Source organism: Eublepharis macularius, chromosome 4 (genome assembly GCF_028583425.1).
Source record: "Eublepharis macularius isolate TG4126 chromosome 4, MPM_Emac_v1.0, whole genome shotgun sequence".
Lineage (NCBI taxonomy): Eukaryota > Metazoa > Chordata > Lepidosauria > Squamata > Eublepharidae > Eublepharis > Eublepharis macularius.
This window is the reverse complement of record NC_072793.1, coordinates 85,955,032-86,085,581: the sequence shown is the minus strand read 5'-3', so window position 1 is coordinate 86,085,581 and position 130,550 is coordinate 85,955,032. Positions and strand designations below refer to the sequence as shown.

Sequence of the window (130,550 nt, the reverse complement as noted above, 5' to 3'; positions counted from 1 at the left end):
AATCGTGTTGGAACGGCCCCTAGGGGACATTTCAGATGCGGAGATTGTAGTGTCTGCTCGTATATGGCTAAATTCGAGGAAATAATCACGGATAGACGGGAGTATTCCCGAGGCTTCACCACATGCAAGTCTCCATATGTGGTTTATGTCATTCAATGTGTCAGGCCCAGTGTATATCTAAACTGTGCTGACTCCATTTTCTAATGCTTCTAGTGTTTAAGTGCTTTCTTCCCAGGTGCACCAGTTCCCAAGCAGCATTCCCACCGGAGGCGACTGTTTTGTCTAACACCGTTCCACCACGCATTGGCCTTGACGGAGAGCAGCTTCCCAGGACTGAGAGATGTTGTTTTGAGAACTGTGGGGGGAGGCAAATCCAGATGGGTATTGTTACTCTGTACCTCATGCTTTGCCCTTCATTGGTAACAATGATCATGTACCATCCTGAGTCTCCTATTCAGGACAGTGGACTATAATGGACCTTTTCTGCAGTAAAGTTTCCTTATTCAAACAATGGACTTGTGTTTGCTTCTAAAGGGAACCCTGTAGTGAGAGCCTTATTTAGCCACAGTCTGACATTTTGTTACCAATCATGCCTGAGTCGGGCCCAGCGGAATCCAAGGTTGTCCCAGACAGGGATCCTTTGTTTGATCCGTATGCGTCTCCCGACAGTCAACCAGTGCAAGCCCAAGACTCCCAGGAGCCGAGACCAGCCGGGACCGGGACCGGAGCCTCCACTCCTACCCCGCCTCTCATCGACCTCGGTGCTGAAGGGACAAGGCCGACGGCGGCCGCTCTCCCCTTGATCTCGTTACCCACCCCGTCGGAGTGGGGAGCCAGACCCCGAGAAACGAGAGAGCGCCGGGCCGGTGGACTACATCCACGACTTTCGATGGACGGGCGCCGAAGCCTAGAAACTGTCCCTGAGCTAGATAGCAGCCAACCATGGCGATATTGGAACAGGACGACCGAACAAACGGAGGGGGACACATCCCACCGCGGCGCCCTGAGTTGGGATTATTCAGAACTTGTTCCGTGGAAAGCGTCAATGGAAGTTCCTGAACAAAGTTGGGTGCAAATGCAAAGTCGCACCCATGCTGTAGATTCCGGCATCTCGGCAGTCACGGGCCTAGCCAAAGGAATTCTAGCAGCGAGATCGCGAGTCGATCAAGGAGATCCTCCGCCTTGGGGGCCGTTTTCCCCGGTGAGTACAACCGAGGGAGGATCCGTGATGGGGCAACCGGGTCCTAGCCGAATGCAACAGTTGGAAGCTAGACTGATTGATATGGAGGAAAGTTTGGCTCATGCCATTCACCTAATCTCAGCGATGGGGGCAGGGGAGAGAATCTCACCTGAAGAAATGGCGGTACAAATCGCCACCCTCCAAAGTGTCATGTCCTATCCAGTGGAGGACGCCCCGCAGCAGCCGCTGCCTTCGGGAGAGGAGGAATATTATCCTGGAGAACCGGGCGAGTCGCCCGCGGAACTCCCTAAAAGAGACGAAACCCCGCCGCACGGGGATACCCCAGCTGAGGTACCTGGAGAGACTCCGACGGAACCCCCTAAATCGGACGGGGATCCATCTCCCGAGGAGACGCCAGCGGAGGAGCCCAGAGAGGGGGAAGAAGAGCCAACCCGTCCAACCGAAACGACGGTGATACCCCCTCCCGCTTCTCCAACGACAGTTCGGCCGGATCAGACGGAAGAGCCGCCGGCCCCTTCTGAGGAGGAATTACCGCAACGACCGCTAGAAGTGGTTCACATTCAACAAACCCCGAGCGCCCCGACGCCACAAGATCAGCCTGTGCGTCCCAGAGACACGACACCGAGAGGGGCAAGCCCGCGCGGCCCACCACCCATCAGGCCCTCGCCGCTGCGACCCCTTCCGCTTCGACCGCAACTAACTCCTTTGCAGCAACCGATACGTTTGCCACTTGAGCAGCCCGTAATACCACCTCCGAACCAACCGGTGGGGCCTACACCACTACGACCCCACCAACCCGCCCCTCATCGGACGGCCATTACTCAGCCGCACCGGCCACTTCCACCTCAACCGCCACTGCCAGCACCTCCTGTATTGCCACCACCAGCCCGACCGAGATTGCAGCCGCCTGCCCGACCACGACTGCAGCCACCGGCCCAGCCGAGAGCACCACCGCCAGCCCAGCAGAGAGCACCCCCGCCAGCCCAGCCGAGGCCGCCACCCCCGGCTCAACCGGTGATGCCGCCGCCAGCGCACCCAGCACCGCTACCACAACAGGTTCCCCCCGTACCACATATGCCATTGATGCTTCCGACGGACTTCTACCCAGCACCGGCTCCGAGGCAAGACCTCCCGATGGGTTGGGTGAAACTGGAAGCTACTTTTGATGGGGATCCCTCCAAACTGGGATTTTTCCTAGTGCAAGTCGTGCAATTCTTCAACCGGTGGGGACACCTTTTCGGCAGCGAGGCCAGTCAAATTGAACATCTCGGTTCCCGCTTACAAGGCAAAGCAGCGGACTGGTATGTAGGACTATACAATATCGGGGCCCCGGAACTTAATACTCTCCAGGGGTTGGTGGATGCTATCCGAGCGCAATATGAAGACCCCTTAGAGGAAACCAGGGCCCGAACAGAATTGCAAGCCATTAAACAGGGCAGCATGTCGGCGAGAGACTATATCACGAAATTCCGACAATTAGCCGCCAAATGCCCTAGGTGTGAGGAGTCCACCAAAATCATTCTGTTCAAGCAAGGACTAAACCCAAGACTTCTGGACAGAGCTCTCAGGCAGGACAATCCCCCTACGTTGTTAGGTTGGATCCAACTTGCATGCGAAGTTGAGAATCGCATTTTGGAAGTCCGTTTGGTTGAACAACAACAACAAACGGGACAAAGAAGACCCTTGACTTTACAGAAGGGAGGACGGGGAATTGGGTACGCCACCCGAGGAGCGAGAGATGCTAGATGGCAACAAGGGCTGTGTTTGCAATGCGGACAAGCCGGTCACTTTGCAGCACAATGCCCCTACCGGCCTGTGCAAAGACCTCCGCTTCAACTACGGCGTCCAACCCTTGCTCCATTTCCTACTCTCCAACGCCCGATTCCCGCGCCACGCGCGAACAGAGGCCGCGGTGCTTCCCAAAGGCCCGCCTCAGAGAGAGGACTGGAAGCGGAAGACGTTATGGAATATGACCCCGCTTCCCCAAACGCAGAAGTCAATCCAGAAAGCCCCCAGTCGGGAAACGAGATGGATCTGTCGTAAAAGGGCCCAAACGACAGACCCGCCCCAAGCCCGTCCCTGCACGGAACCGGCCACCTGGGTCCATCTTATTCATACCAGTGACTCTAATCAACCCAGAGAGAAAAATGCACATCCGAGTGCAAGCCCTTATCGACTCGGGCTGTTCGAGAGACATCATCGCCCCAGCCCTAGTCAATGGACTAGTCTTACCAACTCGGGAATTACAAAATCCAGTAATCTTTGAACAAATGGATGGCACCAATATGAACCCTGTTACCACTGAGACCATCCCAGTGATCACAGGCATGGGACAACACTGGGAAAAGAGGTCTTTTGTCATCAGCTCCACTGCCAAATACCCGTTAATCCTAGGCAGCAAGTGGCTATGTGATCACAATCCCTACATAGACTGGGCCCAAGGGTGCGTCACTTTCAGTCATGCCAACTGCAAAAATCATCGCTGGAATCAAAACTGGGGCAAAGACCCAACTCACACTGAAAAGGCCCTTCTTACTCAAGAAGAAATCAACCAAATACCCGAACCGTATTGGCCTTTTCTAAACGCTTTCTCCGAGGAGGAAGCTGATACTCTACCCCCGCACCGACGGACGGACTGTGCGGTGGAAATTTTACCCGGAGCCTCACTGCCCAAAGGACGACTCTATCCCATGAGTCTCCATGAACGAGAAGAGCTCCGGAAATTCATCGACACCAACCTCCAACGAGGGTTCATCCGCCCAGCCAACAGCCCCCACGCCGCTCCGGTTCTCTTCGTGAAAAAGAAGGATGGGGGACTACGACTGTGCACGGACTTTCGAGGACTTAATGCAGTGTCCACCAACAACGCCTATCCTATACCACTCATCCGAGACCTTCTCAACGTCGTGGCCCAAGGTAAGATCTTTACAAAATTAGACTTAAAAGATGCTTACTTCCACGTCCGTATCAAGGCAGGGGATGAGTGGAAAACCGCGTTTAATACGCCCCTCGGACAATATGAATACCTAGTTATGCCTTTTGGACTGACGGGAGCCCCGTCTGTATTTATGTCCATGATAAACGAAGTTCTACACGAATTTCTGTACAAAGGGGTGGTGGTGTACCTTGATGATGTCTTAATTTATTCGGACACAGAGGAAGACCATATTCAAATGGTACAAAAGGTCCTAGCCACCCTGATGAAAAATAAACTGCCCATCAAGTTGTCCAAATGTGAATTCCATAAAACAGAACTCACTTACCTTGGGTATTGCATCTCCCAAGAGGGCTTAAAAATGGATCCATCCAAAATACAAGCGATCCAAGAATGGCAAACACCCACCACCCGTAAAGAACTGCAATCCTTCCTGGGTTTTGCCAACTTCTATAGAGACTTTATAGCAAATTTCGCCCAAATCACGCTCCCCTTAACAGAATTGTTGAAAACAAAAGATAAAGGGGACCAAGCTAAAAAACCCTCCTCCAAACTACACTGGACCTCCGATTGCCAAACGGCTTTCGAATGCCTAAAAATGCAATTTGTAACGGAACCCATCCTTTCCCACCCTAACGACCAGTCCCCTTTCATAGTGCAAGTCGACGCCAGCGATACGGCAATAGGGGGAGTTTTGCTGCAGAAGGGGGAGGATGGAAAATTGCGGCCTTGTGCGTACTTGTCTAGAAAATTTTCGGAGGCGGAAAGGAATTGGAATGTGTGGGAGAAGGAGGCTTTTGCAGTAAAAGCAGCCCTTACTAATTGGAGACATTGGCTGGAGGGGGCGCGATACCCCTTCGAGGTCTGGACGGATCATAAAAATCTGGAGGCCCTCCGAAGCCCACGCAGACTGAATGCCAAGCAATTGCGATGGGCGGAATTCTTTTCCAAATTCAACTTCACTCTAAATTATCTCCCGGGCAAAACCAACTTTTTGGCGGACGCCCTATCGCGCATGCCCCAACACAAAAGCAAATGGGAGGAGACTATCGACACGGTCTTCTCGCCTACGCAACTTGGGGGCGTGGTGACTACTCGCAGTCGAGCCAAGCAACCCCTCCCGGCCAATCAAGAGTGGAAATCGAAACTTAAAACTGAAGTGGAAAAGGAGGGGGATAAAGCTCCGCGAAACAAACTGGTCCAATCCCCACAGGGGGATTGGCTAGCTGGGAGCAAGTTTTATGTCCCAGACAGCCTCAGGCTGGAGATCTTGCAGCGCTGTCATGATGCTCCCACTGCTGGTCATTATGGGTATCTGAAAACATTGCATCTAATCCAAAGGCAGTTCTGGTGGCCGGGCATGCGCAAAGACATTTCCCAATATGTTAGTTCCTGCCCCGTTTGCCTCAGCGCCAAAACCAGAAAAGGAAAACCTCCGGGTCTCCTGCAACCATTGGAAACACCCAACAGACCTTGGGAAATAATATCTATGGACTTTATTACTGATCTACCTATTTCAAAAGGACATAATTGCATTTTAGTCGTGGTAGATCTGTTCTCCAAACAAGCTCATTTTATTCCCTGTACCACTATGCCCACCGCTCGGAAACTGGCAGATTTATTTTTAAAACACATCGTAAAATTACATTCTTTTCCGTCCAAGGTGATTTCGGATCGCGGCGGACAGTTCGTTGCCAACTTCTGGCGGGAGCTTTTGAGAATGTTGAATATTGAACAAGGCATCAGCTCAAGCCACCACCCACAAACCGACGGACAATCCGAAAAAACAAACCAGATACTAGAACAGTTTCTTCGTTGCTACATTAATTTCCAACAAGATAATTGGGTGGACCTTCTCTCTTTAGCCGAATTCTCATATAACAACAGTGTACACGCCTCAACGGGAGAGGCCCCTTTCAAAATTGTCTATGGAGCCCACTTCAATCCCTTCCCGTTGGACGCTCCCCCTCTCCATTCCTCTAGTTTGCCAGATGTATCTTCGTGGTGGGGGGAGGCGGCGCAACAGTGGACTCTTATTAAGAAACATCTTGAAAAAGCCAAACTGGATTACAAAAAATACGCAGATCGCCACCGTGTGGCCGAATGGGATTTACAACCTGGAGATCATGTGTATATTTCCACAAAGAACCTGAAACTAGCTCAAACAAGCCGCAAACTCGCTCTGAAATTTCTGGGACCTTTTCCTGTGCGCAGAATAATAAATAAAGTGACTGTTGCTGTGACTTTGCCCAAGAACTTACGCCATGTTCATGATACATTCCACGTCAGTCTTTTAAAAAGAGCTCCTGCCGATGACAAATGGCACATCAAAGCTCCACCCATTCCAACTTTAATTGACGACCAAATACACTATGAGGTACAACAAATTTTGGACTCTAAACTCAAACGGAACCAGCTTTTTTACCTCATTAGATGGAAGGACTTTGATTCTGGGTACGATGAGTGGGTGAATTCTGTACATGTTCATGCTCCTAGATTAACCAAAGCTTTTCATACTCGCTACCCATATAAACCAGGGGGGGATCTGTTTTAAGGGGGACAGAATGTCAGGCCCAGTGTATATCTAAACTGTGCTGACTCCATTTTCTAATGCTTCTAGTGTTTAAGTGCTTTCTTCCCAGGTGCACCAGTTCCCAAGCAGCATTCCCACCGGAGGCGACTGTTTTGTCTAACACCGTTCCACCACGCATTGGCCTTGACGGAGAGCAGCTTCCCAGGACTGAGAGATGTTGTTTTGAGAACTGTGGGGGGAGGCAAATCCAGATGGGTATTGTTACTCTGTACCTCATGCTTTGCCCTTCATTGGTAACAATGATCATGTACCATCCTGAGTCTCCTATTCAGGACAGTGGACTATAATGGACCTTTTCTGCAGTAAAGTTTCCTTATTCAAACAATGGACTTGTGTTTGCTTCTAAAGGGAACCCTGTAGTGAGAGCCTTATTTAGCCACAGTCTGACACAATGTAGCTGCCCAATGAACTATGTGGGCAGCACCACGCGCCCTCTCAAAATCAGAGTTCAGGAACATGTGTCCAGAATAAGGAACCAAGTTAGGGAGGCACCTCTGGTCTTGCATTATCTGAATTGCCATCATAACCTGGGGGACCTTAGGATAACAGTGGTCGATATGATCAAGGAACCCTTTACCGAGGATAGTCCCAGGAGACTACTGCAACTGGAAACTAGGTGGATTTTTAAATTGCGGAGCCTTGCCCCGGGCGGGCTCAATAATGAAATTGACTATTCCTGCTTTCTGGGGTAACATTTGGAATTTGATGGTATTCCTTCCACCTTCCTTAACATTCCTTCCATTTCTCCTTGCAGAGCAGTATAAGCCCAATTGTGTGGTATGTATGGCTAGTTCAGATGGATAGATTGGTATGGTGTGTCCATCTGCTAGCGGGGATTGGAGGATGTATGTAAGTTTTACTATCTGATGGATATATGATTGGTGTAAGTTTTGCTGTCCTTGAGGACGGGAATTGTTGGATGCAATTATGCTAATGTACATACTTCCAATTAATCAATTTGTAATTATGTATTTAGAGATCCCCTTTTCATGTATGTTTCATGTCCACGTCATTTCTTATTTTCTTGATGTACTGAAGTATTGAAGTTGGGAAGAATATTATGTGTAGTCACATTGATGTATCTATTTATATGGTGACCAGTAAGTATGTATTGCGGAAAATTGTTGTTGAATATTTTAAAAAACTCATAATTTTAAAAATAGATTATATTTTTGTTACAGTCCAGAATTAACTGTGCCCAGGAAGAAGTATGATTTATACGAAACGGGAATTGTATAAGATGCTCGCATAATCCCGTCGGCACATTTGGATTTCATTTCAATTTGGACTGGGGTCATCGTCCATCCAGTATTGTGACTCTGTGTTTAGTCCCCATTGTGGGTTTCCATGTTATCCCCTTCTGGACATCGTTATTTTATGACTAATTGGACACAAGAAACAAAAGATCTCATTGTATTCATTTTATTTATTGTTCTGTATCTTTGCACTTTGCACATTGGCACTTTTGCACTATAAAAAGAAAATGAATTCTTATTAATTGTTATTAATTATGGATTCCCGGAATTGTTGTTTGTTTGCAGTCCTTACTATCCGGGCGTTTCCCTTGTTTTGCACTTTACTTGCTTCTCTAGCAGCAATGCTAGGTTCAGTATAACCCCTAGGCTTTTTACTGGATCATGCCAACAGGCTGGTGACTCTCCCTGCCTTTCTTCCCCTGCTCCCCCACTTGCTAGGGAGGACTTGGCAATTGTGCAGTAAGGTGTGGAGACCCAGTTCTAAATTTCAGGACCATCTTGCAAAGTAACTGCACATTACTTTCCCACTCCCTAGGATAAAACACAGGAATCTCACTTCAGTTAACATTGAATTAATTTGTATGTTTCATGTTTAGTATTTATAAATATAGAACAAGCAACAAGCTATTTTACACACTATGCAGGGGAAGGCTTGACAAATCCCTGTTGCCAGGTTGCCTAGTACTTTCAGAAATTATTATAAGGTTATTATTATGAAAACAGCCAGTGTTACCTCCACATTTATTTTTATACTACACGTTTGTCATTTATAGCCTGAATAAAATTGTGAGAAACTATGAAGTGCTTAGTGGTAGGTTTCGTGTTAGCAATATTGAGAAAATATTGTCACTAAGATACAAAACCCTGAAGGCTGAAAATAAGTCTGACCCCTACATTTTTGGACAGGTTCCTGGACTCAAAGAAAATTTGTCAAGACCTGATGCAGGGGCAAGCCTGTATTTCCCATTAAGCTTCCTAGAGCCTCCTCTCCTACCTTTTCCTGTTCCTTTTTCTTCCTGAAGGCCTGACAACCTACCTGTGAGAGAGTTGCAGTTCATTTTTAACACAACCAAGCCTTTTGGACAGCTTTTTAGCACCTTTGAACTTTTGAGCTGCTCCTGGTTGTGTATATTTTATCATGTGCCAGGGTAGCACTTTGGAAGGAGAGTTGAGAGGTGTCACTGATGAGGTACTGGGGAGGAGAGGGAGGGATGGTGGTAGGAGGAGGAGAGGTCAGGTAAGGGGAAGAAGGGATTGGCAGGTTGTACCATCCATTCTTCTAGTCACTCTCTTAACCAAAATAACACTGGCAATCTTGCTGATCACTCATCAAGTCTAACAGTGCTGCTGCTGAATATCAGATTGGTACAAAACAAAGCGTCCCTCATCCAGAACTTAACTGGGGGAGGAAGGAGGCTGGCCCAATATATATCACAAAGACCTGTATGGGTGAAGAGGGAGGGTGCCCCCCAGGCTTCCTTGTGCAACATCAGCCTTGGTTTGGTGGGGGTGAGTATGCTGTATTGGGGCTCTGTTGCACTCATCAGATGTGTCGTTAGCCCGACCCTCAATTTTGAATGTATGTACATGATTCTGGGGACTGGAGACAGAATAGGGCTCAGAATAGGGATTCATTTGGTGTACATTGTCAGGTCCATAATGCTTTCTTGTATGCCTTTGCTTAACCGACTCCATTTTAATCCTTTCAGTGTTTAAGTGCTCTCTTCACAGGTGCCAAGGTTTCCAGGCAGCTATCTCACAGAAAAGGATTGTTTTGGCTACCGATGTGCCACCAAGAACCGGCCTTGGGAAACTTTCGCTCTCCTGACTTCAAAGGGGCTGCTTTGAGAACTGTGGGGGCGGGTTGGGCCTACTGTGATCTGTTACTTTGTACCTCATGCTTTGCCTGTCATTGGTAACAATGCATATGTACCATCCTGAATATTGCATTCAGGCTAGTGGACTATAATGAACTATTTCTTCAGTAAAAGCCTTTTGGAAACAATGGACTCTTGTCTGATTGCAGGAGGTAGACTGGAGTAAGGACATTATCTAGCCACAGTTCTGACATTTTGTTACCAATCACCTTTTCCAATGCCTAAGCCGGATCAGATGGACTCCAAAGCTGTCCCAGTCAGGGATCCTTTGTTTGACCCGTATGCCTCTCCCGGCTCTCAAGGATTGGAATCCCAAGAATCTGTACCGCGAGGAGACAGCTCCTCGGTTACAACAATTTATACCCTCGCTCCCAGCAATCCTGATACTCGGCCTAGAGCCACAGCCGCACCGCTCTTCTCCTTGCCCACCCCGACGCAGTGGGGCGCGAGACCAAGAGAGACGAGGGACCGGAGGGCCAGCGCGATTTTCACGCAATTGCAGCTGGATAGTCGGCTCAGTTTGGAATCCATACCCGAGCAAACCAGTGGCCGACCGTGGCTGTTCTGGAACAGGACGACCGAGCAAACGGAATGGGAAACGTCCCGCCGTGGCGCCCTGAGTTGGGATTATGCGGAAGTCACCCCGTGGTCGGGGCAGCAAGATGTAAGTGAGCACCAATGGGTGCAGCTCCAGAGCCGAACGATTGCCATTGACTCAGGAATATCAGCAATCACTGGTCTGACAAAAAGAGTTTTAGCTGCGAGATCTCAAGAGGAACAAGGAGTAGAAGCACCCTTGCCGTGGCGACAGACGCAAACCACGGGACCGCAGACCGAAACTATGCAGACCTCACAGACTGCCGGAGCTATGGGGTACACGGAACAGGAGGAGGAAACCACGGATAGAGTGCAACTGTTGGAGAACAGACTCGTAAACATGGAAGAAAGTTTGGCAAACGCCGTCCACCTGCTTTCAGTGCTAGTGGCGAGGGACGGAGGTCGTGATCCGCCAGCTGGTCTACCAGACATCAGCCAAAGTTTGTCTAACCTGCAAAATCTTCTGCCCCGTCCGGGGGGTCCTATCCAACCGTGGCCGCAACAGCCACCAGAAACGGGAGACGAGGATTCTGTCACCGGGGAAGGACCCTGCCCGGAAGACCCATGTCCAGATGAACCCCGTCCCGAACAACCGATTACACCAGGTGACGACGGCGCCGACGGGGGAGGTGGAGAACCGTGTCCGGAGGACCCTCGTCCCGATCGCCCAATCACTCCTGCTGGTAATGGGACAGGAGGAGGAGGAGAACCAGGACAACCGCTGGAGCCGGCTTCCCCTATAGTCCCTCCACCCACGACACAAGCGAACCAGCCCCCAAGCCTACCGGGAGGAACTACACCACGAGTCGTCCCAGGAGCGGGCAGGCCTCCGCAAACGCCGGGGCCGCGAGGGGATACGGTTCCTCTCCAACCCATCTCTCCTCACCCATCTCCGTTGCGGCCGGCTCCCACTCCCCTTCAACCAGTGCCTAGAGGCCTACCGCGGGGGCGGCCGACACCTTTACGGCCAGCGCCGGTGCAACCGGCACCGAGAGGACCTCCCCAGCCGATTCCGGGGGCGCCCCCACCGCACCAACCTCATCCCTACCCTAAGCAACCTCCGCCACCGTTACCGCCAACTCCGCGACAGCCTCCTTTACAACTCGCCCCACTCGATGTCTACCCAATGCCAGCACCAGCTCCCAGGCAAGATCTTCCCATGGGGTGGGTCAAGCTGGACGCTACGTTCGATGGAGACCCTTCCAAATTGGGATTCTTCCTGGTGCAAGTAGTACAATTTTTCAATCGATGGGTGCATCTTTTCGGGAGTGAAGCCAATCAAATCGAGCATCTGGGATCACGTCTCCAAGGTAAAGCAGCTGACTGGTATGTAGGACTCTATAACGTGGGGGCCCCTGAGTTAGATACACTCCAAGGGCTAGTGGATGCAATTCGAGCCCAATATGAAGACCCCCTAGAAGAAACTAGAGCCCGAACTGAATTGCAGGCTATTAGGCAAGGGAGCATGTCGGCTAGAGACTATGCCACAAAATTCCGACAACTCGCTGCCAAATGCCCAAGGTGCGAAGAATCCACCAAAATTATTTTATTCAAACAGGGCTTATACCCTAAATTGTTGGACAGAGCTCTCATGCAGGATAACCCTCCTACGCTGTTAGGGTGGATACAATTAACCTGCGAAGTAGAAAACCGCCTGCTAGAAGTTCGTTTAGTGGAACAACACCAACAACCTCCGGGCCAAAGACGCCCCTCCACTCCTGTCCGAGGGAGCCGGGGGGCTGGATATGCTACTCGTGGAGCAAGAGATGCTAGATGGCAACAAGGGCTGTGTTTGCAGTGTGGCCAAGGTGGTCATTATGCGGCACAATGCCCATATCGGCCTGTGCAAAGACCTCTGCTCCAACTAAGACGCCCAGCCCCCGCAGCCTACCCGGCACCACCGCGCCCTACTCCAGCTCCGAGAACCGCCAGAGGTAGGGGAGCGTCGAGGAGAAACCCCCCGAAAGAGGACTAGAATTGGAAGAAGTTATGGAATACGATCCAACAGCCCTAACGGGGGGGGGGGAGAATCCAGAGAGCCCCTCCTCGGGAAATGAAATGGATCTGTCGTGAAAGGACCCAAACGGCAGATCAAACCTCAGTCAGTTCCGGTTCCGAACCGACCCCATGGGTCCATACTCTTCATACCAGTAACTTTGGTGAATCCTGACAAGAAAATGCACATCTGCATACAAGCCCTAATTGACTCGGGCTGCTCCAGAGACATTATCGCACCAGCTCTAGTAAACGGGCTAGTACTTCCTGTGAAAGATTTGGAAATACCTGTCATCTTCGAGCAAATGGATGGCACTAACATGAATCCAGTTACTACCGAAACCACTCCGGTCATAACCGGCATGGGACAACATTGGGAAGTAAGATCATTCGTCATTAGTGCCACGGCGAAATACCCCTTGATCCTGGGAAGCCGGTGGTTATGCGATCATAACCCCTATATCAACTGGGCAGAGGGAAGCATCACGTTTACCCATGAATTGTGCAGAAATCATCGTTGGAATCAAAACTGGGGTAATAACCCTACTATAACTGAGCCTGCTCTCCTCACCCAGGAAGAAATCAACCAAATACCCAAGCAATACAGAGCGTACACCCAAGCCTTCACAGAGGAAGAAGCTAATACTTTACCTCCTCACAGGAGGACGGACTGTGCCGTGGAAATTTTACCGGGCGCCTCGCTGCCCAAGGGCCGTCTATATCCCATGAGTCCTAACGAAAGAGAAGAGCTCCGCAAGTTCATAGACCTCAATCTTCAAAGAGGATTCATTCGCCCGGCTAACAGCCCCCATGCCGCGCCAGTGTTTTTCGTCAAAAAGAAGGACGGGGGCCTAAGACTGTGCACGGACTTTCGGGGACTTAATGCGGTCTCCTCCAGCAACGCCTACCCCATCCCGCTCATCAGAGATCTACTCAACGTCGTGGCTCAAGGTAAGGTCTTTACGAAATTAGACTTAAAAGACGCTTACTTCCATGTCCGTATCCGAGAGGGGGATGAATGGAAAACCGCTTTTAACACACCCCTCGGCCAATATGAATATTTGGTTATGCCATTTGGCCTGGCCGGGGCCCCCTCGGTTTTCATGTCCATGATCAATGAAGTACTGCATGAATTCCTATACAAAGGCGTTGTGGTGTACCTAGATGATGTGTTAATCTATTCGGAGACGGAAGAGGAACACGTAGACCATGTAAAAAGAGTCTTAACCACTCTCATGAAGAACAAACTGCCCATTAAGCTCTCTAAATGTGAGTTCCACAAAACAGAACTCACTTACTTAGGCTACTGCATTTCCCAAGAGGGCTTGAAAATGGATCCAGGCAAAATACAAGCCGTATTAAAGTGGCAAACCCCCGCGATCCGCAAAGAATTACACTCCTTCTTGGGCTTTGCCAACTTCTATAGAGAGTTCATTGCGAATTTTGCTCAAATCACACTCCCCCTAACCGAACTGTTAAAAACCAAAGACAAGGGGGACCAAGCCAAAAAACCAAGGGCAAAATTGTCTTGGACACCAGAATGCCAAACAGCGTTCAATCACCTTAAAACGCAGTTTGTCTCAGAGCCCATTCTACAACACCCCGATGAAAACCGCCCCTTCATAGTGCAGGTCGATGCCAGCGACACTGCAATTGGGGGCGTGCTGCTCCAGCAGGGGGCGGATGGGAAAATCAAACCCTGCGCCTTCCTTTCCAGAAAGTTTTCAGAGGCGGAAAGGAATTGGAATGTTTGGGAAAAGGAGGCCTTCGCTGTAAAAGCGGCTCTCACTACCTGGTTAGAAGGAGCCCGTCATCCGTTCGAGGTCTGGACGGACCATAAAAATTTAGAGGCCCTACGCAGCCCTCGCAGGCTAAACGCCAAGCAACTGAGATGGGCGGAATACTTCTCCAAGTTTGATTTCACCTTAAACTTTCTCCCGGGCAAAACCAACTTTTTGGCCGACGCTCTATCACGCATGCCCCAGCACAAAAGCAAGAGGGAGGAGACAATTGACACAGTCTTTTCGCCTACGCAATTAGGGGGCATAGTGACCACACGCAGCCGCACAACCTTATCCCCTCAACCCGATCAGGGGTGGAGACAAAAGCTGAAAGCTGAAGTGGAAAAGGAGGGGGGGGACGTGCCCAAAGACAAACTGCAACAATCCGATCAAGGGGAATGGCTTTGGGGAGATCGCTTCTATGTACCCAAAAGTTTAAGAAAAGAAGTTTTACAACGCTGTCACGATGCTCCCACGGCGGGGCATTATGGGTACTTAAAAACGCTTCACTTAGTGCAATGCCAATTTTGGTGGCCGGGCATGCGCAAGGACATCTCCCAATATGTAGCGTCTTGCCCCATTTGTCTCAGCGCCAAATCCCGAAAGGGCAAACCTCCAGGTCTATTACAGCCTTTAGAAACGCCAAATCGACCGTGGGAAATAATCTCCATGGACTTTATCACTGACTTACCCCCCTCAAAGGGGCACAACTGTATTTTAGTCATGGTGGATTTGTTCTCCAAGCAAGCTCATTTTATACCTTGCACCACAATTCCTTCTGCTAGAAAACTAGCTGACATCTTTATAAAAAACATTGTAAAAATACATTCTTTTCCATCAAAGGTGATCTCGGATCGCGGCGGACAATTCGTTGCCAACTTCTGGCGGGAGCTTTTACAACTGCTGGGCATTGAACAAGGTTTAAGTTCAAGCCATCACCCGGAAACAGACGGACAGTCGGAAAAAACTAATCAGATATTAGAACAATTTCTGCGCTGTTACATTAATTTCCAACAGGATAATTGGTTTGACTTGCTCCCCTTGGCAGAGTTCTCGTATAATAACAGCGTACATGCTTCCACGGGGGAAACTCCCTTCAAAGTTGTCTATGGCTTCCACTTCAAACCATTCCCGTTTGAAGCGCTTCCCCCTTCTACTACAGTTTCCAAAGATGTCACCGAATGGTGGGGGGAAGCAGCTCACCAATGGACTCAAATTAGAAAACACCTCATCAAAGCCAAACAGGATTACAAAAAGTACGCCGACCGCCACCGTGCGGCGGAATGGGAATTACAACCTAGTGATCTTGTTTACCTTTCTACAAAGAATCTGAAAGTAACCCAAACCAGCCGCAAGCTAGCGTTATAGTTCCTAGGACCTTTTCCTGTTCGCAAAGTAATCAACAAAGTGACTGTTGCCTTGGATTTACCAAAGAATTTACGCCACGTGCATGATACCTTCCATGTTAGTTTATTGAAAAAAGCCCCCTCTCCCGACCAGTGGCACTCCCGTGCCCCTCCAATCCCTACTTTGATTGATGATCAAACCCACTACGAAGTTCAACAAATATTGGACTCTAAAATAAAACGAAATCAGTTATTTTACCTCATCAGATGGAAGGACTTTGACTCTGGGTTTGATGAGTGGGTGAATTCTGTACATGTTCATGCTCCTAGATTAGTTAAAGCGTTCCACTCTCGTTACCCACATAAACCTGGAGGGGGAGCATCTTAGAGGGGGCAGAATGTCAGGTCCATAATGCTTTCTTGTATGCCTTTGCTTAACCAACTCCATTTTAATCCTTTCAGTGTTTAAGTGCTCTCTTCACAGGTGCCAAGGTTCCCAGGCAGCTATCTCACAGAAAAGGATTGTTTTGGCTACCGATGTGCCACCAGGAACCGGCCTTGGGAAACTTTCGCTCTCCTGACTTCAAAGGGGCTGTTTTGAGAACTGTGGGGGCGGGTTGGGCCTACTGTGATCTGTTACTTTGTACCTCATGCTTTGCCTGTCATTGGTAACAATGCATATGTACCATCCTGAATATTGCATTCAGGCTAGTGGACTATAATGAACTGTTTCTTCAGTAAAAGCCTTTTGGAAACAATGGACTCTTGTCTGATTGCAGGAGGTAGACTGGAGTAAGGACATTATCTAGCCACAGTTCTGACATACATTTCATCCTGGAGTCTAACAGTCTCCCTGCCTGTGCTGACAGTGGCATTCTCAGACTTGGTATTGAGGACTCTGAGGTGTGTTGTTCTTGGGGACTTCAATGTTCATGCTAAGGCTGCCCTAACAAGAGCAGTTTGGGACTTCATGGCCACCAAGACAATCACGGTACTGTCCCAGAGCATTCTGGTACCTCCTCATACAGTGAGTCATACACATGTTTTGGTTTTCTCTGGGGAAAAGGTGAGTGGTTTGGTTATGGGGGAATTTTCCACTCTTGTCATGGCCCTATCATTATCTGGTGAGGTTTAGACTCACAGAACCTCCTTAAAAGTGGGAGAAAATTAGGATGGTCCACCCCAGGAGGCTGGTGGATCTAGAAGGGTTCCTGATGTCTCTTGGGGGTTTTCTGGTCAGCAAGGTAGGTGCTCCTGTTGCAGCCCTGGTTGACCTATAGAATATGGCTTTTCAGGCTTATATGAAGGAACTTTTATCTCAAATCCTAGAGGATGTTGACCTGAAAAACATTGAGGAAGAGATTCATTTTAAGACCTATATATTTTGTTATAATATCATCAAAACTAAAATAGACTAACAGTTTATTTTATTCAGTAGTCTAACAGTTAAATAAAATAGTTAAATTAATAAGATATTAAACTTTATTTAGAAGCATTATAGGGGTGATGGAGGGAAAACATTACTTTGAAGTTTATACATTCTGGTATTTTTAACCATTGTGATTTATTTAATTAAGTGAATTGGGTATGTTCAAGTGTACAGTTCATATTTTGTTGGTGTTTGTATGGCTTATGGCTTCGGCCGGAAAAGCAATAAACATATTATTATTATTATTTAATTAAGTATCAATTGGTTCTCTCAGCCTTATTCCTTTTATTATTGCTCTTCTGGATGTCCTTTCCTTTTGTATGTTTGAATGAATTTTTTTCATATATATAATAGTTATATAGATTAATAGTTAAAATTAAAATAGTTAAACTAACAAACTAAAACTAATAAATTAACACACCAAATACTTTCCTTTTTTATAGGTTGAATATAAACAGTTTTATTATATAAAAATGTTTTATTATATAAAAGTAGAGGTGTAAAAGTATGATATTCAGTTTTATTATATACTGTTTATCTCTTATACAATTCACTTCTATTTTATATATTTTTCTATTATAGCTGAACGTATTCTGTATAAGGTTCTATGCACTTTCTATTGCTATTGCTTTTTTTTAACTTCTATTTCTAAATATTTTTTTTTAAAAAAAAGAATCTTAATCCTTAGTCTAAATGCATCTAGCCAAGCAGCTGATTCTAATGAAGGAATTGCAAATTTTTGCTGGATAGCTGTACCTGATACACAGGTTTTTTCCACATGTACACTTACACAGGATTTTCTGGATATTCAGTCTACGAGAATTGGATCTGCTGTGGGCCTCTGTAATTCTGCACTTGAGGATCAAACCAAAGTCATGTCTGTTTATTTTTTCTGCACTAGAAAAATGCCTCTTTTCTGCTGTGTGCTTTCTGGCAAATGCATCAGTTTCAGCAGTTGATGGGGTGAGGAAACTTAAAAGCGTTTTTTAAAGAGTTAACAATGTTGCAATGTTGCTGTTTAAATTTAAAAAATGCCAAAAAATATGGATTAAATAGAACAGGAAGCACAGAGGGAAACTTTATAATATTAAGTGGGTTTTAGAGCTCTCTGCAGAGTTTTTGTATTAATAGCTATATTGCAGCCTTTCCCCACCATCAGTTACAAGGGTTTTTTTTAAAAACCAGTGTTGCAATGTTTTTAAAAAATTAAAAATTCAGGAAAAATACTGGATTGGTTGCTGTTCAACCAATCAAGGTGCAGAAGGATAAAAGGGATGGCGAAAGGCAGGGGCAGACCTTACACAGAAGAAAAAATTCTGCACTTCAAAAAAGCTGTGGTTTGACTTTGCTATGATCTGATTTATGATCTCATAGCAGGTAAGAACATCATGTGCTGTATCACATTCTTGTAAAGAATGGTACTTCTGGAAATAAATTATAGATCTAATTTCTTTAGTTAGACATAATGTCCATTTCTTTATTCTTGTTCCCTGGTTAATCTGTTCAATATAAGACACTGGCAATGGAGACTTAAATTCTTGTTTATCCACCATCTAGGTTATAGTAAGAGGAAGATGGTCTCCCTCTAAAAAATCTCTTATTTTAAACTCCTATGTTAACACCTCTGTTAGGGACAGACAATAAACGACCATACTGGCACCTATATGAGTAAATCAAGTAAATGCTCCTTCTGGGTCTATCGTAGTTTGATCCTATTCACTATTACCAGATTATGGGATAGGACTAAATTTATTAATTGCTTGCCAGCTAAATTTACCTCCTGATCTTTACCTGACCTATTGAAAAGAAAATCATTATATGGAGAAATAGCCACATCCAAATCAAACATCTCTGAAATTATATTAGATTCATCTGCACTGATATGGGCATTTAAGTCCTCTGTTATTATTAGATAGTGATTCAGTAACCTCTCCCTTGCTTCTTAGATGAATTAATTTACTTTATCCCAATTTCTTAACCGTTCTTCTTTCCTTGGAACTGAGGGTAATTAAGCAGTTATCAGTAAAAAAGAGCCTTTAGGTAAAGATAAAGCAATCGCTAGAGTCAAAGAGGGAAAACCACTAATTTCACCTTCTTTGTGTTCTAGGAATTTGCCACTAGGCAAGTTAGTTCTCTGCAAAAGTGCCCCTTCTTACTCTGTCTCTTGACACTCACTGAAAAGATAAAGTATCTTTCTAAAAAGATCTCATCTAATACCCATGTTTCCTGGATTAACAGGATGATAACCTGTAATCTGACTAAATTTCTTCAATCTGTATTTTTAAGGCCCAATCCGAAGCATTCCATGAAAAGATTTTTACAGAAGAATTCTCTAGTCAATTGATGTTTTTAATATTCTAGCCATTGGTAGAATTAGGATTTATGATTATTTCTGGCCAAAGATGTTTACAACTTAAATGTGCTTTATCTTTTTCTATGATGGAATAACGAGGGCTGTGTCTTTCAGAACTTTCAGTTCTAATTCAGTAGATTTATTATATGAAGCTATTATTCCATTGGTCTCTTAACTGCAGTTACTCGGTATAGAGGGAGGCACATGCACGCACGCACACATTCTCTCTCTCTTAAAATTTGTTATAAGATTCAATTATTTGAAATCTTATTTTACCATACCTCTTTCCTGGATTGTCTTAAAAATCTTAAAATCCCATTAAAACACATTCAGACCTAAACAGGAAAAGCTTCCCTAAATAAGTTATTTTAATGGCCTGCCAAGGGCAACTCCCCTGCGGACTGATAATCAGTTCAAAAGTTTAAAGAATAAAGGAATTAAAGAATAAAGGGAACTGCAGAAAAAGATAAGAATTTACAACCAGAAAGTTAAAAATTAGAGTTTAAAAAAGAGAAACGTTTTCTTCAGGAATAGAGAAGCTTATTCTTAAACCAAAAACAATCTGTTCCAGCCACAGCCAAGGGAGTATTCTAGATAGGCAAATGGTCAAAACATCAGACTTCCTTGGCTTTTTACCAGTTCTCTTCACTATATAAAGTTCTACCAACAAAATGCTGATTGTAAGACAGCACCAACAAATTTATAAAACAAGATTAAAAAAATAAACTCTTAATGAAGGGGAGCACAGCCAGAGCCAGGGATCTCAGGTCCTCTGATGGGGCAGGAGTTCCCCTGCTCCCACCCTTTCCCTTTGCCACCACTCACCTAGCTGGTGATGGGGAAAGGCATGAGAACAAGCTTCCCAGGCACACTCAGCACTCCTGCAGTTTGCAGTGGGCTAATTTGGGCACCAAATGGGCCAAATTGGGCCCGTTTGGGGCCCAAATCCGCCCACTGTGAAGCACATGCTCCTGCCACTTTGTGATGTCATTTCGCAAGCATGGGAGTGCATGCACGAGGAGTAAAGACAAGGTGAGTGCTGGGCCCCCCTCCTGCCAGGATGGTAAGGGGACCTGGCAACCCTAGCCACACCACCACTCCCAGCTGGAACCAGAACTTCTCAAACCAAATGTTAGACTTTAACACTTCCTGGAACACCTCCCCTTATATTGTGTAATTACACTTAATATGTTCAGAATTAATTTGAGATGCCGATTTTATGATGACAAGTTTTATATAAATGGGGCACCTGCAAGGACTTACAGGGATATTTCATTTTCCTCTCCCCCACTATTTCCTGCTGCCCTTGCCCTTTCCCTGCTTTCTTCTCATCTTCCCACCCACCAGCCAACCAACCTTTATCTGCCCCTGCTTTCAACTTTTCCTCCTTCCTTCCTGGCAGCCTATCCCTGGGAAACCTGTGTTTCTGGCCACCAGGATGGGCCATGCCAGTTGCATGGTGCCAGCTGCCTGGCCAGGGCCAGTTGCAAACCTGCAAGGACTTACAGGGGGCACCTCACTTTCCCCTGAATCCCCCCTCCCACACTATTTAAATCTTTCCTTTGTCTTTGCAATCATCACTTTCCCTGCCTCTTTCTCTTCTTCCCATCCACCAATCTATCTTTTTATATTCAGCAATATTTACTTCACCTTCTCTGAAATGGGGACTTGCATCTTCTGTCCTCCATTTTATTCTCACAACAACCCTGTGAAGTAAATTAGGCTGTGTAACTGGCTCAAGATTATCCAATAAGCAGCATGGCAACGTGGAGATTTGATCCTGGGTCTCCAAAATCTTAATCTGAAACTCTAACCCCTACACCAAACTGGCTTTTGTGGTGCGGCTGCTGTTGACTGGCAGCAAACAGCCAGGACTGGATGAGTCATGCAAGTCTTCTGGAATCTAGTTTTTCAGTGATTGCTGTGAGGCCTGGCCTTAATGAATCCTCCCTCAAAGACCAAAACAACCCTAGAAAGGGCCCTGTCCTCTCACCATTTACTGACAGAAAGCAAGGCTTAAAGGCTCGCAATATTTTATACTTTGTGGTTGCCTAGCAATATACTTTGCTGGTTTTTGTTTCTTAAATTGCAGGCACTGCTTCTATTGTTTTGAGGGGTTTTAACTCCCCAATGTGTATTTTTAAGATTTCAGAAATGTTTACAAACTTGAGGCTTTTTCAGACTTGGCTATGTTGAGAATTAGATACATAGATGTTCCAGGCTTCCAAGTATATCTTTTATTTCTACGTAAATATTGAATAGTTGAACTTTAACTGTTTTTCTATGAAGCACAAATGAGATCACACATCTGCTCCCAAGTCAGGATATTTGATTTGTTCATTTTTCAAAGAAATCAATCCCTTTTCACACACAAAAAACTTTGTAATTCAAGACAGGACACTTCTACATGTCATCAGAAAAGACACGATAAAAATTTATTTTAAATATATTATAAAAGAAAGTCCATTCATTTCTTAGAAACACTACACTTTACATCCAAATTATTTCCAGGTTTATCAAAGCTACTACATTAAAGTGCTAGACATCCTTAACCTCCCCCACGCACTAGGCCTTTGTCCAAGACAAAATAAATACACTGGTTTATGCAGCACATCCGATTTCAAAGAAATTGTTAAGCATACTGTACAAGGTGTGAAGCAACTGGTAGAGTCCCTGAAGACTGATCTTTTCCTTCCTCAAAACATATTAGGCCACTGCACACTATTTTGATAAGCGTTTTAGCCTGTTAAATACATCATAATGTCATGAACTTAACTGATGTAATTTTGTGACAAAAAAACTTGTTTATTAGAAACAGTGTAATGAACCCAATTGGAGTTAGACTAAGCAAATTAAAACCATTTAGTCTGTTAATTTCTGGAACCTTTCAGTAATTACTGAAGCGTAATAACCCATTATCAATGGGTCCCCAAAAAGATAAAATTTGATCTAAATGGTTATTTTGTTCTGTTCATGATCTCTAATCTGATATGCAACAAAATGGTTAACAATTCCTAGAATTTCTAAAACGAGGCCACACTGTAACCGTGGCAGATGGCTTTCTTTAAATGTGGGTTTGCCTCAATCATGGATAAAGTCAACTGTGTTCAATTTTAAGGGCAAAAGTATTTAAAAAAATTATTGGTCTAAGGTGCTTACCTCTGCGCCCCCCCCCCCAAATCTTGGTGTTAATTTTCCATCAAGAGGCTGTGACACGAGGACCATAAGGAGATTAAGCTGAGAACGAAATGGCCCTGGGGAGCTGCCATTTGCTCCTTTGGGGGAAACTGATATGTACTGATGGGCTATTTGCAAGTTCCCTCAAAAGGGCAGTGACTTCCTAGGGTCATTTCAGGTCAGGAAAAGAGCATGTGAGGAAAGGCGTAAGTCCCTTCTCCCTGGGTCCTGGATCCAAATTGGGCCTCAATACAACTGATAATTAGGTTCTGAGCACGGAACTCCCATAGCATGTCTGTTGACAGGACATGGGACAGACACATGCAGGACATGAGGACTTTGTAATGTATGAATCAGCCCTCACTGAATAAGACATAAAACAATTTAGTATAAACAGTTTGCTCTTTTCATCTTTAAGTACTCTTCTATCACAATTTGGTAGCAAAGCTGGAAGTCAAAATAAAAGGCTTAATTTGAATAATTAATTAATTGCATTCATGGTGTAAAGATATGTATGTGGTCTGTAGATGTGTTATATTAATGCCCATCTGCCATTGCACCTCTGTGGCCTGCAATAGTATTCCATTGTGCTTAAACTACCAAACACTACTTGATGTATGCTTCACACCTATTGGTGCCAGAGGGTTTCAGATTCTGAAGCTGCCTTAACATCATTTAAATAAAGTAACACCACTGCAAAAGGTATTTGGAGCTATGAGGATGGGAAAAACTTTCTCATTGCTTCTGTGAAGCACATGGCTAGGCACTGGATAACGTGCCCCATGTCTCAAATTTCTTGGAAGCCATTTTGTTAACTGTTTATCAGTTTAAACTTGGAGACATACTACTGCAGAGCGCCAATCATGATGCCTATAATATGCTTTTGTTCCATCATCTTGGATCAGCAATCACTCAGGAAGAAAGACCTCTGTCAGGATTGTTTTTGTTTGTAGGGGTTTCTTGCTTGTTACTTCCTTTCTCCAGATTTTAGGAGCGATAAAGTGAAATACAAAAATTCTGAAATATTCTGATCTTCTAACTTGGGTATACAGCACCTTCTTATTTGTGAACTTGAAATTTGACAGTTAAACAGAAACATTTCATCCAACACAACCCGACCCCACAATAACTTCACTCTTTACCATACTCTCCCATTCCATTCTTATCTAGCAAGGCACAAGGAAATTGTTCAAGTTTAGGCATTTGCTGTACATTTGCATTTTTAAAAGCACATCTTTATTTTAATGATGCTGTTTAATTTGATTTTAATGACACTGATTATCCTTCATTATCCTCCAGGGAGGTGTGTTGCATGCATGCATTTCTAAACTAGACAGGAAAATTCTCTAAAATATTGAGCTTGTTTCTAAGGATTTATTACTGAAACCAACACATTTCACACACTTCAACCACACTCTTGGATACTTGTGAAAAGAAGTTAAACCGGCATAACCAAATCACTTCATCCATTTGGGGAGCCACTTCATACAAACTGGTTGCCCAATGGAAATAGTTGGCTGCATTTCATGCAGCAACTAACCATGCCAAAGACCAAATTGATCCTGACATCTGGAAATTCTAAAAAACAGCTGTGCAAATCAACATCTGTATGTTTCTTTTGGCACAGGGTAACAAGAAAGCTGATCCTAAAATATAGGAGATAAGAGATTTATTTCTAATTCACTCACTTTCTGGCATTTATCCACATGACTTGTTTATGAACTGAAGTTTTACATATTATGCTCATTGATAAAACTGGAGTGATTACACACATTTAAATGCAGATTCATTTCTCAACCAGCAAGTGGCCTCCTCGCAACTCTTTCTACTAATCAGTCCGACTCTCAGAGCATTGCATGTATTATAAAACAAAGAGATAAAGGAATACTATTCAGCCAAATAAGTGAGACATGTTTTTAAAGGCTTTGTAAAAAATATTTAAACTGCTGCAAAGAAGCCTTTAAGACCAATATTTCATTGTTCTTTTCAGTTTTGGCACATATTTAGTTCCAGTAGATTGCTAATAATATTGTAATATAATGGGAGCTTATGTAATGTAATGTAATGTAATGTAATGTAATGTAATGTAATGTAATGTAATGTCTAAGAGTCCCGAGTTAAAATTTGATCAGAATTTCCTTTGTAAGATCAGTAGCCAGTTCTTGCTTGTCTTAATGAGTCTGTGATCAGTTTGAGAGCTCTTCTTTTGATCAGTAGATACGGCTATAGGTGTTCCATTGAAGGAGAGATTGTTTTGTTTTCTTGCTATTTCCAAAATTGTCTACAGATGGGTAAATCTCAAGTGAGATACAAGGGGAAAACATACTGCACTGTGGACCACAAATCAGGGATAAGCCTACTGCAAAATATTAATGCAATCATCCCTATGGAATGTGAGAGCACATCATACAAAAGGAAACTCTCTCAACCACTAACTCCCCAAAAGGGAAGTAAGATTCTGGTCAGACATAATCAGTTATTTCTTTTCTTTTCGCCCATATGTGGCAGGACAATGATGGGGCTTTGTAAAGGGGTAACAAATAATATAGTGTATCTATCGAGATTGAAAGGTTCCAGGGAGGGATAAGTAATACACTGAACTAGCCTCTAAATAAATATAGCCTGCTTTGGAATATTTTCAAATAACCCAAGAGAGGAGTAATCTCTTGGGTTATAGAGGGATATATAAAACAGTAGTTTAGTTTTCTCTTGTAGTTTAGTTTTACCCATCTTATTCAAGTCTTATTACTAGAGTGAAGTCAATATTATTAGATAAGTAACAACAAAGTTAATAGGTTTTTCAAGTTACTTGTTAGTTAGGATTAGGTATTGTTACTATTAAGATTTAATAGCGTTTCTATTAGGATTTTAAAGTTACCTGTTAGGTAGAATTGGATAGGTATTGTTTTAGTGCTGCAGTTCATAAATAGTATTTATCACATTAGAGCTTTAAATCATTGAACAAGCGTAATTTAATTTGGTATGCTTCAGAAGGGGAGGATTTAAAGTTATATAAAATTAACGTATATAAATTTTAAAAGAAAGGAGGAAGAGTTATTATTAGGAAGGTTTAGTGGGAAAACTGGGCAATTTAAAAAACTATCCTAAGCTGGTCTACTCAGAATTCTACCCAGGACTATTAACTGGGGCCTACTCTCTGGAAAATGTTCTCAAGATTGCACTGTTAATCTTGCAAGTGGCTTGAGTGAATCTCTTGAATAAGTTAGACGGAAATGTGCAGAAGTTCTTGAAATTCTAAACCACACAACAACTGTAGATATTTCTGTGCTACCCAGAAACCCAAGCAGAAAGAAGAATCTCCTCTCAACAAAACCTGTCCTTCACATAAATGAGTCTGCTTCTGCTGGAGAATTACATGGAAATCTCAAGTTGAAAAATGGCTAGGTTTGTGACTTCATCTCAGAAGAAAAGATGCACACGTTAAAAGACGTGTTATATTTTGAAAGGAGACAGGGAGGGCAGAAGCCTTTTAAATAAAAACAGAAAAGTAAAGTAGCGGTATGGTAGTCTATCCCCGATTGCCAGAAAATAGGTCTGTAATGACAAAGGTATGAGAAGGTACAGTGCACTTTCCCCCAATTCTACATCCTTAACCCACATACTTTAGAATAAAGTCATAATGTAAACAGAGGATCAGGCTACAGAGATAAAACTGTGAGGGCAAAAACAGGCTACTTAAAACAAATCTCCCCACATTACATTCCAGTCTTTTGCAGGAGTCATATGTGAAGAATACTGGATTCCTGCTCATGGATCATTCTTGCAAAACAGCCAGAGATTTCACATGACTTTTTTTCATGACTAACCCTGCACACATTTTATTTATTTATTTATTAACATGTTTATATGCCACCTTTCTGTGTGGTTCAAGGCAGCTTCCAATAATGATTAAAAACATTTCCAAATTAAAGCCAAGATAAAATAACAGACTCTGTCTCTCTTGCTCCTTTCTCCCTTAAGAGATTACTGCCATTCACACCCCCTCAAAAGTCCTCACAAGCAAGCAAGCCTTGCAGTGTCTCCTGAAGATTTCCAAGATGGGGACTCCCTCACTCTCTCAGGGAGCCCAATGGAAAAGGCCTGAGCTCTGGTCCATGCCTGATGAGTCACCCTAAATGGTGGGACAGCCAACAAATGGCTGCCCAAGGACTGTAGTGTATGCATCAGGACACATGGAAGGAGACATTCATTCAAATATGCGCATCCCAAGTCATGAAAGGCTTTAAAAAACTCATAACCAGCACTTTGCATTGAACTCAGAAATAAACTGGCTGCCAATGCAACTGATTCAAAATGGCTAGCCCCTGACAATAGTTGGGCTGCTGCATTTTGGACAGTTGTACTGGTTGTCTTCAGGGGCAGCCCCATGTAGCATGTGTTGCAGTAATTCAACCATCAGGTTATAGAAGATACGTGTGGCCAGATCAGGAGAGTCTAGAGAGAAAGCTAGCACACCAGATGCAGCTGATATAAAAGGCACTCCAGACAACCATGCCACACTGCTTTTTAAAGAGCAAGGCAGGATCCATGAGTACCAACAAGCTCTTAACCTGGTCTGAGAAAGCCAACTTTACTCCAACTAGCACAAGTGGATCCAGTCCTAGAATATCTACCTTCCCAACCAGCATTACTTCTGCCTAGTCTGGATTCAGCATCAACTTGTTCTGCCTTAGCCACCCAACCACAACCCCAAAGCACTAGTTCAGGACCAAGACAGACATATCTTGAGGATTGAATTATTAAATACAGAGCTTCATATTGATGAAACCGAAGCTCCAGATGATCTCACTGAGCAGTCTCATATACAAAAGAGTACGGATGAGAAAACTTTAAGTGAAGATAATCCATCAGTATATCTAAAGATATTTTTCTATGAATGAAAAAAATTGGAACCAGCTCTTGAAAACAATAGGTTCTGGTAACTAACCAGAAGGATATGTGATTCTATTCCTAAATAGGGAATATAAAATATGAGCGAACTGCCCTTTTGACGCTTACAAATTCCTGTAAGTTGGCCATCTGGTTAACTGTCCTTTGCAAACAGCACCAGATACTAGATACATTATTAAGTGAAGACAGACACACTGCTAAACTTTCGAGTGCTTATTCACCCTTTTAAAAAGTTAAAAGTTAGCTAATGTATAAAACAAGGAAGTAAAAAAATATTGTCAGGATAGGAATGCAATTGACAAAAAATAGTCAAGAGTACTAGAACCATTAGTATCTTTCTAATTTTCTTCCTATGCCAGGAGAACACACTATGGCAGGACAACAAAACAGAACAAAAATCTGTGTTTTTGAGTGTACCGTGACAATTATATAATCCATGAAAGAGCAATAAGGTCATAAAACTGGAAAGTGCAAAACAGAACCTGTTAAGAGGAGAAAAGCACTTCTCAATTCCCTTAGGGCTTGGAAAATTATTAAAATAATCCCCCAGGAAAAAATCAGGAAATGTTTCATTGCTACCTAGTTTTAAAACAAACAAACTTTGCCCTAATGGAATTTTTGATTAAAAACACAGGTTTTGTATATATAATGTAATGGGCAGTTTTACAGAACTTAAGAGATCAACAAGGATTATGATAGTTTATCCTTAAAATATGTTGACAGAGGGAATGACCATCAGGAGAGAGAAAAATGATTCAAATAAGCCAAATCCACAGCAAGGAATTCCTGTGAAACTGGTATAAGGTGTCAAATTGGTTTCTGCTTATTTATCTAGCTCACTAAAAGCACAGCACAAAACTGCAGGTAGCACATAACTGAAGAGGTTGTACATTGGAATGCTAACATGGAGAAATACAGAAAAAAATCAATGGTTTAGAAGATTGTATAAAGTTATATGAAGTGGATTAGATACAAAAGGCTTCGTATCTGAAAGAAAATTTACTACTTATGTTGTCAAGTTGCTTCTGATTTATGACCTTATGAATTAATGATCTCCAAAATGTCCTACCATTGACAGCCTTGCTTGGGTCTTACAAACTGAAGGTTCTGGCTTCCTTTCCTGAGTCAAGCCATCTCATTTTGGGTCTTCCTCTTTTCCTACTGCCTTCTACTTTTTCTAGCATTATTGTTTTTTCCAGTGAGTCTTGTCTTCTCATGATGTGATCAAAGTACAATAACCTCAGTTTAGTCATTTTAGCCTTTAGGAAGAATTTAGACTTGATTCAATCTAGAACTCACTTATTTGTCCTTTGGCAGCCCACAGTATCTGTGAAACTCTCCTCCAACACCACATTTTAAATTAATCAATTTTTTTCCTATCAGCTTTCTTCACTGTCCAACTTTCACATCCATATATAGTAATGGGGAATACCATAGTATGGGTTATTTTGATCCCCAGTGACATTTCCTTATCCGTAAAGATCTTTTCTAGTTCCTTCATGGCTGCTCTTCCAAGTCTCAGTCTCCTTCTGGTTTCTTGGCTGCAGTTTCCCTTTTGGTTGATAATGGAGCCAAGGAATAGAAAATCTTTACCAATTTAAATTTCTTCATTACCAACCTTAAAATTATGTAATTCCTCAATAATCAACCCAAAGTTTTATTACAAGGTAATCTTTAAAATCCTAGAATGCGACACATACAGCTTTAGATGTAGCAGGGTATCATTTCTAGAGAGAAAGGAATTGCATTGATGGGAACAACACATACGTAACTAAAAGAGAATTACACTGCAACATTAAATATGCTTATCTGAATGCAAGTCATAATGTCACTAGGAATTGTTTCACTGAGTGATCTTAGGATTTTAGCCTTAGTTCTGTTTGTGTGAAGGGCTGATGAACTAAATTAGTAATTACTCTTGACATGGCTGATTTGTCTAACTAGTATAAAATCACAGCAAACAAAGCATATTGTATGCTACTACTGAGTGTAACAGGTCAGATTCAAGCAAGCATTTGCAATCACCAATTACGGTGAATTCGCATCTATTTGCATCAGATGGTTTTCAGGTACTGATCTCTTCTTCCTCCAATGATAACTTTCATGATGTGTCTTGGAAAGTGTCATTAAAAATGGCCACTATTCTGATATTGCAGACCTACCAAAAGCTGCATGATTATTCTAGCAGCAGGTTGCCCAAAGTGTATACAACACATGCTGTAGTTCGTAACAGGCAAACTGCAGAGAATTTGAAGCTGAAGTTGCAGTTTCCCTTAATTGAAAAGAGAGCATGGAGGTGAAAAACCGTAAGGAAATCTGTGCGGTTCCTCCTCCACTGCCATTAAATGCCAGATTTGTCTGTATGAGGCCTTAACTGCTGTTATTTGCTTACAGGAGTCACATTTTCCCACATCCTCTTTTATATTTTTGCTTGACCAGAACTCATATTATTTGTTAAGTATTCAATTGCATTTAACTAAAATTCTCTTTGATGGATATGGAGGTGGTACCAAGAAAAAATGAAATTATACAGAAATAAGAAACACTAGTCCCTGAAAAGGCTTTTGTATCAAGTTGCTGAACAAATTCCAGTGATTTTTTTTCAAGGTGACAGGTATTGCTTTAAACTAGCAAAGATTAATAGAACATTAAGTTCTGTATTCTGAACTCAGAACACACGTTAAAATTAGATGTCCACATAAATATTAAATTTTATCTACTTTATTTGCATTGCAAATGTAGAAGTTAAAGCCAATTCAAGTTATTCAGGGCTGGTGGGAGAGAAGGATAAAAAATTAGGAGGCATGTGCAAAACAAAAAGACAAGGAACTCTATGGAGAGATTACCTGTGTCTTGATCATTAGCAGTCAAGACAGAAAAAATCTAAGATTTTACCTACACACCTTCCACTGCAGCTGTCAGCCACACAACAAAGGCACCAGGAATAACTTTATACCATTTAAATAAGGGACAGTGTACTGGGATGTCAGCACTGGCTTCATAAGCATTTGGGCGGGAGATACACAATTGCCATAACACTCACCTTTGGTTGTGGTCTGGATCCTTGAGCTTGGCTTTTGAGACAGTGTAGTGTGGAAGACATATGATAACTCTAAATCACCCAATGGAAAAATGCTACCTTGAAGCAGAGAGTCAAGACTGTTGGGGGCGGCGGGGGGCGGAATCTATTGTCTCCTACAGAATCTGAATTCGAGACTCCAGGTATAATCATGGCACCTTAGATTCCAAGATTTCTTAAGGGATTCGATTACCCAAAAAATAAAGATGCAGCATCATTAAAGTAAAGACTGGCCCAATAGTCACATCCTCTCCTGAGATTCTCCCTTTTACCTTAATTTTTTTTAATTATTTTTTTTAAAAAATTGTCATCTCCCCTGTAAAAACTATAGCTGCAATATATACACATATACTCCATTTTTAAAGATCAAGGTTTTTGTTAAAGTTTTCCAAGACTGTTGAGTTTGTGTGCTCAAATACCCACAGCTGTGTTAGAGATGATGGATTGCATGTGCTCATAAAGATTTTTCGGTCACTTTCACTACAGTCCATGCAGCTACCACTTACTGGGTGGTAAAGAGTCTTGTCCTGAGGAAAACAATTAAGAAATAAATTTGCTAGACTGATTGATCTCCTAGATATACAGAAAATAGCTTTAATAGGAAAAGGTCTTTGTTATTTCACTACTTGTCACTTAGCCCCAATTATTATTTAATACATACTTCTCACATGCAGAGTGTTCTATAATTCTGACTATTCTAATTGCTTTGCTTTTGTAAGCTGCCTGACATTATTTTAAACAAACTTATACAGCGGAAATATAAATACATACTGATGAAATCCAACTGGAATTACTAGAATCCAACTAGGAATCACCTTTTATGAAATAAATGAATAAACTTCTTGTTTCTGCCTTACGTATCCACTTTGAATCTTTCCAAACCAGTATGAAAATTATTGTGCTACACCCACTCAACTTTGATGTATCCTTTTTTGTATTAAGAATTCCAAAGTTTCTCATAGCATACTTAAGACAAATAAATTACTTTTGCTGTCACTGCTAGAAACGTTTCTCTTCTGTTGTGGCTATTGCATCAAAATATTATAATATGAACCATATTATTCAGAGTTCACAGGTGATCATGATGGTTTGATACATTCTAACTAATGAGTGCAAATACTCACTTTTCTGTATTTCCAGAGTTGATTCCCTTTCATTCCATGACAGTCATAGAGAGTCACTGGGCTATTGTGGGAAACAGCATCAAAACAGAATTTCTTTGTGTGCTGGGGATCTCCTGGACGGATGTCCTCTCGCCAGCTGAATGTGAAAACCTGGTTGGATAGACAAACTCTCAGGAAAAATGTTGGAAGACAAAAACAAAGTTCTTTATATCTACCCCTCTTTTCCAGGCTCAATGTGGAGAATAACTACTCTCCTCAGCCTGAGAGAGGGAATTAAGAATATATCTAGCACAAAATGTTTCTGCCTCACATTCATATACACAGATAATAGGAGCAGGCATATCTATATTTTTGAGCAATGAAATCAAGATTGTGCTTTATATGTGAGTATCACAGAAAAATACATTAATCCAATGTCCAGGAAAAGCATAGTGGACAGAACAACACCACATCAGGAACTACTTGATCTAGATATGATATTAAGCTAAAAAAGAGATTGTTGCTTAAAATATATATTTATGCCCATAATTATTAATATGTGTTCATGAGACAGTTTCCAGCAACCATAAAATACAGAACAGAATTTGGTCATAAAAATCTTAATAAAACTAGTCATCATAAAATCTAGTAAAGACAACCAGCCAGTTCTAAAAAAAAAAGAATCCACAGCTCACTAACTTAAAAAGGAAGGATGGGAGAAAAAACAAACTAAAACAGTCAACCAAGAGTCTAGGCAAAAGAAAAGTGGTTTCACTTAGTATCTAAAACTAGCCAGATAGATATAAATTTCCACAAGAGGGGCATTGTATAAATGGGTGCCACTACGGAATAGACCAAACCCTTGCAGCCACCTGTGTAGCTTTACAAGGTGATGCTACATGGCAAAGGGCCTGAAAGAAGGTGATTCTTTAAGTATCCTAGTTCCAGATAGGAACCAAACTCTTTTCAAGGGCATACATAATCCATTGCAATAATGCAGTCAGGTTACTGTCTTAGCATGGATAACTGTGGCCAAACCATGCCATCTGAGGAAAGGCTACATTTGGTTTATCTGCATAAGGTGTGTGAATGTCTAATCAAATAAAAGATCTGGATCTCCATATGTATGCAAACTGTAAACCTGCTCCTTTAGAGTGAGTGCAACTAGAACCAGAAAAAACTATCTTTATAATCCCCCACTGCCTATCATCAACCAACAGTTCCTCATTTTTCTATGGAATGAGTTGCAGTTTATTAGGCATCAACAAGTCCATTGTTACTACTAGCATCAGTTCAGAACATCTTTTGCCTCACATGCCCAAAAGCAGAAATAGAGTTAGGTGTCATTTGCCTTAGTTCTCTAGATGCCTTCTCTCAAAGACTCCATACAGATGCTGAACAGCTTATATGAATGCCATAGTACTGAATGATTGTCTTTTCAGAAGTACCACTTTCTAGTAACTGTATGAAAGAAAGAGAGCACTAGAACAGGAGTCCTCAATGTGGTGCCCATGAGTGTCATGACATCCATTGATGCCTTTCCTGGTACCTGCCAAGGGTTTTCAGAAAGTGGGCAGGTCCAGACGGTACTTCTGCACAGGAGGGCTTCTGACTGGCGAAGCAGATTTTTAAAAATATTGATTTGGGAGCAGCTGACACCACAGCATTACCATCTTCACTGAATGACTGAAGGTAAGCTGTGGGTATATGCCAGAAAATATTTTAAAACAGTATGCTCATTTTAAAAGGCATCCAGATAAACAGAGCTTTTTCCTGATCTGTTAAAGAGTTACCATTAGAGTTATGCATAACTTCATTCCCTGACATTTTCAGTTGGTTCTGCCACCTGCGACAGCAATTTTGTGATTGCGCTCACCACCCTGTGTCAGAACTCCAAAGGTACCCGCAGACTCAAAAAGGTTGGGGACTCCTGGACTACCACTGTTGGAGTACAGTGCCCCCAATCCCCTCTTCATCTAGTCAAAAGGATTCCTTTTGGTTGGTGGTATTGAAGGCCACCAAGAGATCCAAGAGACTGAAAAGGGTTGCGCTCCCCGATTTTCTTCCCAGTGAAAGATCATCAGCGAGGGTGACAAAGACAGTTTGTATATCAAAACCAACCCTGGAGACAGACTGAAATATGTCCAGAAAATTCTGCTCTTTAATTTGGGGTGGAAGAAACAGAAGATTACACAGATGGGGAGGGAAGAAGATGAATAGTTAGCCAGAGATCAAAAGAGCAGTAATACATCTACTGGGGCATAAATCATGTGCAAGGTAATCAAAAAGGTTACGGAATGTCGCTACATATCCATTAATATAATTTCCTATCACTAGTTTTAGCAGATGCTTTGAAAAAGAATGGTGGTACTCTGTCAACATTAATTCTTCTCAGTGGATGGAGAACATCCCAGGCTGGGCACTTCTGCCCATGCGCTTCCGGAAGCAGGACCAATAATATCCCTCACTTTTAGGAGCTGCAGCTGTAAATATAAAAACTTTTTTTAAAAAACTAAGGAGAAAAAACAGGCAGGACAGCACAGAAAAAGGAAAGTGGATCTGAAAGAGACCTCTCATTACAGAGTTTAACTGTCTCCCATAAGCTATATGCATTTAAATTACGCCAAATTTAGGAGCCAAGCTAATTATTTTCTAATTATGGCTCCACACAAGCTAAACTCTTTAAACAATTAAATTAATTAAAAATGGTTTTCAGTAAGAATAAATACAGAAGTAACCCTGGTTTTATATATTTATTTACAAGGCTTTTTTTCTGAGAAAGAGGTGTTGGAATTCATTGGGTACCTTGCGTACGCACACGCTTCCACGCTTTTGGGAAGTGACATCATCACGCAGGCCATGGCCGCCCTGGGAGTGCTCCTGCTCCATAGGGGGCCTGATTTGGGCCCAAATCAGCCTGGAATGCACAGCTGCTGCATGGGAGAGCACTCCCCTGTCAGGCAGTGGCCTGATCTTGGGTGTTTTGGGCCCAAACTGGGCCGAATCAGGCTCCAAACAGCCCAGATCTGGCCTGAATTGGCCTGGAATGAGCATTTGTCATGCAAGGGAAAACTCCCCGCATGACAGCGGTCCGATCCTGGCCATTTTGGGCCCAAGTTAGGTCGAAATGGGCCCAAAATGGCCTGGATCAGGCCTGAATTGGCATGGATTGGGCTGCTGCCATGCGGCGGTACCCTCCCCTGCCCGGCAGCAGCCCTATCCTGGCCGTTTCAGGCCTGAATTGGGCCCAAACATCCCAAAATGGCCAAAACAAGCCTGAAAAAGCCCAGATCGGGCCCAATTCAGCCTAGATCAGGCCACTGCCGTGCAAGTGTGTGCTCCCAGCACTGTTCCCCCACCCTCCCAATGCATGTGCTTCCCCCCAAGGAGCAGGCTTACCTTAACGGCCATTTGCTCCAAGGGAACTGATCTCCATCTGGAGATCAAGGGGTGGGGTCACCACATACAGAGAGGTGCCGGAATGCCGTTCTGGAGCATTCTGGCAGAAAAAAAGCCCTATTTATAGTCTGCCTTTCTCATTGTGATTCAAGGTGGATTACACAGTGTAAGTCAATATGATCAACAGCTGGGACATTCAATAAACGATGTAATAGGGTATGCAAATGCAAATTTGTAGAATTTGGAAACAAGCCAAAAATCCAATGCAAAGCTGAAAAATGCATGGTGGTCATCACAACAAATACTAACATGCAACCCTAACCTAACTTCTCAATTTCTCATAATTCCATTATTGCTTTAAAAACCTCCAGAACCAGCATAGAAAGCTACTGCTTAAGAAATGAATTCATCTGCCACTACAGAATGGTGTAAAGTTAAATTAAACAAGCAATAAACTAGCATTGACAAGAACATCATGCTCATTTATTAAGTCTGATGTGAAGTGATAAATAAACTTTGGGTTGGACCCAGCCAGCTATTTCACTCAATCTTTACCTGTTTCTCTTCCTACTACAGCCCCTACTGCACATGGTTTATGTTCATGCAGATGGCATAATACAAAAAAGGTTTTTTAGAGGCTAAAGGGGACCCCCTCCTCTCCTTTTCACCAGTATAAAAATGCTGAGAGATGCTTCAGTAAAATCATTACAGAAAATACTTAGATAGCACAGTGAACTTTCTAGGCTTGATGGTGAACTGGCATCTGGGATCACTCTCTCTCTCACACACAGACACACACAGAGACACACACCCTCCCTCTCTCCCCTCTCAGTGTAAGGAGAACACATTTGGATCAGGATATTCCGAACTGTGCCCCAAATCCCTGAAGGGATTTTGCTGGATGAACTGATCTGGTAAAAAAAAGTTATTTAGGAGACCCACTGGTGGAAGTATTCCTGACTGATGTAGATAACCTTCCTACCCCTGAAGAATTGCCTGTGGAAAACAAGGAACCCATTTTCTTAATTTTCTGGTTGGTCAATGTAGATTCAAAGTCTTCCTGAGGTTATACCACTTCTCCTTGGGGTGTTTAGGATTAGGACAGGATTATGTCCTAGCTACGATGGAAAGAAGAGTTAATAGTCACCTAAAGACTATGTCTATCCTCCGAATCACCTTGCCGGAGGAAAAATCGCATCTCTAACCCTCAAGTGACAGGGCTCCTAACTCAGATACCCTCTTAGCAGAGAAAATCACTACTAGACAAGAGTTATGTATTAAAAGCTTCAAAGAGAACTCTTATGGATTCAAAGGACAGCTTGGTGAGTGCCTTAAGTAGTAGCTGGAGGTGTCAGAATGCAAAGCCATAGACTGCAGAGAGCTGTAGAAGAGAAGCTCGTCTCAGGAATCCTCTGATCTGTTTGTGTTTGGACAAAAGAACAACATTTTGGAGTTTCAGGACTGAGGCTTTGGCTGTGGCATACCATTGCAGAGTGTTCAGCCTAAGCCCCAAGTATGTCTTGTAAGAAGCACAGGAATCTAGTGATCCCTGTGCTGATGGTTCTGTAACAATTACATCTGCACCATCTGCAAAAGGCCCTCAAGAGATTTGTAGATGTGATCTGTAGATGCTCTCAGGATGAAAATGATTTTATAGAATGATAGCCTAGTTTCTGGGATAGTGAGTCCTAGGTAGTGAGTTGGAACTAGTCTGGAATGGAGATTCAGGGCCCTTTTGAAGATCTGCGATCTCTGAGAAGAACTGTGAGGCATTAAGTACTCTATGAAGTTTCAAAACTTCACTAGTTCAGTAAAGGGTTGTGTTACTTCTGTTCTGTCTGCTCATCTTTTTCATTATTCTGGGGATCTTGAAGATCAGCATTAATAGTCAACAACAACAACAACATTCAATTTATATACCACCCCTCGGGCCAACATTGTTGATTGGGGGCATATATGACACCCCCTGTATTGCTCTAGGAAAGATGTGTGCATGTGCTTGCATAGGAGAGAATCCCACACTTTCACTTCCCTTTGCTCTATAAAGTCTCTGGACCTGCCACCATCAAACTGATTTTTCAGGCTTCTCTTTCACCAGCAGTTTGGTACTGGTGAGCCGCTGAACACATGCAGATAGTGAAGCATGAATGAACAGCTAGGCATGAGGGGAAGAAACTTAACACTTTTACTGTACTAGACTAAATATGCTGCAGGGCACAAAAATGCTAGGAAGAGGATAATATGCCATAAAGGCTGAACAGAACCGAAGAAAGAAAAATAAAACATCCTTATTAGTCAGACTTAAAGTTTACTTTGATATTACCTTGGCATCCCAAATTCAAACCAATAGGATGGATGTCCTGTTCCCCAAAGCAAAGGTAATAGAGGCAAACATGCCCCCCTTCACCTCCTGATCCAGAATGAACACACCAAGGACCAACAGATCTTTTTAAACTCCTTCTCCTGAAGTGTTCCCCCTCCCCACATCAGTCCTGGGTTTGGAAGCATGCCTTGTGCATCCTCTAGGCCAGCCTGTTTGTCACCCATGCATATTCTGCATGTAGGCTCTGGCTTTACTGACAATCATAGCTCACACAACATTCTTTCTAGCCCAGTTTGATAGTGGAACAAATGGTTCAAACTGTATCTCCCCTCTGGCAATGTGAAAACTTTTTTGCCCTCTCTTCCTAAGAAAAAAAAGTCTTCCCAGGGTCTGATTTCCTGGGGCTTTAATTAAAAGACATCTTTATTTCTCTTTTACACAATACCCCTTAGAGAGCAGCTAACAGGATATCATGTCACCTGCTTTTTGACACTCAGATCTGTGGATGGACTTTTGCATTGCTTGGGTAAGACAAACAGGTCTATGACAGAAGTCCCTAGTTTGTTCATGACCAAGATGAAGATTCTGTTGTTCAGATTCCATTCTCCCTTGCCCAGACTATCTTGATATTTAGTTGACCCAGTATGTGTTTTTCATATAGATAAGCTAGGTGAGACTAAGCAGGGAAGATTCTTTGAATAGTTGTGAAGATTGTAAACATGAGCCTTCTCCTACTCCCCACTTCATCTGGTCAAATGGGCTTTCATGATCTCAATGCCTGTCCTGAGTAGGTCAGCATGATGCCCTCAAAGCCTTGGAAGAAAGTCCATTAGTGCCAAAATAATCACTTGAGTACTGTACACTGTCAGTGTCTCCTCCTTGGGGGAGGAGGGTCTTGGCATGAAGTGAGACTCACCCCTCCTTGCAGAGGTTCACTAGAGGCACTAAGAAGAGGATTAGACACTCTCTTCAACCTGAATCCTCCCCGGTGTGGGACCTGTAGGTCTATAACCATACTGTATTTTCCTACTAAGAATTTCGATTTGTTTTATGACTAGCATGTTTACTTGGAATTTACGCTATGAACTATGCTACGTTTCACCCCCTAAACAAAAATTTCACTGCTATTACAGCATACCTAAATCTATTAGAATACTTTAATAGCTTCTACTTAGAAGTTTGTTTATACATTCCTCTATCAAGGCAATCTGAGAATGAGCTAGTTTAAAAAAAATAAAAACACATACCTGTACATTGTTCCAGGCTGCTTCTCCTCTGCCTTTCACACAGGTTTCAATCCTTAATGGTGAACCCAGGGCTCCATGTTTGGTATCTGCACACAGACCAGTCCCTACATTACGGATCTGCAGGAGTAAATCAATGGTTAGTTCTGCAAGTATCTTTTGCACATACTGGTAGCCATGAAATAAATATGCTTAAGAAGTTCTTTTAGAAGAAACTTTTATTCATACAAAGACTTTACTTGATGTAAGAATGACAACTTTTTTTTAAGGTACAAGCAGAAAAAAGGCTCAGGAACCGAGAAGTCAAAAAAGGAATCCAGAGCAATGAAAAAAGAATTCAATCAGCACATTCAGTACAAATTAAGTCTGACCTGATAATTATTCAATAAGCAGTTAAGTATGAAGCTGATGTCCCTGGTTGGTTTCAAAATATTTTTTAAAACATTAGTAAAAGATTTGGATTTATTATCTTCTAAGCCCACTGCTATGTTTCCCCTATCAAAGTCTCAAGTTGTATGCATCAGAAGTATAGTACACATGGATTTCTACAGTTTAATAGAACTTAACATTAGGGGGTTCTGAAACAAAGTCAAAATCACTTTTCAACAAGATATATAAATAAAGCCTAAATAAATGAGCCAAAGTATTGTAAAAAGGATTTTCTATCATTGCAAGGGGCTTGTCCTGTGCTTTTAAGTTCCACACTCTGGCTGGTCAGAGTTTTACATTTAAGTGCTTTATATACAAAAATCTTCACTTTACTAAATACAATGTCAGCTATGAAACCTTTGCAAATTATATCTGATTTCCCCTCTCCCCACTAAACTAGAAGTTCACTGTTGGATTGGAAAGGAGGAATAAAAAGACTGTTTTTCTTTAATATGGTAACTTATTCTTCTTCCTTTTTTAAGCTGAAAAAGGCTAAAATGTTACAAACTGGTATTTCTAGCTCTATCTGAAATAAAATTATAGACACTCACTTGCTCAATTCTAGCAAGCAGTCTTATACAAACAAGTGTAAATGAAGCTACATGCATAACAATGTGCTGCCTACACTCAGGGATGGAATCAGCAGGTACTGGAAATCCTGTGGTTAGATCTGCAACCACACTCCAAGGCATGGCTGGGTGGGGCTTCTTGCTTTCATCTGATATTGCTGAGTTCCTGAATGAACCAACCTCTCCCCAGGCAGCTGCTGGAGGCTCCACTGGTGGGTAGAACTTTGGCAAATCCCAAGCAACTTCAGTCATGAACCATTTGAAACTTTTGCAGTTGAGATTATTACGAAGTTCTTTCTGAGCAGTCACGTCTCCTGCTGAGAGATGCCGATATTCAGGTCTTCTGTGGTAAATATATTCTGCATATTCATCCATCCACACCTCAGCGACACGCTTCAGGTTCTGCATAGGTGTCAATATTTTTTAAAGGTGTAAGTGAAAGAAAGCATATCCATGAGTTTAATTTAAACTAGACATGTATGACATTCTCAAAGATTCTCACACAATTACTGCAAGTGACACTGCTCTGTTAGTGGTATATATGAATGTTAAGAAAAGTAATTTATGGGTTTAAAAATCAAAATTCTACAGCCATAGTCATAGAGTCAATTCGTTGTGGTTGACAAGGTAGCCAGTAGATTTATACTTCAGTATAGTACAATGTATCCATGACACTTGAACAGCCACATTCCAGAAGGGAGACAGAGGGCTGTTCTGCTCAGCTCCCTCTTAACAGTTCAGGATCCTAGAAGAGAATTGAGAATCTAGCTTACCTATGATGGGGAAAGCTGTCATGATGTATGCCTAATGCAGATACTTTGCAAACAACAATAAGCAGTTTTTGCTCCTTCATGTCTCTGTGATGCTTATATTTGGATGGCTGACTAGTGGTCCTAGGTCAAAGGGGGTCTGGAGAAACATTTGTCAAACGGTAGCATCTGACTGGGCCTCAGAATGTTCCCAAGTCCAAAACTCCACAGGTTCTACAAAGGCTGAATTAAGTCAGGCTATAAGCAACAGAATTTACAAATAAGGAATATCATTGTGAAACTGGACACACAATTTAGTCAATCAGCTGCAGCAGAACAAGAACAGGCATACAAATTTTATGTTGTTTCTTCCTTTTTCCGCCAGAGGGAGCCCCTTCCCATTTTAACATTTTTATTTGGCATCTTTGAAAGCCAAATAAAAAAACTTATATTTTATTTATTTATTTATTTAAAACATTCCCATGGTTCCTTTCCATGCTAACAGAGTTCCTGATGGCAGTGAACATCAAGGCATCAAAACATTTTAAATATTAAAACAACATTTAAGATGTGTATGTAAAATGTTTTTCAAAGCAATAAGCAACACAACCAGGGAGGAGGGCCAATAAGAGTTTACTGAGGGTATGCCGGACAAAAAAGAAAAATCTCCAGTTGCTGGCAGATGACAATAACAGAAGAAGATGAGTAAATCTGTCCAAAATGTTGGTGTCACAACCAAGAAGGACCTCTCTCAGGTTGCCACCCATCTAGTCTCAGACAGTGGGGGCATCCAAAAATGATCAGTAAGGTCATATAGGAGAAGAAGATCCTTAAAGTATGTTGGCCCAAAGCCATAAAGGGCTTTAAAAATCAATACCAGCAGAAGCAAATTGGGAGCCAGTATAGATGGAAGAAGACTGGAATAATATGGGCCTTGTGACCCACTCTGATCAACATTCTAGCTTCAGCATTCTGTACTAATTGTAGCTTCTGGACAGTTTTCAAAGGAAGCCCCATGTAGAGTGCATTGCAGTAATCTCATCAGGGTATGCTCCACAGTGGCAAAATCTTTCCCACTCAGGAAGGGTTGTAGCTGGCTCACTAGCCGAAGCTGGTGAAAGGTAACCTGGCCACTGCTGCCATGCGTTTAACCAATAGAAGTCTTGGGTCCAGTAGCATCCCCAAGCTACAAGCCTACTCTTTTAAGAGAAATGCAATCCCATCAAGAACAGGAGATATTCCATATCCTGGGTCAGACCTTCCCCCACCAGTAACATCTCAATTTTGTCAGTATTAAGTTTCAGTTTGTTAGCCCTCATCCAATCCAGAACTTCCTTCAGGCACCTGTTCAGTTCCCACATCCTCCCTGGGATCTGTTGGAAGCATGAGGTAGAACTAAGTGTCATCTGCATATTGGTGGCAAATCAGGCCAAATCTCTGGATGACCTCCCCCAGTGTATTTATGTTGATGATGAAAAGCAAAGGAGACAAAATGCAATATTTCAGGCCCCTGAAGGCCAGAGGCCAAGGGGAGGAGCAGCAGTCACCCAGTACCATACTCTGAATTTGTCCAAAACCACCACAGATCAGGGCCTCCCAGTCCCAACCCTGAAAGGTGGTTGAGGACATCAAAGGCTGCTGAGAGGGCCCACAGAATTCAGAGTCGCACTTTCTATCCATCTCCCAGCACAGGTCATCCACCAGCGTGACCAAGGCCATTTCAGTCACATAACCAGGCTTGAAAACAGATTGGAATGTATCCAAACAATCCACTTCTTTCAGGAATCCAGGAAGTTCCCCAACTACCACTGGTTCAATCACCTTGCTCAAGAACAGTACATTTGAGATCCACTCAGTACACCTGGGGGATGCCTTGGCTCTTAGATCAGAGAGATGGTGCCTAGGAGAAAATGTGTCAATTGTCTGAGTCATTTCCATAAATGCATTAAACTTTCATTATATGAAGTGTAATTTAATTGCCTTATTGTCCCTTTATTGATGAGTGAATTTTGCAGAAAGTAATACAGAAGGTAAAGGTAGTACCCTGTGCAAGTACCAAGTCATTACTGACCCATGGGGGGACATCGCATCATGACATTTTCTTGGCAGACTTTTTATTACGGGGTGATTTGCCATTGCCTTCCCCAGTCATCTACACTTTACCCCCAGGAAACTGGGTACTCATTTTACTGACCTTGGAAGGATGGAAGGCTGAGTCAACCTTGAGTTGGTTACCTGAACCTGGCTTCTGCCAGGATCGAACTCAGGTCGTGAGCAGAGCTTGGGATGCAGTACTGCAGATTACCACTCTGCACCACGGGGCTCTTTACGTAATACAGAAGCAGCCATATATTAACAGGTAACTTCTCTTAGAACAATGCAAACTAAAAAAAAGATGAAATCTCTTCTAGAAAACTTTGAAGAAGCAAAGGAAACATAATGTGAAATTTCTTACCCTTGCCAGACTGACTCCTGTTGGCACCTTATAAGGGACATATTTTCTGTAGATATGGCCTACTCGGGAGCAAGGAATATCTTCCATGCGACCCCCACACATCCAAACCTGTGAAGCAATAGAAAAAATAAGTAGAAATAAGTTTTCTTTAAAAAATGAAGGAAATCAATGCCTTTCAAGCCAGAAATAATAAGTCATTGAGGAACAAAGTTTTATGTTTACCATAAATACATTTAAATCTCATCTGTAGATCTGGCTGTTGGCTTTCCTAGCTATACGTATCTGATATTGTCTAAGAGTATAGTCATAAAAGCAATGTCAAACTGTACAGCAACAAGAAGAAATAATCTAGCAAGTCATTTGGAACATGAAGAACCAAAACGGGGTACAACTGTGTCTTAGGTGATTTTTATAGAGCAATACTGAGCGGCTGTAGCACAGTGGTTAAGTGGTTCAGCTGCGAATCAGCACTCTACTGGTTCAAATCCCACTACTGCTGTGAGCTGAGTAGGGGGCCTACTCCTCTCAGCACCAGCTCCCCAGCTGTATTGTGGGGACAATAACAATACTAACTTATTCACCATTCTGGGTGGGGCACTAATCTGTCTAGAAGAGTGGTATATAAGTGCTATCATCACCATCAATAATAATAACACTACCACCAACAACAATAATGCCCATTTTAACTTGACTTGCATGGATATGACTACTTCCCATGTAGTTAGGATGAAATAACTCCAAAGGGCAAATCATAGAAATTTGAAATCACATATTAACACCTGATTGAAAATTGTGCAAACCTGGTACAAATAATTATTGCCAGCTTCAGTGAGTGAAGCAGAGCTACTGTTGAATGCATGCATTCCACTAGGCTTAAAAAAGAATTTACGTTCTTTAACCAATAATAATGTACTTAATCTGTTTTAAAGTACCGTGGGCATTTATAAACAGACTGGTTCCTGAATGACTTAAAGATTATCTGGCCATGTTTGCTAAGATAAAACATTTTAATGTTCCAACAAAGGTTTCATTGAGGCTGTTGTTGGTTGGCTGCCACTACAACCCAACAGCTTCAGACTTCCTGCTTTTATTCTGCACAAGAATCTCAATACTGCTGCCTTTCCAATATGAATTTAACTATTACAGTGAGCGGTGCTGAATCATTTGCTGCTGACCAGTGATGTTGACAGGGGATGGGTTTATCAGTTCCTGAATGTGAAGAGAGCAGCTTCAGGAAAAGATGGCTTTTTATTAATAGACACAATACTATGAAAATATTGTGAGACCATTTTTTTCAATGCAACATCACCACTGCTGTGTCTGGGCAGATTCCAGAGAAAATGTGTCTATTTATATTAATCGATACATAGCATTGTATTGTTGAAGGCTTTCACGGCCGGAGAATGATGGTTGTTGTGGGTTTTCCGGGCTGTATTGCCCACGGCAATACAGCCCGGAAAACCCACAACAACCATCGATACATAGCATTGTTTTTGAAATTCTGTTCTCTCTCTGTGTTATGTGTAATCAAGCTGCTTCCCAGTTATGGTCACTCTACGAATTAACAAGCTCCAAAATGTCCTATCATGAACAGCCTTGCCGTTCTTCTAGCCCAAAACTATTTTACACCTTTTTTGATCCAAATCCAAATCCAATGGGAATTGATTATTTTTATTACACTTTTCCTCCAAAGAGCTTGGTGCATTGCATGTAATTTCCCTCTGCCCATTTCATGTTCACAGCACTGCAAGTAAAGTTAAGCTGAGAGAGTAACTGGTCCAAAGTCAACAGCTTTTGAAACAGTGTGAACTGAACCCAATCTAACCACTATACCACACTGGCTCAGAATAAATCAGGCAAAGTGAGAAAGGACTGAAAGTTTTGTTAAAGCCAGGGTTGAACCATGGATCAAGGATTTTCTGCTTCCTGAGCTACTCTGGCTAATATTTATCCAATACTAACCCCATAAACTTGATCTTTTACTCCAGTTTTAATAACTAGTCCAGAGAATTTGGTAAATTGTTTACAGTAGCTCATTCAACTGTATCTGAATGCGGGTGGCATTGCTCATTCTATTACTCTTAATTTGTAAAAAAGTAACTACTTTATCTGCTGATTTAAAAGTCCAAAGCAGCCTATAAGAAGTATATGTAAGGATGTAAAAGTGTACACAAGTTACTTCTCCTTGGACAGAGCTTGTTGAAATACCAGTGAGCAGAAATAGTCATTTATCTTCTAAATCAATAGTTTGCTTCTTCAGAATTCAATTTATGTTTAGACAGCTTATCAAAATCCACAAGAGCCCCATGATCCCAGTAACAGTATGTCCACTACAAGAATTCATTCAGATGCTAGTAACAGTGATTAGTGCAGAAAGGTAAAGATGTCTGAAAACAGGGAAACCATCAGGAGCAGTAGTAAAAACGTATCATATCATGTAACTGTAAGCTTTGAAGAACAAAGGAAAGGAGCTCATGAAGAGCAATAAAGTATATAATATAATTTTTCTGACATACCAACATAGCCTCAGGATTGTGAGAAAAACACCACACCACACACTCAATAAAGTAGAAGATAAAAACAAATTACAAGTGTATAATTTTCTACTCAACACCTTGTTCATTATTATACCCACTTTTCTTCCATCTTCTCATCTGGAATTAATGTCTACTACATAGTGTTAGACAAACGTATTCGAGGATGACCAAGTAGCTGCTTTGCAGAAGTTCTGTAGAGACACACCCTGGAGTATGGTAGATGATGATGCCTGAAACCTTGTTGCATGTGCTCGCAGTTGAAATGAACAATTGAGGGCAGCTTGCTTGTATGGTGACAGGATTGTAGAGACAATCCCCCTGGACATAGTTCTGGCAGAAGCCCTACTGTCCCTATTGGTACCACCAAAACATACGAAAAGATGAGGATCTGTACAAAACAAGCTCCTTCTATGTAATTAAAAGGATAATACCCTTTTGACATCAAGCATGTATAATGCTCTCTCCCAGTTTGATTGTGGGTTAGGAAAAAACACAGCCAATATTATGTTCTTTGTTAAGTGGAATTGTGCCACCATAGGCAAGAACTATCAGCTGGGTCTGAGTACCACCTTCTCCTCATGAAACTTGATATAGGGAGGGTTGTCTCTAAGAACTGATAACTCACCAGCCCTTCTGGCTGATGTGACAGGCCAGCTACAAAAAAGCTAGTTTTAAGTGACAACATTTCCAAAGTACATGTGGCTAGAGGTTCAAAAGGTGCTAGCATAAGGTGGGACAGCACCAAGGATAATGACCACTGTGGGGTAATTCTAGTAATTGAGGGATAAAAGTTAGCCATTTCCTTCAAGAACTGATGTGAGGTATGGTTCAAAAAAATGATTTCCCCTAAACCAAGTCATGTAAGGCAGAGATTGCTGCCAAATGCACCTTGAGAAATGATGTGGATAAACCACCAGATAGAAGTGCACAGAAATAACCTAGGATTATTTGGAAATTACTCAATTTTAGGTGGCAGTGGCCTCTGTACAAAGGATCACAGATGCAGTATCCCCTTATTTGTTGAGGTAGAACATCGCTGTGGTGTTGTCTGTTTGAACCTGCACATCTCTGCCATGTAGTATTGCTGAAAAGGAGACAAGAGCGTCACATATGGCTCTTAGTTCTTAGTTCTAGGACACTGATATGTGATTACCAAAATGGGGAGTGTGACCACAGGTGGTGTGTTATTGTATAGTCAGGATTTTGTCTTTGGTTTTAGGACCAGAGGAGGAAATGTCTATCTCAAGTGCATGTGCCATTCTTGTCATTTGTTCTGAAACCATCCTGATGTCTTCATATGGTGATCCTGAACCATCCTGGATGCCCCAATGTTGTCATCAGGGGACAGATCCGACACAGTCTTGGATCCAATTTTGTAACCTTCAAGATACTAATATTCTTTGTCTGAGTCTTGGGTGGAATAATATTCCAGTGGTGAATGATGAGGAGGTGGGGTGTATGTCTTGCTTGTAGAAGTAGACAGTCTTCGATATGGGGAGGCATGGCATTTTCCAGGTCCTTCTGGCCACTGGTAGCGGAGGTATATAGTGGGTACAACACTGATCATGAACTTCATGATATAGATCTGCATGATGATGTTGAATGTTCTCTGGAGTAGATCGGCACCTGGGACTGTGTCCTCATACCTGATGTGATCAATGAAGAGGCTCTTGAATCTAATCAATGCTGAAGGGAGGTTCTTGGATCCAATCTGGAACCCACTTTTGATTCTGAACGATGATAAGCAGGAGGTCTGGATGTCTGGTGCTGCTTCGATCCATGTGGTGCTGTTTTGTTGCTCAGATCCAGAGGTTGGTCCGGTGATAGGAACGGATCCAGTTTCAGGTCAGAATGTAATCAATCCAGTGAATATTGGTGCAGGGAGGAAGTTCTTGGAGATACTAGCATCTCCAGCCTCAGGAGCAGGCTGTCAACTCCGAGCTGCATCTTTTGCATGATCCTTCCCCGAGTGTTTGGATTTGTGCAGCTTTTTAGCAGGTGGTTCCAACAAGGACCTCGGATCCAATGGAGGCCCTCAGATCTGACATTGACATTGACCTCAATGAGGTTGACAACCTGACCCTGGAAAAACGCCCCTTTGCAGCTGCCAGAGATTCAGAGCTAGTAAGACTCTTTCCCAAAGTGTGGCCTTGAGTTGAGAGCTCTTTCATTTCTGGCCTTGGGGATGAACTTTTGCCGATATTTGCAAACAGAGACATTATGGCCTTCCCCCAGACACAATTCATGACTGTTGGTGTGGTCATTTTTGACCCACCTGAGGAGCACCTCCTAAACAAGGTCCGTTCAGACATTGCCGAAAAGCAAGTTGAAGCCACAAACCAGAGATGAAGTCAGAAAGCCAAAGTCCACGGTCAGTCAGAAGCCTAAAGTCCAGAAAAACAGAAGTAAATGCAGAGAAACACACAGAGCTCAGAAGATGAAGCCCTCTCCTCGCGGCGCCTAAGAGAGAACTGACAGAAGGAGCCACTCCTCTCTCAGGGCACAGTAACCATTTAGGTGGGAAAATGGGGCTTATGTGCTCGGAGAGAAGCGGCCCCTAATGGAGCTTTAAAGAAGTCCCAATATAGAACTGCACAGAAGAACAAAGGTGAACATACACTTTGCTTTAGCTACATGAATGTTCTTTTGCAAATAAACTCCAATTCTTGATCTAATTAAAATTAGGTGAGACTAGAATCATGGCATGACAAAAAACATTGTGTAAAATCCTTAGTATCTAGACAAATAGTAGTAGTAATAACTCTGACGTCATGTAATGGAATGTGTTAGTCTACAATCTCAGAAGAGTACCTTTAAGTTTAGATATTACAAAATAATTGTTAAATGAATACGAAAAACAATTTCTTTTCTGAACACACAATACTCACCTGTCTATTCACTGCTTATTAACAGACTGAATTCTATACCGATGTACTGCAAATATTGTTCCCTTGACACATAACTAGTTCTTTTCTGTGTCTTTAAAATTTTCCTCATGCTTTTAATTTGTGATTTGTCATGTGAATATAAATCTAATTTCAAAACCAGGTTTCCTAATCATTTTCACTGCTGCTTTGATTTATTTTATTAGTAACTCATTTCTGTAGTGACAGAGTTCACTACAAACTGAATAAAGGAAATTATCAGTTCTCATCTTTAAAAAAAGAGGACAGTAGAAAGGGAACATCTTATGGATTAGAAACAAAGGAAGGTATGTTCAGAGCCAAAGGAAAAAAAATCAAACATCTGGAAGGAAGTTCCTGAAGTAATAAGCAGCAGACACATGGAGTTAAAGATTTCTCCTTCTGGAAGACTACACTGACTGCTGCATTTTAAATCAAGACTGTATCTCCTTTTCCATGCAGTGACAACAGAGAGCCAGTTTGGTGTAGTGGTTAAGAGCAGCGGGTTTGATTCCTCCCTCCTCCACTTGAAGCCAGCTGACCTTGGATCAGTCACAGGTTCTAGGAGCGCTCTGAGCCCCACCTACCTCGCAGGGTGATTGTTGTGGGGATAATAACATTCTTTGTAAGCTGCTCTGAGAGGATGTTAAGTTGTTCTGAAGGGCGGTATATAAATGGAATGTTATTATTATTATTGTATCTCAAAACCATGCTGTTGCTAGCTTTTTTCTTCTTTTAAACAGGAAAGGAGTAACTCTGCAAAGACAAATCAGTTTATGGCTAAATTGGGGCATAGATCTCTTTGATCTTGATGTCCAGGATTTTCACAGTACTGGATTACCAGCCTTTCAAATCTACTTCTGAGTCACAAAGGCTAGTGTTAAGAAGTACATAAAACGTTGCCTTCATACATATTAAGTCCTAGATCCAATCTCAGTTCAAATTTAAAGGGTTTGGAGAATATAAGTATTTAGGGGCAGGGAAAATTGTATAGCTGGAACAGTAGGCATAAGAGACTCTTTCTTCTACAAGGAATAGAGTTTATTTTGACTCCACATTAAATAATCTTCCCTAACCAGATGAAAACTAGGTTTTCTACGACATACAATGATCATCTCTCATTTTAAAAATCTGTGCCCATGCATGTATGGCAGGAAGAACATAATCATAAAATGGTCTAGGAAGAATATTGTAATGTTATAAGATCAATTGTGAGTAAAACCAACTATGTATCATAAGACTTATCTGGGAGATCATGCATTCTATTCTATTGACTTGACTGTCCCTACTTTAAAACTGTTATATCTTGGGCCATTGAAAGTAGCCATTAGACAGCACGATACATCATTTGCACTTATTGTTTTTCTTTTGGAACAAAAGCAGGCACCATGGAGGGCAACTCTTCCAGATAAAAGCAGCAAGATGCCTTTGAGTCAGATTCAGAAGCAAAGTTAGCCTCCTACAGGAAAAGTATAAATAAGTACCAACAGGAAATACAGCAAAAATAGCAGGCTGCTGGTATGAAGTAAATTAATGTGAAGGAACAAGGAGTACAAATGAATAAGTAGAAGGAAGCAGCCATGCTCAATGTCCACTATATTTTGTACTTTATTTATGCCAGATGGAATTGACAGAGTTCAGTCTAAGCTGCCAGTTTACATACAAAGTCTGGACATTCAACAGTGGCACCAAAGCATCAAATAGCTAAGAAAGATGCTAGCCTGTAGAGTGTGACACAGCCTTATTTCTCTGACCAATCTGGTTCTGTGGATGACAGCATCTGTACTCTTACCTGCACAGTTTAGACCCTTGAGACAGGCTAGATCATCAACTATGCATGAAAAGGATGGATGTGATTAGAAAGATACAGCCAGCATGGTGTAGGGGTTAGAGAGTTGGATTAGGATCTGGGAGAATTAGGTTTGAATCCCCACTCTGCGATGGGTGACTGGGGGCCAGTCACACAATCTTAACCAAACCTACTTCACAGGGTTTTTGTGAGGATAAAATGGAGGAGAGGAGAATAATGTTTCTAAATTTCTTAATTACTGTTTTGTATTTAGAAATTCTCAGGCTTAATGAAGTACTGATGTGACCATGCCTGTGCAAAGCAACTAGGTTTGCTTCGTTTGCATGCAAGAGATGTGTAGCCTTTGCAGATAGTGGCTTGGATTTAACAAAGGATTTCTATGGATGGCAGAAGGGCACTTTTCATCAACTTCTCCACCCCTCTCTCCTGTGGCAGACCTCACCCATGCTGTTCCTGGGAAATTCTCCTTTTCCTAGAAGCAAGATTTGTGACAGTATTTGGGTTGTAGTGGGAGGAGTGAGGGAGAGAAGTCATACTCCATCAGCATCAAGCCTAATCAAGACTAATGTTCTGATTTTTAAGGAAAGATTCTCTGCAAACAGAAAAAACTAACAATGGTTGCAAATGACGGGTGCACAGGAATGAAATGAAAAAATGGATATAAACAATTATTACAACTGAAGTGTTAAGAGATACAAACCTGAATCACTTCTCCAAACTACATTTGATGTTTCAGTACAGTCTAACTGTATTATTTGTCTTGTAAACTATCATTATAGATATACTTAAGCAATAACAAAGATGATTATCAAGATGTCAAGGTCTCGGATTTCCTGCTGTGATTATTCCAGATTTCAGTACCATTTGGATTTGATAGATATCCATATTTTTATTCTTCCACATGGAAAGGGAGCATTCCTATTTGACCATTAATTATTTACAAAGGAAATGATTTACTTGATGAAAGTCATGAAAGCTGAGAAAAGTACTTGAAGATATCTTCAAGCCACAGGTAACATTTCTTTTTTATTAATGCTGCCTTACTTTGAATTAAAATCTAGGCACTTTATAAACAATAAAATGCATCACAGTTAAAGGCAAATTCACTCCATCAAAACAGTAAATTCACTCTACTCCAATCCAACTCATTATTTAAAAAATAGTGGGTTGGCTACAACTTGTGGAACTAAATCTTTCTATGTTCTTCTTTCCCCAGCTATCTCACAAAACTGCTGCTGAGGATCAAAGGAATCTGTATGTAATAAAATGCAATGTGGTATAAAGAACTGTATCAAACAGGAGAAATGGTCAGAACTGCTTTCCCCCTGTTACTTTTACATGAGAAAAAGTGTGTGCATGTTTGTGTATACCACCCACCCCTGCCTATGTGAGCTGAAGAACATATTGGGTAGACAAGGTCTGCTAGGTAGATAAGATTCACTTCTATGACCTCACTCTATTTGCCTGGAACCCACCCAGTGGCAAAGTCTGCCCAAATCAGGGTATATGAAAAACATTTTTTTAAAAAAAGATGCATGTATACTGAGGAAAGTGTGCCAAAACAGAAATCTGCCTCTTGTCTCAGCAGGTAGAAGTCTGCACCGAAAAAGGCATTTTGTCTGCATAACCAAAGCTTTTGGATTATGCTACCAGGCTGAAGGAGGGCTCTACTTAGAAGTAAACCAATGTAACTATTGTTTTAATGAGCTAGTATACACATGTGGAAGGGAAATTTAAAAAAAATGTTTTTTGCATCCAGAAGACTAAATTTATAAGGGTGTTGACCGGCTTCTTTTTTAAAGAAAGTTCTACAAACCGCTACCTATGCTCTTAGCTCCCACCGATGTTATTTGGCAAAGGGTAGGAACCTGGAGATGGGCTTCTGAAGCTGTAGGCAAGCTTGCACATACAGGCACTCCCTGATCATTTTGGGACTTTGTGGGATAACACCAACTTCTTGCCTTGTGCACAGTAGAAACATTGAATACAATAGCTAAGGGTGCCCAAGTAACAATATACGTACATCAAAATAAGGGACACATCAAAATAAAGGACTAAACTAAACTAAAGAGGAATACTGCAAAATCCAATGTGATTTAACATGAAAAAACAAAACAAATCTGAACCTCTAAAAAAAATCCTCACAGTAGTTAGTTCAATTAATTTTTCTATCAAATTTAAGCCAAATTGTACATTTTTGAAGTCTACTTGAAGAAAACTGGCCTGATTAACAACCAGCACAAAGTAAAAGTTCAACCAGTGAACAGATTATTTTATTCTCATCTACAGAAGGCTATCAAAAACACTCCATGATAATGTAATCCATGTGTAGAAGCATATCCTTCCTATAAGATACATAAAACAAGACACTTGGATTTCCTCTTGCCATGCACACATGCACTAATGATTAAATAAGGAAGCAAAACCTTGATTATGTGGAAGTGAAACCTTGATTGTGTGTACACTTCCTCAAAGTTTGAAGTTTCCTCAATCTAAATGCAATAATTAATGCAACTCACAGTGAGCCTCTGTTTATAAATTAATCTCTCTCCTGAAACTGCTAGAAACGAATGACTTTCCCTTTATTACATTTTTATGCCAAGCTGATTACCTAGTTAAAGTGCCATCTGCAACAGATTAATGAAAATAGAATTCAAACTTAAAGTATGAAAAACATTTCCCACTTATTTGGATTATTTTGAAGATGCCCAAGGTCTTATACTCCATTACCAATATGATCCCAGCATCTTTTTATATGTAGTTTTTGACTGTGAAGGTTCATTGCTTCATAAATTGTTTTTCTTCTTTTGCTATGAATAGACCTTTTATTCTTACAGTTTCAACAAAATAATGAAATTTGTCAGCTACACATGAATGCATCAATTTATCTTAATTTCTGAAAATACACTGAGTCTCTTTCAGTTAAACATAATTTTCTGTCATACAATACATGAAAGAAAGGTCTCCTTTGCTAGGATTAATTAGAGTGAATTTAACCCATCATAAATTATCATCTTTAGTCTGGAATAAAACATTATATTTCAGAATGAGTAAGTAGGCAGATGAATGAAGTAGTCTTATTTTCTGCAATCAAGCAATGAGTGTCTGCTGCAGGATTTCAAAGATAAAGAGCTTGCATAGTTACTGTCATCACTCTTGGAAACCACCGTTTCAGAAAATGTCCAAGTTGGAAAAAATGAATGTGGATTCTACCTCCTGCAGAGAATTATATTATTACACTGTTCCTTTACGTACAATAGCACAAACGATAAATGGAACAACTGTAAAGGAATCTCAAAAGGGAAACAAGAAAAGCTTTGTGTAGATAAAACAATGGGAAGAAAGTGTTATTTGCTGTGTTTTAATTGCTAAATGAATGCTATTTGATGAGTCCTTACAACATCAAGTAGTTCAAATTTAGAAAACTCCTTGGGTGGAACTGAGTACAAAATTATAACCACTTTGAAAAGGTTGTATTATCCACTCTGTTCTTTGTTCGTATCTACTTTATTCTGGCTGAGGCAGTGTGGTTTATTCAGGTGGACATAGGACCTACTATGCTAATAATCTACCAGAAGATTTCTAAAGTGAAGGCAAACTTATACAAAAGCATTGCTAAAAGGGACCACTTAGCAAATATTTTAACTTAAGTATCAAATTTATTTATTAATTTAACACCACTTAGAGGAGTGTACCAAAAGTCTCAGATTTGCATTTATCCTGGTTATCTAGATGTGGAATCTCTTTGCACTGGAGTGATGTTATATACACTTGAGTACACAACAAGCTTTGTTATCTGGCATTTGATTAGCTGGAACTCTCAGTTAATCTGCATCACCCAGAGGGTAAGCTCCTCCCTGTCAGTCATTATACTCCTACAATTTTGTGTGCTTGTGCACCCCACTCCCACCTCTCTGAAGTTTGTAGATTTCTGCTATGGTCAGTTTTGTTTAAAATCTATGTAGCTTATACTCTAAGCCACTTCTGTACTATTTACACAGACACAAATTAATACGTATCAGGCACCATATTAGAGGTCAGTAATCAGGGGTTTTCTTGTAACCTGTCAATAGCTTCTTATTCTTGATTGTACTTCAGTTAATGATAGTATAGTGTGTAAAGGAAAGGCCTGCTAGGCCAAAGACTGTATGATTTGTGGGTAAGCACAGCCATTGCAAGACTGAATCCACAGAAACATGTTTTGCAGAGCAAGTGCACTTGCTGAAGCCTCCAAGACTAAACATTCCAACCAAATAAGCTGACCCAGCTGCGGTTTCCAAGAGAAGATGTTACATGCTAAGAGTAATGCTATGTGGGCTTGGCGTAACTACCAAACACCTACCTCACATCTAATTGCGGGGCACTGATTGGTTAGTGAAATCTCTCCAGGTTGCTAGGCACCTGGGAATAAATTGGCAAAGTTGGTACTTGTTCTTGGCTTGTCTTATTTTGGCATCTCTCTGAGGCCCTTAAGGCCTGCCTTAGTTCTCACTCTTGGATTACGATTTGACTTGATGCCTTGGATCTAGAAACTTTGATGCTGACTAAGAATGCTGTGTTATTTCTAACAGCTACCATCAAAGCTTAAAATAGCAAGAGACTCTGCCTGGTATATATAGTGTTAGTCTCAGAACTTTACTGTTTTATTTATTCTTTTTCATGCTTTCCAATATATAATCTTTTTATGCACATTAATATTAAAATATTCTTCATAATTGTGTGGTGTATCTTTGATCTTTGGCTTCAATATAGACCAGAGCCCAGACTGGTTTGGTGCAGCTTCCTTTGTAAATTTTGTGGAGAGCCCACAGAGGTGACTCTCAGGTACATGTCCAGTAAAGACAAGAGGCTTGTTTTTCCTGGTCTGATCTAGGGCTTATCTGGGGAAAATACTACCAATGCAGTGTTCAGGGGTGTTCTTTTAAGACTGGGACTTTCATACTCTGATTCTGCTGATTGCCCTGGACCAACAAGCTTTGTTTTCTTTACACAATGTTCATTGTAAGAAATTCTACAGAAGCCTTCCTAATTATTTACAATTTTATTTTATACACATAAAAAATCAAGGAAGGACTAAATTGACATTTCATGTCTATCTTACTCTAAAGCAATTTGAAGAGAATGTAGCTCACCTTAAATGATATTTCATACTGTTCTCCTCCCCATATTTCCAGACCTGCATCATATCCTCCCAGCTCCCAGAACCACCTTCTGTCCACTGCAAACAGTCCTCCAGCCATTACAGGTGACCTTAAAGAAAATCACACTCCATATTACAAGCATGTTAACAAAGAACATTTCCAGAGGAGCAATTACTGCACTAATACTTGAATAGCTGGCCTTCAACTGAACGATGCAGCATTCTGACCCAGGAAAAGCAACAGCAAAAATTGTTGCATACCAGAAAGTTGTTTTTGTACAGTACAGCAATAATTAAAATTCATTAAAATTATTCAATAACCTTTCTGTAGCAATATAGAGTAATGTATTGTCGAAGGCTTTCACGGCCGGAGAACGATGGCTGTTGTGGGTTTTCCGGGCTGTGTTGCCGTGGTCTTGGCATTGTAGTTCCTGACACTGAGAAATCTCTGTCTTTTGGTGCTACACCTCTGAAGATGCCAGCCACAGCTGCTGGCGAAACGTCAGGAACTACAATGCCAAGACCACGGCAATACAGCCCGGAAAACCCACAACAGCCATCAATATAGAGTAACTTACAATGTTATTGCTTGGCTCAGTACCAGAGCACTAAATTACATTTCTCTGACCCCAGCAATAAGCTACATTATATGCCACATATTGTAATAGTGTTAACCTTCCACTAGGTTTGTAAAAAGATGTTTCAGGAGAAGTCATATCTCTAGAAATGAACAATTACCTACATGGAACCAAAGGGTAGTTTCCATCTGGTCGAAAGCCAGGAGCCTACCAGCTCCGTAACAGCCTAGCTTGTTAGATACCTACTGCTGCATTGTTTCCCAAACTTACTCAAAAGGGTCACTGGGGTCAGGTTTCTGTAATTCGGGAGGAATTGGAATCCGCTTGTAATACATCTCCCAGTCAAATGCTCCTCTCATTGCATCTCCAGCTTGTGTTTCATAGCCAAAGTGGTCATGGTCTATTACATCAATCATTGGACAAACAATAGTCTTGCGGTTTCGAGCAATGCGGTCTGTGAAGCACAGAGAAACGTGTTAAATTTATACTTTCTCCTTTTCATCTGTGCCAAAGAATGACTCTACAGTATAGTACAGTTCAGCACAGTGTAAAGGCAGCACTTAGAACTGCTGTAGAATAACTATATTCAACTTCATCTTGTTACCACAAAACATGCAGTTTTTTTTGAAATTCAATACCCTGCCTTCCAATATAAAACATCTTCTCGTTTGTGAATATGACTTTTGCTTTGCATCACAATTTTCTTTTTCTTCTAAAGCAACTGTGTAAAAAAAGCATTTAATTATGATAACTGTTTGTCAAGAGCCAAACATTCTCTTTTGAGAAGCATTTACTTTCTACCTAGCCATATTTGAACTTGTTCATATGTTCAGGCAAAGGTGTTTTTGTTGACAACTCTATGCCATCTACTTGTATTTATTTATTTATTTGTTTATTTATTTAAATATTTTAGCCTGCCTTTCCTTGTAGTTCAAGGTGACTTACAACAGTAGATTAAAAATATTTACAGTTAAAGCCAAAATAAAACAACAGCTCCCAAATATTTTCCTCCTCCCTCTTAAAATATGCCTTCCATTCACACTCCCTCAAAAACTGAAGCAAACAAGCAAGCCTCGCAGCACCTCCTGAAGATCTCCACGGTGAGGCTCTTCTCTCCTCCTCAGGGAGCCCAATCCACAGAGCTGGGGCCACAATGGCATTGACCTATAAGGTCCTGTGCGGACTGGGACCAGCATATCTACAGGACCGTCTCTCCCCATATATTCCCCACAGGACACTCCGATCAGGGGACAAACAGCTGTTGGTGGCCCCTGGCCCCAAGGAGGCCCGCCTAGCCTCGACTAGAGCCAGGGCCTTTTCAGTCCTGGCTCCCACCTGGTGGAATGCTCTGTCTGCTGAAATCAGGGCCTGGCAGGACCTAATATCTTTTTGCCAGGCCTGCAAGACAGAGTGGTTCCACCAGGCATATGGCTGAGGCTGGGCCTCCACCGGCCTGGGAAAAAAAAGGGGGTGTATAAATCTTAACCCTCCCTGTGAAGGCTGTCCACCATCCTGTTTTAAATGTGTTGTTTTTAATGAACATGAATTTTTAATTGTATTTTTAATATGTTGTTATCTACCCTGAGCCTGCTCGTGGGGAGGGCGGAATACAAATTTGAAATATTTTTTTTTTTTAAATGAAAAAAGCCTGGGCTCTGGTTGATGCCAGATGGGCCACCTGAAGAGGTGGGCTGACCAACAGCACTTCTGACAGTGACACCTGTGGCATCAGTTTCCCAAGCAGATATGTTAACTGAAGAACATTCCAACTGCTCAAGGATCAGAATTCTCAGAATGTGGCAGTCCAGCTTAGTTCAGCTTGGATAAGGAAAAGAAATGTAATTATCCTAATGGGGCTGTGGAGAAACTTTGGCTTGGCAAGATGTGCTATGGGTGCAGGAAAGAAGGCAGAAGAGTGCAATGGAGAATAAAGAATGAAGAGCAAAGTAGATAATTGACTGAAAAAACAGACCGCAAGAAACCTCAAAAAACACAGACCTCAAGCGGCAATATGAAGTTGAAGAAAGGAGACAAGGAAAAACCACGACTGGGGCAAAACCCCACACAGAGATTTGCCTGTACATTTCTGACAGGCAGAAAGCTTTGTGGGATAGGCAATGGACTGGGAGCATATCTTATGAAGGAGGGAAGCAAAGGAGCAGAAATTTTGAAAGGGAAATATGGATAATGAATCAGTCGGCAAAGAATCTCACTGATACAGATCCTAACAGGAATGTTGTACCTTTAACACATGCACAGAGGAATTATGTCAGTTATGGCTTTACTAGCACTATAATTTGGCACCCTTAAGAGGGCAATGAAGGCTATAAAATGGGGGGTGGCAATAACACATTTCAGATTTTGAAATATCTAGCCAAATTATTTAGGTTCATTGTTCTAGGGCATACGTATATAAAATTACTGAAAATTTGCGCATCTAAAGAAGTATATTTGCTGGCTGCCAGCAAAGAAATGAACATATATTGAAGTGTCTTGAAAGAACTTTAATTATTGGTGATCCAAAGGTTATTTTCTGTTCTATGTAACAATCTACTATCTGGCTACCATTTAAAACATCTTACCCCCTTAAATACCACTGGTGACTGTTTCGCTTGCTCCATATACAGCTGGATACTTAACCCTCATTTTAACCCTCCCAAGGAAATGGGGGTTATTTTGACTCCAGAAGTCATTGAAAAAAAATTGGTTTACCCAATTAAAACTTTCTACAAACACCACACTCCCGTTATGCTTTCTCCTCAATGAACTCCAATGTCCTGAAGTCCCTCTCTTCCCTCCACACTTCCTTTCCTTTTTAAGTTTGAGGTTCATCAAAACTGTAAAGGGGGTCATTCTGGCTCCCAATAGACTTGGCTTGAAAGTGAAAGTACTTTGCATAATTGTAAATGGTGGTTCTATTGACCCCAACTAATATTGAAAAATGATTTTAGCACTGTTTCCATGTAAATAGATGGCCCAACACCTATTATCATTTTATAGGAAGGTAGAGCAAATAGTAAAAAGTAAAATTTATCTCCATAATTTATATCCATAGACATTTGTCGTGCAAAAATATCACACTTTTGGCTTTGAGGGTTTTACACTACTTTTGGAATTGGAAGTTGCAATGACCCCCAAGGAAACCACTGTTTACAACCTGAATTGTTGTGTATATAGTGGGAGCAGGTAAAAGTCCTATGTTTGAGCTTTCTCAAAGTTTCCCTTATGTTCATAGCCACATGGAAAAGCTCAAATTGAAATGTATTGCAATATTGGAAAATGAGGTCATTCTAGCCCCCTGCCAGCCAAGCCTGGGAATGTTTGTAAGCATTCTCTGAACCTCTTCACATTTTCCAGACTTGAAGGAGCCATTCAGCCAGAATTTTAGATGATCCCTAGCCATCTGTCCACTGAGCTGATTGTTTCCCTCTGTTGCACTCTATCAGAGCTTCCCTTCTGCCCCATAGCTACTTTGAAAAGCTCAAATTGAACTGTATTGCAATTTTGGAAAACGGGGTCATTCTAGCCCCGTTTGCAGGCTTCCTTTGAACCTTTTCACATTTTCCAGACTTGAAGGAGCCATTCAGCCTGGAACTTTAGATAACTCATAGCTATCTGTCCACGGAGCTAATTGTTTCCCTTTGTTATTTAGGAAAAGCTCTTAATTGTAAGGCTCCAACAGGTGCAGCCTGAGGGCAGGTTAGAAGAAGGCTAGCAGAAAGAATGCCGACATTTTCTCTTCTTTTTGTTAACCTTTTAACTGGCAGGAATGGAATGCCCCTTTCTATTGCAAGGGTCTGTTATGTGCCTATTTTTTTCCTTGTCCTCAAGAATAACTTTCTTCAGCAATGCAGGACAAAGAAGAGTAAAATTTGGAATCAGGGTGAAAAATGCTCTTCATTGAAAACATGAAATCCTCACAGAAATGTAAAGGGGTAAAGAAAACAATCATTTTTAACTGTTATAATACTGAAACTACCACCATGTGCTACTTGCCTGACACTGCAACCAGATGTGAGTCGGCCAAATAGTGGCAATAGTGGGCAAGTCACACATGGTGGCAATGGTGGGCAAGTTAAAACAGTGAAACAGTAATTTATCTTTTGTACAAGTTCACAAGTAGTTCAATAAGTTAATATGCTATTTGATTCTAATGTGTTTTCAAGATCAGAGCTAAATTTAGGCAGGAAACAATTCAAAATAGCATAATATATCGTGGCAAAATTTTAAAAAACATCTGTTTCCCCCCTCAAACGTATCTTAACAGATGGAATGCATGAACATAAGACTAGTGTATTCCTAAACATCCAGGACTTCATTTATATACCACCATATTTATTCCAAAGAAAGACAACACTGAAAGTAAGTCAATCCCCCTAAAAAACGTTTACCCTGCAGGCTTTTTTTGTTTACTGTACACAACTGTTAACTTGTATGCACATGTAAGTCCGCTCCCCCCCCCCCTTTTTTTTGATGGCACATGTAGAAAAAAGTGAGTCTTTCTTACAGGTAAAGAAGGTAACTTTACTACTTAAACTTAATTGTAACAAACTAGAAACAAAGCCCATTGTGCAAATAAATTAAATGGGCTCTAGAGAGCTGGGGATGAGGAGGGCTGGCGGGGGGGGGGGTCTGGGGAGGGATGGCAGGTGGAGGAGCAAGGGGAGGTCTGGGGAGAGCTGAGAGGCAGGAGGGGTCTGGGGAGGATTGGCAGTTAGGGGGGTTGGGGAGAGCTGAGGGTCAAGTGGGGTCTCGGGAGGATTGGCATGTGGAGGGGCAAGGGGGGTCTGGGGAGGGCTCAGAGGCAGGAGGGTTCTGGGGAGGGCTTGCAGGTGGAGGGGCAAGAGGGGTCTGGGGAGGGCTGAGAGGCAGGAGGGGTCTGGAGAGGACTGACAGGTGGAGGGGCAAGGAGGGTCTGGGGAGGGCTGAGAGGCAGGAGGGGTCTGGGGAGGATTGGCAGGTGGAGGGGCAAGAGGGGGTCTGGGAAGGGGTCAGAGGCAGGAGGGGTCTGGGGAGGATTGGCAGGTGGAGGGACAAGGGGGGTCTGGGGAGGGCTCAGAGGCAGGAGGGGTCTGGGGAGGATTGGCAGGTGGAGTGGCAAGAGGGGGGCTGGGGAGGGTGGAGAGGCAGGGGGGTCTGGGGAGGGCTGGCAGGTGGGGTGTGGACAGAGTAGGTTCGCTCTTCCCACCACATCTCCAGCTCCAGCAGGACTCCCATGGTGGCGGGTGGATTGTTCGCGCCCCCTCGCCCTGGGTCCGTGGAGAGTGGTGTGCTGCGGCTCCAGCGGGCCTCGCAGGGTGGCTGGCGTTCCCCGGGGACTTGCAGGCGTGCCGCCCTTCCCACGCCGCCACCACCCTCCTCCTCCTCGGCTACAGAGCCCAGCGGGAGCGGGCCTGGCCAACTCACCCTGCCCTCCACCGCTAGCAGCACCCTCCGGAGGCATCATTCCATGGCGCCCTTTTATCCTGGTGCGCCCACACATGCGCACCAGCATAAATGTGCGTCATCGGAAAGACGCTAATGGAATTATATAGTAGGATTACTTGTTATAAATATTGCACATGCTTTTGGACTAATTTTGTTGTAAAGTTCAGGACCTTAGAAAGCTAACATAAAAGCCAAACAGAGTTTCACAAACTGGACAAATTACAGGCTCATTAACAATGAGCCATTTTTAAAAAATTTGCAGCAGAATTCCTCAAACAAAATAATGCCTGTTACTAGGTCTGTGTGTTTGATTAATAACTGATCTTGGTTAATTTAGAAGCCCATTGTTCTTATACCATAATTCTTCAACAGATACACAGGCAAGCACTCAAAACGCAGCCATCCAAAAAAACAGAAACAACTATATGCAAAATGAGTACTGTACATAAATTTTCTGAACCTGAAAAAAGCCCAAGCCATCAGATTCTCATCTATATTATAGTCAGTAACATGTACAGAGGAAGGAGAGGAGAAACAATGAAAACCAGCTTTCTGATGTTTGGCTGGGAAGTGTATCACTAATTCACAGTCTGTTGGAATAAAAAAATGAAAACGCTGAAGACAAATTGCTTGGAGGATTAGAGCTACATCTCTTTGACTGGCACAGAGGACCTGCATATACCATTTCAAATATTAAATATGGTTCATATATTAAGAAAAGGAAAGGGATTAATTTATCTAACACAAGAAGAAATCTAATTTCCATAGTAGTTCAGAAAAAGGGTAAGAGGAATGCTGATCTAAGAAAAGAACCAGTATGGACTTGTGGGGCCCCAATGATGCAGCAGTCTCAGAGCAATCATAGCAGTCACCTCAGCTGCTCTGCCTCACATAAACGACCAGCTATCACAACTTCATGGGTTTTAGCTACTGTACCACCTTTGTCTAACTGCAGGGGAGAAAAAAGGAAGCATGATATAAGAGATTAAGTGAGCTGCAAGGAATCTCTGTACAACTTTCTCTGGTTCAAATCAGGCTATACAGCATTTTGCTCAAGAATGGTATATAGTTTGGATGATGAGCAACATTAACATACCAATAAGGATTTTGCATGTCTTAATCATGCTCTACTCTACCACCCTACTACCAAGAAAAACCAGCCAAAGGTATTGTCTTATGTTTATTTGAACATGGATCAAGGAGATATCAAGGTTATCAAATAACCATAATAGGCATCACTACATATCACAATTCTTTTATTAGTTTCTCCATGAGATAAAAGGTAGAAACAAAGTAAAAAACCACTTCAAAAGCACCATCTACAGAGTTTAAATTGAGAAATTATAGGAATACTACTCTGATTTTGTTGTAGATGAATGTAAATAGTTAACATCTTTAGGTTCAAGTGACAAAACGTTAGACATAGCAAGCATTTCTGGTAAATAATTAAGAGCAGTGAACTGGATGGTTTTGTCTCATCTGCTTAATACTCAGATACTGTTAAGTCCTTCTATTTTGCCACCTCAGTTTCAGGAGAAAGGCTAACAAATTTATTATGGCATAAACTTTTGCGCATCAGATCACACTGGATGAAATGGGCCCTGGCTCATGAAACTGTGTGCCACAATAAACTCCAAGACTCTTTTTTTCTTTTTACAGCAGTGTATTTCCCCCTGCCCCATAGGAGTAATCCTGTTCAGGGCACTAGTCAGTCTACAACTGGAGTGTCAAAGCATTGTATAGCACTCCTGTTCTGGGTTGGGGGGGGCAAGGTTTCAGAAACAGTAAAGGTAAAAGGCCCCTTCCTTGGCCATAAAGTGATAAAGCAATTGCATATTAGACTTATTTTTAGATATCTGGAAATCTTTTATAGATACATATAAAAACTGTTTTCTTTTTTCCCTTCTTCTTCTGATTGGGTTTCCCCTCGTTTTGTGCTAATAATTTTTTTTAAAGAGGTTATTAAGAAGACCCTGAAGAGCTGCCGCCAGTCAGAGCAAGCAATATTGTCCTAGACAGACCAATGATACAACTTAATATAAAGAACTTTAACATGTTCAAAATGTATCTTCTTGCTTTTTCCTCCATGAACCTGCCCTGAAAGCTCTGTCTTGAGAACCCACATGAAATCTCTCTCTATCAGACTTTTTCATGAAGTGTCTCATTGCTTTCAACACTTCTCTTATGCAGTGAAAATATAGGCAGAGATGTCGTCTTATGTATAATTTATTTGAAAATTTTTCATTAGATTATAGACCAATGACATATGTGGAAATAGTATTTCCACATAGTAGACAAATGACATATAGTAGACCAATGACATGTGGAAACAGTATTTGTGGTATTTATTTAACTGTTTTCTTCTTGTTTTTTCTGCTTCTCTATGGCTCGTGGGCCATAACAAAAAACTGACTGACAAAACTTCTCTTACCACCTCAATCTGAGGAGAAAGGAGAAGCCTCTGAAATTTGAAGAAGCTTGAAAAGTAGTTTTTTTTCAAGCAGAGTTCACAATTCTCTTCCTTAGAGATGTATCGATACTTCAGTCCCTTTCCTCCTTGGCTGAAGAAAAGCAGTTTTTGGCCTAACAGTCATTAGGCAAAATGAGGACTTGCACTTGCATACGTGTGAGCACTCTATTTTGGAGGCTGGTGGGTTTTACCTTCTTTTTTGGAGTGACGGAAGGAAAGTTATGCAGGCATACAGAAGCCTTCCTTTAATTTATATGCAGCCCTGTTTCACTGATTTAATGATGAACCAAGGCTATTTTGTGGATGATTTCAAGGTATACTACCTGAAAATATCATAAGCAGTACAGCAACATCTGTTAACTTTGTTTGTCAGACTGATACACAAATTTGAAATTGCATCATTACCTAACAGAGGAGGCAACCAGTTCACATTGGCCTCACAATGGGAATCCAAGAAGGTAATAACATCTCCTATTGCTACAGAAGCCCCAAACATCCGAGTTCTTATCAACCCTTCTCTTTTCTTGGTTCGGAGAATCCGCACTTTGGGAAACTGTGCCATATAGTCCTCCAAGCGCTTTTTCAGATGTTCTGCATGAAAGAGGTAAAAGGTTTATCAACCAGTTCCAGATTACTTCCCAAGATGTAGAATCATGTTTTCAGAACATGGAACAACATTTCAGTTACATTCCAAAAGATTTATATTTTTATAGATTTTGGAAATGTTGTAATTACTTGTGTATAAGATGATAAAAGGACTAAAAGTAAAAAGATCAGAAATAAAACTAACGGGAAAAAATGAAAAAGGATCTGAAATCTGAAAAATACCAGGAACATTAGCAACATCTGTAAAATCACTTTACATGCTTGAATAGGAAGCCTATATTCAGTAGCATGGTCAGAATTACACAAAATGCATAACTCCATTGGACTTTCTACTATGAGAAAAACAGTGTTTCATACCTGTAACTGTTGTTCATCTGCGGTCTTCCTGTGGCAGTCCCACATGGGACTGCGCACGCGCAGGCCTGCCGACTTCAGAGATTTTTACAGTTCAAAGCCACTAGGGGGCGCCCCTGCCTCCTAGCGCGCATGCGCGGCCGTCTTTTCCCGCCAAAAAACGGCTCCTAAGAGGCAGGGCGCCCCCAACGTACCCTCAGATCTTCTTTCGCCGCCGACTACAAGGTAAGTACCAAGAGAATTAGCGGGGAAGGAGGGAGGGTATGTGTGCCTGCACGGAAGACCTAGATGAACAACAGTTACAGGTATGAAATACTGTTTTTCATCTGCGGTCTTCCTGTGCAGTCCCACATGGGAGATTATATAGCTAAATACCTGGGTGGAGGTATAAATGTCTCTTCACAGGAAGATTGATTGTAGGACTGCTGTGCCCACTATCGTTTCCTTCCTGTCCAGCACATCTAGGGCATAATGTTTGACGAAAGTGTCCGCAGACGCCCAGGTCGCCGCCTTGCAGATATCTTGTAGAGGGACACCTCTCAGGAGCACTGCCGAAGCTGCTTGCGACCTAGTGGAGTGAGCATGTATCTCCAACGGACAAGGTAAGTTCGCATATTTGTAACTTAACAAAATAGCTTGCACTACCCACTGAGCCACAGTCTGAGGATTGGTTCCCATCCCCTTTTTTGGGCCCGCAAAGCAAATAAACAGGTGAGAATCTTTCCTAAAGGGCTTTACCCTATCCAGATAAAACAAGAGAGCCCTACGAACATCCAAGGTATGAAGGGATCTCTCAGCATCTGAAGAATGATCTTTGAAAAATACAGGTAAAGAAATTTCTTGCGACAAATGAAACTTGGACACAACTTTGGGTAAAAATTCTACCTTTGTCCTGAGGACCACTTTATCAGGGTGGATACTCAAGTAGGGGGATCACACGACAGAGCCGCCAATTCACCTACCCTTCTGGCAGATGTGATGGCAATCAAAAATGCCACCTTAAAAGAAAGGAAATTCAAGGAGCAGGTAGCTAAGGGTTCAAAAAGTTTGGACATAAGTTTGGTCAACACTAGGGGAAGAGACCATTGAGGTACCACCACTCTTATTGGTGGGAATAAATTGTTCAGCCCTTTCAAAAACAATTTGGATGCGTAATGAGAAAACACCGTCTTCCGATCCACTGGGGAGTCCTGCAGAATCAGCCACGCCGTCAGTCTGAGTGTATGCACTCTGTGATGGAACACCCCCCCGAAAGGACAGCAGATCTGGTTGTTCTGGGAACTGGTACATCCGACAGTGGAGTCTCAGAAGAGCATGGAACCACGGTTGTCTCGGCCAGTAAGGGATTACCAGAATGGCTGATGTTTTGTTCATCTGAATCTTGGAGAGTACCCTGGCTAGGAGGGGAAACGGGGGAAACATGTAATGAAGACGACCGGACCAGGTTAACTGAAACGCGACCCCAAGTGACTCGAGGCCGACGCCTCCTCTCGAGCAGTAGTTGGGAATCTTGCGGTTTTCCTCTGTGGCGAAAAGGTCTAAGTCTGGGGTCCCCCATTCTGAAAAGACAGGATTTAAATACTTATCGTGAAGAGACCATTCATGGGTATCGCCCCCCAACCTGCTAAGGTGGTCAGCTGTTACATTATCAACACCCGGTATATGCACCGCCACTAGCCAGACCGCATGATCAATAGCCCACTCCCAGATCTTCACCGTCTCCTCACATAGGGCTGGAGACAATGTACCCCCTTGCTTGTTCAAATAAAACATTGTGGTGGTGTTATCCGTAATAATTTGGACTGTCTTATTGTGTACTAGATCAGAAAAAGAAATCAAGGCGTAATAGACCGCCCGTAACTCAAGGAGGTTAATGTGTTCTGTGCACTCTGACTCCTCCCACATTCCGTGAGCATACAAGCCCTCACAATGGGCACTCCAACCCAGGGTAGATGCATCCGTAGTAACCAAAACATTTGGCTGTCTACAACCAAAACCAATCCCCCCAAAGAGGTTGGAATCCTGTAACCACCAATCTAGGGATAGGATGACCCTGCGAGGGATGCTCAATTTTTTCCTCTGGGAGTCTTTTTCAGGGAAAAAGGCCCTAGAAAACCAAAGTTGTAAAGGTCTCATCCGAAGCCTTGCCAGGGTGATCACAGCCATGGTGGCAGCCATATAACCCAGAAGAACCTGAATAAGCTTCGCTGGTTGGAACCTGCATCTCTGAAATTTCTTAACAAGAGCCTTAATCTTGCAGGCCCTATCTGAGGGCAAGAATCCCATATTTAGGGACCCATCGATAACGGCCCCAATGAACTGAATCACTTTAGAGGGAACCAGTTGAGATTTCTTTTGATTCACGAATAACCCCAATTTCAAACAGGTATCCAAGGTAATAGACACCTGGTTAGTGACATCCTCCTCTGAATGGCCAACAATCAACCAGTCATCAAGATAGGGGAAGATGCAGCACCCCTGAGTCCTAAGGAAGGCAATCACTACTGCCACACACTTGGTAAATACCCTAGGGGCAGTGGATAACCCAAACGGGAGAACACGGTACTGAAAAATCCTGTTACCATAGGTAAAACGTAGAAATTTCCTATGTTCAGGAAAAATGGAAACGTGGAAATATGCGTCTTTAACATCTAAAACCCCAAACCAAGAGTCTAAGGGTAATAAATTTAAGACTGTCTGCAAGGTAGTCATCTTGAACTTTTGGGTCTTTATAAACGTATTTAACCCTCTGAGATCCAAGATGGGGCGTAAACCTCCATCCTTCTTGTCTACCACAAAAAGGTTCGAGTAGAAACCAAGGGGGGAATCAGAAGGAGTCACCTCTTCAATAGCCCCTTTATTTAGCAAGGCTGGTAACTCAGACACTACCCCAGATTGAGGTGTATGAGAGGAAAAAACGGAGCCGGAGACCAGGCCACTGAACAAACTCAATTTTATAACCAACATTAACCAACTGTAACACCCAAACATCTGAAGTGATAGCATTCCACTCTGAAAAGAAAAGAGAGCCTGTCCCCAAAATAGGGATCAGGTCCCCATAATTGTCAGAACTGTTTTTGGGAATGTCCCAGTTCCTTGGACTGGTGTTGGTTATTTCCCTGTCTACTCTTGTTGCCCTGCCTTCTCCTCTGGAAGGTAGACTGTGGGCCTTGGTAGCGGTGTTGAGATTGGAACCCATACCCATAGTAAGGGTGATAGCGCTGCTGACGATTCTTAGTAAAGGGTCTATACTGAGCGCGATTAGGCTGATGCTGATGTAGAACGCCATAGGATCGAGCCGCCAATCTGTCTTTCCATTTCTTAGAAAGATACTCATCCGTTCTATCAGAGAATAGGTTCTGTCCCTTGAAGGGAAGGTCTTCTACTTTGGCTCTCATATCTAAAGGTAGAGCAGTGGTTCTTAACCAAGAGAACCTACGAAGCACAAGTGCAGATAGAAGTGCTCTGGCAGATGAATCAGCCATGTTTCTACTAACAGTAATCTGGTGGTGGGACAAATGCACAGCCTCTTCCTGGATAACTCGAAGGAAGACTCTTTGGTCCTCAGGAAGCTGGGGGACAAATGTTGCTACTTTTTCCCATAGCAACAACTGGTAAGCGGCCATCATCGCCGCATAGTTAGCAATTTTAAATACCAAATGCTGTTGAGGCATAGACTTTCCTTGCTAAAGAGTCAATCTTTCTACTATCTTTATCCGCTGGAACCGAAAGGGATCCTTGCTTGGGTTTCGATTGCATGTCCTCCGTGACAAGAGAGGAGGGAGGCGGATGAAGGGATAAGAATTGACATTGTTCATCTTTGACTCTTGAGATTTTCCATCTTCTTATTTGTAGCAGGAAGAGAAGCAGGTTTCAGGTTTAAACCTGACAGGAGCTCCACAAATCCTTCGATCATAGGGAAGGCAATTGTTGGAGTCGATCCAGAGTACATATGCTTCAAAATCTTATCTTTGGATCGTGGTTCCAAAGAAGCCACCTCAATCTCTAGTGCCTTTGCCATCCTTTGGAGAAGCTCATTGTAAGCGCGAAAATCTTCCGTAGGGGAGGCTTCCTCCGAAGGGCCAATAACTCTCTCCGGTGAATCTGAGGGAGGAGAATAGTAAGACCTCTCAAAGGGAGCATAACCATCAGGCTCGGTATCAGAGAAAACAGGGGTCCGTCTGGATCCCCCTGGGGAAAAAGCGCGCATCGAAGGCGAGCGAGATTGTCTCCTGGAACCATGGTCGGAACCATAAGATCTCTCTTCATAGTAGCGGTGTCCAGCAGAGTATGGGCTGTATCTGTCTGAACGGCGCGATCTTGGTCGACCCCTATCCATTCGAGAGGAGCACGAGGAGCACGAATCTTGAGAGGGTGAACGAGGTACACCCGATGGAGTCGGGTTTTTTCTATCATAATTACATCTGATTCCCGGGACCTCTCAGACGCCGGGGTTCTCTTCGGGGAGGTTGCATCTCCTGAACCTCGATGAGCTGTAGCAGGCGGTTCCGACCCAGACGCATCTCGTTGGGGAGTGATGACACTCTCGAGTAACTGTATGTCCGACTTCGAAGAACGGTGCTTCTTCTTTTTCTTCTTCTCCAAACTCGATCCTGACGGATTCAATGGTCTCGGATCCGAAGATCTTTGTTGGTCCGATAGCAAATCACTCCGAGGGGTTTTCGGCTCCGAATGGGGCACGGAAGCCTCCCTCCTAGGTCGATCTCCTGACCTGGAGCCTGACGGTTCCGACGCGGGCCTCGACCTCGAGATCGGATCCGATGAGGTGGTAGTGATCGGATCCAAGGAGCCACGCGCCAAAGCGACCGGGGTTGGCGGTCTCGGGTCGGAATGAGCGGGAGACTGGCGGGAAAGCGGCGATTTCTCCGCAGATCTTGAAGTCGGAGTGGCGGATTTTCCTGGCGCGGGAGATTTGCCCAGCACAGATGGATCTGTTACCGCCATTGTGCGCCGCCATAAATAGGCCTTTAGTCTACCCGACCTTTCTGCCCTGGCCTTCGGTGTGAAGGTTGGGCAGTACTTACAAGTTTGCGGATTGTGTGTCTCGCCCAAACAGTATAGGCATTGAGAATGACCATCTGATTTGGTCATTTTTTGATCACACGTCGAACAACGCTTGAATAGAGCTTTCTCAGACATCTTCCAGAAACACGACGAACACTATTCCGAAGAGCAGAGCTAGCAAGAACCTCTCAAGTCGGCGGCAAAAGAGGAACTGAGGGTACGTCGGGGGCACCCCGCCTCTTAGGAGCCGTTTTTCGGCAGGAAAAGATGGCCGCGCATGCACGCTAAGAGGCAGGGGTGCCCCCTAGTGGCTTTGAACTGTAAAAATCTCCGAAGTCAGCAGGCCTGCGCGTGCGCAGTCCCATGTGGGACTGCACAGGAAGACCGCAGATGAACATATATTGTTTATTGAGCATCACAGATTCTTTCATACAGTCAAAAGTCTCAGTATGGTGTATTGGCTTGAGTGCTGAACTAGGACTGGGGAGACCAAAGTTCAGTTCCCCATTCAGCCATAAAACACTCTGGGTGATCCTGAACCAGTCATTCTCAACCTACCCCAAGTGCTGTTGTCAGGATATAATGTATGCTGCCCAATTTTTTTTCCAGAAAGGGCAGGAAAAAGCATGATTTATAGATGGAAGCAGGGTCATGTTTCATAACAAATCACATCATTCCTTCATTCTAGCTACAAACATCAGGTTAAGAAAATAATTTTAGTTCAGCAAATCCTTGTGTCAAGATTGACAAATCTATCAATTGAAGCTAAGCAAAAAGTGTGCAATTGAACACAAATGCAACTAACTAATGGATATGCACGCATAGAGTTCACTAATAAATGCATTATGAATAATGCAAGCAACCTTCTTCACCACCGCTTAGTTAATCTGTTGACTGCAACATAAACCTCATACACTTTTCACCCCGATTCACTTGATACCAGAGTTGGGATGCTGCTTCATGCTAACACTGTGTCTTAAGCAAATTGCTTTCTTTCAGCATGATGCACTCCAAAGGACTGCTGAAAGAATAAAAGAGTATCCAATGTTCTCTTGGAGGAAAGACAGGATACATTTGTGATAGTCTAGAAATGATTTGCTGGAATTCTTCAAATAACCTGAGTCATTGAAAACAACAGTGTGGATTTTGAGCTTCTTTGATTAAGACACTTTGTTGGAAATGTCTCTTGGTAAATGTGCTTAGTATTTTGAGCATGATTTTAATTTGTGTTTTTCAAAATACAGTGACAGGATTTAAAGGAAACAACTGTTTGGGTAGAAGACTTATCTTAGGATAATCTCAGAATCATCATCAAGATGTCACAAGACAAATACAAATAGAACATACTTTAGAAGACAGTAAGTATTTAGAAATTCAACTTTTTAAACTGACTATACATATAGAGAAAGTTATCTGCAATAAACAACATGTCCTTTTCCCAGTAGCATTTGTCTGGATAAGCAAATGTTGCAACTGAAGTACCTCTGTCACTGAAATCATCCACCAGCACAATTTCAGCTATTAGTTCAGGAGGAGAACGATTAAGAACACTGTGAATTGTTCGGAGAAGAGATGACCATCCTTCATTGTGGAAAGGAATTATCACACTGGTGTTGGGGAGCTTTTCCAGGTATAGCTTTCTATTGCAACTAAAAGACAGATGAACACAATTAATTAGTAGGCACAAAGTAATACTAGTAAAATAGGTACAAAGGAGCACTTACTTTAAGTGCTGATTGTCTAACTTGCATTGTACACATTCTTGAAGGACAGGTCTTATAGTAGCTCATATCAGTCAGAGAAGTCCATTCTCTCTCACCACCACCCCTTTCCTGACTCATATTATTTAAATACTCTTATACTTATATCCTTTCCAGTCTAGTTTCAGGCCTTGTTATGGGACTGAAACTGCCCTGGTCACCCTAGTGGATAACCTTCACCTGGAGATGGATGGGGATGTGTAACTCTGTAGATTCTACTGAACCTCTCAGTAGCTTTGATACCATCAACCATGGTATCCTTCTGGACCACCTTCACAGGCTGGGACTGGGAAGAACTGTTTTACAGTGGTTTCAGTCCTACCTGGAAAGTAGGTTTCAGAAGGAAGTGTTGTGGGACTGTTGCTTAGCCCCTTGGCTTTGGCCTGTGGGGTCCTGCAAGGTTCCATCTTACTATGCTTTTTAGTATCTACATGAAACCACCTGGTGAAGTCAGCAGGAGATTTGGACTGAGTTGTCACCAATATGTGGATGACGCTCAGCTCTATCTCGCACTACCAGCAGATCCCAAGGAGGCCGTGGAAACTGTGAACAGATTGTCTGTGATGCCCAGACTTGGGGACAATGGCGGTGGACTTTGGCAGCAGCAGGGTGGCTGTGATGTGTCCAGGGGAACCATCTCCTGATCTGGGGGAGGAAGAGAAGAGGCAGCTGCAGCAACCACTGGTCTTTGAGGGCCCCAGACACCTCCCACTACAAGTGTACTAACAGAGAGGTTAGCCTCCCGCCTCAGCATAGGTAGCAGCAGGGCAGCCGGCATAGGTAACAGTGGGGCAGGGAGGAGGGTGGCAGCAGTGGCAAGCCAGGGGCCAGCCAAGACAGATGCTTCATGCTCACTGAGTCAAGAGGAGACTGGATTGGCAGCACTAAGGATGATGTGGTGAGATGCTCTCTCAGCTGTGCAAAGAGCAAGGTCCCTTGTAGCGCATGCAGGGAGAATGCGCCCAACCTGGAAGGTGGCCTAGGACGCCCTAGGACCGGGGCAAGCCCATGGAGGCCAAGACGTGGCAGAGAGGCTGAGCCCAATGGCTGCCAGCTGGGGCTGAGGGAAGAATGGTAGGAGTCAGGTGAACAGGCAGGCTCCCTGCCTATCAGTGAGCCCCCTCTACGTGGCAAGGAAGTGGGAGAGGCAGGCCCAAAGTGCTGGTAGATCCAGGAGGTGGCTTCCCCAAAAGGCCGGGGACGAAAAACTGGGACTGGCTGGAGAAAGCTGACAGCTACTCACCATGGGCGAGAGGAGGAAGCAAGTAACCCCCTCCCTTGCCCATTCTGAGGCCAGTGGAAGCCCTCTATGTGCACCCAGTAGGACGGCCGAGGAGCAATGGGAGGGCATCAAGGCAGCAGCGGCCCACACAGGTGCTTGGAGGCAGTTTTGAGATGGATGAGGACTAATAAACTGAAATTTAAAACTGACAAGATGGAAGTGCTGCTGAGGGCGGGTGGGGGAGTTCTGACCCAGGAAATGGGTTAGCTCCTGTTCTACATGGGGTTGCACTGCCCCTATCAGGGCAGGTTCACAGCTTGGGGGTGCTCCTGGATGGAAGCATCTTGCTGGATAAACAAGCAGCAGCAGTTACCAGTGGTGCCTTTTTTGTTTTATTTTATTCAATTTATATTCCGCTCTCCCCACAAGCAGTCTCAGAATGGATCACAGACAGTAATAAATACAATAAAAACAAATTACATAAATTAGATTAAAACATTAGTCAGATCACCCAAGGATTAAAACACATCTGTGGGACAGGGTGGCCAGCTATCAGACAAAAATTTTGCAACTGCAAGAGTCATGTTTGGATCAGTATCTGCTTGTAACTTAGTACCACTTCTTGTTTTGCAACATCCATTTTTGGATATAGATTGTGATCCATTTGTTATGGGGCCAGATTATATTTGTTGCAATCAATAAAAAAGTGATGGTTGTTGTGGATTTTCCGGGCTGTATAGCTGTGGCCTTGGCATTGTAGTTCCTGACATTTCGCCAGCATGGAGAAAGAAACTGAGGGTAAACTTCGATTTCTAGATACCTTGGTCATCCGCAAAGCAAACTTTCAGTTAGGTCGCAAGGTCTACAGGAAACCAACTCACATGGATCGGTACTTACACAAAAACTCCAATCACCACCCTTGACAGAAAAGAGGCATAATAAAAACATTAGTAGACCGGGCAAGATGGATATGTGAACCGCACTTTCTCAACGAGGAAATTAATCATCTAAACCATGCACTTCAGGCAAATGGCTACTCCAGAAATGAAATCAGAAGAGCGAGTAAACCAAGGATAAATAAAAAAACTAAGGAAAAACAGTCTCCCATAGGAAAAATGTTTTTGCCATATATCAAAGGAATCACTGATCAGATGGGAAAGCTTATGAAAAAGTACAGCTTACAAACAGTATTCAGACCCACCAGAAAAATACAACAGACGCTACGTTCAGCAAAAGACAGTAGAGACCCCCTCACCTCTGCAGGAGTATACCGTATACCCTGCAGCCGTGGACAAGTTTACATCGGGACCACAAAGCGTAGCATCCAGACAAGAATAAAAGAACATGAAAGACACTGCAGACTTGGCCATCCTGAAAAATCAGCAGTGGCTGAACGTAGCTTAACTCAAACAGGACACAGTATCCTATTCCAGGACACTAAAATACTTGACAACACTTCCAACTACTTTGTCAGACTGCACAGGGAAGCCATTGAAATTCATAAGCATAAGCACAATTTCAACAGGAAAGAAGAGACTTTAAGAATGAATAGAGCATGGTTTCCAGCCCTGAAAAACACCATGCTAACAAAACACTCTATACCCGACAATAGCCCTGCAGAGAAGATTAGTACATCAAGCATCAATCCATATGCAAAAGAACCTCCTCAGGATACAGTGAAGCCTCCCTCCATTAGCATTCCACACCCTGGAAAACTCTTACAGGATGACTCAGCTCAACCCCACCCCTCCTGAGTAGATATAAATGACCTGCCAACATCTTTTCCACACTGTGACACTGAGAGATCTCTGTCTTTTGGTGCTACACCTCTGAAGATGCCAGCCACAGCTGCTGGCGAAACGTCAGGAACTACAATGCCAAGACCACGGCTATACAGCCCGGAAAATCCACAACAACCATCATTCTCCGGCCGTGAAAGCCTTCGACAAGATAATAAAAAAGTGCTTGACAGTACCTACGAACTATCCATGAGCTGTTCACCCTAGCGGGGTCTACTGGTTTGTTTGGTTCGTTTTAGAACAGCAATGCCCCTTTCCATGAACTGCATGGTTCAGTTTTTTTGCGGTTCGTGCGCATGTCTAGTTACTACCACAAAATATATGCTGTTTTACCCTCATTTCTTGCTTATATTACATTATGCAAGATCCCACTTTGCTCATGGCTAGTCATATGAACAACAATAACAACATTTCCTGGAGTAGGGGGCTGGAAAGCACTTCTTTGCAGAAATTTCATGAACTTAGTAGAAGATATACTCTCTATTATTATATTTGTACACAGAATCCCTCTATGAACTTGCTAAAACTTTACTCAGGAATAGCCAGATACTAGGAAAAAACAGCCACAGCATCCCAAAAATCAAACATACCTTATAACAAGGTCAGAATCCTATCCATGTTTCCTGAAGTTATGCTTAACAACTTTCTGTATTCAACAACTTAATTCCTGACAGGTATTTTTTTTAATTGACTAACCCAGTGTGGGGATCAAAGAGACATCCAACTAATAAAAATTGGGTGGAAAAACCCTGAGGGTTTCATTGAGGATGACAGCAGCTGCAAAGAAATAGAGGTCTATACTGCATTAAGTATTCCTCCCTTTGGCAGCTCAGGAATAGAATAGTAGTAAAAACACCAGAGAGAAAATATATATAAATTAAGAAAATGTAATTGATTCAGTTCCCTCCAGGTAACTGGCCAGCCCCTTTCAGTAACCCTTTCAGTGCTCTCTCTCTCTCTCTGCTTGTGTGTGTGTAAAAATGTCTTCAGCCCCGCCAACTGCCACTCTTCCCTGAGGTCATTTGCATATGCGGCTTGATTGGTCATCTCCCCAACATTCTAAAGAGCATACAGTTGTTGTTGGGAGTTCTTGAATGTGTCCTGAGGTAAAAATACACCTCCCAGTCCTCCCTTCTAGGGTTGCCAATCTCCTTGTGGGGCCTGGCTTTCCTGTGTGGCTGAGAGCCTGATGGGACAGCTGTGGAACTCTGTGTTCTGAGGTAAAAATCTGGTAAAGGAAACTGCAGACAGTTGAAGAAAGATAGTACAAGACTCCTGAAAAGGGATTTTATATAAAAGTCCATATGGCAACTGAGTTTTTAAATGTTCACGGGGAGATGGTGCAGAACCTTTCTAGGGGCCATTTCAATGTGAACCTCTCACATGAACCTGCCGAAGTGCCCACCACACCACCCCTCCTCAGTCCAACTCCACCTCACACCTCTTGCACCCATCACCTCTTACTGTCTCCAAGAAGTCTCCTGGCAGATGTTGTGCAAGATATACCAATGCTAAAAGGAGGAAGCAACTTAGAGATGCAGCAAAGAAATATGCACACTCCTGCGGTGCACTGAGCAGCGGTGGCCAAGTACCAGCAAGTCCCGAGTCCAAGGGAAAGGTGACCATCCCTGCAGGCCTGGGCATAGCAGTGACGACCCTAGCAGACCTAACAGCTACGTTATATCCTGATATCGTCACTATCACGGAGAAGTCCATGGACTGACTGTGCAAGCGTGCCATTTTGACCCCCCAAGAATGACAAGGCTGCCATCATTAATGAAACACAACTTAACTCCCTTGAAGGAGCAGAAACGGAGTACAGATCTGTGGACTCAGTGGTGCAAATGGATGATGTGGTCCACTACCCTGTGGAGTTCCTCAACATGCTCAATCCTCCTGGCTTTCCAGTCCACAAGCTTCTCCTCAACATCACCGAGGCCACATTGTTCAACAGCAATGCTTGGGGGGAGTCAGTGTTCATACCACGCATACTATTCATATCATCAGATAACCTCTTTGATCAACAAGTCCTGGGGCAGACACTGAAGGTGGCAGGAATTGACTTGAGGGAGGACTGCTTCTCATATGGACAGTTTTACATGGCCTGCTGCAGAGGGAGCTCACCCAGCAGCCTGGCATCTGAGGGGAAAACCACCAATGAGGTCTACAAAGAGGTCCTTCAGTAGAAAAAAAAGCTGTACGTATTTTTCACTTTATTTATTGCACTACAATTTTTCCTTTTAAAATCTCTTCAATAAATGTTACTTTTCAAAATTAACTTCATCAGTTTTCGGCATCAACATGCTTCACTTTGTGAAGCTCGGGTACTATGCTCGAGTACTATGCTATTATACTACAAAATCAACTCAGCCTCCCTCCAACCAAAAAATATTACATACCCATAAATATTATAACTGGATTTAAAGTAGTAAAATTATACTGTAACAAAGCACGGGCATCAAGCTAGTATTAAATAAACAAACAAACAAACAAGACTGCGAATACATGAAGTATGAAATTGGAGAAGGCTGAAAAAATGCTGTTAATTTTTTCTCCACTTTTCAGTGTCAATTTTATCTCTCCAATTTGATCCCCCTTAAGGCAAGGGTAGAAGCAAATTTGACTTAAGATAGTAACATATTTTTTCCTACACTGATCAGTCCTGATTCCTAATGCACTAGCCAGCTTATTTTGTTGCTGCTTATCATCTTATGTCAGTAGGCTAGTAGCCTTGAACTGGGGTGTGTGTGTGGGAAACTGAGGATATGGACAGACACTTGGACATGTTATGTGGTGTGGGTAACTTCTGGCCTTATTAAAAGATTAGAGTGGTATAAAGTTTAATGTTTCCTATAGATAGTATTTGCCCATTTTCTGCCTTTTACAGATAGAATACTACACATACAAATCTTCTATAAAAACAATACAGTGCATTTTAAAAAAACATTTTGCTTCAAAAACTCATTAAATTGCAACTCAGACTTATTAAAGACAAGAAATACTGTTGGTTACCAGGCACACAGTTACTCTGTACTTTTGTCTAACCACAAAACTTTCCACAAAAGGAAAAACAAAATCACCAATACAGCACCTCTTTAAATCAGCTCACATTAATGACAAGTCACATTCATATTACAACAAAGCAAGTAATCAAAAACATAATAGAAAAATACATTGGCACACTTTACTAGTCTTGCACAGGCAAGACGTAACACTCAAGGAGAGTTAAGTTGCAGATGTTGGTAACTAAATATGACACAGCTTATGCTTCACTTCTTCATTAAGCTGCAACATAAAAGACAGCTAAACTGACAGGTCTCTAGTTTAATGAATTAGATAATTCATTCAATCACAATACCTATGTGACCGATATGGTTAACACTAACTGCAACAGTATTTTAAGGCAAAACACCAGAAAATCAACTCAGAAACTATAAACTCTAGAACTTTTATATCTTCAGTAAAAGAAAAAGCTGTACTCACTTTGGGTGTCTTATATCTGGCAGGGACCGATTGAGAGAAATTTTTTCACTCACAAAGATATTAAAGCCATTTTCCCTGTATGCCTGGTCTACTCGTTCAGCATCACTCATAGGATATGGTTTTCCCTGCTCTCCATTTCCTATAGACAAAAAGTAAAACAAGTTGATTCATTAATGTTTATCATACTAATTGGACTAGAATTCAGCCACGTATTTCAAGAATCCATTTTTATAGCCATTTCTTTTCCCTAACTCTAGGTAATGGGCTGGATCCCAAAGAAGATTTCCTTGAGCTGGGGAAGGGCGGAGCATCAATACTGATTCTCCCCTCTTGCAGCAGACCTCTGACTTTCCCTTCATGCTGTTTCTGTCCACCATCCCTGTCTCCCAGAAACAGTATTAGAGGAACATTTTGGGTTGCAACAAGAGACAATGAAGGTATGCTCCACTGATGGAAATCCTTTTCATCAGCAGAAACACTCAATGGGACACAAGTCATTACTTGTTACACTATGATCTCCCAGAAATATACACTGCAGAGGGGTGGGTGATGGTATAGTTTTAAGAGCACCTTATGACACCAACAACAGGTATTTTGCTGCCTTTTCAAACCTGAAAGTTAAGATTTATTTAAATATTGCAGCACTGAAACATTACATCTACTTCAGCATAACCTAGAAAATCAGCTTTATTTTACTTTTATTTAGTGTTCTTATATGCATAACAATTTAAAATACAATCTAACCATTTAAAGTATAAAATTACAGTAAGTCAATTAAAAATAAACATTAATTTTAAATTTATCTAAAAATATCAGGTATCATACAAACAGGTGCTGTCAATCAAATTTATCCTAATGTATAAAGTATGGTACATGTTTAGAATATTTACGTTTTTCTTTCTATTTTGAGAGCCAATGTTTCATGGTAAATGATAATCTTAAGAGGCATGACTGATAATCATCTAGATTCTGTTCAAGCATTTTTAATTGTACACCTATATCCAGAAAAAGCTCAAGATTATTCACTAAAACATTTAAAAAGTTGAAAGTTGGTTCCACTTTAAACATAAGCCAAAGGTCTTTGAATACTTATGGAGATTCCTCCCACCTTACCTCTCCTGAACCCCACTATTTGGCCTCAACCAGCCTCTGGCCTAGCAATTTCCTAAACAGAGTTACACCAGTCTAAGCCTGTTGAAATCAATGTTTAGGATTGTACTGTTAGGTACCTAAACTATCACCTGGTTCTTTCTTTATTACAGGCTCCATCAATCTGATTAAGTACATGACCAACTTGTCTTGCATAGCTCTTTGTGTGCCAGATGATAAGGATTCTACGAGTTCCAATATTGTTACTCTAAAATCTGAAACTACTGGAGATGCCAGCACAGCACTTCCCTTAACTGGTGCTGAGGGGGACTGGAACTATTGCTATGGTGTTCTTGTGATGTGTACTAGGCAAAAAACTGCTGAAACTAGGGCAAAGAGATAGCTAGCCCTATCTGTTCAACTTCTGTTGCTTCTTTCTCCCTCAATTCTAGTCTCTCTTCCATGAGTAGGATAAAACACAAGAGCTGTCATTATGCCTTTGCCAGATCATTCCTGATTCTTCTGGACTGACTAGATTTTCTTTCTACTAGGCAAAGTGAAACATGGAAGTATTGGGACTACTGTCCCATACTTACTTATTTCATCTTACTTTAAGATGGCAGATTAAAGGTCTTTTTTGTACTGCTTTCTTTAATACAAATTGCATTTGCACCTCCCTACTTTGTACTTAATTCATATTTCTAAAAGAATTCACTTTTCCAATGAACATTCCTTGTCTCACCTTGGTACTTGCAATGGAAGTAGAAAAGTGTGCCATGCAGTTTTCCTACCTTTCCCTATTTACCCTGTCTACTGAGACACTTCATACTGCACTTTCAATCGGCTAGACTAAAAGATGCTGAAAGACAACATGCGTGTAAGAAAAGTGAGGGGAGGAAAAGCAGCATATAAAACTGGCTGCCTAGGTAACTTCCCAGTTGGTTCCTTGCTACTTCTAAGTCTTGGAGGCTGTAAGAGCCTCAATATGACACCTTTCCTGGTTATTTCCCACAGTACAAATCCCAGTGTACCTTTATTATTACCTAACAAGAAGGAAAAGCAAAAACAGTTGTGTAGAACAGAGAAACTGTAGAGAGGGGTTCACCGAAGGTATCTTTACTACTTCCCCTTTCCATTGGAGGCTCCTGAAAAGTTGCTATTGAGAGCGAGAGGATGACTGGAAGCAGCATGGGATAAGCACTGGATCTTACGAGCTGCAAGAATATAGACAGACCTCTTCCTCACACATTTTTTTAAATGTTCTTGGGCATAAGAACTCATGAAATAATGGGGGCGGGGGATTTTTGCAGATCCCTCACCTGTGGCATTCCTTTTGGTGAATGGATCTTTGGGATATTGTGGAACAGCTTTTGTGAGGTTCAGGGGCTGCATGGGGGAAGCAGCAAGGGTTCTTTCAGTGAACCCTCCTCCATACACTGGATCTAAGCTCCTTTTTAAGTCACTATGGTAAAAGCACTAGCTTCCCTTGCTCACACCAGGCACGTTGCTGGCAACAGGTATGAAAGTTTCACCTTGTAAACTGTACTAACATTAACTGATACTAGATTTCATTAAGTTTGTTCATTAAGTTCTACAATCATTGTTGCTGAAGATGGGACCACACTATGACTATTTTCAAGAGTATGTCTCAAGTTATACATACCTGTACGTTCCAAATCTCTCCTTATAGCATCTCTATCATGCCAGTCCTTTCTCCTTTGCCCATTATCAAGGTGGATATCTTTCTTTTTTCTTGTATGGGAACCCTTTAAACAAATATTAGAGCTATTTATTATATAAAGCACTCTAGCCCCAAAGTGAACTACTGATAAAAATTACATTTACAAAATACTTCCGTTTCAGTAAAATTTTACTTCTGTATCAACTCTGTAAGTAGTAGGAAAGTGACTGAGTACCATTAACTCATAGGCTGATTCCGCACACATTGGATAATGCACTTTCAATGCACATTATCAGTCGTTTGAGGTGTTTTGTTCCGCACACGAAAAAATCCATTCCAAATGATCTATAAAGAGGATTAGAAGTGCATTATCCAACGTGTGCGGAATTACTCATAAACTTAGGCATCATTCTCCTTTGCAATCCATAGGATAGCATTATTACCTTACAAGGCTACTGAAAGGACAGCTGATATAATGTATATGAAGTGTTTTGAACCTACCATTAATACTAAAAGTACTATTATGAACATAAGAACTGTCGTGCTGGATTAGACCAATGGCTAATCTAGTCTATGTTTCATATGGAGGACAAGTTAATCTGAAGGATCAACAAACAAAGCATAAAGGCTCTCATTAGACATCATGCTAGTAGCCACTGATTTTTCATGAATCTAATCAATCCTCTTTAAAGTGATCTGTGCTAGAGGCCATTACTATATTCATTGGCAGCGAACTCTAATTACTTGTTGAACGAAGTACTTGTTTTTGTCTGTCTGAAATCCATTGCCCATCAACTTCCATGGGCAATGCTAAATTGTAGTATTATGGGAAAGGGGAAAGTTGCCTCTATCCACTTTTATCCACCCCATGCATCTTATAAGAAGACACCTTGTGGAAAAGTCTTGAAGAAGTGGCTAAAAGGCTAGAGTCTGGCCAATAGAAGAGTAGTTGGAGGAAGAGGTGTAGGATGAGATCTTTCCCATGGGAGGTAAAAATGCCTGTGGTGTCCTGGGGCATTGGCAGAATTCTCTCTTGGGTTGACCAGAAAAACCATAGAATAGTAAGATCAACTCCATATGGGAACTGTCTTATAATGATAGGAATAAGAAAGTAAGAAAAATCTTGTGTAGAATGTGAATAACTGCTGTAGACAAAAAAATCTTACCACATCCTAAAAATCTTTTTTGGAACACTTTCCAGTAACAGGGTAAGAGCTCTATAGAGTGAAAAAGTCTGTTGGGATATTTTAGTAAAATCAGGTAGATGAAGCTGTGTTAGAGATGTAACATTTCTGATAACCTTGAGAAGCGATGAAAGAAAACCTAGCTTTGGGGGGGAAATTGAAATATATGGAATACGCGCTTTCAGGTCAAGGCAAAAGTTACTTTACTGTTTAGAATGTATCCATTATTTTGGTAAGCATGCCAGTTGTCTTTACTGAGCTCTCTCAAACCAACCTGCCTCACATGGTGATTGTTGTGGGGATGATAATAACATACTTTGTAAACCACTCTGAGCGGGTGTTAAGTTGTCCTGAAGGGCGGTATATAAACGGAATGATGATGATGTACTAATAGCCAAGTGCCCATGATCTGTGGATACTTAAGTCCACAGAGAGGAACCAGAAATGGACAAGACACATCTTCCTACACTCCTGAAAAATGATCCAGGTTTGCAGAAAAACTCTGAAATCTTTACAAAAAAACCTATCAGGGGGTTAAAAAAACCCAGAATGATAAAAAGAGCACCTGTAGCTTTAACCAGATCACCTCAACAGCTGTTGCTAAGCAACCGTAACAGTTCAGCAGGTATTCTAGGCTTGGGTTCTGTCAGTAAAAGGCAGGGGGAGGGGGCAGAGCCTTTTCCAGGGCTGATTTGGCCTTTGAGAAAAGATTCATGGGGGCCAGATCATCTAGCAACCATCAGGTGGCTTAACACCACATGACAAGCATGACTTCCCAAGCCCAGCTGTACAGTTCACCAGCCCCCCCCCAAAGCCAGCGTAGTGTGGTGGTTAGAGTTTCAGGGTAGGATGTGGGAGACCCAGGTTCGAAACACTACTCTGCTGTGGAAGCTCATTGAGTGATTTTGATCCCATCAGATACTTTCAATCTAACCTTCCTTTCAGGTTGTTGTGAAGATAATATGGAGGCAGTATATAATGCGGATAATGTGGGAAAAGGCAGTATATAAACCAGGTAAATTAATAAATATAGATGAAGATGGGGGTAGACAAAATCTTTTAGTAGTATAATGGGTTTGAAAGGAGAAAAGGACATAGGGAAAGGTAAGCATATGGAGGCCGACAGGAGAAGGAAAAAGGAAATAGTGTAGGGGATACAGGGAAAAGAGCAGGTCCCCTACCATGCAACTGGACCAGCTCAGCCAGCACCATGCAACTGGGTTATAGGGGAGAGGCTGCCTGGAAAGGAAGGGGGAAAGGTGAAGACAGGGTGCAGATAAAGGTGAGTGAGAAGACAAGGAGGCAGGAAAAGGTGGAGAGGCTATGGGGGGCAGGGAAGGGAAAGAGGACATAGTGGGAGAGGGGAAAATGAGATGCCTCCTGCAAGTCCTTGCGTGTCACCCACTTGTAATTTTATGTGTGCCCCACATCTTAGTCACCTTTTCTCTAAATTTTTTTTCTCAACTGAAAAGCCCCGACACATGAACATGCTTTATACTTAACCATACAATTCATCCATTAAAGTCAGTACTGTCTACTCAGACTGCCAACAGCTTTCTAGGGTCTTTAGAAGAGTTCTTTCACATCACCTACTACATGGTACTTTCATCTGAAGATATGAACTTAGGACCTTCAGCATGCAAGGCAGATGCTCACCACTGAGTATGAATTCCCCTTCCATTTTAACCTTTTCTTAGAGAAATGTGCTACCACCCCTTAATCATCTTTGTTGCCCAATAGAAAATACCTGTGTCTTTACTGAACAATCCTTCTTGAAGGTACCCTTGAGGAGTTGGCCTTGGGTAAAGAAAGAAAATAGGAAGTAGTACTATGACAATGATACCTTTGTAAATGTAATACTTAATGTATGGATCAAGAAAAGTAAATTATCTCCAGAACTCTCCCCACTAGCATCAATCATTAGTGATATGATAGATGAAAAGAGCTTAGAATTATTACCTTTGAGAAGGTGGGAAGGTTCAGGACGTAGTGAATATAGAAATTTGTTGATTGATAACCAAGAGATATTGTACAATGACGTTAAAGATATTTTGGGCCCCATTATTTTAGTATTTGAATATTTCCAGGTTAGAAGGTATCTATGCAAACTGATACAAAAAATGAGTTATATTAAGACCTAGAACAGAGTTTGAGGAAATAATTTTGGCAGACGATAAGAGTATCGTTTCGAGGATATATCCTTGTTTGTTAAGAGCAATGCTTAAATCTGATCAAGCCTTTCGAAGTAGATGGCAAAAATTATAGGGAACATCTTGGACGACTCAGTATGGAAATTTATTTTCACTCAAGGTATCACCTTTACAGTTTGCCTTTCTTTCAGAGAAAACTTACTGAAAATGATTTAAATGTGGCACTTAATTCCTTTAAGGTTAGCAAAAATGTATAAGACCAATACAAACACATGCTTGTTCTGTAACGAAGATAAAGCAGACTTCTTTCATATGTGGTGGACATGTATATGGCCTCTGGTTTTTGGTAGCAAATAGGGGAAATTATATCAATCAGACTGGAAGAACATATCAGAAACCAGAGATATTACTGCTTAACTATCTTCCTAATTGACCTAGAGATCAGCAAATAATTGCCCTACACATGATTATAGCTGCCAGACTTGTTTTTGCCAGACAATGGAAACAAAAAAACACTCCTAAGCTACATGATTGGTTGTTGAAAATAAATGAGATCTATAGCTTAATGGAATTAATTGCATATCAGAAAAATAGAGATATTTGTAGTATAGATCTTTTATGGTCAGGAGCAGAGATGGGCACGATCCAAAAAAAAAATAAACAATCCAGCTGATCATGGATCGGTGCCTGCGACAATCCCGAATTAACGATCCGCACCAATCATCTCCCGTTCCCGAGCCGTGGATTGTGGAGGCCAAAGCAGGGCACGCTGCTATTCCCAGCTATGTGGGAAGGTGGGTGGTGGCGGCGGCCGCCGGGCCTGGCGGGCACAGGGAGGCGGTGGGTATGGCCGCTTGCCGGCGGCACCCCCTATGTGCCCGCCCACCAGGCCAAACTGGAGCGTGCTGGTATTCCCAGCAAGAAAGGAATGGTGGGTACTGGCGGCAGCTGTCAGGCCTGGCGAGCACGGGGAGGCAGCGGAAAGCCGCCTCCCCTCAGGGGGTGGGGGGTCTGGCCGCTCGCCAGCTGCTCTGTGGTTGGAAGGAAGCCCTGCTGATCAAGGAAAGCTGGGCTTCCGTTGGGGTTTCCAGGGCAACAGAAGGAGGGCAAACAGAGCTCAGACATTCCCCTGGCTCTCCTGACCGCTGGATCGTTGGCCGTGGACGATCACGATCCGCCAGTTCACGATCACGCGATTGCCATTATCGTGGGGTTTTTTTGATCGTAATGCGGATCGTGCCCATCTCTAGTCAGCAGCAATACAAAGAATGGAACTAGCAATTATGTAACTGGAGGAGGTATTGATAGTATGAGCTGGTGATGTGTGATTTTGTGTATTGGTGGAGATAGGACAAGAAGTTTTGGATCAGTGACAGGACTGGTAGATATCAGTGTTTTTATCTGTACCCTGTATTCCCTTTTAAGTATCTATGTCGTTCCTTTGTATATGTTTACAGTTTGTTAATAAAACATATTTTAAAAAACCCTTTTCTTAGAGAAATGTGCTACCACCCCTTAACCATCTTTGTTGCCCCTTTCCACATTTTTTCCTAGCACTACAGCATCCTTTTGTGAGATATGGTAATCAGAACTGTACACAAAAGTCCAACTGAGACTGCACAATAGCTCTATATATGGACATTACAATAGTAGCCATTTTATTTTCAATAAAATACAATTATATAGTTATGACTACTATTACAGAATAATATTCTGGGTAAAATAATTATGATTTTATAGTAACTACCTCACTCCTTTTGTATTACAACATTAATAAGGAGTGAAGACAAATTTTAGTTTTTAGATCTCTTACTTTTCATCTCAATATTATTACTTTTTTTGTACAGGGCACAGACTCATATATGCATCTAATCCATTATATTTAGACTATCAAGAGCTTCAAAAAATTGAGAAGCATTCAATTGCAGAATAGTTTAAAAATGAGAGCAGATTTGCATTTTCCAGATACCAGAATTCCTTCTAAATTTGGGAAGAATGAAGAATTGGAAAAAGCTTGTGCCCACTACTCCCCATATACCATGTACCTAACAAATGCAGAAAATTTTATAAGAAATTCATGAACTTTATTTTTGTAAAAAATTACATTTTAACTCTACAATTTAAAAAATAAAGCCATAAAACAAATGAATTTTGCGAGGTGAGAATTTTAAGGTTTCGAATTTTTAAAGCATCAGAAACAAAATAAGAAGCCTTCAATATGAGGAGAACGTTTACTTCATTTGAAGAGAAGTAACAGAAGGGAAAGGTCCAGGGCTCTGTTCAGGGTGGAACGCACTGGAATGCCGTTCTGGTAGCTCTGAGAAGAAATCATGTGGGTGGTGGCCACCACGGGGGGGGGGGGGTGGCCTTGCCCACATGCCTGTGCGATTTCTTTTCCTCCCTTCCCACCCTTCCCAGGCAGCAGTAGTAACAATGGTAGCAGGAGCAGCAGCGTGAGAGCACCCGCCTGGATTACCTCCTGGTGAGTTATTTAGGAAGCCGGGGGGGCAGGGGGGCCTATGGAGCTGGCCCCAGGGCCAGCCGGGGCACTCAGGCCTGCGCTGGTGGGCATTCCTGCCTTGCAAGCTGGTCAAGGTGCCCTCCGAAGCTGGCCTTGGGGCCAGCTGGGGTGCTCAGGCATGTGCAGGCCAACCTCCCAGCTCTCAAGCCGGTTGACGCAGCCTGCAACCCGCGACGTCCTCCAAAGCTGGCACCGGGGCCAGCCACAGCACTCAGGCCAGTGCAGGCTGGCCTCCCAGCTTGCAAGCCAGTCAAGGCAGCAAGCGGCGCCCTTCAGAGTCAGCCCTGGGGCCAGCTGCGGCTCTCGGGTCTGTGCAGGCTGGCCTCCTGACTTGCAAGCTGGTCGAGGCAGCAAGCAGCACCCTTTGGAGACAGCCCCGGGGCCAGCCGGGGCGCTCAGGCCTGCGCTGGCCAGCCTCCAGGCTTGCAAGCCGGTCGAGGCAGAGCACAGGCCATAGTGGCCATGGAGCTGGTCCTGTGCCTCTTTCCTCCGGGCCTGCCCTGCAAACTTCGATAGGTGAGTGAACTTTTTTAATTGTTGGCTGTGATCTCCGTGGTGGTGAGGAGGGGGGGGGGGGGAGATGTGTTTTGCTTGCTTTATTATCTGTTTTGGTGTTGCTATCTGTGTTTTGCTGGCTTTGTTATCTGTGGTGAGAGGGCAGTACTGCCCTACTATAGCAAACAAGGTTTTTATGTCCCCCCCCCCCACAGATGTGCATTTCTACATATCTCATATCTGGCTTTGTTATCTGTGGTGACTGAGGGCTGCACTACAGAAAAGAGTTGTTACTGTTGTTATTCCCCCCCCCCCAGATGCGCTGTGTGCACGTTAATTTCTAAAAATCTGTGTTTTGCTGGCTTTGTTCTCTGTTTTGGTGCTGCTATCGGATGTGGTATCTGTGTTTTCCTGGCTGTGGTGACAGGGCACTTTGTTATCTGTGGTGACCAAGGGCTGCACTACAGAAAAGAGTTGTTACTGTTGTTATTCCCCCACCTCCCCAGATGTGCTGTGTGCACATTAATACCAGGAGATTTTTGGGGTGGAGCCTGAGGGGTGGGTGGGTGTTGCCTTCTGACACACTTCCGGTGATGTCAGGGTGTGTGGCATATGCAAATAAGTCATGCCAGTGATACACTTCTGGTGATGGCGAGGGGTGTGGCATATGCTAATAGTCATGCTAATGAGTTCCTGCAGCTCTTTTTCTACGAAATGACCCCTGGAAAGGTCCAAGATGATTCAGGAGGACAAGAACATGACACCTCTGCCAACATTTCTTACTGTCCTGAGAGTAGTTGCCTTTTGTGGCCATTGTGGTACAAAGAGTTGGTTAGCCTGAAGCAGAAGAGGAAGCAGATGAAGGAGTCTGCCTGCCTCCCTCTCCCCCCAAATGAGAAATTGCTAAGAGACGTATTTTCAGATAGGTGACCTATATTCATACAAATACCACAAACAAGCTCTTATGATTTATAACCACACAATGATGGCAACAAAACCCCAAACTTTTCAGCCACAATATGCATCCTACCACTCTGCTCAGCAATGTTTGAAACATTTCTCCAAGGAGGAAGGCTCCAAACTTTGCTAACCATATGCCATTATATTTAATATGAAATGGCTGAACTCTGTTGATGACAAAAGCAGCAAAAACTACCTGAGGGAAAAGCCTGGTTTGAACTTGGCTTGCCTTGTCCTCTTCCTCATTAGACAGCTCTCCTTCCTCACTTTCTGAGGATTGGTCAGAAAGATCTGAGAATGACTGGGTTTCATCTGATGCACTGGAATCCCTTCCTAACCAGGCCTCCACCCTTCTCTTTTTTACTTTGGAATGGGCAGTGTTTTTGTCCCGCCGTTTCCCCTCAGAAGGGCCAGGCCTTGGTTTTTCCTGTCTGGGGGGGATAGCCTGCTTTCTAAGACCTTTCACCACCCCTGCTAGCCCTTTCTGAATTTCTGACCTTATCCAAGCCAGGATGTTGGACTTTGCCTCTTGCCCTGAAAGGTCAGGATCATTTGTCTCCCGGCTCTCCCCTTGAGAAGAGTGTGAAGACAATGGTGAGCTTGGAGACTCCATGCCACTAATGGCTGCCTCCGCTGACTGGCTCTCTGCAAGGCTCACTTTTTCCATATTCCCACCAAAGGGCCTCTCCCACCTAAAATGAAAGTGCAAAGCATGGGGTTACTTGAATCCAGGCAGTTAAACCTGGGTGCCAACAGGAAAAAACTACCTTCTCAGCTCCTCTTAGCATGATAACATGTCTCCCCCCCCCCCTTGATCTAAGGGGTTCTTACTGCGTTCGTGCGTTCTGGCGCTCAGTTTGGGGCAGCCGCCACTTTTGGCGCCGAAAGTGGCCGATGCTAGTTTCCGTGGCTGCTGCGTCTCTCGTGCTTCGCCACAGCCCCTGCAGATGCTGGGTCCTAGTGCACTAGGGATGTCGGCTCTGCGGCTCGCAAAAGCAGCCTGCTGCCGCATCGTCGCCTTTCCCAGCAGGTGAAAGAGTGGGGGGGAGGGGGGAGGAACAGGTCCTTCCTTATCCCCTGCGAGCCAAGCGCCTAAGTTCCAAATCTTCAGCTTTTGCTCAATAGGATCGCTGTTCCAGAGGAGCAAGACGTGCGTCTTCCCTGCAGAGCAGGGCTGGAAAAAACTGAAGAGCAGAGGAAGCCCCTCCCCCTTAGGATCACAAAGTTGACCAACCCTGCATAAGAGAAGGAGTAGGAGCTACCTAGGAGTGTGTGGACTGCCCCACTTTTGGACCACAGGAGAACTGCTCTTTTCCTTGTTGACCACAAAGCCATGATCCCATAGGCAAGCTACTGTTCATTTCACCACTTTCATTACAGCCTTGCTTCCCAGATTTAGTTCAGCATTCTGAAATGAGTCAAACCACTGAGTTCTGTGTTCTCATTTTTTCCATTATGCACACCCTTAATGGCAATACCACACATCTCCAAAACAGATCAATACTTCATATATTACAAATCTTTCACCTTACTTTCTCCCAGTAATTCTTCAGAGAATCAGCTGTTTTAGTTATAACAATCTCAATCCTATCAGTTATGTGTACTCATTTTTGGGAAATGCCAGGCATCTATTACCACAGATTAAAAAAAAATTGAAGTACACATAATATAAAGCAGTTTACTCTTTCCTGTCAGGAAATGGGGATGCATTTGATTTCAAAACAGTAATCATTGGTGTAACTTTTCCAGTTGCCACGAAAAACTTCTTTGGTAACTATTTGGAAAAATATGTATAGGACAAAAATCCAGGGTTTAGGCTCCACGAATCTTGACTCATAAAGCCTTATTTCCACATTAACTTCAGAATACAACTACAGTCCATTCAAAGTTTTCCAAAGCAGGCTTTTGGAAGACATTATCAAAGGCCATTGAAGAGTGATAATGTCTAAGATATCTGTGACCCAGAAACAACCTGGCTGTTGTACTGAATAGAATCAAAACCATATGTTTGATTTACTTTATATGAAAGGATCCACACTGTGTGTTTCAATGAAGTACTGTTAAATGGATTTAATTAACTGGACTGAAGACTTTTCCCAGCATAGTTTAAAGTACAGGTATGCAATTCAGGTTTCTGATATGGGATAAATACCTGAATCAGACCCAATTTGTAAAGATTCAGGATTTCCGAATCGGGCCTAGCATGGTGGCCCTGATTCAGAAATGCCGAATCAAAGCTTCCTGAAGCAATTCGGGTTGCTTTGGGAAGCTTTCAAACCCCACGGCTGGCTCTAGCTGACCAATGGAGGAGCCCCCCCCCACACCCCAGCTGAAGTTTAAAGGGCCATTTCAGTACTGCTTGCAAGTGGCAGGGAAAGGGCTCTTTCAGTGCTTCTGCTGGCCGGCAGGGGGTGGATTCCCCCCACCATCCAGCTGAAGTTTAATGGGCTCTTTCCATGCCACTTGCAAGCAGCAGGGAAAGGGCCCTTTCTGCACTTCAGCTGGCCAGCGGGTGGATCCCCCTCACCAGCCAGTGGAAGCGCAGGAAGTCCTGCTGCCCCTCCCCCTTGCATCGGGTGAAATAAGTGGTGCAGCGGCAAGTTTTGGTGTGCTCCAAATCTTCACGGAACATACCAAAGCAGGGTAATAAGTGGTTTCCAAAGTGGCTTGCCACTTCAGAAATCACACATTTCCAATTCATTTTTCCCACTTCAGAAATTCTGAAGCAGGAAAACTGAATCTTTCTGTCCCTGCAAACCCCTAGTTTAACGTATCCCATTTCACTTTTATATTGCTTCTTCAGAACCCAAGGTAAAGGAAGGAAGAAATTGGTATCCCTACAAATAGAGACTGGTTAGTAAGTCCAGCCAAATTTCTGCTCACCACAACCCTTCTCTCTTCACTCTAGTCCTGTACTATGCACAAAGGAGGCTTGTGCAAGACACAGGGATTTCTCTCATTTGCACTGTTTTTATCTCTGTGTCAATAGGAAACATAGGAATCTTGGAGGGTTTCTGGCACAGTAACATCTATGCCATACTGTACCATATTTAAGTAAATTTGCATTTTGCCACCAGTGTCAAAATTTCAAAGACCACTAAGTTGTAACAACTTCCATGATCTTAAAAAAAGAAAAAGTTAAAAATTTATTCAACAGCCATCAGAAATAGATGCAGAACATTCAATTTACCAGTCTCTCCCTCAAAGAGAGAATTAGAAGCACACCAGATGGTTAGGAATGTATAAAAGTTAGGTGAGCAGCTAGGAAACCAGACGCTCAAGCCATAAGCATTTGACTGTACAAAGGTGGTTTGTCTCCTCATGTTCAATTATCAAGTGAATCTGGACACATTTCTTTCTTGCAGTTCCTATGAGGTACACAGAAATACTTTGATTTCGAGGTGTTTGCTATTGTTCTGGCCTTCTCAAATTTGTTACTGTACCTTCACTGGCCTTTGGAGATGTGAGTCCCACCTCTAGATAGGTTCCTTGCATGTCAAATAGCAGGCTGTCAGTCAGTTCATTGTCTTTAATCTTCACATTTTCTAGAACTGAACTGGGAATGCATGACTGGAAGTAAATGCCACAATCTAAAGCTAAATATGTGCAAGGCAGATACTGAACTATGGGAGTCAGTATATACTACAGACCCTCATTTACCCTATGACATTGTTTATGGAAATGTCCTGGAAATACCTGCCCTTGTCCTTGTTACTGATTGTACTAATCTCATGCTATGTAAATCCACCTAGAGTCTCTGAGAAAGGCGGACTATAAATGTTCATCTGACCCCTGCAGACTCAGTTAAAAGCCTAGATATTATACTGGATCCAGCACTGCTGCTAGAAAGGAAATTAGGGCAGCCACAAAATGCTTCCCACAAAGTCAGTCTAGTCTGGAAGGTGGCCCCCAACCTTGACATGGCTGATCTGGCCACCTGGATCCATTCAAGGATACCACTGAGACTTGACTACTCCAATGTGTTGTACATAGGTCTCCCCTCTAAGTTAAATTGGAGAGTCCAGTTGGTGCAGAATGCTGCAGCTTAGCTATTACTGGAAGCTAGGAGAGCCCTGAATATTACTCCCATTCTACAGTCACTCCATTGGCTATCAGTTACTGAGCCCAATTCAAAGTATTGGCTATCATCTACGAAGCTCTTCACAGCCTTGGTCCATCATATCCACAGGCCCGCCTCTCTTCCTATATGCCATAACTGCAGCTTCACTCATCTGTACAGGGCCTTCTGTAGGTTCCACCTTGCATATGGGCAAAACCAACAGTTGCCCATACGCATGCATTCTCTGTGGTGGCCCCTACTTTATGGAATGGCCTGTCTGAAGAGGTTAGGAAAGTTCCCACTCTCCTGGCCTTCCGCAAACAATGCAGAACTGAATTATTCAAGAGGGCATTTTACTCAGTAGGGCTTGGAACTGATCTCAAAGAAAGCTATCAGAAAAAGGAGAGGGAACCCATCAGCAAAGGTATAAGGAAGGCCACAGTACTGCTTTAAATATTGAGGGACCATAGACTTCACTACTACCACTATAAGAATGATCCTATTAGGTAGTTCCTAAGTTGTTTAATATGTCATAGAATTGCTTATGCGCCGTTTCAACATTTCTTCAGCTCTGTATTGATTTCTGCTGTTTTTTTAAATCTTTGCAAATGTGTGTGTATACACACACACTCCCATTATGTTTACTGAAATGTCTTTGATATTGACAGTACCGACTGACACTGTGTAATCCACCCTGAGTCTCAGTGAGAAAGGTGAACTATAAATCATGTAAATAAATAAATAAATAATGTATCTATCACTGTTCTTTCCTATTTCTTCCTCACTGCACCCCAACTAAACATAAGTTTTTTTTGTCTGAGGATAACCATCAATGTATCTCAGGAGTAGATATGGGCATGAACCGGAAAAAAAAAATGAACTACGTGATTCATCGCATCCCACGAACCAGAAACCTCGAACTTCCACGACCTTTCCCCAGGTCACGAATCGGTTTGTGGAATTTCAAATGTCCGGCGCCAGCTGCTGAAGTTGGCGCTGGGCGTTTGAAACAGACAGCCCCCTTCTCCTGCTGCTCGCGGTGGCAGGAGAACAGGGCTGTCACTATCACATACCCCAAGCCGGGTTCAGCGCATTGGCTGAAGCCGGTGCAGAGTGCGTGAAGCTGACAGCCCTGTCGGCAGGAGAATGCGGCTGTCAGCTTCACTCACCCTATGCCGGCTTCAGTCCATCGGCTGAACCCAGTGAGGGGTCTGTGAAACTGACAGCCCTGTTCACCTGCTGCCCGGGTGGCAGGAGAAAGGGGCTGTCAGCTTCACTCACCCCACACCAGCTTCAGCCCATCGGCTGAACCCAGCGTGGGGTCTGTGAAACTGATGGCCCTGTACTCCTGCCGCTCGGGCAGCAGGAGCAATGGGATGTCAATTTCACACACGATTAACGGTGCCAGCCTGCCTGGCTTTACAAACCGCTGACGACTCGCACGAACCAGGTAAAAATAGTTTGAAGTTTGTGGAAAACACGGTCCCACAAACCGCGTTTTCACAAACTATGAATCGGCCTGGTTCGTATATTTTTTTGCTTCTTATTGTGATTTGTGCCCACCTCTATTCAGGAGGCTACTAGATGAATTAAAGGATTATAAAAGATCTGCTTCTGCCACCAAAGTAGTAGTAAGATCCCTCCTATGTTTATATTAACTCTGTTAATTCCATCCTAGAATTGTTTTTAATATGGAACATAAGGAATTATATATACACTAGGAAACACCAACATATACAAAAGACTAACACAGCAGCATCACCTTGGCTATTGCAGCGATCATTTTTCTGAAGCTCAGAAGCATCTACTCCATTTTGTCTCACCCCACTATTCTAAACTCCTTTCAAGCAGCTAGAACAAGCAAACTATCAGAACTCTGTGAAGGGATGCCTGTGGGCACAGACCATACTGGGTAAAATTCAAACCTTGCTCCACGTGCTTGAGCATTTATTTAACTATTTAAATCAAACAGAACACATTTTCCACATATTAGAAACTGTTAACACACAGCTAACAATCCTTCCATTATTCTACACAGATCCTTTTATATATACACTGTAGGAGTAAGATCATGAATTACCTGTATTGAATAAAGATGATAAAGGCAAACAAGAATTGTGATGGCTAAAAGCAGAGGTCAACCTTGCAAACAGTGAAAGGCCAAAAACGTCTCGGAAGATTAGAAAAAATATCACAATATATCTACTGCTGGTTTTAATATAAAGGGTCTATAAGAATTAGCTAAAGTATGCAGATTGGCTAGTAAAACTATAAGTAGCCCTCAAGATAATTCAGTGATTTATATGGAACATAAAGCAATGTTGCAGGCCTCAATGAACTCCAAACATACTCATAAGATTCCTGGCCACTGCTTAGAAGTTAGGTGACATATTTCACGTTCCACAAGATGAATTTAAGATGAGATGCTCAGTCTGAAGATCAGGATGAAATTGAGCTAATAAGAGACAAAGTTCTAGTACTACTAGGCAAACTGACCAGATGACATATTCCTTAAGGTTCTTAAGGAATATGAAATTGTTGATCTACTAACCAATATATGTAACTTTTTGCTAAAAGTGGCCTTCATGCCAGAGGACTAGAAAATGGCAAACAGCACATGAATTTTTAAAACAATCTAGAGGGGATCCAGGTAACTTAGTATAAACTGTTATTAAAGACAGAATTCTAAGTATATTTTTCACCCTCTTCCCTAATACTAGAACACAAGGGTATTCAATGATGGGTAATAGGTATATGACAAACAAAAGGTACATGACAGACCTTCTCTCAATGAGTACTGAAAATACAGACATTCACTGCCAGTCAAGGTAGTGATGCCTAGGAGCACAGAATGCTTTAAAAGCATTTATGGAACATAGGTCCTTTAATGGTTACTAGCTGTGGTTTTTAAAGGGAACCTCCAGAAAGCCAGTGCTAGGAGGCAACATACAGGGAAGACCTTGGCTTTTGTGCTCTGTACCTGTTTGGTGGCTCTCTTGGCCAACTGGTTGGCTATTGTGTGAAACAGGATGTTGAACGAAATAGACCACTGGTATGTTCTTACACTACCCTGATGCGAGTTCTGCATCTAAGTAGGTGGCTGAAACAACTAAGGTACTATACTAACTTTAGCAACTCTGTAGTCATCCAACCCAACTGACTTCCTAGCAGCCAACCAAAATTACTTTTCATAACTGAAATTTGCTTTACTTCATAATAGGTCAAGGCAAAGGTCAACAAGGTAACACCCATGCATACAACTACTCCTGGGTATAAAAAATGTAAATGTTTCTTTTAACGCCAGTTATATGAAGCTGTAATTCACAGCAGTTCCACATTTGTTCCAACAAACATATTTCCTGCATATATTAGGTAAGAATTTGGAGACTCAGAGAACCTGGCCCAATCACATCTTCCAAATACACAGAAAGACAAATAGGAATACCTTGATCAGTGCCACACATTTTATACATTTATACACACAGAGGACACAGAATATTAAGAAAAGTTAAAGAAATGAGTGTCAGCTAATTTTAAATTGAAAATTTTACTAATTTCCAAAATAACACTATAATTGCATTAGTCAAACAATTAGTCAACAATTAGGTTGTTAGTCAAACAACCTAATCTAGATGGTTGTTGTGGGTTTTCCGGGCTGTATTGCCGTGGTCTTGGCATTGTAGTTCCTGATGTTTCGCCAGCAGCTGTGGCTGGCATCTTCAGAGGTGTAGCACCAAAAGACAGAGATCTCTCAGTGTCACAGTGTGGAAAAGATGTTGGCAGGTCATTTGTATCTACTCAGGAGGGGTGGGGTTGAGCTGAGTCATCCTGTAAGAGTTTCCCAGGGTGTGGAATGCTAATGGCGGGAGGCTTCACTGTATCCTGAGGAGGTTCTTTTGCATATGGATTGGGGCTTGATGTGCTAATCTTCTCTGCAGGGCTATTGTCGAGTATAGAGTGTTTTGTTGGCCTGGTGTTTTTCAGAACTGGAAACCATGCTCTGTTCATTCTTAAGGTTTCTTCTTTCCTGTTGAAGTTTTGCTTATGCTTGTGAATTTCAATGGCTTCCCTGTGCAGTCTGACAAAGTAGCTGGAAGTGTTGTCCAGTATTTTGGTGTCCTGGAATAAGATACTGTGCCCTGTTTGCGTTAGGCTATGTTCAGCCACTGCTGATTTTTCAGGTTGTCCAAGTCTGCAGTGTCTTTCATGTTCTTTTATTCTTGTCTGGATGCTACGCTTTGTGGTCCCGATGTAAACTTGTCCACAGCTGCAGGGTATACGGTATACTCCTGCAGAGGTGAGGGGGTCTCTACTGTCTTTTGCTGATCGTAGCATCTGTTGTATTTTTCGGGTGGGTCTGAATACTGCTTGAAGGTTATGCTTTTTCATAAGCTTTCCCATCTGATCAGTAATTCCTTTGATATATGGCAAAAACACTTTTCCTGTAGGAGACTGTTTTTCCTTGGTTGTTTGATTCATCCTGGGTTTGATTGCTCTTCGGATTTCATTTCTGGAGTAGCCATTTGCCTGAAGTGCGTGGTTTAGATGATTAATTTCCTCATTGAGAAAGTGCGGCTCACATATCCGTCTTGCACGATCCACTAATGTTTTCATTATGCCTCTTTTCTGTCAGGGGTGGTGATTGGAGTTTTTGTGTAAGTACCGATCAGTGTGAGTTGGTTTCCTGTAGACCTTGTGACCTAATTGAAAGTTTGCTTTGCGGATGACCAAGGTATCCAGAAATGGGAGTTTTCCCTCGTTTTCTTTCTCCATTGTGAATTGTATGTTCAGGTGGATGTTGTTGAGATGATTCAAAAACCCCATCAATTCTTCCTCCCCCTGGCTCCAAATGATAAATGTATCAAACCGGAACCATACACTAGGTTTGTCGGGTGCTGATTCTAATAAGAATCAGAGTATATGAGTAATGAGTATATGAGTAAAAATAAAATTCACTATATGAGTAAAAATAAAATTCACTACCATACCCCCAAGAAGAGCTCAAAATGTAATTTAAAACAAAGATAAAAATCATATTTTCTTTAAAAAGCGAAATACACAATGAAGTTTGCATTACTTCACAATACCTAATCCTCTGGTCAATAGAGTTATATGTCCTCCAGGAGTTTATTTAAGTAACAGCACACTACAAACCAGAGATTAATTTACATGGGTAAGATATAATCAGTTATCAAACAAGCACAATTTATGAAACAGCTGAGTAACAGCAAATGATGGAATAGTCTATAAACAGAAGTACATCTGCAGGGAACATCACATTGTCTCATAGGATCAAACCAAGGTCCATGTAATGTACCATTCTGCTTTCAACAGCAGGCACACAGATTTTGCAGAAGTATATTGCTTTTGTACATGGATGTTGCACTTAACTGTAACAGTAGCAGTCACCAAGCATCTTAACCACACTTTGAAGTAGTGAGTTCCACAAGTTAATCATGTGTGGTCTGTAGTAGCACTTGCTTTTGTGCTAAACAAGTGTCAGTGAGTGACTCCAAGTTTTGGTTGGAGGAAATCTATTCATTTTTGCCCAACTGTTCATAATAATGGAAACAGTTAAGACCACTACGTATGTAAAATTTCTTGCAGCAATTCAACCTTGCAGCAATTCAATACTCCCCCACACAAATATATTCACATAAGCAATCAAGGCTGAACATAGGTGAGGTACAAGTCATTTGTACATTCATATGTGCCAGTATAAAACAGATCTCATACAACTTGTTCTACTGAAGTAATACACACGTAGGAAACACAACATAGATGAAGTGGATGTTAATCAACAGACTTCCTGTTAATGATATGCTGAGTAGTTTCTGCTTCAGTAACATCATTTCTGTAGCAAAGGAGTGCTTCACCTATTGCACTTGTGCAAGATTTGACAGATGAATGAAGTTGGGGAGGAACAAGATTAATTCTTATTTTATATACTTTAACTTTTATTTAGCTAAAGCTGCAGGTTTTTAAGCATTAGCTAGAGGTAGTTCTCCAGAGACAAGGATCTCAATCCAGGTTGACAGCCTTCCTCTAGGGTCAGATTGCAACTAATGAATCTTGTGGCAAACTCTCAGACATTTACACAAACTCAACTGCACAAGATTACTCCTCTATATCAGACTCCCTCTGAAGTAATCCCTCGATTGGGGCAAGTAGCCAATCCTTCTAGGCAAATAGACTACAGTCACTGCTCAGCTCACCTAATAACACACGGATATATGCGAAAGACTGAAGGACTAAATTTTGACCTTATCTGCAGTGGTATTAGATTGCTGAGTGTTTATTTTTAAATCTGTAGTCTCTTGAAAAATATAGAGCCAAGAGACTAATGACTCTACTGTGGCAAGAACCTCTCTTTTATTGGATGTATTTCTCTCTTAAATTGTATTCCAATAAGTTCTAAATAAGTGCTTTGCAGCTTAAGTAATAAGACACTAGCAATTAATTTAGAGTCAAAATACAGTATGGCTTTCAGAAATGTTTAATACTCTAGCGCAACCAGGTTGTTAGCTTCAATAATGCCCTACATTAATTTTATCCAGTAATATCTACTTCTTTTTAAAGAACATCTCTTGATTAAATAGACCCAAAAGCATGGTAGATACAAACCATTTTAAATTAAAAATTCAGGGATACAATTCTTCTGTGCATAGGAGCAATAACCATAAATGGAGAGATCGCCAGAGAGCTTAACAGAGTCCTGCTTTCCCTCTTTGCATGCACATAGGAAACACAACAGAGCAGTTCAGGAAACTAGAGGAGAGGGTCAGCACACATCCTCCACCAGCCAAGTTGTGTATGCTTTCAAAATTTAAAATTATCTGAGATCTGCGATACATTCAGTTCTATTATGAAACATTTATTTTTCATCTCACAGAAAACTTTACCATTAGTTGGTTCTGGAAAGTTTGAGCAGATAACAATCCTAACCAGGTCTACTCAGAAGTAAATCCCATTTTATTTATTAGGCATTATTCCCAGTAAAGAGTTCTTAGAACTGCAGCCTAACCCGTAATGGGCTTAGACTGGAGTAACTCTGCTTAGGATTTCACTGTTAGTTTCCTAATGATCCTGCTCAATGTTTCCCCGTGTACAAAGAAAAGCAAATGCATAAATTCCAGCGTGTACAAGCAATGCTTTTCTGGGAGAGGAGGCTTGACCGTGCCCTTTTGTAGAATAAGTGCTATTATAATTTAACATTTTAATGGCTATAGCATACTTTTGTTTCAGAAATATGAATTAACAATACTAAATTTGATTTAAATCAGTATTTTCTTCAGTTTATATAACAGTCTCAGTCCCTTCTAGCAAAAGCTTGGTATGCTTTGCTTGAAATTTTCAATACTCTAGATAAGAATTCAAGTTTTCAAGTATTTGCTTAACGGGGTCTCTCTTCAAGAATAACTTCCTTCATCATATGACAGAAAAATAAGATCTGAACACTACCGATAAAAGCGTATGAATCAGTAGAAAAAGCAAGTTTTTCCAGGCTTGTTTTAAACAGTTCAAAGATCCAGAAAAATGCCTCTCATCACATATGACAGTTGTATTGCTTGTGGTAGTAGCTGAACATACTGATCTGATTTGCACAGTATAATCTTTAATCAATACATATATTAAAATATATTGCAAAGTGACAATGTTTCATAAAGATCAAAAATTTAAACACAAGGACATTGCTTAACCTTACTAGCAGAAACAAGCCTGTTGAAAGTGTTAACACACCCAGCAGATTGGAATACAAAAATGGTTCTGGGACATTACTGAAAATACACTTACATTTTTGTTATCATCAAGAGTTTTAATAACTGCAATTAGATAGGACTGTTCCTATACACAGCAAAGGCCAAACAAGTCTGTGCTGCAGTGGCATATAAATCTTTATTTTTGGTAATCACAAATGTGAAGCATTGGAACATTTTTTTACTGAGACACAAGGTACTGCTGTTAGAATTTAGAAAGTTAGTCACATCTTAGCAGCACTAATATAACATCTTCCTAATGAGGATAGAGATGAAACCATACAATTATTTACAAGCATGATCTGATTATTTTGCCAGAGCTTTCAGTAGTACAATAATAAGTGGCACCACCAAGCTATTTTTATGCCACTTATTACGTTCCTCTGCTGACCATGATAGAATGAGCTAAAACAGGCATAGTGAAATAGACTCAGTTCAGACAGATTAAAGGATCAAGAGACCAATATCAATTAGGAAAACTTTTTAGGACAGGTAGTTATAAATTATGTTTTATGTTATGTGCTGTTAAGTAGCTTCTGACTTAGAGCAGCCCTAAGAAGGGTCACTAGTTTCTCATAATGCTAACCTTCCACAGATACCAGCCAAGTCAATACATTCTCTGCATATTGATTGAGTAGAATAAAGCAGCAAATATGTTACGTATTTAAAGTACTTATTAAATGGAAACTTCTAAGATTGTGTCATTCTCATAGTTAATTTCCTAATACATCCATCAGCCACAGAAAAAAGATAAATTAATGTCATCACATCCTGTATTGATTTGTTAATAGAGAACTATAATATAAATTTGAAATCTACTAAAAATATAAGTCACATCACTGCAGAGGAGTCAGTGGTAGAACATCTGCCCGATATCTAGGAAGTCCTAGGTTCAGTCCCTGGCATCTTCAGTTAGAATAATAAAGTAGCAGGTGATGTGAGTATCTGAGACCCTGCAGAGCTAGAGTAGACAAAACTCACTTTGATAAACCAATCTTCTGAATCAATATAAGGCATGTATTCACCTGTAGGAGATCTTTGTGTTTATTAAACACTTATTCAATGTTTTTCTAAATGATTATTCTGAAAAAAAGCTCAAGTGAAGGCAATAGACTAAACTCTCACCAGAAAACTGTTAGCAAAAGGCTATGTTGTCTCAAAGTACTCAACCTCTTCCCCCAAGTCCCAAGCTAAAATGATGCTAGAAGAGAGGCTCATGGGTAATCTCATTTCTACCTCAGTCTCTCTCCTCTGGCATCTTTCCTTTCTTCTGTATATCCTAAAATAATTCCCTAATTACGTTATTTTGTCCCTGATACTTTATCCTGAAACCCATCTACTTTCTTCCTTTACCATGGTGAAAGACTCACCTCTTCCTTCCTTCCCTTTCCCTCATGCAACCAAACACTTAGACTGGGATTAATCTTGTGTTGCTTATATAGTACCTAGTTACTATTGGCTCTTCAGAAATGAATAATCATCGATTTTGAAATGTAGTAAGGGGAAGTAAGCAAGGAAGTATAAAAACAGAAGGAAAAATATGAGCATAGGCATGAGATGACCAGAATAAAGTCTCAAGTTTGGGGTGTACATATGAAGACTGACCTGGTTTGTTACTGACAACCCAGCAGAAACTCCCTGCAGTTATTGTACATATTGTAAAAATGCTTGCTTCTTTCAGAAGTTACTGTACAGTTTCGTTACACAGCATTTTGTCTTGATCAAAATAACTTGCCTCCTTTCACTACCATTAACAAAGAACACCAACAGCAATAGTACAACATCCAGGTTTCTAAATACTTCCTTCTTGAAGGAAAATTTTTTTCCCAAGGGCCCTGGTTGCTTAACATTTTTTATTAGGTAAAATATACCCCATTGATGTTTTCATATATCTGTGAACCTGTTTCTAGGTTATAAAATTTACAGTCTTAACCAGTCTAATCTGAAAAATGCTTTGACATAAAAATTTCAATGGGATAGACTACGGAATGTGCACAGGTCTGGAACTTTAAACAATACTGAGTGTAAAGTAACCTGAACTATGAGAGCCTTATAATGAAGCTTAGTTGAGAATTATATTTCATGCTATTTAGGTTACAGCTCTCCTCAATGAAGCAGTGACAGTGAAGCAGTGACAGTGACAAGGAAGCCAACATGTGAACTGAGGGCAAAAAGAAGCCCTTAAGTGTAAAAACTGGCCAGTAAGAGTGCCAAATCTCAGGTAGACTAGAGTACCTGCCTACTTTCAGTATTACTATATAGTTCCTTCTGAAAGGAAGTTGCGCTCTTATGAAACTCTGCTTTGCTTCTTCCATTTACAAATCTTACCCTGTGTTTAATGGAATAAGTAGAACAAGAGGGTCAGTATGAGAACAAGGCCCAAGAAAACAGAGAACACTGATGATCCAGTGCCATGCAGTAGTTAAGTCTGAATCCGAGTTCAAATTCACACTAAGCCTTTGCAGATGTGACACTGATATTCCATTCACACAGAGAGGTAGGTCACCAGCCCCAAATAGTGGGAGCGCAACTCATATTGTCGCCCCATTATGTGAACAGGGCAATATACAATTTGTTTTTATACAGGTCCTGTGTCCATTCATGCAAATCTGAACACTGGAAAATCAGGATTCTAGTTTGCATGATCAGAAGACAAACCCACATGGAAAACCTACAATGTGGTGACAGCACATACTGGGTGCACTGTAGGGTCACACAGGCTGACCAATACACATAGTGAGGGGCCCCCAGTTTGCATTAACACCATGTCAACGTATCTGGAGAGGGTTTCTGCATCAGAAAACTCCCTCGGTGACCTTGGGCCATTCACTTTCTCTCAGCCTAGCCTACTTCATATGGCTGTTCTGAGGATAAAATAGGGGAAGGAAGGTGCCCACGTACACTACTCTGAGAATAGTTCCTTAGAGACAGGATCCATCTATAGACAGGAACCACCAGAGACCAGCGTGGAGAGAACAATCTGCCCACCGAAAAACGTGGGCAGGATTGGTGGATGGGATTAAAGCTTCGTAGGGGTTCACCTCTCCGTCCACCTGCTCCGGCTGTCAACGCGACGCCTCAGCTGCCCCCCGACCTCTGGCGTTCCGTCCCCGTCTCCCCCTCCGCAAGCGCCCCATCTCCGCCAGGCTCTTCTCCGCCCCTAAATTAGTCCTCCAAGGCACAGCCGGCTCCTCCCGCTCCTCTCCCTCAGTCTGAGGCGGCTGCGCTCCATGAGCCCTGGACCTCCCTCCCCGCGCCTCGAAGGAGCCTCCGCTAGCTCCCTTCCCCTCCCCTCTTAACCTCTCCTTCGATACACAGCGGCCCTTCGCCCCACCGAGAGGCGGGCAGGTTCCTCCTTAGCCGCCAGGCCACAAAAGGGGAACACGGCGAGCGGGCGGGACAGACCCTCTCCCACGACAGAAAGGGCAGCTCTTCTCTCCGCCGCTGGCGAAGGGGATGCGCCTCCGCTCCTCACCTGCGCCTCCCCACGGGCTGCTGCGACGACTCCCGGCGGCGGCGGCGGCACCATCACAGCCGCCGCCGCCGCCGCCATTCCGCGGGCTCCCCCCGCGCCGCCGCCGCCTTCTTTCCCACTCCCGCTGTCCAGCTGCCGCTCCCGGTAGAGGGACCAGAGCCCCACGTTCGGCAGGAAGACGAGGGCGGCCAGCGCCAGCCCCACCGCCTGAAGCAGCCGCTTTTGCTTCCGCCGCATCCGAGAGGCGCCGCCTGTATCGGCGGCGAGGAAGGAGCCAGAGCCCAACTTTCCTCACGAGCCGAGGCGGCAGCGGCAACCGAACGACGCGCGAAGCCGCCAAGCGCCAACTCCGGCAGGCGGGCACTTCCGCTCCGCTCTGGCGGGGGTTAGGGCGGGTACTCCGCCGCCACGGGGGGGGGGGAGGCGCGAGGGTTGCCCTGGGCTCCGCCCTCAGTTCCAGCCAGACCACGCCCATCGCGAGTCGCGGGAGGAAGCGGGAGCGTGGTGGGAGGCAGGCTTCTCCTAGTCGCCTGCGAATGATTCTGGCTGTAGGCTAGCTACAAGTACCAGAAGCTAAGAGGAGTGGAAGGAGAGCTTAACTGGCGTGAACTGCCTTCTTCCTTGTCTTTCTTGCCCGAGCGAGACTAGTGGGTAAACAGAGTGCTATTGAAATACCGAGGGACAAAGGTTGTCGGAAAAGCAAATCTCCAGCGTGGGCGGAGAGCGGGGTTATGTACAGAACAAGTCCAGGTATGCCTAGTCAGAAGTAAGGCCAATCAGGGTGAATAAGGTTTTACTCAAGATTGTAGCCATAGTGTTGGAAGGGTTACTAGGCTGAGAAGTAGTGTGATAGTGAAATAGCTCTTAGGTGGCTACATGCCAAGGATGAGGGAAATGACGCTGCAGTCCTGTGCATTTTTACTAGGGAGTAAGCCCCTATACTCGGGGATTTATTTTTTTGGAGATTTTATTATTAGAGTGGCAGGATTCTAATCTGGAGAACCAGGTTTGATTCCCCACTCCGCTGCTTGAAGCCAGATGGGTGACCGCTGGTCAGTCGCAGCTCTCTGGGAGCCCTCTCAGCCTCACCCATCTCACAGGGTGATTATTGTTGTGGAGATAATAATGACTTTGACTTTGTAAACCTCTCTGAGTGTGGCATTAGGTTGCCCTGAAAAATGATATAGAAGCACAAGGTTATTATTGTTACTACTACTACTACTTCCTTGTTCAAATAAAGCCTAAGTGACTTGGTGGAATGGTGAGTATGGTGGTAGCAGCAAAACAAAGAAAAGATACTTTCAACAAAGATCCCACATTGAAAAGTAGTGGCATATTACCATTTCTAACATTCATAACAGTGTTTGGTTCATAGATAAATAAAGAGGTGGTCACAGAAATGAGCACTGAAGAAAGAATGGGTATTAAACATTAGACATTGCATGTGCAAAGGAAGAAACTGCAACATGATTCCCATGCATGCTTACTAGGAAGCAAGTCCCAATGTGTGCCACTTATGTGCTGGGTAAGAGTTCATGGATGGCAGCCATAAAAAGAAGAGCAGGTATGAAGATAGAATAGGAATGAACAAAATGCAAGGGATAGAAGAAAAGGAACTTCAGTGCAAATTGTGTTAGCAGAACAAAAGAGTTAATTTGGAGTTTTAAATTGTACATGTAACAATACTCTTTTTTTTATAAATGTTCCTTTTGTTTGCCAACTGCAGCATTTTTCCCCTTTCCAGACTCATTGTATGCTTCCTAGAGTTTGCTAGCTGAATGTTTTATTGTATTTTTATAGACTTGTCAGTAATTATAGGCATAACAAGGGAATAAAAAGGCTGCTTTTCACCACCACCACTAGGAGACGTAAATAGCTTTAATTACCATAAAGTTGTAATGCAAAACAAGCAAGTGTCTTTGAATTTTAAAAATTCCAGCTAAACCCATGATAAAATAGCTTCACAATACAAAACTTTTACAAGCTAGGGAATTTTCAGTTCATGAGTACTAATATGATGGCATGAGTTCCACAGTTTTAAAAGCACAGCAGAAGGTTAGAACTTTCTTTTAAGACTCGAACTTTAAAATCTGCAGCAGCATTTGTGTTTTTAGTTGTTAAAAGTACTTTTAGTTGTTAAAAGGAAATAAAAATTAAAACATTGCTTGCCACATTATTTAAAATGCACAAGATTCTACAGTGAACATTATTATGCCTCTCTCCTTTTTACAATGAAGAACCAAAGTTGCTCAGTTATAAGGCTTAGAACTTGTTCTGCAAACAGATAGTAGAGAACCCTTAGCTAGAGTATAAAAATCTGTACTTTTAGGCAATCTGTGTTATTCTCTTGCTCCTGCTATTAATTTATAATTTATTATTAATTTATATAATTTATAATTATGTAACATTTAACAATATAATATTTTCAGCCTATTAACACTACTAGGATTGGCATAATAATCAATTGTCAGTTGACCTGCTATTATTTGACTATGGTCAAATATTCTGTGATTAGCAACAGAGCCCGTTGTGAGAAGAAATACAACAGGTTCTCCTAAGGCCCTGCTAGGTTGCCATGGTGTGCTGACGACTCACCTTTTATCCTGGCACAGGCACACCTACAGGCCCTTCAGTGCACCTGCACAGGGACAAAAAGTGAGTTGTCGCCAATATGGCTCGGCTTTTATATATTAAGATGTCAAGCATCCCATGTGTGGGTAGCAACTTACCATTTATATTTACTTATGGTAACCTTTGTTAATTAAGAGCCAGTGATCTTTCCCTATAATCTGCAGCAGTCATTAAAAAAACCTAACGGTACAGCACACATTTTTTTCCTGACTACCTCCTATAAATGCAGGCACCTCCAAATATACTTTGGGGTTTTTTTTGACCATTTTTGCTTTGTTTCTATTTTAATTTCATTTTAAAACTGGGCAAACCCTGGTGTTCAAGGATAAAATGTAGCGAGCAGCAGGATTCATGTAGGTCTGTAGAAGTGTTACGTTCAAAGATATAATAATGTGCAGCCAGCTTTAAAAAGCAAATTGCATTAGTTTCATAATAAAAATTAACAATTCTGCTTCAGTAAATAGTATACATTTCAAATCTATTGATTATGAATGCTCAGAGAGATACCTCGGTGGGGATAGGGACTATGTTTTGGGTACTGTCTGCTGATGTATACATACGCCTTTTAAGGAGTTTCCTCATTGCTAAACATGCCATGTAAATTAGTTACGCTTTGTTTTAGAAAGATTTCATCTCTGTGCTTAGCTTCATCCTTGTTTTTCAAATTTCTGCTATCATACTGTATTGTATCTCTTTCACTGAATGTCCTAACTGTTATTCATTATTGTACTTTGCTCAGTGAATGTCCTAGCTGTTAATTATATTGTATGTTCACTTGCGCTGTATAATCCACTTTTGATCTTGGTGAGAAAGGCGGAGTATAAATAAAATAATAAGTTATACTGAATAAAGGTGGTTTAAAAATGTCTGTTCGTTATTTGATAATATCTTGTTGGCCAGTTGTCCAAGTCTGTTTTTGACCTTACCCTAAGCTGAAGGCATTGCTGATTCAATTACCAAGGATCACTGAAAACAAATTACAGACAGGGAAAGTTGAGTAGCTGTTTCTGAATTTCAGTCCCAAGCAAAGTAGTGTGAATAATCAATTTTTAACATATGATATTGCAAGTATGAGCCATGTCACACAATTTGAAGCACATTAGAAACTATAGGTATCCAGTAGCAGTAATATAGCAGAAACAAAGAGCAGGTGTTCCCATAGGAATGCAGGAGTACAGAGAGCACTTTCAGAGTCTCCGGTTTTCAAAGACATGTGTGCTCATGTATCCTGAATTATTTAGGCATTGATAAATATTGTTCTTTGATATAGTCAAACCATGTAAATATGTGTCTTGCCAAGACAAAAAGCACACAGTGTCAGGATCATATGGAGATAATAAAATCAGGCATGCAGAAAATGCTATGTGTGCCATTTGAACAGACTTCTCACAGTTATCAGTGCTGTTACTCTGTTGTTTGGCATTCACAGTCTTCCAGCGAATTGGCACAGCTGACACAAGCTAACCATTTAAGCAAATTTTGTTGTATCATAAACAAATCCAAACTTAGCCATGATACAGCTCTAGAGGCTTTCCCCCCCCCCCACAAAAAAAACCAAAGAATTGATTTGTTTGTTAAAATTAAGAACAGCCTACCTATGTAATTAGGAAGAGGCACAGCAGGTGGAACAGCACGTGGCTAATGTAAATAGCTGAACTCTTAAAAAAAGTAAATCCTGCTGCAGTCATCATTTTATATTTTTATTGCAGTGCCAATATAAAAAGGACAAAGCTTAATATGCCTTTGTCCCCCCCACCAAAGAAATCAACACATTTTAACAGCACATAATCCACTAGGTGGCAACCTTCCAGCAAATGTTAACTTTATCACATGCCAGGCAAATTATTTTTTTTAAAAAGTGAAAATTGTAGGACATGCATTTTAGTCTGTAGCTTTAGTGCAACCTTAAGTCATGATGTATTTCTTCCTTAAGACGCTAATGTTTTCCATTGCCTTTAGTGTTTTAATGGGAGAGAGCGTCATAGACTGATTTTTCATTAGTCTTTAAGTGCACTGTGTTCTGTTTATCATCCATTTAAACTGGATAGCAGTAAAGAAAAAGATATATAATCCAAGAGGCTTTCACTAGGACAGAAGTGCTTAACTTAAATAATTTCTATATTTTATATGTTTACTAATAATAAGTTGAGAAGTTTGTGCAGAAGAGCATTTTTGTAATCCTTTTAATTTGCTTTGTTCTTTTTAATGCATTTTATTAACTCTTTTTATCTGCACCCAATACTATGAACACTTTCCTCCTCCTCTGCATTATTGTTACTCTGATCATCTTTCTCTGTTAACTTTCTTTTCCATGCTCCACAGTAGGTACTCTCCCCCTTATTATAAAGCATGTACATTCCCCACCCCTTCCTCTATTATCACCCTTTTCTGTTTTCCTACCTTATAGGTCTTGCCATAGCATCATTGCTCAGCTATCCCATTTTCCTCTGTGAACCTGATAGCCACTTCTGTACTTGGACCACCCCAGGTTTTTTCCCCTGCATGTGTGTGTTACGTCCTTTCAAGCCATTCTGACTTACAAATTCTGAACCTACAAATGAAATGTCCTCCAAAATGTCCTGTCCTTGATAGCATTGCTTAGATCTTGCAATCTGAAGGCCGTGGCTTCATTTCTTGAGTCAATCCATCTCATGTTGGGTCTTCTTTTCCTGCTGCCTTCCACTTTTCCTAGCATTGTTGTTTTTACCATTGAGTCTTGTCTTCTCATGATGTGACCAAAGTATGATAGCCTCAGTTTAATCATTTTCATTTCCAGGGAGAATTCAGATTTGAGTTGATCTAGAACCCACTTGTCTTTTTGGTGGTCCATGGTATCTATAAAACTCTCCTCCAGCACCACATTTCAAATGAATCAATTTTCTTCTTGTCAGCTTTGTTCATTGTCCCAACGTTCACATCCATACATAGAATTATTCAGCATTCCATATGATATATTCTGCATATAGGTTGAACATATCTATCACTTCTGTTTTCCTTATTTAACATGTCTGTATGCTGCCCATGGCAGTTTTGTTTATTCACTGCCATGGGTCTCTGTGCAGCACCATTACTCCTATCTCAAGTTTCCCCCTCCCCCTCTTTGCCTACACTACAGGTCTGTTTGCACTCCCATTTCCTAGTTCCCATGTTTCCTTTTTTCAAAGTCTTTTAAAATTTTCTTTATTTATTTACTATAGTTATATGCCACCCTTCCATTTTATTTTTAAAAATGCTTAAGGCAGCTTGCTACCATTTAACAGATAACTGTAAACATATCCACATTGTAAAGCCAGAAAAACTAAAATGGGAAGTTAAGTTTTTTAAAAAGTCTTCTGGAATATTTACAGTATTTACCTGGCACTAGAAAACCATCATCAAGGGTCTGTGTGCCTTGCTTTAGCATGGGGTCTGTGTGCCTTGCCTTAGCACAGATGCAATGTTTTCATTGCAGCAGACATTTGTTAGCATCATGTTTGGTTCCCCGCTCCTTGTTGAAGTCAGTTGCAGTAGCATACAAATCTTTCACTTTCCCAGAAGTCTCATATGTAGGATGGCTGTGAGTTGGCTAGCTGCAACAAGATGGAAAATCTATATAGAAGATCTCTCAACTACTTGTTCTCAAGATCATCCATGCCCTCTGCAAGCTGGATCACAATTACAGAAAAGCTTTTCACTTTAGAATTGCTTTAGAAGACATGCAAGTTAATTAATGGGCAACCAAATCTAGGGATGGTGCTGAGAGAGAAAAATATTTTGACATCCTCAGTACCCTAGGTGTTGCCTGCTTAACTAGTTGGCCTTCAGACCTTACTGCAGATGACCCACAATAAAGACTGAAGCTGTTTCTTTTTCCAAGGAGGACCGATTCTTGAAAGAGAGCTGGGAAATGTGTCACTTTCATGACAAGCCAAAATTACATGGAACTGAATATGGGGGTTGGATGTCTGCTCGGTAACGGGGGATAGCCATTCCAGGATGTCTTAATCTGCTAAGGGAGAAGTACGTGTTGTTTCACTCACACTTCCATGTTTGATGGGCTTGGGCAGGCCTTAAATGTTCTCACAAAGATGTAGCAAAGGCAGTATATGATGTGCATTTGGCATTTACCAAAGTGTTGCAGCTGGCCTTATATTGTGCAGACCTGTTCTTGAATCATTTAGATTGCAGAGTTGCCACAGTGAATACTTCTAAAGACATTTTTATTTTATCACGTATTTGGTCTTGGCTTTGGAGGACACTTGGTAAAAATAGTGAGACACAGCATATAGTCTCACAGATGTACAAAAAAGGAGCACATTCTATCCTTGGAATACCATCCAAAGATAGATATAGATATGCTGATATAGATATGCTAGTGACAGCATTTGAAAAGTAGTTAAAGCAGATTGAGCTCCTTTGACACATATATAAGATTTACATACGTCAGCTTCATTTTGCCTAACTTGTAAATTGAATCCACTGGAATTGCATAGAAATCTGCAGACAATGCTTTCTTTCCAGACACACAATGCTTCATATGTATGTGTTATCTCAAATGGAAGAATCACTCATGCTTCTTTGCTTAGAAAAACTGGCAGCACTGAAATAATGACAGAAATAATTATAGAAAAATCCTTTAGAAGGTCTGCTTCTATTTATAGTTATCTGTTATTTTAGATGGCATATAAACAAAACTGATTGGTTTGCTAGCACTAAACGAAATGTTATATTCATAGAAACATCACCAAATACCCTGGAGTACAATAAACATTAAATTAAATTAAGGAAGCACCCTAGTAATCTAGTGGTAAGAGAGATTTTTCATTTTCAGCAAGGCATCTCTAATGAATTAATAAATCAGATAGCTAGAATCTCTTGACCGAGTTCCAAAATAGGGTTTCATTTCATTAAATGAATGATGTACGAGACATGGATAACTGTCTCATCTTGGGATCTTTTCCAGATGTTAAAATTATATTTTAAATGTTAAAATTACATTTTGTTAATGTTAAATGTTAAAATTATATTTTAGATTGGATCAAAAATACAGAAATAGGACGTGCTATGATCTATGAAGCAATTGTGTTTTGGAATAAGGTACACCTGTCATGTTCTATAAACTCCACAGAAAGGAATTTCTAGAGGTTCTAATTCTTTACTTAATTCTATCCACTTCATTCCTGATTGTACATCAGGTGTCACTATGGTGACCAATAAAAAGTAAATTGGAGTATTTTGCCCGCAGTCTAGTTCAGCACTCCAGACAGCTCCTAGGTGACATGAGTATGACTCAAATACGTTTCTTGGATTGGGATAAATCTCCTTGCATGAGTCATACTTCAGTTCTATATCAAGACTTCACATAGCAAAATGAATTCTATTTCTTACTCTGCATGATGTAAAGAACTGGATGTTCCCTAAAACAGGTTTCTGTCCAATTCAGAACTAAATTATACTGCATACAATTTGGTAGATCATTGCCTTGAAGCAAATGGCAGCAAAAAGGTGCCACTATTGTTTTTACTTATTTTTACTGTTTATTTATTTACTATGGTTTTGTACTGTTTCTACAAATGCAAGATTCCTTCTTTATGTTTAGAATATTCTTTATTTAAACTATAATCTATACACCATAACATAATAAACAATAAACATAGAGAATAAGAAAAAACACACAATTCTAAACATGACACACTAACAATACATATATCTATAAATGCAAGATTCTTTCTGAAATGGGTTACAACATCAACAACACACAATAAAAATGTAAAAGAGTTAAAATAAGAAAACCCATAGCATAAAAATTCAGGAAAATATAAAAATATATAACAAGTTGGAGGGAAGGTGGCATGGTGTAGCCCAATTTTGTCACCTTGGAGCTAAGCAGAGTTGGTACTTGGATGGGGACCACTAAGGAAAATTCTGCAAAGGAAGGCAAGGACAAAATCACCTCTGCTTCTCACTTGCCTTGAAAGCCTCTTGATGGGGTCACCATAAGCTAGTTTCATCTCAATGGCACATATGTAAAAAAGTGAGAAAGCCATAAAAATCTATGCAACTATAAAAAGCAGCATACCAAAATCTAAAATCATTCTGAAATGAAAGAAAAGGAAATTACAGTATGCTCCGTTTTCCTGATAGTAAACCGCATTGAAAGACTTGAGTAGGATGCTGAGTAGAACTACTTAGGATTACTATCCCAGCCATTTACAAATGCCTGGCTGAATAAAGAGACTTTGACCTGGCACTGAAAGTCTAACAGGATAGGTGCCAGATAAAGTGACTGGTGAAGGGAGTTCCTTTATGACCACCCTTCTCACTACAGAATATGGTGTTACATGAAACAGGAGGCTGGAGACTGTGATCCATGGGCTCAAGGATCACAGGCTCTTCTCTGCACTCTTTTACCACCCTGGAGTCAATTCTGATCCCAGGAAGATTCTGAAGTTAAGAGACTTGTATATGTACTAAAGCCCCACCAGTAGGGTGGCTATAATGGGGAGGAGGAAGGGGGTGAATTTGCTCCTTTCTCTCTCATGAGCAGAACTCCACTTATGCAAGGAGGGGAGAGCAATCTCATTCCCTTCCCACTCCCCACTACAGCCGACCAACCAGTATGACTACTAGTACACCCAAGTTCCTCGACCCTGGGAATAAACTTTCAGAGGATTGTTAATGGTGCTGGGGGGACAGGAGGCTGGAGAAGATCTCAGATCATCTTTTGTTTTCTGCTAGTAGTTCATAGGATCCAAGCCAGGTTCTCCAAAGATCTTACCACTCAGGCAAGTTTTCTGCATCAAACCTTAAAACATTTTGTTTGTTCAAAACAATAGCTGCAACAAACTTTCTCCCACTAAGTATAAATTTGAACAGTTTTATAGTGTGCAAAGTGCATAGGTGTAATAAATATTAATAGTTCATCATATATATTAAAATATTCAATAAATATCAATAAATAGAGTACATATTCCTATAGGTACATAATCAATCAAAAGTACATTCCATGCAGATTCAAATAACCTTTCTTATTTTCCTCTACAGGTTCAAAACAATACACAAGTCAGTTTTAAAATAGTAGGTGGCAATATTCTGCTTCTCTATCCCATACCTGGCTTAAGAAAACACCAACTGGCCTTATCCAAAAATTTCTAAGTCGCCAGCAGCTCCACTTTGCCTCCATTTTCTTAGATACTGCAGAAATATAGAATAATTAGAGGTGGGGACGGACCAAGAAAACCCCATGGACCGCCGGCCCATGGTCCGTCGATTTTCATGGACCACAGACCACTAACTTTCCACGGACCAGCCCCATTCACAGACTGGCTCATCAGTCCATGGTCTGTCACTTCCAGAAGCCCTGGCTCTGCCCCCTTCATACCCAGAGATCCCAAACTCACAGAGAATCTTCAGGAGCCCCTCCTCCAGCCACCCTCCAAGGTTGGTCAAGATTGCATTTCGGATGGCCGAGTTACGGACCTCCAAAGCAGCCACCCCCAGGAAACTTGCAGTAGATACTGGAGTTGCAAATGTCAATTGACTTGCATTGGCTAGCAGCACCAAAAAGTTGCAATGAGGCAAAATCAGACAGAAAAGGGTGGGGGAAGAGCCACACAAACACCTTCCCAGCTGATTGCTCAGCGATCAGCAGATAAGGGAGCAAATCCCTGGGAGTTTGCCCGCCACCGGTGGGTACCTGGTAACCCTAGTTGCCATGGCTGCAGAACATCCACCCCTCTGTTGTCTAGGGAATTCATTCTTGCTCCTTTTTTGCATAGACAAGAATGGGAGCTCTCTGGTTGGCAGGCACAGCTGCCTATCAAGGTTTTGAGGGCTAAGATTGGCTGCAGAACATCCACCCCACCTTTGCAGAATGAGAGCTCTCTGGTTGGCAGGCAGAGCTGCCTATGAAGGTTTTGAGGGCTAAGATTGGCTGCAGAACGTCCATCTGTCCGTTTCCTAGGGAATTCATTCTTGCTTCTTGCTCCATAGAGCAGAATGGAAGCTCTCTGCTCGCCAGGCAGAGCTGCCTGTTAAGTTTTTAAGGGCTGGAAAAGGTCTGCAGATGTTCTCTCCATTGCCCAGGGAATTGATAGATTGGCGCCAGGATGTCTGGACTCATGGACCACGGACCAACGGACCGGGCCTAAACGGACTAAAATTCATGAAAAAGGTGAGTCCCATGAATTCATGAATTTCGGTCTGTTTTTTAGACCATGCCCACCTCTAAGATTAATCAATTCTGTTGAAGCCTAGCACCCAGAATAACTGTTTTTTTCTATGTTTAAATGCTCTTACATAACATAGCACATGGAGTTCAATGTATGACCAAACATGATGTTAGTGAGATAGAAGGGATAATAATAATAATAATAACAACAACATTAGATTTATATACCGCTCTTCAGGACAACTTAACACCCACTCAGAGCACTTTACAACACAGAATATACTTAATATATAGCAAATGAGATGATCGATCATTGTTAGAAAATACCTTAAGTAGTAAAGTTACAATGCTAAAGATCCTTCAAAAACTTAAATACGGTCAGTATTCATAGTGCCTTGCAGAAGAAAATATTAGTTCATTGTGGGAAATATTTTTTCCTCAGTAGGCACATACTTAATCCCAGACTCTTTGATGTTCAGTCTATACAATTAGATGAGTTTTTGAGAATGTTAGCATATGAGAAATTGACCAGGCCGCTGTTGATTGTTAGGATATAATATTCTAAAAATAGGACATGACACAACGAGCCCTGACACAGGATGCATATTATTGCAGGATTTTCTTACTGATCCTGCCAGCTTAAGATTGTTTACAGTTGTAAAAACATATCCCAAAAGTCAATGTTGGCAGCTGCCTTAGTTTACTTTTAACAAGCCTGGGCTTAGCTTGGTGAAAACTAATGTTCTGTTCACTAAAGACTTCTTTCCTTTTGTGAAACTACATCTCTAAAGCTATTTAACAGTGTGCTGAAGGGGCAAGGAATCATTTTCTTTTTGGAAAGGTCTCATGCAATCAAAATTTCCATTTTAGACTATTGGGAAGGCAGAGGAAAGGTGAAAAATAGTCCAAAGCTGTAGGATGTATAAAAGCAACAACCCTGTTGGACATGCTTCTTGGAGTGTAACACTTTAAACTGACATGGCCACTCATATTATCCCCATATTTTAGATCATCTTCTATGACGGGCAAAGGTTACAACTATGTAAGCTTAGGAACAACTGGATGAGAGAGGTGGTGCCTATTCTCAGGAGGTTAGACTAGGCAACATAATTCATTCCATGCTGGACTAACAATTGTACTGACACAAGGAAATGATTACCCCTTCTTCCCAAACAAAATTTTCTATTTTTTCCTTTAAAGGCTCTTAAGTAAAAACATTTGTATTATTTCTCCTGACTTCCGCATTGTCTACTACACATGTGTGTATGAAATATAAAACAGGGAGGACCCTCCAATGACCCCCCAATATGATGTAGAAAAATGAAAAGTATACTTAGTTATTGGGTTGGATCCCACAGAGGATTTCCATCAACAGCAGTGATTTCTATCCACAGAGAACAACTCTCTCGCCTCTCCCTCCTGCTGCAGCCCCAAATGCCCCCTCCCAAACTGCTCTGGGAAGATAGGAGTTGGACATCTGCAGCAGAGGGGGCATTGGAAAAGTTTTCCATGGGATAAAGGCCATTAATTTAAGTGAGCTTAAAGAACATATACTTGACAAGTTTCCTTTAATGCAACTCTCTTCCCAGTGTATAGTATCAGAATGTATGCATAAGATGTTTTCCATCAGGAAACCGAGACAATCTTTACTACCTAAAATTTTGCTACTAAACAGACTAGACAGGAAAAAAGGAAAAGATTAAACCATATTGAGTGGAGTGGGATGGAAATGAACAACTGATCAGTGAATGGTTTTCAGGTTTTCCATTTTATTTGAGACATTTGTTTCCAAGGCCAATAACTATTGTTCAAAGCAGCTTATTGGATTCCTTATCTGTGATGGTTTGCTAAGTTTGTTTTTCCCCTAAACCTTTGCCTTTGGACCTTTAGTCCACCTACCTCAGGAGAGCTGTGGTCACAATCAACACTCATTTTCATTGCTACTCATATAAAGCTTCTGGTGTTCCCTACTTTACTCAGGCTTATACCTCAAGAACACCTTCTCTTTTTTGTTTGTGTGACCTATATATTGCTGCTTCACCAAAAGGTTTTCACTGCCACCAAAGGCTTTCGTGTTCGATCTCCTTTTCTTAAATGGTACTTACAGAAAGGCTTCGTTATTATAGATCGTAGTTTGACAGAGCAGTCAGCACATGAGAGTGGTTGTATGGGGGGGGTCTTTTTTTCTTAAACAAAAGTAGACTTTATTTACAAGTATATAAGCGTGATAGCTGCAGAGTTTTGATAAGCATATTGGTTTCAGAATAGTTCTTAAGCTTGGTGGATTCACAAATTATCTCTTCTTAAAGATATATTCACAGACTCAGTCACACAGAGTAATTTTCCACACAGGTCTTCAGTAACAGAATGAATTGTCTTTTCATCCACACAGACATAGATGCACTAAGGCCTTTCCACACAGCTTGCCTAATCTAGATAGACTAATCTCTCTCTTAGATATGCACAGACTGCCCCCCCCCACAGAATTAGGCTCTCAGACTTCCACACAGCTTGCCTGATTTAGCCAGAATCCTTTTTCTGAGAAACCTACAGATTATCTCAGGAACACATAAATTCATTGAACTTGGCAGGATAAATATTTTCTCTCAGAAATACACAGATTGTTCTGGCTCCACGCAGATTACCTGACTGAACCAGAATGAACACTTTCAACACACTAATGAAAACCTGCAGTTTACACTGCCCCCCCCCCTAGAGTAGAGCTACCATCCTTCTTCAGATTATGCTCCATTCACCTATCTAGTTTCCTTCCTTTCCTCAGAGGTCTACATTTAAACTCACAGCAACCATTTAAAACACACACACATTAACAAGCAGAAATAAGATACTCAAAGCAATTAGATGCAAAACATTGCAATCTGATTTGCTGATCCAGAGAAAAATGTAGATCCAGTTTGGTGTAGTGGTTAAGAGCGCAGGACTCTAATCTGGAGAGCTGGGTTTGATTCCCCACTCCTCCACTTGAAGCCAGCTGGGTGACCTTGGGCTAGTCACAGCTCTCTGGAGCTCTCTCAGCCCCACCCACCTCACAGGATGTTTTGTTGAGGGGATAATAATAACATACTTTGTAAACAGCTCTGAGTGGGTATTAAGTTGTTCTGAAGGGCGGTATATAAATTGAAGGTTGTTGTTGTTATTACTATTATTATCAACTTCCCAAAACAGAGCGGATGTCTCAATAGCATAATTCTGTGGATAATGTGTAGTAAAGGAGGGAGAAATCAGAAGTGACAGAGCTGCAGACACTTGTGTGCATACAAAAACCACTGGTGACAATGGGACCTTTATCCATATAACTGAGCATAGACACAGATTTTATTCCCCATTATATAATAAACCTGCAGGTGGTCAGTAGAGTCTTCTGATTTGCAACTGCTTTTCTAAGCACAGTAGCATAAATATGTGAATGACCTGTCAAGCAAACTGTTGGCACAAAAGCATGTGAGAAGGGAAATTGATTGTGGCTGTGGGCAACGGTGTGCTTAATGCCTAGTTTCTTTGCTCATTTTTATTTTCATATTTTCTTGCAGCTGCATAGATTTGAGTAAATGTTACATTATTCTCAGATGTCAGTAGTTCAATCAGAAAATTCAGCCTGTTTTGAGTATTCATATATTAACCTCTGCTAGGGTTGCCAGGTCCAGGTCAGGAAATTCCTGGAGATTTGGGGCGTGGAGCCTGGAAACAGTAGAGTTTGGGGAGGGGAGAGGCCTCAATGGGGTATAATGCCATAGAGTCTACTCTCTAAAGCAGCCATTTTCGCCAGGAGAACTGATATCTGCGGCCTAGAGATCAGTTGTAATTCCGGGAGATCTTCAGCCACCACCTGGAGGCTGGCAACCCTAGCCTCTGCCCATGATATGCATATGTTGTATGTGCAGAACCATATTAGAAAAGTAACAGCCATGCCAATGATTGGGGAGGTGGGGGTGGAAGGAACCTATTTCCCTCTCAATTAGCCCAACGTGTCTTTGCTCTTTCCTAATAGCCCAGCAGCAGGAATGAAACATGCAACACCTGCGCTCAGTTTCTCTTCTGCCTAGGCATACATTTGCAGAGGCATCTTGTTCATCTGACATTTAATTAGTCAAGTCTCATATTCCGATCGCAGAATTAGGAGCATTTCTCTTTTGAAAAACAATCTTAAAAGAAGATTTATATAACCAGTGATGAAGATGTGGAAGTCATATGTTCCAATATTTCCTGGATAAAAGTAAAGGCAATAAATTGTATCCTATGGGATCCTGGAGGAGAGTAGAATGCACATAGCAGGACTTTCTCCTCTTTCTGCTGCAGCACAGTCCCCAAATTTTGTTCCAGGTGGGTCAGTGGACCTTCCTGAGAAGCATAGGAGCAACTGAAGGTCTGCAGTAGAATGGAGAAATCAATAGAAATCACTCCGGACTATACAAAGGCCCTTCCATTTGTTAAAAGCAGTAGAACAGAAACCACTGCTCTCACATCAAGCCTGAGCACACCCCACCACTACACACACATTGTCCAAAGCTTCTTTCTGCTCATAAATGAAGTTTTAGGGCCAAGCTTCAGGAAACAGTGGAAATCCATGTATATAATTTGGCCTTAGGAAGTGGCTGGTCAGGGGCGGGTTCAGTGTGACTTTAGTGAGTGGTGAGTTAACTTTTCTACCACCACCCCCCCAGCTCCAGACCCCACTGGGGCTCTTCAATCTAGTGGGAATAAACATGGGGGCAGGAAGCAACATTAGTCAATGGTGCAACATTATATCCAGTAGCAAACGGAAGTGCTGTCACAATACTTTAGGTCTTCCCCAAATCTCCATGTTTTTACTTCTGGGTGCTCAACCAGAAGTGATGTTACAATGTTGGGTGCCCGTCTACAAAATACTCCTGTTGATTTCTCGTGCTTGGCTGGCAATTCTGCTACAGTGGTAGACTCAGCTGAGGCCTGCTGCGGCAAGCAGCAGCCCTAGGCAGTGCCACTGCCCAGCATAGAAAGGGGCTCCTGCTGTCATGCTGCCTGTCTCAGGTGGGGGCGAGCCTGCCAAGACACACATTGCTGGCTGGCTTGCTCTCCCTTCATTCTTCCCTCCTTTCATCCCTTCTTCTTCTGGGGAGTTGGAGGCCTGCTCCCAGCCAAGTCACACTTGATAGACTGCCTTAACAGGGATGGCTCACTTGCTTGCTTTCCCTCCCTCCCTTTCTTCCTCCCTCCCCCTCCCTTTGGAGAAGTGGAGCCCACGCATGGCAGGATGGATCAGCCTGTCTCCCTCCCTTCTTTTGGGAGGTGTGGCCTATATCTGGGTGGTAAAACCAAGAATGGGCCTAGGATGCATGCCTTCTTCTATGGCTGTTTCTCTCACACACTTTGTCCTAGGGTTGTGCTGCCACTGCTGATGCAACTATATTGCCTGCCTTACCCAGCGCAGTGCCTGTCTGTGGGCAGGTAGGCACAGCAGGCCCAGGTGTTACTACTGCCAAGCAGTCTGTGTGTAGGGTTGCCAGCTCCAACTTGGGAAATTCCTGGTGATCTGGGGGGTGAAACCTGGAGAAACCTGTAGAAAGTGGGGTTTGGGGAGGGAAAGGACCTTGGCATGGCATAATTCCGTAGAGTCCACCCCTCAAAGTAGCCATTTTCTCCAGGTGAACTGATCTCTGTGGCCTGGAGACCAGTTGTAATTCTGGGAGATCTCCAGCCACTACCTGGAGGCTGGCAACTCTCTCTCTCTTTCTGTGTGTGTGTATATGTAAGAGAGAGAGAGAGAGATTAGTCATGTAGGATGCTCAAAATTCTTGGACTGGCCCTATGAGCAGGTTGCTATGAGTGGTATAAAATGGAAGTATTTCCAATTTAATCCTGTGAATGAGTTCTGCATGCACTAGGCTGTGCCATGGAGTGCATTTCCTCTTCTTCCAAAACTTCCATTTGTGCAAGGGCCCATTGAAAACCATTGATCTTGTCCAAATGGAAGTTTTAGAGGAAAAGGAAGTGCACTTCACAGCAGAGACTATTTAGTGCATGCAGAACTCATTCATAGGATCCAAGCTGTAGTATTTAGACTGCCTGGAAAACATCAGCTCAGCCATTGTTTTGATCCTTTCATGATTAAAATCAAAGAGGATTGGCTGCTGTGAAATGAGAATTAGAACAATTGTTAAGGCCTCCTTTTGGAAGCTGTCTTTCAAAAATGTAGAGGTAGAGTGTGGTATGTCAACGATAGCAGAAATTAAGCAGTAATTGATGGCCAGACATCTAGGAAATGTCTAAATTTTCAGGAATTTCCACATCCATTATCTCCTGCGCACAAGAAGGTCCGGTAATGAGCTTTGTTAACAACTCCCCTACCAGCAATCAGGTCACCCGGAACATTTCACTAAGATTTTTTCATTCAACTCCAAAACCAACTAGTGAATTCCAATTTTGGGGAGAAAGATCTTTGAAAAAACCCATAACCCAGTATTTTAACAAAAATTTCTCAAGGAACCTAGATTTCTTACCAGTTGCTCCTCTACTGATTGGTATTGGAGCTATCCCTAGTGAAAAGGGTTAGGAGTACACTTGTAAAAATCTCAGTAAATCAATTGATTCAGGGAAAGACCTTAATATAGTATATATAGTAGGTGGGTGTACCTTGAGGATATTCCCCTCCTTCATGTGCAGACCTCAGAGTCTCGGGGGGAAGGGGGAATGAAAGACTTAGAGCTAAGCTACAAGTGATGCCTGACACAAGTTGGACACTTGTCAGCTTCCCTCAAGTTTTGATGGGAAATGTAGGCATCCTGATCTTGCAGCTGTAATGGAGAGCCAAGCTGTAAAACCAGGACGCCTACATTTCCCATCAAAACTTGAGGGAAGCTGACAAGTGTCTAATCTGTGTAAGGTGTCACTTGTAGCTTGGCTCTGAGTTCAGAGGTGGAATTTGGGATGGGCCTATAGTATGCACAGCCCATCTAATTGTTACTGTCTTAAGAATTCATTTAATCTTTGACTTATGTGAGCTTAATAGGAAATAATAGAAACAATCAGAAAATTAAAATTCAGGTTTTAACATTTTTATTTTAATAATATTGTTTTGTGCTTGTGACACATTGGATTAATATGGATTGTGGTAGATAGGAAAGGGGTGGTCTCATAGCATGTGTGAGAACCTATCTTCTTTTTGAGTTAGAATTCCGTCTTTGCCTGAGTTCAAATTTTGCATAATGCCTAGAAAATACATTTATGATGGTTTTTCTAAGTAAGGAATGGCTTGCTTGGACTGGATTGTTCAGAGACAAATTCATCTGTGTTTTGATGGCGTTTAATTTATTAATTTGAGTCACCCAATCAGACATAAGTGGTTAAACAGAAATAATAATGGACTGAAAATCCCTGTAATCAAACAAAAAGCATCACTGCTTAATTGCCTCTATAGTATTTTCATTTGTGTATGTGCGTAGTTTTTTTTTAAACTGACATTCTAATGTGGTGCTTGGGGTTCAACCATAAATAAAATAAATGGAAAGCGAAAGCAGGGAAAGCTTTTTACACATTCTGCGCTGCAAAGAATAAGTAAAGGAAATGAATGCATCGACTAAGAAAATAAAAATACATGGAACCTTGCTCCATCTCAGCAGTTACCCACTGCGCCAATTCTGCTTGAGAGAATTCTGAAGCAAACTGTATGGGATTGCACAGTGAGCTTGTTAGCATGTCAATGTCTAGAAATATTTTCCTGCTCACAGATCTTTCCTCCCAAAATCTATTTTCTGTTTCTTATTTATACTCACACATCAGTTCATAGAAAATGCTCTGGCACTTACTCTTTGCAGACTTTTTGATTCACTTCTAAACCTGGTAATTAGTGATGGGTCTGGGTTATACTCAGGCAGCCCAATCATGAGTGCTGCTGTGGCAGTGGCAGCCAGCTGCCAACATAAAAGCAACTCTGCTGCTCCATTCCTCATGGACATTCTGCAGGAGGAAATAACTGATGCCCATCTGTGAGCCATAGATGGCATAGGAAGCATGCTGGAGTCCAAAGTAATCCCACCAACACCCAGTAGTCAGATAACAGCAGCTGATGATGTACAGGGGCAGCTGATCACTGCCCGCTGGTCCAGACACTGCTCCTCAATACCACTCCCCCACCCCCACCCCGGGAAAGCCAGTGGACAGGGATGAAAGCCCTGTTGAAAGCACAAATCTAGCAGAGGCATGTGGTCTGAGCATCCCTTCCTATAGCCAATAAGGCATCTATGCATGGATAGCACACATGCCCCTCCCTTCTTCTTCTTGTTATTATTATTATGAATAATAATAATAATTTAGAATTCCTTTCCCATCCCAGTACTAAGTGTTATCTCTTCCCATTTGGCTTTCTTGCTTATACAAAGTAACTTCTTTACCATGTAAGGCTACATCTTTCTGATTTTAAGACTCCTCAAAGAACATAATGAGTAGACATTTCACAAAATGTGATGGTTGAAAGGAGTTCCAAACCTTGAAAATTCCTGTTATACTTTTCTCTTGTTTGGGTTCCTATATTTTCTTTGTTAGTTTTCTATTCTAGGTCATTTCTCCATGATCTCCCTGCCATTGCTTTTAATATTTAGTGAAAAAAATCTCACCCTGTACTTAATTGTTCATGGCTATGAATGTCACTGATCAACATGTGTGTACTTGTGGGTGTCAGGGGCGTAGAACAAACCAACATCCTCAAAAGCAATTATTGGAGTTCTTTCAACTCTGGTGACAGGTTTTCATTTTGAAAGCTGCTTCAGTCTGGAGAAGGGTTTGGAGGGTATCACAGAGCAGAGAGTTCCTGAATGCACATTAGGTTTGCCAGACTAAAGATACTTTTCATAAACTTCTCTATGAATGAACTGCTCTGCCTGGAGACTGACCTACAGAGTAGAGATGGGCACAAACCAAAATACGAACCAAGATTCATGACGAACCAGATCAGTTTGTGGTTTGCGAACCAGCGGTTTGTCAGATCCCATTTCTGACTAACCGCTATGAACTTTAGGCTGATTCGTTTGGTTCATATTTTAGTTCACCACTACAGACAGCCTGGTGCCAATCAATCAGTTTCCTAGGCAACAGGGGATGGACTTCCTGCAGACCTTCTGCTGACCCGGAAGTGACGATTTTCTGACCTGGATGTGACGTTTTCACAAACCAAATGAACCTATTCATGAACCAGGGGCAGGTTCATGAAAGTTCGTGGTTCATGATTCGTGAAATTTGACGAACCACATGGTTTGGTTTTTTTCTGGTTCGTGCCCATCTCTAGAGCCAAGACAGACATATATAAAATGAGAACTCATACCAGATCTCTTGGCCATGATGTGAGTTCCCAATTACAAAAAGAGAGGAGAGAAACACTGATCTTACTAAACATACAGTAGCATACAAAATGATCCCTGGAATTATCAGTATTAGAAAGTCTATCAATACCCCATGGTAAAAAAAATTATTTATATTTTGTTTGGGAAAAATATCAGTCAGCCTTCAGGTTATTTCCCTTTCACACCCTCTTTTAGTGTTGAACTGAAACCACACATGTTATACACTGCAACAATCCCTATTTACTAGGGACAAATCCTAATTTTGCTTTACTACTTGACTTGCTACTTGTCGCAGCTAGCCCCTGATGATCTTCCTAGTGCCTGCCGCTATCAAGTGGAATGTTCCAACAATAGTATTTATGAGCTGGGTGTGTGTGTAATTGCAGGGGGGTACGCTAATTTATTGGTGCTGATATTACTTGTAAGTTGAGATGGGAGGAGTGGAGGGGCCAAGGCAGGTGCGGAGAGGTCAGTATGGGGCTAGGGATCCCAGTCCTCTGGGGACAAGGGAGGTGTGGCGGTGGGACATGGTCACAGAAACAAAGGTGGTATAGCTCGATGTCCTTCTAACCTTTGTTCCACCCATGGCATGCCAGGTATGGGGCTAGGAAATGAACCTCCCCTCTGACACTGATGTGTAATGCCAGGTCCATTATGAATAATACTAGAACACTGCATGATTATATTGTAACGAATAATATAGACATGGCATGTATGACTGAGACATGGGTGGGGGAGGGTGAGATGGTTGCTCTGAATAAGCTGATTCTCCCCCCCCCCCGCCCAAGTATCTCAGTCTTTCATCAGTTCTGGTCAGGTGGATGAGGGGAGGGATGGCAGTGCTCATAAGAGATTCTTTTTCCTTCAGTCCACTCCCCGCTCCAAGGATTTCTGGTATTGATTGTGTGACCCTAACGTAGAATGCTGAGGAGAGTTTGGCAACTTGATTGGTGTACCAGCCGCCTAGCGCCCCAGCAGCTACCCTGTTGAGCCTGTTGGAGGTGGTGGCAGGTTGGGCCTTGGAATTTCCCAGACTGCTGGTTCTGGGGAACTTCAACATCCATGCTGTTGATGCCATCGCTCCACTGGTGATGGACCTAGTGTCTTCTATGGTGATTTATGCTCAGCTGCAGAGATTAGTGGATCCAATAGGATTCCAGAATGTTCTACGGGATCCAATGCCCCCTGGCAGTTCGTTAGATGAGCTGGTGGAGGATTGGCAGGTCTGTCTCTCCAAAACATTGACATAATCACCCCCATCGCCCTCTCTGCCCCCTTACTAGATTAGCCCCCTGGTATACAGAGGAGCTAAGACAGATGAAGCAGAAACTGAGACGGCTTGAGTGAGTGTGTCAGCAGTATCGGGTGTTTATGAAAGCCTATGAAGTGGCTGTGAGGGCGGCAAAGAAGGAGTTCTATGTTGCCTCCATCGCGTCTGCAAGCTGACACCCAGCAAAATTATTTCAAGTAGTTCGGCCTTTGGTCTCACTTTCCCAGGGAGACCGCCAAATTGGTAATTCGGACACTAGCTGTGAGACTTTTGCAAGCCATTTTACTCATAAAATCTTATCGCTCTGTCGTGACTTACCAGCCACAGTTGAAACAGTGAGTGAACTGGAGGTCCTTTGGCTGTCTTCTGATCCTATCTTAGACCACTACTTTCCCAGGAAGGGATTGACTGGCGAGGCCCACCATGTGCTCCCTGGACCCATGTCCTTTGTGGCTGATAAAAGCCAACATGGATGGGCTGAGGGCCCTGTTGGAGGCTATTATTAATCAATTGTTGAACTCCAGAACCTTTCCGAGAGCGCTAAAGGAAGCCATGATGAAGCCACTTCTGAAAAAAAATCCTTGGACCCCACCGACCCATCCAATTACTGCCCAGTTTTGAACCTCCTGTTTCTGGGCAAGGTGATTGAGCAAATGGTGATGAAACAGCTTCAGGTTTTCCTGAAGGATTCCTCTGTCTTGGACCCATTACAGTCCGATTTCTGCCTGGGTCGTGGGACGGAGATGGTGCTGGTTGCCCTCACAGGCGATTTTCATAGGCAGTTGGACCGGGGTGGGTTGGCACTGTTGATGTTGTTAGATCTGTCAGCAGTGTTTGACACAGTCATTTACAATCTGTTGACCCAGCGCCTTGCTGATGTGGGGATACAAGGGACAGCCTTACAGTGACTCATCTCCTTTCTCTGTGGTCAGGGACAGAGGGTGGCACATGGGAAAAAGTTATTGTCACGCCGCCCATTGGAGTGTGGTGTTCCTCAAAGGGTGACACTCTCCCCTTTGTTGTTCCATCTTTATATCGCCCCCCTTGCCCAGCTGGCACAAAGTTTCAGACTGGGTTGTCACCAGTATGTGGATGACACCCAGTTGTATCTGCTGATGGATGCTGGCCTGGCTCTGCCCCAGATGTCCTGGCTAGAGCCTTGGAGGCTGTGTCTGGTCGGGTGAAGCAGAGTCAACTGAAGCTGAATCCCATGAAGATAGAGGTCCTGTACTTGGATTGTGGGCTGTTAGATTTGGGGATCTGGCTCCCAACCTTTGATGGGGCACCACTTGTGCTTCCTCTGGTGGTCAGGAGTCTGAAGGTGACACTTGTCAATGGAGGCCCAGGTTGTGTCAGTGGCCCAGTCTGCTTTTTTCCACCTTCGGCAGGCCAGGCAGCTCGCCCCCTATCTTTCGACCCATGACCTAATGACAGTGATTTATGCAACAGTCACCTCCAAATTGGAGTACTGTAACTCGCTCTATGCAGGGCTTCCCTTGGGTCTGATCTGGAAATTACAGCTGGTTCAGAACTGCTGCACACGTGCTGCACAGGTCCTTACTGGTCTTATGTACAGGACGTATATTATCCCCATCCTACATTCTACTGGCTCCCTGAGGTTTTAACCTTTAAAGCCCTTAGTGAACAGGGACCAGCATACCTATGGGACCCCCTCTCACCATATGTGCCCTGGAGAGTGCTGAGATCAGCTGATAAACATCTACTGGGCATCTTAGGCCCCAGGGAGGCTAGGCTGGCTTCAACAAGAGCCAGGTCTTTTTCAGTCCTGGCTCCAACCTGGCGGAACTCTATCAGTGGATATGTGGGCCCGCCAAGATCTTCTGTCTTTTCGGCAGGCCTGCAAGACTGAGATGTTCCACCAGGCATACAGTGGAGGCCAGCCTAGAAGTCATCCGGAAAGTCTTCCAGCCATCCTCTTGTGGGGGGGGGGCATCTGATCATCTGACCCGCTATGTGAGTTACAATGCAAACCAATTGACCTGTTCCCCCACCTTCTTCCCATCCCCTGTATATAATTGGCAGGGGTGGATTGTAGGGTCACTGTCTGTGTTTTTATGGAAATGCTGTGATTTTATTGTTTTTATTGCTGTAACCCACCCTGAGCCCATTTCTGGGGAGTGCGGGATAGAAGCCTAATAAATCAATCAAATCAATCAATCAGACGAGCCCTACATTTAAACTTTCTGAACATAGTAGGATCAAATGATTATGTGAAAACATATGGATGGGAGTAATAAACCTTTAAACTCTAAACAAAACAATCTGTAGTTAAAGAAATTTAAGACAGTCCATAAAAAGCAATCGTATACAGCACCAACTAAGTTAAAGCAAATCTTGCTGGGTAAGGAGGGGCAGGGATTGCCTTTACCAAGACCCTTCCATCCTGATTTAATTGTGAAACATAGGACCTCCTCTGATGATCTCGAAGGCCATGGGGTCATCTGAGGGCTCACATGCAGGAATAAGAGTTCTCCCAGTGTGATAAAAAGCATCCGTTATAGTTTATCTGCTGCCTAAATAAACTTTATCCAGTTCAGCAGAAGCTTACATAGGAATGGAAAAGCAATAGGAGTGCTCAGGCTGAGACTGGGTTGGGTCATTGATATTACATTTCCTATTATGGTGTTGTGCTGGTAAAAAAAATTGCTTATATCTCATACAGTATGCTCAAGAGGTCCAGGACTGGACCAAAGGACCAGATCTTTAATCCTATTTGAGTAAATCAGGTTAGTTGAATGAAAGTCAATGGGCTTGCAATGGGTTAAGTACAAATACATCAGCTTCGGTGGCTTGGAACCAGCAGTCAGAGTTTGGCATCATGTAGTTTCACTCACTGTTTAATTTGTTTTAGCTGTTTGAAAGCCCCAGTAAGTTCATTGTGCTGACTGCTTGCATTTGTGAATAAGAGAGAAGAACAACAATCATGGTTAAGCATGGCAATTCCAGCACACTTTATTTCTTTAACATACTACATGTTGACCTTCTTCTCTGAGAGTTTCAATTGTGAGGCTGGACTGCAGAAGCTCTGTAGCTGACATAGCATACAAAAAAAAATGCAGCTGCAGGAAGAAAGGTTCCCTGGGCACTTCAGTTGCTCTGCCAACGATTCATTTCTGGCAAACACTGATGAACGGCATATGCAGTGGGAGGTGTGGGGGGTGAATGGGTGGAGAAAGAAGCATAGCCTAGAGCAGAAGTAGCATTTGCAAAGCAGTTGTAAACATTTCATTCGTTTGGAAGCTGGATAAAGAGAGAGCAAATCAAAGCAAAGAATGTCTGATATATCCTGTAGATGCATGATGATCCTGGGACTACTCTGTAAAGGCAACCTGAACCATTCACTAACCGTATTAAAATTGATGGACCCCTCCCCTTTGCTCCCCCACATGCAGGCAGATTTTCCTGCCAAAATCCGAGTTTGCCTGCTTTTGCTGAGCAGCCCCAAGAAACGTGTCTCTAATTGTGGTTTTAAAGTTTGTTTTGTCCCACCATGATAAGCAGTTATAATGTTGGCTTTTTAGCCTAGCCCAGAGACTTGATGGGGAGAAATCAAGAATCCTCTTCCTCTGTATTGGAAATGGCACTGGAGACTGAATAACGTACAAAATAAACAACTTTAGTGAACAGGCAGGGATAGAATAAGGGTGGTCAGGGAATGAAAGTGCTGAGGTAAATTTTGTTGGTGTAACAGAATACTCTTTGAGTGATAGGTAAAATAGGTCCCTTTAAGCTTAGTTTCTGTGTTCTTAATCCTTAACAGTAAGAAGTGTTTTGTTTAATACTTTGGTTAAAGTAACAATGTTTCTTCAGAGTTCCCTTTTACAACTCAGGTTTCCTGACATTAGTTCAAAACTGTTTCCCCTTTACAACAGACCTGGGGTCCTCCTCAGAGCCAAACCCCCTTTAGACACTGGGCAGGAATTAATCTTCACCTAAGGAAATATAACCCTTCTTTACTTGGTTTGAATGGGAGTCTCCATTTACTACCCAATCACTCTTTACTAAAAACACACACACAGTTCTGTTGTGGCGGTGTAAATGGGGTTTAAGCTTGTGCTATCTTTTATATTTGGAATTCTTAACTAGAATTCCTCCTCAAGACAATGATGTTAGAGTAAGGGCAAAAGATTTCTTTTCCTTCACTCCAGAAGGGAACCTGTCTGACCTGCCCTGTCAGATTAACTCACAAACTCTACTCAACTCAATATCCTGTCAGCAACCAACTGTCATCCTGAAGGCCGGCTCTGACTGGCCAATCAGAGAGGAGGGAGCAGACTGTCAATCAAGTTCTCATTTCAGGCAATTGTTATCTCTTTTCCTTCCCACTCTGAGTGCTGGACTTAGGAAAACTTTCAAGTGCATTCTGTCACAGTAACATATTTGGATCTACTGGTTTTCAAAGAACTGTAATCCCCCACCCAGTCAAAACTACTGCCTCAATCCATCCTCTCAGCTGAATCTCAAGTACACGTGTACCAAGCCCACTAAAACACAATAGTCAAGAATACAGTAATCAAGTGTTAGAGAGACTAAGTATTAGATAAGTATATCAGTTTCTGGGCTGTATTCTTCACAACTAGCAGCTGAATGTGTGAAATGAATCCACATGGCATTTGCTTCATGTGAGGAGAAATGAATGCCCATTTGCATTGTCTTATATCTGATAGCTGTTAACATATGCAAGGCATCACTTGAAACTGTGATCCATAGGAGATGTGTGAATTGGTGTTACCTCTTTTTATATGAGTTCTATGGGGCTAAATTAGGAACCAAACTTGCAAGGCAAATTAAGAAATTCCTTTAAATCAAAACCTTTCAATAGTCAGACCAACTAGATTTTTACACCAAACACATAGGTACAACATAGAAGAGAAACTTGCTGCCAATAATGTCTTTGAGTTAAGCATGGAACTACTCATGGAACCACTTCAGGGTGGACAAAGTCCAACTTTTGGGTCCACCAAGTGCCAGAGTCCCTTGCTACAGTCCTCTTGATCATGGAAACAAACTGGACCTCAGGTGTATGTCTTCAGTTTATGGATTATAGCCCTGCAGTGATAACATGATTCCAGTAATAACATCAAACTAAATTTACCCCCTCCCCCCTTTTTACTTATTAGTTTTTACTATATTTACTATATTCAAGGAGATAAAAAATTATTAAGTTCCCCTGTAACCAGCCTTCTCCTCTGCTGCTCAGCTCCACACACTGACTCTGCCATTCTGAGATGAACCAGTTAGCTCATGGGGGTTACATTCTTCCCTGCTAAATTGCTGTCATCTTGACAGCATTTTTCAAAATTAAAACTTATGAAGTTAACAGAAAACAAAAGTGCAGTAGATTATTATTGGTTTAAGACTGAATTTTTGTAAGACTGCTGAAAAAAATCAAGATGTAGTCATTTAACTTAGCAGGTTTGGTTCTAACCCTTTGAGACCTAGGAGGTACTGCACTGAATTTCTCTAGATCTATGCTCTGTGTAAGTGACTCCTGGGGCACTATTTCTGTTGTTCCTTAAACTATTTTCTCACTTTGAGGTACAGTAACTTCCTTCAGTAATGAACTTGGAGTGAACTCTCCTGCTAAAGGGTGGAGATCTGAAAGAAGTGTGGGTTCTGCTGAGCATTCTTCCTCATCTTTTGTTAGGATCACTAGATCAACAGTTTTCTTTCTATTTCTGCTACTGATAGGATCCTGCTCAATTCCCACATAATACACTTCTTCAGAGGCAATATATCCACAAGGACTCAACATATCTTGGTGTAGAGTTCAAATGAGACCCTTGCCATCTTCAGGTTGGACTTGATTAACAGGTAGATTTTCATTCATTTGATCTACAACTATATGTATTACAGGTTC

The 130,550-nt window shown here is 42.2% G+C and overlaps 1 protein-coding gene across 1 annotated transcript; it reads right to left on the bottom strand.

The window, feature by feature from the left end:
- Nucleotides 1-29,090: 29,090 nt before the first annotated feature.
- GALNT10 (polypeptide N-acetylgalactosaminyltransferase 10) lies at nucleotides 29,091-103,635 on the bottom strand. The gene is made up of 12 exons (XM_054976025.1): nucleotides 103,288-103,635; nucleotides 80,668-80,770; nucleotides 77,916-78,054; nucleotides 71,134-71,300; nucleotides 64,072-64,257; nucleotides 56,040-56,223; nucleotides 55,184-55,301; nucleotides 42,802-42,909; nucleotides 39,778-39,999; nucleotides 38,603-38,719; nucleotides 31,655-31,804; nucleotides 29,091-31,057 (listed from the first exon to the last, which is right to left on the bottom strand). Exons 1-12 carry the CDS (start codon nucleotides 103,522-103,524, stop codon nucleotides 30,890-30,892), a joined length of 1,899 nt encoding a protein of 632 aa, XP_054832000.1. The 5' UTR covers nucleotides 103,525-103,635; the 3' UTR covers nucleotides 29,091-30,889.
- Nucleotides 103,636-130,550: the final 26,915 nt, after the last annotated feature.

Coding starts and splice junctions, on each gene's coding strand:
- GALNT10 (XM_054976025.1), bottom strand. CDS start 103,524: ATGCGGCGGAAGCAAAAGCGGCTGCTTCAGGCGGTGGGGCTGGCGCTG. Junction 80,771..103,287: donor CAGCCCGTGGGGAGGCGCAG/GTGAGGAGCGGA, acceptor ATTTGTTTAAAG/GGTTCCCATACAAGAAAAAA. Junction 55,302..56,039: donor GACCCCAGTGACCCTTTTGA/GTAAGTTTGGGA, acceptor ATTTTCTTTAAG/GTCACCTGTAATGGCTGGAG.